Source organism: Leptosomus discolor, chromosome 4 (genome assembly GCF_034619465.1).
Source record: "Leptosomus discolor isolate bLepDis1 chromosome 4, bLepDis1.hap2, whole genome shotgun sequence".
Classification (NCBI taxonomy): domain Eukaryota; kingdom Metazoa; phylum Chordata; class Aves; order Leptosomiformes; family Leptosomidae; genus Leptosomus; species Leptosomus discolor.
Window position 1 is genome coordinate 55,844,681 of NC_141394.1, and position 144,179 is coordinate 55,988,859.

A 144,179-nucleotide genomic window follows, 5' to 3' on the forward strand; every position below is an offset into this window, starting at 1 on the left:
ATTTCTAGAAGTCTTTCATCACCCATTCAATACATTAAATCAGAAAGGGTCAGGAAGAATTGAAGGAGTAATTCACACTAGACAGGGTAGTTGGGTGACTTTTAATGTCTTAAACATATATATATATAATAAAATTGCCTATTTTGATATAAAAACCCTGTAACAGTGAAGTAGTTGTATACAGGCCATTAACAGCATTTTACATCCTATAATATGAAGAATATATATATTTATATATATGCCTCTTAATATGTTTGCTTCTTACAAAAAAACCCAGTCTGTCAATTACAACATAGAACAGTTATAAACTATCAACATGACAGTAAGGGAAAATAACATGGTACAGTGTTTCAACTGAAATATATATTTTACGGTGTTTTGTGTTCATACGTCTGTTTTTGTCTATTTGCCCTAACAGCTGTGAAAATCCTGACTTTTTTTTTTTTATCGTCTTCTCAGATGCGGGAGGCAGCCATCTCTAAATCCTTTTGGGCAGCCACCACTACAAATTTTACTTTATTCTTTTTCCTTTATGGCTTTTGTTAATGCTGTTTTGATAGTGACAACAATTTGGTTGGCTGAAAAATCAAATGCACATTGTTATTAGTACTTACTACTGACTTTTGCATTCACATGTGTTAATTTACTTTGCTATTCTTTGGAGCCTTGTCACTTTCACAATTTTTCTTTTAAAGCTATCATTAATTTATCATTATAATACCTTCTGCAGCTTTCTTTTGTGAATGCAGCACCCTGCATGACAAAGAAATTCTATCTTTATATTCTGATTTGGTTCTTCAGCAGAACATCAGGAAGAAAATATCCAGTACACAAAGAAAGCACAAAAAATACGTGGAAGTTACAAATATTCGTATTTCACTATGCTATTTTGTCTCTTGCAGAATGAAATGAGTAGACAAGCTTTAAAGTATTATGAATTACTATTTTATGCTCTACATAAATATTGTTTCATACTAAAGAAACATCAGTATAACTGACACAGAAGCAAAGACTTAGTATAATCAGTGATCCTGCTTTGCATGTGAATATTTTTACACTGATTGGTACTCTCATCATAGCCAATGGGGCTCTTCAAAGATTGCAGAAGTGTTTATATGTCCAGTGCCAAAATGGTATTGAAGCACTTGCCTCCTTTTTAGGCACTTCACTCATATTAATTTCAGTGAAACAGGATAGGCTCTTGTATATCCTATCATAGATCTGGCCTTAAGTGTTTTGCAGAATCAGAGCCATGCCCAACATTTTCTCTTCCTTTTTCACCTAGTTACCAGAAATGTTGATGTACAATACGGCAAGTTAGGATACTATCAGAAACTTGACATTTCTTGGGTTTGTGCATTTAAAAGCCCAAGCATAATCTTATACTGCAAAAGTATTGTGTATTATATTTTCTTCGATATTTTCTCCCTTAATGAAGAAGGAAAAGATCGTTATGATCGTCCATTCCAACATTAGATAACCTACAGCAAACAGGAAAAATCTATACTGAGTTTAGTGGAGCCATAATTTGTACTACTGTAGGGAGTTCCTGAAATAAACACTGCTGCATTAATTTTTGTGTGCTAGGCTGTAGACATATACCCACTCAGACATTAAGTGCCTACTTATCAGAACTCCTGAATACCACAGACACAAGCTGAAGCCAAAGGGAGCTGTGATTATGTAGACTCTACCAAAATACAGGAAAATCAAAATCTTTATTGACAAAACAGTTACAATCAGACTGTAGCTGCTCCAGCACAAGTCTGTGCCACTACACCTATGTGCCATCAGTACCTGAGGTTTCTGGATTTGATTCAACTTAGGTTCATAAAGAAGTGGCAGTGAAAGAATGAGATTCCCTGTTCTGATGACAGCAAAAAGGCGCATGATTACATAAAATCTGTTGCTATAGCAAGTGACCATATTATACCCTTTAATATTCAGGAGCCAGATGTTAATGAAACATACCCTACTTCGCTATAATGAACCAATATGGTACTAGTAGATATATATGTTTGTTCCGTCGAGCTGTTCATTTTAGCAGGCTCTTGGAAATTGCTGCTTGAGAATGAGAAAGAAATGAGCAGCTGAGCGGAACATCAATACGCAGTACTTCTATGGAGATCACTTCACATTGATCAACATTTAAAAGATGTTTTTTAAAAAGATAGATGAATGAAGAAGGAAAAAATAGTACATTCAAATGCTAAATACAGCCTACACTGAGAAAAGTGAGAAAAATGTCATTGTCATACTCGGGATACACTTGCATAACTGTTCAGGCTATTAGGCCTAATTAACAGCCAGCTAACAGATTCTTGCTATGGGGGTGTTTATATGCAGAATATGCTAAATGTAGAGTTTGATCCATTGAAGTTAGAATTTAGCTAGATTTAGGTTAGTGTACATTCACATAGAAGACACACTTCTCCTCTGAAAAGGAACTACGAGCCTAAGTACCTTGGGAATTCTAATTTTGAGTGCGAACCTTAAGGATGAAAAAGGAATTGTGCATTCTTTGTGGAACAAATCCAATAACATAAAATATCAAATTATTATCGTGTATGTTTGGATAGATATAACTGAAATATTTTAATGAAGCTAGTCTGGTTTATAATTCCTGGGGTTGGGTTTTTTTGTTTGTTTTTGCTTTGGTATTGTAGCATAGTGTAGGGAATACTCCAAAAAACTACAGTATGATATTTTAACTTTCATAAATGACTCTGGACTCAAAGAAATTGTCAGGCAAAGCTAATGCAGCTGTTGTGAATAATTCAAACAAATCGCTTCAGCCCCAGTATGACGGAGCTGACTTCACAGTGGTAACCTCTGTAAATACTGTCAGAAAACAGATACATTAGCTATTAGTGACTGAAACTTCCAGTCCTTGGGAAGCAAAACTTGCCAAATGCTTTCTTGATTACCCTGACTGACAAAACTTCTCACCACACCTTTTCTTTTCCAGACAGTGCATCATCTTTGAAACCTTAACAACTATTTGCTATGCTTCGAAACCGACTTAGAGCAACAAATTGTTGTGGACTGTAAAGAAGAAAGTTCCCACATTCTCAGAATCAAGCATGCAGACTAATTTCTTCTGATTTCGGCCTCAGCAGTGCAACTAAATAATCTATAATACTAATCTAAATGTTTTCAATGTTGTTTAGGTCCTGAATGTACAAATTCCCACAGCACTAACTTTACATGTAAGAGTGCTTCCGTTTGAGCATTAATTACATAAATAAAAAAGTTTCAAAATTCTTGTAGGACAGAGTTCAAATCATTTTGTAATAATGCAATGTTACATATAAATACCTTCAAGGTTTAAAAAAGATTAATTTTGTGACTAGAAGGAAAATGTGGTATGGAGAAGAGCTAATAAGGAACAAACATAACATATATTGAAATGATGATGGTCAGGTGGATGGAAAATTGACTAGCTCAGAGTCTTCAGAAAAGCAATTTCTTTGGAATGATTCTTTGTTGCCAACAGAGAATAATACACGAAGGAACAAGTAAGATCTAAGAATTCTTAACAGGAAAATATTAATAACTGCGAAAATGACAGAAATGACAACCAAAAGGAGGAGAGAATCATGCAAGTGGCTAAGACTTTTAGGGCTTACTCAGCCAGAGTACAACACTGTTAGAAATACGATTCTGCTGGCAGTTTGTCACACTCTTGTCTACAATTTTAATGTCATTTCTTGTGCTGATGACTTTTTGAAAGACAACATAATCATCTTAAATGTTTATTAGGTGGTTTCTGTAATTACTACAGACCCGCTCATAGTAATCATCTGGAACTTTCTCTGCATGACGAACTACTCTTCCCTGCCTGATCCTGCAATTCAGGACAAAGGAGCAATTCCCTTTGACTTCACTGGGAGTCTGCCGGAAGAATCTTCTCCTTACTAAAAAAGTTCACCTAATTTATTCACTTGCCAGGATTACAGAATTTTCACAATTCTCTCTCTAAGAACCTCCAATTAAGTGTCCATTTTCAGTGCTTGTTCTTTTCCTACACATTATCCTCTACTTTGTTGTTCATTTTCAGAAGAAAAATAAGATGTATTTTACAATTTTATTTGAAAAGTGATTATGTATCCTTCATTTCATGTTATCTAATAACAGTAAAAATAAGACTGTAATGGCAGGAATCACCTTGGATTGTATCAGTGAATGCTTTTTTAATTTTTTTTTAAATAATGCTGAATTGTGTCTTTCAAACAAGTCTTTTGTGAAGGAAAATCTCACTTCCACCTCTTGCTTTCTCAGAAACCCTGATTTTTTTATTTAACAGTTTTTATGAAGTACAATTTCACAAGACATTACTGAAACATTTTTAAAATGTAAAGAAGTTAGCTTTTGCTGGGTATATCAGTTCAAAACCTGACTGTGCAATAAGCCAAGTAAATGTATTAATTCCTGATATCCTAATTTCCATTTCAGAACTGGACAGCCTGAGCAGCAGTAAATGCGTACTTTTATCTACATTAATTTTTCATAAGGATGACCTAGTTGATCTACATGATGTGGTCTGGATAATCTTCCTGACCCTCCTTTGTGTCGTTTCATCGTCTCTCAGCACAATGCTCTCAGATAAGTCTAGATTTATCATGTAGCCTGCGCCAACTAGCACACTGACTGACTCCAGGGCAGGAAGGACTACACTGAAAAGAAGTTTTTTCACTGAGGAACGTGTATGTGTCCTGTCTGTGCTCCTCCAGGCTGCTTTCCAAGGGGGGTGTGTGTGCGTGTGGTGTGTATGTGTTGCTGCCTGCTGCTTGTGCCAGTGTGGTTCCCTAAGGGAATCTCCAAAAGAAATTTTCCCTTACATGAAGTCTTCAGCCCTATCTCAAAGCACTCCCACAGATAAGGAAACAGATCATAGCAGATTTTCACCTGCATTTTTTTCCTGTGCTTTAAGCATCAGAAACTCTCACATACCTGAAGCTTAAGGATATTGACTTAGGTACTTACAGATTTGCTTGTTTCCATTGTACTGGCCTTAGACTTCACTCATATGGCACTGCAGGACGCTGTTGTGCTAATGTAACGTAAGCGTATAAGAAGATGCTTCTTACCCCACAGAGCACAAATACGTTCTCTCTGCCCCTTCTAATGAAAAATTACCTTTGGAGTTTATATGAGCTTTTTTCATCAACTTAAACAAAGACATTGTCATGCCTAGCATTTACTTATTCACCTGCCTAGCATTTACTTTATTCACAGAGGAAACCATGAGCTAACCAAATAACAGGCAGCATACAGGAGCTTAATACAGAAGTTACTGCAAGCATTTGGTGTAAGGATTTTTCAAGTGCTTCGGGCAATGGCTGTTGAGCCTAGAAAGAACGAAGCCCTGATTCTCCCTTCTTTCCGTGGTAATCCTGAGAAGAAATTGTTTCTTTCCCTGAGTAATATGTTAATGTTTATTTTATGCATGACTTCTATGCAACCTGCCAAACTTGGGCAATCCTGTGTGGTAAATGATCTCACTGTAACATTTGTCAAGCTACATATCCTTAGATTACATATCCTTACAAACACAAGTCAATAGAGAGAAGGTTTATGATATAGTTCTGCTGTGGCCATGGGCTTCTGGAGATGAGAAAGAAAGGCAATTGTCCCCTTGCTAATGGCACCGCACTGAGTATGGCAGTAGCTCAGTGCTGCTTATCAGTGTGATGCTGCAGTGTCACAGCCATGCAGTGCTCTGGCATGAGTTGTCTTAGACATGGGCAAGCTATTATTCCATATTACACAGAAGAGGGTGGACATGGAATCTGTCCTCTTAAAAATCAGCAGAAACATTTCAACTGAGTCCTCAGGAGAAACCATATCCCCTACAGGCAAGAACAAGACAATGAAAACCATCTCGTCTCGTGTCTTAAAGATTTAAACCTAAAGAAACATATGACAAAATGGTCAATAAACAACGATGCCCTGCTTTCCTGTTGTCCAGCAGCTTGAATGATTTTTCTGACCTTTGAGAGCACTTCAAACAAAATAACCAAGGAAAGACAGAGAATTTTACTTAGTTCCTTACAGTCATCCCCATTTTCAAAACTATTAGTTGGTTTCAGTAAGTGGTCAAGAAGGGGCAATGTAGAAAGCTTTCCTACACATTTGTTCTCTGTTACAAGTCCTTTCACTCCCACATAATTCTTATGTTTGAAGCAGGATATATCTCATTTTCTAGGAGTTTTTGCTCAGTCTTTCCAACACTCCCCACCCAATGGGCGGGGGGTGGATGTACCTTTTCTAGCATTAGCCATGTAAAAGCTAGGAGTTCTCTCCAAACATAGATTTAGGGTCTGTCTATAGCAAATGGACACAGGAAGTTAGCACCATAGACTGCTTCATCCCACCTTAAACGAGGTACCTAAGGTAGGTGGGATGAAGTGCTGTACAGACATCTATGTTACTGCTTTAAAAGTGGGAAGGCTACATGAGTACTTTAAAGAATGTGACTAAGCTTTGGATGACTGTGGTGTCTTGATCATCACACACTAGTGAGGAGGTAACAGGCTGCAACTGTATCTGCCTGCAAACTGATGACTTCTACCCCCAGGCCTGAAGTGACCCATGTTCAAATGAAGAACAAGTTGTGCTCCTGCCTCTATGTGGCACAATTAAGGGTTGAAACCTTAAAGGATTATTAAAAAAAAAAAAAAAAAAAAGCGGTCAAGTGTTCCCATTCATGAACCACCCAGCACAACAGAGTCACACGTATATCCAGCACTGATAGTCAGAGAAATGCAGTCAGGTTTAGGCCTCAGTTTTTACTGGCAAGAGCAATTGTCCACCTCTCATCCAACACATGGGCACAAGTCTGTGCTCTAATACATTCCAGCAGCACAGCCTGAAAGTGCACGCATCAGAAATCTGGATGCAGGTGAGTTGTGGCTCCGGCTAAAACCAAATAAATAAAAATTAAAAAATCTAATGCTTAAATAGATTACAAGTTCAGTTGCTTCATGGCTAAGAATCCAGACACTAACACATTCCAAATCAAAATCTGTGTGTGGCATATGGATCCTGATGGCAGCCGACTTTCAGCTCTGAATCGCCCCAATTCCATTCTCAAGCTAGAGAGCACCTTAAGCTTCTCTGAAAATCAAGATCGTAGTGTGCCGTGCCCCAGCGAAGCAGCAGGACGTCAAATGCAGCATTTGTGTCCCACCAGGGTCTGTTAGATTCATACTGCCGGCATGGCTGAGCACCGTTTTTTTTTGTGCCCTCAATTAAATTCCCCCCTTCCCTCATGGTAAAGGCATGCTGATATAGAGTAGATGGTGAAAAATGCTGTCATATGCATCCTGCTGGATGCTACTTTTGGAGGGACGACCATCATTCTATCACTCTGCAAGTGCCGACTGGAGCGACACTCTAAGGGAGTCAGCAGGATTTTGGGGAGGCTGGGAGGTTTTAAAGGGAAAAAAAAAAAAAAAATTCCAAAGCGAACCAAAAAAGCCACCCAGCCGAGGCGAGGGGAGGAGCCGGGGTAGGGGCTTGGCTCTTCCCTGGGCCGAGCCTGGCAGCGCGGCAGCGCTTTGCCAAGTGGCAGCCGGCTCTGGCGGCCGCTCGGCCTTGAGGCCAGCGCGGCCGCGGGCCCCCGCGCCCCCCGCCGCCGGGCGGAACGCGCGGCCGGGCAGGGGCAGCGCTCGGGTCGGGTCGGGTCGGGTCGCGCCGGGCCAGCCCGCAGCCCCCAGCCCCGTCCGTCCCGCCGCCGGGGCGTTGAGGGGGCGCCGCGCCCCGGGCCGTGCCGCCCGCCGCCTTGCCGGAGGGCGGCGGGAGCAGCGGCTCCGTCCAGGCGCTTCCGGGCGCGCCGGGCGGCGGGGGAAGGAGCAGGAGGAGGAGGAGGAGAAGGAGGGGTGGGGTGGGTGGAGGGGAGGGAGTGAGGGAGGCCGCCTTTTTTAGGAGGGAGACCCTCCTTCGCGGCCGCCCGCTCGCAGCCATGGCTTTGAAGGAGGCGGGCGGCAGCATCCTGCCCATCAGCGACATGGTGTCGGGGCCGTCGGGCTCGCCGTTCCCCGAGGTGGTGGAGCTGAACGTGGGGGGCCAGGTGTACGTGACGAGGCACTCCACGCTGCTCAGCGTCCCGGACAGCACGCTGGCCACCATGTTCTCCCCCTGCCGGGGCGGCCCGGCGGCGGCCCGCCAGCTGCCCAGGGACAGCCGGGCGCGCTTCTTCATCGACCGCGACGGCTTCCTCTTCAGGTACGTGCTGGATTACCTGCGGGACAAGCAGCTGGCGCTGCCCGAGCACTTCCCCGAGAAGGAGCGGCTCCTGCGGGAGGCCGAGTACTTCCAGCTGGGCGACCTGGTGAAGCTGCTTTCGCCCAAGGTCACCAAGCAGAGCTCGCTCAACGACGAGGGCTGCCAGAGCGACCTGGAGGACAGCAACTCGCAGGGCAGCAGCGACCGGCTGCAGCGGGCGGCGCTGGACAAGCGCTCGGGCTTCCTCACCGTGGGCTACCGCGGCTCCTACACCACGGTGCGGGACAACCAGGCGGACGCCAAGTTCCGCCGCGTCGCCCGCATCATGGTGTGCGGCAGGATCGCCCTGGCCAAGGAGGTCTTCGGGGAGACCCTCAACGAGAGCCGCGACCCCGACCGCCCCCCCGAGAAGTACACGTCCCGATTCTACCTCAAATTCACCTACCTGGAGCAAGCCTTCGACCGGCTCTCCGAGGCGGGCTTCCACATGGTGGCTTGCAACTCCACCGGCACCGCCGCCTTCATCAACCAGTACAGGGACGACAAGATCTGGAGCAGCTACACCGAGTACATCTTCTTCAGTAAGTGCTGCCCGCGCCCTGCCGCCCCCATCCCCGGGGGGTGCATGGCGGGTGCAGTTAAAAGTACGTCTGCACCCCCACGCTCCAGCCCTTGCTGTCCCAAAGCAACATGTAGCTCGAGAGAAACCGGGGCTGCCCCCTTTACCCCCTCCTTCGGCGCTGTCAAGTTCAAATTTTATTGTGTGCATTGGGGGGCGGGACAGGGCTGCCTAACGCCCTGTCCGGAGCGCGGCCAGGCAGCGGCTCCCCCCGCTCCTTGGAGCCATCGGGGCTGCCCCCACCTTTCGGTGCCGAGCGTGCCGCGGGGAGGACCAGCCCCCCCGCCCCGCTTGCCCCGTGTGGCGTCTCCCAGGGGACCGTCACGCCGGTGCCGGAGCGGGAGGCTACAGCGGTGGGGGAGTCCCAGCCCCCGCTGGCCGGGCGGGGGGTGCGGGCGCGGTGCGGGCGCAGCGCTGGCTCCGCGGCGGAGGGTTGCGGCGCTCCCCGCCAGCCAGGCGGTGCTGAGATTGCAACGGCGGAGCCCCGAGCAAGGAAGGGTTTTAAATATTTTATGGCTGCGTTTCCTTCCCAAGTGAGCGCACTGCGCCTGGGCACGGTCTCCGTGAGGGAGGGAAGGGGCAGCGGGGGCACAGCCAAGTTCCCGAGGAGCAAGAGAGTCTGGCCCCAAGGTGGAAAAAACCAAAAACAAAAACAGCAAAAAAAACCCCCATTCCGTAGCCAGTACACAGCTCTTAAGCAACTTCGCTAGTTGGCTGTGGGTAGCCTTAAAGGTTCCAGGTCACTCGCAAATAGGAAAATCGAGTGATGACGAATGAGTTTCAGTCTGGCAAAGTATGGAGTGCTATGTAGGGCACTGGCTGGGCAGTGGTTTCGGGTAGTGAAAGCGCAGCTGGATGGAGAACACTAGCCCCTGGCAGAGATTTGTCTTTGAAAGGCAGAAGCAGCCTTAAACATTACAGATGTATTTGAGAGTCGAGCAAGCCTATAGAAGAGAGAGGTGTTCTCCATTCACTTCTTCCTTCTCCTGCCTCTGTGTGGTCTCATGCTCCCCGAGCGCAGGAGGGATGCTTTGGTAGAGCATCTGCCTGCCTCTGGTGAGGTGGGAGATGCAGCCTCTAACTTCACTAGTAGGGCAGCCAAACAGAAGCAACCTGTTTTGAGTGCAAAACTGGACCTATGCACGGTATTTAACAGAGGAAGGAAATGTGAAGGGTTTTCTACTTGGAGGAGAAATTCATGAAATAGTTTACGTTGCTGTATACATTATAGGTGGTGACCACTCTTTTCTGAGCAGATGTTAGTACTTTGAATCAATCTTCAAAACTATATTAAAGTGGGTTTTGAAGATTCATTGCATAACCTATCGCCAGTCATATTTCATTAGGATATGTAAAAACTGGACTGTAGAGGAGCTTTACATTCTTTGGGTAGACTTTTATCAAGGGTTTTTACATGATTATTAAATTATCTTTCTGAGAAAAATGGGCATACTGATTTCCTAAATAGCAGAAATTCCTTATTGTTATTATCAAGACTGTGAACTAGTCTGTTCTGTTTGCTCAGAAATAGATTTGTAGGTGCATAATTATTTGTGTGCATTTGTGATGCTCATAATGTTTTGGGTTGTTTTTTTTTTGTGTGCGTGTGTTATGATGAGGTTGCTGCATAGAACAGTGCTCTAATTCAGATCAGTGTTCCAAATTAATCCCTGGTGTAATACCACTGATTTACGTGGAATAATGCCAGGGATGAATTGGATGTTGTACATCCTGATTTTTGTTTTAATTTTTAGTCTTCCAGCTTATGATGTTGTGAAAAGCAAAACAATTAATTACTTAGATTGATACAGTTAACTGAAAATTTGTGTTTTTACTTAATAGTTTTACTTTTTTTTTATTATTTCTAAGTGCAAAAAATGACTGAGAGAAAAGTAGGCTGAAATGATGGGAGCATATTTTACTTTTGGTTGCTTGTTATGCATTTAGCAACCTTTTTGTTTAACAATTTTATACGTTTTTGTATGATTAGATAGATTTTTTTTCTGAAATACAGAAACATGGAGACAAAAACCAAAAATCCCCCAAACGGGAAGAGAAACAAGCAAACTACCATGCCTGAAGTAATTCTGGTTTCTTTTTTAAACTGACTAAATGTCCAATGGATGGAGACTGGTGACAAAACAATACTTTATTATCAAATGCCCTGTGTGGGTTGGGTGCTTGCTGTTGCTTTGCTGGACTGCTGCACAAAAATCCATCAAAGGGAGAGCAAACTGTGTAAGCCTTAGTGCTCTGCACCAGGGGTGAGAAGAGTGGTCAGGGTTACCGGCTGTAGGCTCTCCCACAGCATTAGCCAGGACTGTATTCCTTCCTCACTCACAAACAGAGCTTAATACACAGGGAAAAGCGGTCACTTTTCAGTTTATTCCTTGCCACGTGTCCCGTGAACCCTGGAAAGGAAGCAGTTTTGGTTGGGAGGTTGCTGATTTCAAGAGCTGTCATGGAGAATGTCAAACCCTGGACTGTACATTACAGACAAAAATACCAAGGCAAAAAACTTTGAGGAGTGTATCTGGTTTTGGTGAGCACCTGAGAATTAATAGCAGAGAAGAAACCTAGTTATACGTTCCTCTAGAAACAAGCCTTAGCTCCGTTTGCATTTGTTATTCACAGCATGAGCATCTGCAACCAGCAACTGTATTAGTTGTTGGTCTGTTATTTTACAGCAGCCACACAAACTTCTCTTTTACCATTTTTCCTGAGGACTTGTGGACAATTCTTTTCTAGTAATGGCAGATAGCAAAGTGATTGGAAAAATATATATATATTCTGCCCGTTTCCTTAGGTTACAAGTAACTGAATGAGTTTCTTAGTAAGAGTTACTAAGGAATGTTTGAAGGCCAAAGATTTAATCTAAGGTTTGTGGAACAGGTTTCAGGTCTGTTTCTAGTATCTCGCAGACTTCACTAGGTATTTTGAATTGAAATGACCAGTTATTACTTTTTTTAAAAAAAAAATAAAAATAAAAATTTTATATTCTTAAATGTTCTGGCAGATGAAATTCACTTTGGAAACTATATATATATTTAATTAATTTATGAATTGGATAATATCTAGGGACGGATTAGTTGTTGCAGACTGATTCTGATTGAAGAACCAGAGGTTGTTTGAAACAGCTTACCAGGTAATAATGCTTCAGCCTTTGGCAACATGTCCTGACAAGTTGAGACAGACTTTCTAGTATGCATAATTCCTATAAAAAACATTAAATTCTTTGCCCCCAGTGGTGTGCAAGCTATCATTTATGCCATGACAGCTTCATTTGTCTAGACAATTACTACATGGCCAGTATTTAACTTGCACCTTGATGGTTTAGTTCTGAAAAGTGCTCACAGATCTGTTCCGTGTCTCTTAATGGTCAATAAAAGGAGTAGATTTTTATGTGGTAATGAAGAGGCTCTGCCAGAGTGTACCACAAACTTTTCCTCCCCGTAGCTTTGCTCCATGCTTCTTAACTTGGTACACGTGAGGATGATTTGGGTCAGTTAGTGTGACATGAAAAGTACATGCAATTTGGGAGAGAGGCTCAAACTCTTTTGCTGCTTAGTTTCAAGCTGCCGTAGAGGACTACTGGTTAAATACCTGTTGGTGCTTAATAGGTGATGGCCTTCACAAAAGTTGCTTCTAGCTGGAGACAGGAGACCAAAAGGCAGGAGAACTTGTTTCATGTGGCTGCAGGCAATGTGACATATCTTCTGTTAGCTGGCCTCTTTGTGAGGAAAAGGTGCAATTCACATTTTTGAGCTTTTGTCTTTCTTTTGTGGTTCACTGTATCTCTCAGTACTGTTGTGTAATGCAGGATTGCCTATGCATGCTATTACTGTTTTTTTTTTCTTCTGTACAATCTAATTGGTCTTAATGGATTTTACATTTAACATCTGCTACACAATCTGACTTACGGGTGTTGAGAGCATCATGCTCAGCTGGAAGCTTTCTGTGCTGAACTGACATGTTTATTGTAAGAAGAATGCAGTAATATTTCATGAAAAACTTTGACGTGTATTCTGTTTTGACACTCCTGTTTCACGTATGACAATTTTTGTTTCCTTGTCTCTCATTTTTTTGTAACACGTGATGTTTTCATGAATTTATGGTGCTTATTTTCCACTTGAAGTCACAACACTGAGATTGTCTTGGTTGCTGTGGAAATTGTAATAAGCAAGTGATAATAATTTTGTAATCAGTGGGGAATAAGCAGTTGGAAGCAATGAACTTTTAGGAAACAATATCATATTTTGAAAAACCCCCAAAACAATACCCCCAAACCCCCCAAAACTCAAACAAAACCACACCACCAACCCCCTGCCCCAAACCCACCCACAACAACCCAAGCCAAGCAACATTGTTTGTGTCTTTGCACTAAAAAGGAGAAGAAAACAGAAGGTGGCACTTGAAACATGGGGAACAAATATGTGTGTAAGATACTTCAAGGTGTTAGTTGCTCTGTGAATGCCAAATCCAGTTCAACATCCCACTGGGATAGCGAGGGGATGGTGGTTAGCAGATAATCCTGAACTGCCCTTCTGAGGGCAGAGTGGCATGAGAATCATCCTGCAGGTGATTTCTGTGCCCATGCCAAGCTGCTCTCCATCCATCACTGTTTATTTGGTGGAGGTTTTGCTACGTTGAGTGTGTCTGTGCTATTTTTTTTTTTTTTTTTTTAATGGAAAAAATATCTGAAATGTGCTAGGCTAAGGAGAGAAAGGAGACCGAGACAGAAGTAAAACAAGGGTCCTGCTTCTCTGTGGCACATTAAGGTAAAGCTGGACAATTTACTTTAGGCCTGAACCAGAGCCTCAACGAGTAGAGTACACATTTTTGGTGGTACAGGTAGACGTGAAGTATTCAATCAGTATCACAAGCACAATGTAGAAAAGCTTCAGATTTCTGACAGTATCGAGATAGAGGAACGTTGTTTCTGGTAGGACTATTGAGCAAAGCCCTTTAAAAGATTCTGTAGGCAGTCCTGTGACTTTGGAAAACTGACATAAAACTTCAGGATATTCTGCCTTATGATTCCAGCTCACCTCTAATACAGTTTAAAAATAAATAAGTAACAGACTACGCTTTATCCTGTCATTCTTCCAAAATATATGTCCCTGAATGTAAAGGGATGAGTCAAAATGTAGAGTCATAAATTACTAATATGAGAATGTGTTTCATATGCCACCACTTGACATAAAATGTGGTAATCTAGACTACTGAAACTGGTATTCTGATTTTAGTCATCATTTCAACCAAGACACTCTGTTCAAGAATGATTTTAAAATGTGAGATTAAAAAGAAGTTTGAGCAAATTTGGCTTTTTAATAAATAAATAATGAAAGCAACCTGCATTCCTCTACAGCTGGTGTAAAGACACTGCTGCAGTGAAAAACTATGCCAGGAACCTTTTGATTTTTCTTATGCTTCATAGAAATAGAAATACGCAAGACTCAATGCAGTGATTTGTGATCAGATTTTAATCTTTATATCCGGTTCCTGGTCTTATTACAATAAAATCATGTTTTTAAATACTGTAGAGCCACTTTAATATTTGGAACAGAATTGGAACTGTTGTGCAGTATTTTAGAATTAAAATTAGAGATTAACTGAGAAAATCAGCTATCCTGTATATTATATACCAGGGTCAATATAAGATAAGCAATAAGCACCTTGATACTAGCAGCTGTTATTTCTGGTGTCCGGAAATGGAAACACACTGGTTTTGATATTATCCCAGACTTGTGGATTACTTGGGAAGAAAGTGCCAGTGTTGGAGAAGCTGACTTTGCTGGATCTGTAATATTTTGCAGGAAAACTACTTCTTGGTGTCAGATCACTTCGTACATTTTCAAGGATTTATGAGAGTAGTTGCAGGGAAATGTTTACTTTTCCACAGTAGCATAAGCAAATTGTATTTTATTTTTTCTTTATTGTCCACATGAACTTCTAGTTATGTACTGTTCAAGCACAAAATTTATATGTACTAAAGTTTTACATATAATACTGCTCCAAGCACACGATTTAAAATTAAAACATTACTACTAATAAAATACATTTGGCAATGTATTTGCTTTCTCAGTATGATATGACTGGTATTTCACTGTTAGTTTTCTCCTTTGCAGTAAATACCACATTTATTATACTGTGATGAGAATTAGTGTGGTGAACAAAAATTCCCTAAGCATTACACCAAGAAGGAGTTCATCAATTCTCACATTACCCTCTTTCTGTCACATTTAAAGACAGGTCTCCCGAAATGAAAAAATGCTCAGGCAGCTCTCACAGGTGCCGAAAGTAGTATGCTATGGGCATGAGGGAAGAAGTGGCAGAAAGAAAGGCCCTCTTCTTGGTCCAGCTGAACAGCAGCACAGCCTGAACAAAGCAGCCAGAAGTAATTGGTCATGTTTTGGTGTGTTAAGGGTGAGGTCTTTGGTGAGCCACGTACCTGGATGGGCAAAGAAAGAAAGTGTGTAAGGTGGTGTGCATCCATCTCGCGCCGCTGGGGTCCTGTGCTGCTTGAGACTGGTGTGGTGCCTGGCATAGCTCGCAGCCAGCTTAGCGTTGGCCTGCGTTGTCTCAGCAACTAGGCAGGTCCTGGGTGTCACTGCAGGAGAAGTGAATAGCATAGCCATGCTCTGAATTTCCCCCCTGATTTTCTATCTCCAGTTTTGATTTACTTTACTGCCAGAGTCAAGTAAGAAGTCTGTTACAAAGTTGACCAAGGTCCTGTCTGAAGGGGTTTTCCATGCCACAAACTGGTTATTTGGTTGGTGGTTATTTGACTTGGTATAATTGTTGAAAAAAGCTGAAGTCACTATAGCAGCTAACCTGGCAAGCAGATGTTATTTTTATATCCGAGGATGTTTTTATTTCATATCTGCTTGCAATATCTTTATTTCATAAAGCAGGTGGAGTACTAACAGCTCTTTTATAGACTGAGCACTGGAAGTCCAGTGGAAAATCCCTAAAAAAAAATTACCAGGCACATTTCATTTTGCTGTAGGAAATCAAATGCTTCATGATGGATTTCCTGGGGAGGTTTTTCACTCCAGCTTGATAAAACTACATGTTCTTTTTGTGAAGAGGTAATTTATACTCTACTTAAAATTCATTTATTGACTAAATGTTAGAGAAAAAAGTGCTACCTCTAAAATGAAATTATCATTCTCGGTAGAGTTTAAGTACTTTTCTTTAAATGTTTTTGGTGATTTTTTTTTTTTAATTTTTAAAAATTTAGCATATTTAGCTTTTGCCTCATATAAATTCAGGATTATTTAGTGACTGTGTTTCTTTTCTTTTTTTTCTTTGCTAAAAGGTCAAACTGTATAAATATGGTCAGTTATATAAATAGGGACTAACAGTGCCTGAAACTTATACTCAAGTCCCATTCACAGCTCCAAGACGGACCTTCACTGGGACTGAAGCAGCAAATAGTCTTGGTCTAGTCTTTCAGATAAAAGTGAAATTCAAACTACATGCGTGATTATTTGATTTCATAACTGTTTCTAGTACACATAATCCTGGCAGGAGGTGAGCAGTGATGTTTTGTAATTTTCATGGCACTTGTAGAAACTAATGCCATTCCATTTTGGTCGCATTTTATCAGATTGTGGTAACAAAACTTGTCATGTTTGTTACATTTTGACAGTTTAGCTTCAGAAGACATATTTAAACTAAAGAGTGCATCTTGCTGCAAGGTGTCACTCCATTTATATTATTGCATTTTCAAATATTTTCAGGACTTCACCACACACATATGTAAAAATCACAGTGGTGTTAATGAGCGTTTCATGTTTCTAGCAACAAGATGAATAAAGTGCTTTAAAAACGTTTATGCAAATGTTATTTCTGCTTTATGGAATTTATTCTATCTTGATACTGTCTTTCCCAAAGTTGTTCAAAACAGGACTTAAAGATAGGGAACAATGTGTTTACCCATTCTTTGCCCTGTGGGTTCTGCCTGGCCGTAAGCAGCTCAGGACTGCTCTCAGTTACAGTTGGTGCGATGATTCCTTAATCAACATGTTCCAGCTGAGAGTAGCTGGGTCAAAATGTAGCTGTTCCCCATAGGCCTGAACCCTATGGTAGAGGCTCTGAGGAAAACAGGTGAAGAGACAGGGCATGCCTCCGCCTCCAGGCTGTGTGCACGTCAGGTTTGCTTTGTACTGCTCAAGTCATGTACCCCGTGCCTGACCTGTTTTCTGTTCCAATGACATGCACTTAGTGAATAAAGAAAACTAGAGTGGCTTATAGAATAAAAATTAATAGTACTACTTTTTGAAGGGAATACTACAACACTTACTAGAAAAAATACTGAGCCAACAACTCAGTCACAAGTGCAAGAAGCACGGCAACAATAACTAATGCACTGAAGCAGATAAGCTGCACATCTCTTTGGGGGGGAAAGGAGTGGGCTGAGAAACTGAAGAGAGAAATCAACACCATCATTAACTTTTATTAATGAAATTAAATATTCCAGGTCTTCACTGAGCATATGTTCAGCTGTATTATACTTAATACATACAGAGATGTTCTCTTTGCATTAGCAGAAAGATATGATTCAGAAATAAAGTCAGTCTGTATATTCTGTTTTTTGTATAAGCAAACAACAACAACCTTCAAATACATTTTTATATTTTCTCTTTCATCCTTACAGGGTTTTACCCTTTAGTGGTGTTAACAAATATTCCCAAAGAGAGATGAGTTGGTGCTCAGAGACTCTTGTCACATTTTGTTGTAAACAGTCTCCTGCAACTTAAGTTAATAGTGAAATTGGTTTATATTTTATTGAACGTAGATGTTTAGAGGTTCTTGTAAGGATTAAAACTATGTAAGTGTATTCCACAGAAGTTATTAAAAGTGTACTGTCATTCCAAAGGCTTTTTATCAGTGAATATTTTATATATGTCTCAGGTATCTGTGAAGCTCTTCATATTTGTGAAATAATAGGAGGGAAAAAAAAGCCCAGAATTGCATAAATACATGATCATATAAGTAAATTGTGTGCAAAACAGTTACTTTCATAACCTCTTACTAACAGTTTAATTAAAGCAGATTTTTTTTTTTGTCTGTTACTCAAATCCCCATTAAAGCCACCATACCTGCAGAACTATGAGAGTAATGGCAAATGTCTATTTTGTGTATACAGAACTGTTCTTCAATGCCTCTGGTTCTTAATGAAAGCTTCTTTTACTCTTATTGAAACTCATGAATACAAAATAATATGAAAATCAATTACAAAAGGGTTAGAAGGCAGATAAAATAAGTCAGTAAAATAGAGTGCCAACAATTTGATCAGTGTAATGTGTAGATAATACAGTGGAGAAAGACTAAAACTAAACAACAATTTTTGCTAGTTTTTCTTAATAAACACATTTTCTTTCCCTTTCTTCTCACAGTCACCCATTTATAGCCAGTCACTTCTCAGTATTGTTCTCTTCAGACAGCTGTAACTATTTCTGTTGTTAATGCCTACTGTGGCTTTTGAGCTGATCTGAAACAAAGCAGAGGCATGACTACTTTTGCCTTTCCACCTATTTTTGTCTCTTTCCAGTGTTTGGGAATATAGATATCACTCATTCCATTCTTCTAAAAACACCAATATGCAGCCTTATAAAAGTGTGATCCGTATGGCTGAAGCTATGTGGACTTCAGGGCGGGGAAAAAAAAAAAGAACAAAATAATTTAGTTATTTATGATGCAAGATAGAATGGGTCTGTTGTTCAAGTAAGGTTGTGTCTGTCCTCTCTTGCTTCCAAAATTTTGGTGTCAGATCCCACACCTGCCTTTCCAAGTGACTTACTCGTTCAACGTATCCCTTCTTCGGAGCAGGAACTGTCAGCATCTGTATATGTAGATAAGCCTTATCATAATAAAAAGAGTAAACTAAAATTACATAAGAAGTAAAACTAACATCACTGTAATTTGCAATCCTGCTCGGAACTTTTGCTTTCCTAGTACTAGTAGACTTTAATTTTCTTTGTTAGCTGTCCCTCAGAAAGCTGTACGTATTTACCTCTTTTAGTGTTGTCATAGCTCTCAAACATAAATTTCTAATAATTTTCTTTTTCCTATGAAATTTCTTCATGCTGTCAGTTTGTCTCTGGGGATGTAACAAATGAATATAACATTTCTAACTGTTAGAGACAGAGACAGGCAAAGTCTACATGTTTCTGCTCTCCAAAAACCGTCTGGAATAACTGATAGTGATATCCTTTGCCTTCACAATAATCCTGCAATTCTTTAGGTTAGAAGGGACAAACGTTTCAGAAATGTTTCAGTTATTCAGTATGCGATATTTGGAGGAGTATTGAAATTTTTGAAGGTTTACCTCATAACCTGCTAAGTTTATATCTTCCTATAATAGCTGCCTGGTAATCTAGACTCCAGGCTGTAACGAGGCTCACATTTTCATTCCCGTCCTTTCACTATTTACCTTTTCCACCTGCAGCTGAAGTAGTTTGGTGTCTAAATTGGTGGAATTATGCCCCTAAATAATTGCATCTGTGATCACATTTAATTACAGGAAGAAGAATGCGCTCGCGGTAGAGAAGATTAGGTTAAACGCTGTCTGTCTAATCAGATCCCTGGTGACTGACTTCTGGCAGCGCTTTCTTCCTAAATCCCGTTGCTGTGGATGCGATGAATAAAAGCTGCATGGCCTGTGCGAGTCCACGTCTTCAGAAGATGGTTTTGCTTTTCTGATTTGAGGGGTACGACATGAACTTAGGAGCAAGCCTGTGCGGGAGCTGAAGGAGGTCACTGACACAATCAATGTGATCTAACAAGTGAACCTTTATTTCCGTGTTTTCAGCACAATTTATAACCTTTGTTTATGCCCGGTATGCTCTGATGGGTTACATTATAAACAACAACCCATAGTCCAACATGATTGGCTACACTGCGAGTCACATTCAAGTCATGTTCACATACTTTCACACGTCCACACCCATCTTCTTCAAGGAATTAAAACTGTGTCATTGATGGCAGCTGTATCTTCTCCTGTACTTGAAGTTGTTTACATTCTCTGTAGTTCCGATGTATTCCAGCCCAAGTTCTCTGGAAAGGCTGGATTGTTCACATGTCCCTTAGCTTGTAGATATCCTTCCACAAGCCTGAACATCGTTCACCCCTGCCAAAAACATGTGGGGGCCTCACGGTGCTTTTGGGTGGGCCTGTGGGTGGGCCTCTGGCTGGGCAGGGCTGTGGGGAGCTAGAGACTGGCTGTGCTGCAGCCTTGGGAACTACCAGCCTGGGGAGGGACTGCCATGTGGGGGGGGGCGGGGGGTGGGGCTAAAATGGAGCCCTGGGCAGGTTTGGGTCTGTCAGGGCCAGTACAGCCTGGTGGTGTCCCGTTGGGGCCTGGTACTCTGGTGGCCATGTCTGCTTTCTGTGAATACCAGCGAATAAGCCAAGAGCTGCGTCCTCCAAGGACGTCTGGCCAGGCGCCATAATCAGCAGGTCTGCTTCAGGGCCTCAAAATACCAGAGCAATGATTCGAGGTGGGGTTTTTCACAGTTTCATGAACATAGAATACATGAGAAATAACTCCTTAAGTTATTTTTATGCAGGAAAGGCAAGGGGTTCTTGGTCAAAGATGCCAGTAAGGCAAGAGTTACGTCTATCTAATATTTGTTCAGTAGCACAGCACACTATTTGTGTTTCTGCAACCATGCTGCTGAAGCAGCGTAAATTTAATAGTAATCTTCAATTTCATACAGTTAATCTAAATATTCTTGACATTTGGCTGCAAAATATGCAGGGAAAAAAGCACCTGTTATAAGCAATTGATAACCTGGAAAAAAAACACATTGGAAAAAATGGATTGGCTTTTTAGTCTATGTAAAAATGTTTTATTTATAATTAGTATTAGTGATGTGACTGTATGCAAGCCTTTCTGTATTGTCAGAGTTAAGATGCATAAAAGTTACAAAGGAGCTTGGAGGTTGCTTAGCTGCACTTTCTGAAAACAGTAAAAATATGGTGAAGTTTGAGAAGATGCACTGTTTTTTAAAAAAATATTTTAGCACATGTTTTTGGAAGCAGGGTTATCCTCTATCCCCAATCATGAGGCTACTAGCAAAAATAGTTAACCTTTTTAATGAACCATGTAACAAATCACATTTGAGAATAACATGAGTCTAAAACTGACCTCCAAATCAATGCTTACGATCTTGAATGTATTTACAGAAAATGCAGCCAAGTTCAGTGAAGATTTCCATCTGCACTTCGAATATCAGGCAAGCAGCAGGGATAGACAAATTTAAATTTAGGCTGCTGGTTTGGAAAATTTAGTTCTTCTTATCACCTCTGTGACTAGCAATAAACTGCTCTTGTTTTTCTTCTTCCTTATCCTGTGGTTATATTAGAGGTTTAGCAATACAGAAATTGGTATTTTACCAAAGTTCACCTTGATTTCTAGCAGTGGTTAGCTCTCAGTCATTAGTTTACTCAATTAAATCAGTTTATAACTGATAACAGTGAAAGCAATAGTGGTAAAAGCTATTTACTGTATTATTAAGTCATATAGCAAGAGTATTGGAAGTTACTGGGTAATTACTGCTGGTTCAGAGTGGATTGCCAAAATTTCTCTTCAAGAAGGTATGTGGTGAGGTGTGTGGTGTTAGACTGGATCAGTAAATTAAGACTATTAAATGTTACATGTGGTAGCTGTATAACATTCTCAGCTTTCAAGCTTCTTAATAGGTTTACAAGTTCCTCGATAAAAGGACAAACTTTCCCCTACTAAGGCAGTCAGGCATTGGAACAGGCTGTGCAGTGATGCTGTGCACTTTGTGCATCCTTGGAAGTTTTTGAGACTTGCCTGGATCAAGCCCCAGTAACCTGGTCTGACCTCATAGCTGACCATGCTTTTGAGCAGGAGGCTGAACTAGAGACCTCATGAATTATCCTATGATTCTCTTCTCTGATGTGATTTATAGAATCACAGAATGGCTTGGGTTGGAAGGGACTGTGCAGACCATCTAGTTCCAACCCCACTGCCGTGAGCAGGGACACCTTCCACCAGACCAGGTTGCTCAAAGCCCCGTCCAGCCTGGCCTTGAACACTTCCAGGGAGGGGACAGCCACAGCTTCTCTGGGCAACCTGTTCCAGTGTCTCACCACCCTCACAGGAAAGAACTTCTTCCTAATATCTAATCTAAATCTACTCTCTTTCAGTTTAAAACCGCTATCCCTCGTCCTATCACTACCTTCCCTGATCAAGAGTCCCTCCCCATCTCTCCTGTAGTCCCCCTTGAAGTGCTGGAAGGCCACTAGAAGGTCTCCCTGGAGCCTTTTCTTCTTCAGGCTGAAAAACCCCAAGTCTCTCAGCCTGTCCTCACAGGGCAGGTGCTCCAGCCCCCTGATCATCTTGAGAAGGTCCATGTCTTTCTTGTGCTGAGGGCCCCAGAGCTGAATGCAGTACTGCAGATGGGGTCTTACCAGAGCAGAGTAGAGAGGGAGAGTCACCTCCTTTGACCTGCTGGCCACATTTCTTTTGATGCAGCCCAGGATGCGATTGGCTTTCTGGGTTGTGAGCACTCATTGCTGAGTCATACTCAGCTTTTCATCCACCAACACCCCCAAGTCCATCTCCCCAGGGCTGCTCTCAATCCACTCATTGCCCAGCCCGTATCTGTGCTTGGGATTGCTCCAACCCATGTGCAGGGCCTTGCACTTGGCCTTGCTGAGCTTCATGACGTTTGCATGGACCAGCCTCTCAGGCCTCAACCCTCTGGATGGCGTCCTGTCCCTCAGCCGTGTCATCCGCACCACACAGCTTGGTGTCATCGGCAAACTTGCTGAGAGTGGCGCACTCAATCCCGCTGTCCATGTCGCCAACAAAAATTTAACTTTGCATGGGTTATTTGAAGTCACTTCTCAGAAAAGGAACAGTAAACTACTGCAGGTAAATTAAGTAGATGCTAGAGAGCTATAAATTCAGATTATTTTGAAAACCGCAAGCTTTAAAGCCTTAACTTTATGTTATCTTTTTAGTCACTTTTTTGTGTCCTGCTTCTAGTAAGAATTGAAACAAATGCTTCAGGAGGAAGTTTCTTACAGGACTTTCTGGCCCAAATTCAAAACCATAGGATGTTAAATAGGACATGGATAAGAAAGTATATGAAAAATGTTCAAAATTAATTTTGGATAGCACCATCGTTGTCGATCACATGTTGCCTGAAGAAAGAAATCTTGAAAATTTAGCAAATCACTATTATTTGGACCTCTAACCATTTTTATTGTCATTCTTTAGATAGATTGTGTAGGTGCTACCTGTCACAAAGTTGTCAGGCCACCTTGGATTTCTTTGGGTTTTTTCCCCATTTTGATATTTTTCGTCAGTGTTGAATTTCATTAATGTGACATATTTTTTTCCTTGAGCTTTTCAGGCTCTGAATTTTTTCCCTAGCATAGCTTGAATGAATTTACGTAGCAACTGCAAAAATGCTGAACGGGATATTTTTTTGTAGCCTGGAAAACTTAAAAAAACCCAAATCATAAAGGAAAATGAACAATGCTGAATTACTTTTCAGTAATTCAGAATATTTTTCAGTAATTCATTGCTGAATAAATGCATAGCATAATAGCAAGGTAGTTAATTATTAGGATATTTAAAAAATATGGGGTTTTTTCTTCTTGAAATTTTAATGTAAGAATGGAATAGGAGGCACTACTCCCTAGGGTTATACAAAAAAGTGTTGGATGTTCCTCTTGCTTTTCCCACATTAGTGAAAAGATTGCTGAAGTGATGTGTCTAGAGCCTCTTTTCACTGTTAAAAATTCTCCTGTGACAACAAAGTAAAACAGAAGTGTTGCTTGCATTGATTGACACCTAATAGATAAATGTACATATATAGTCATAGAGAAGAAGGATAATAAAAAGATCTTCAGGCATGTCTTATGTCAATTGTAGGTTGTCAAAACACTTGATGTCAATGAAATTATGTCAGTTATGCCTGGTAATGTTTTCTTCTCTAAAGTTGTTCTCCTGGGCAGGGCATGTGTTGTTAAGGTACAGTGTATTTCCACTATCATTCATGGTGGTGGAGGGATCAGGCAGTCTGGATACTGATATCCTTGTTATGAGCTCACCTATATCCACTTAGAGAAGGTTTGGATGCCTTGGTGGAGTTAACTAGTCTGTCCCTTTATGTCCACATTGAATATGATACAAAACTTAAGTGACACTATTCAAAACCCTGTGGCTTGGCTGTATTTTGCCTCTGGAGTGCAGTGAAGATGGGATCCCTAGAGAGGGGAGGAAGAGAACCTGAAGAACAGCAGCCACAGGGTTTCAGCGTGTCCCTGCTCCTCCTAAACTGGCATGGTGACCTAGAAGCAGTCCATCATGGAGCTTTGGTCCTCAGTGATTTGCATGAGTGGCCTCATCATTTCAGGACTTCTTTCAGGCTCTTCTCCAGACTTTAATTGGTCTCTTAAATCTGATTGTGTCTATGTCATGAGCTACAAGCTCTTCTTCACAACCCTGAGGGTCAGATAATTGCTTTATATTTTTAAAGTTAATGACTGAAATTCATGTATGATTATGTGAATCAGGAGCCTAGTATCTACTGTACTGTGTTTACACTGTCTTGTCAGTGCCCTCTTTCCACCTTTATTTATAGACTACCATAGGAACTACATTAGTAATTTATCAACGGAGTATTACCTAGTATTTCTTAAATCTAAGACATCATAATCTTAAATCTGTGCATCATACATAATGTATATATATTTATCTATCTACATTTAACAATGTAAATATTCAAAGAAACAGCATTAGCTAGATTGTGACATCATGGCTCAGTATTGTAACTGAGTCATTATAGTGGCTTGTGAGGCACATAAATAAAGTTCTTTACAAAAAGGAAAAAAGTATTTTTCCTTATAATGCTATTGACAGGCTTTGAATACTTGGCAAGATAACTTTTATTTCTTTTTTATAACATCCGTGAAATAGGTGGTTGTACCAATATAATTTGCAATGGTATTAGCATATCATACATAATTGACATTATTTTGTAAATGTTAAAAAAGTTAAACAAATACCTCAGTTATCCATGGCGATTATTAGAATGCTTAGAATATTGAAATTGTTTGTTTTGCAATATGACTTGCAATGCAAAAGAATTCCTAAATTATTTTACACAAACTAAGAACTGTTTGTTTCATCTTGGTTCAAAGCTTCTTGAAGTCTGCATTCAGTTCAGTGATTTAATATGTATATGTAAAGATCCAGGGTATATACCAAAAGATAAATATTGATTTAGTAATCATTTTATGTACTGCTAAATCCTACATCAAATACATAAGAATTATGTTACCAAGTATGGAAGATTATACTGAAGTAACTCTGCTTTTTGTATATTCTTCTTTCTGAGTTCTTCTTTTTAAATAGGATTTTCCCTCCACATATTTTTCTTTTAAGATTATGATGTTCCAATCCTTATTGGACAGGAAAGTAGGGTCACTGCCACATAAAGCTATTTTCTCTTTACTGTCTTGTTCTCCAGATTACCAGTCTTTCTCCAGCATTATTGGAGACAGAAATGACCATATTTTATCAGAATGCAGATTCTTGCTATATGGACTTTTGGAGTCATTGATACAGCTTGCATTCTAAACAGGATTTTTGTGTGATGAGGATGATACGGAATACCTGCACCAGCCAAATAGTATATAAAACTGTCTTGCTACAGTTCTGGAAAGAGGTAGAACTACAGTGTTACTTGAGTACTTAAAAGCCTTGATTAGCACAGTGGTAATATAGAGATTATAACAAGTTGTAGAAATAATAAATAATATAAAGGTGTTTATAGTGATTGATATTTATGAAAGTTCTGCAAGTTTTGTAAAATTATCATATCTATGCCCCATTGGCTCATGTCATGTGTACTTAACTTCATCTGTACAAAGTTGGGCCAAGCAAAAGAGGTCAGATCCTTTGCATGTTCATTGAAATAGGTAATTGCATAGGACAAAAGCCAATGGAAACTTGGGGCTGTATGGACAGGAATGTTCTTAGAAGACAAGAGAAAATCATCAGCTAGAGACAAAACTCAAAAGTTTCTGATTTTCTAGTCCTGCAGACTGTTATGTTGCAATGCTTTCCATATAATATGAATTAGAGAATAAAGGCTTGAAATTGTAAATTTGCGATAAAATATGTGGTAATTAAGAAAAACTCTTTTCTACCAAGAGATTCCTGCTATTAAATACTATAGAACTGTATTTTTAGTTTCACAGAGTTATTCCAAATGAGGTTACTGGAACTAAGGGCTCTGCCATTGAAGTCTACCAAGTCAGGGAGTTTCACTCGAAAAGGGCGGGCTTATGTGTGTTTTCCTAAAGTAGAATGACTAACGTTATGAATATGATGTGTAGGTGTTCAAAACTTTTGATGGAGGCCGATAGAATCTCATCTGCCATCTTGCAAATACTTTTTTTTTCCTTTCTTTTTTTCCCCTCTTTCTTTGTTATATTGATTTTCCACACTAGATGGCAGTGCCTTAGCACTAGTGCATGATAGGGGAATTGATTTAATTTGTCCAGGGGGGAAGAAATCCTTCTGTTTCATGTTTCCTTTTACATACATAGCTCAAAGAATTGCAGATAGGAGACTGCATTATGATTAGCCACATATGGATGGGCTAAAGGAAGATGCAAATTATTTCCCCTCTTCCTTTGTACAAATGAAAATCTATTCAAGCTGGTTGAACTAGGCTTGCATTGGCTGTAGGTGAGATGAACTGGGGCTGTCTGTCTGTGCTGTCCCCAAAGAACTGCATTCATAGAAACTTCACATGAAATGCTGTATTGAGTTAGAGCCGAGAGTGCATCCAGACTCTGAGCAGATTGCCTCGCAGTTTTGAGCCATATGTTGTCTATACTGAGAAGTCAGTGAAAGAAAAACACAGCTTCCTTCTCTTTCCAAGAAAACCAGGTGCTGGAGAGGTGGGGATGGAGAGCTGAGAGATGATGGGATGGGGTGCACCTAGATACTGTCTCCTTCCCTGGAGATACTCAAAACCTGCCTGGATGCCGTCCTGTGCAACCTGCTCTAGGTGAACCTGCTTTAGCAGGGCTGTTGGACTAGATGATCTCCAGAGTTGCCTTCCAACTCCTACCGTTCTGCGATTCTGTGAGTGCTGGGTTAAGAGCCAGGAGACAGCCAGGGACCATACACGCACCTATGAGCTGGGGTACACTTCTGGATTGCATGTCAGGTGAAAGACTGGAAGTTTACTAACTTGAAGTATTTTGACTAACCAAAGAGTCTGTGAAACTGTGATGGTGAGGACTGAGAGGAGACCATGGTAAGAAACAAATGGGCTCTGGAAGCATAAATGTTGCAGTAACAGGTGAAAGCTAAAATCTGGAAGCTTGGAGTTGAAATTCAACTTGAAATTAAGATACAATGTTCGAAATTTATGGATGAGGTCCTTAAAAACATACGGTTATTAAAGTGAACAAACAAAAACTCGTTTGTCATTTGTTTTTTGAATCTTTAGTGTTCATATTTTCAATCTTGTGCTCACAAGCTTGAAATAAATCTTCCACATAATCCTGTGATAGAAGGAGACAGGAGTTTGAAAACCAGAAAATTGCAATAGATTCTGCAGTTAAAATAAATCGTCACATCACATTACCAGGAGAAATTAAGTACCTTAAAAGACAAGTAATGGGGGGGGGGGGGGGCGGGGGGGGGAGGGAAGAGACCTGATGTAGGAATAACTAATAGATTGTATGAGAAACAGCTGAAAGAAAGAAGGTATAAAAGAGCCTGGGAAAAAAAAAAAAAAAAAAAGATTTCAGAAAGTCAAGAACTGCCAAAGAAATAACTTTATGCAAAATTCCTGAAGAGTCTCTTCATGTTACAGTTTGCTCAAGAATAAGACCATTGTTTCAAGTTTCAGTCCAATTTGTACTTAACAGGAGCTAAATTTGATGTAATACCTTTATCTTGCTCACTGGAGTTAAACATTTTAAAATCAGGAAAGCTCTTGCCTGAGGCTGGGAAGAATACTGCCATGAATACATTTTCTTAAAGAAAATATAACTAAACTTGGTGTCTCCTGGGACTTCGCTGCATGCAGCTTCTTCCTTATTTATTCAGTTTTATTTTATTTTTTGCTACATCCCTACTGAATGAGCTGTGTAAAAACAAACTGAAATGCAGGAAAATTTTCACTCACTGGTTTTTACTGGATTTGCTGTAGTAGCTGAAATTCCATTAATACTGCTGGAAGGAAGGCAGGCCAAAGGAACATTTACCTGTCTTCTACCACAACATTCACAGAAACTGAATCTTTCTGCAAAATATGCCACTGTTATTCGCTGTAATTTTTTGGATGTCACAGAAAGTGATAGTCCTGCCTATAATTTATTACATAATTCTGCCAGAGCAGATGATGCAGATGGCTCGCTATAAAAATGCAATGCAAATTATATTTGATAGTACCATTTAGACGATTCCTTATTAGTTAGGGGAAGCAACAAATGGTGCTAAGTTGTAATTTGTCAGGAATTTCATGCTAGAAAGTGAGCCTCATGCTTGGGGCAGTTATGTGGGAGGAAGAAGTTGCCAGTTCTTAAAATCAGAGAGAACAAATGATTGAATATAGACCCTATCCCATCTCCCGGATGAATTTTCTAATCAGCAGGTTAGACTGTCAAGGGAAATACCTATACACTTTGCAACAATGATTTTTTTCTTTCTGAATTTGAATATAAATATCTTGCCTTGAAGGTTTTCATAAAACAGAAACTTGTTTTCCAATTAGGCTTCTTCACATCAGTAGGAAGCGTGACACAGAGTTGTTGGAGGAAAAAGGTATGAGATGCCTTGAGAAAAAATGAGTATTTATATGAACAATATTATGCAGAAATTTGAACTTGGGGAGGTTTGTTGTTGGGTTCAGAGGCTTATTATTATGTTCTATCTTGGTTTGGTTGTCTTTCATCTTGTGGTTAGATGATAAATTGGGATTTTCCCTTCATACAGATCTTTGGGAAGCCTGAGAAAAGGAAGTCATGTGCAGAGTAAGTGAATTCCTTCCAGAGTTTCAGTCTTCCTGAGCACACAGTTTCACAGATTGGATAATACACAGTATTTGGAGAATTAGGGGCCCATTGGGTACCCCAGTGCTAGCGTTTCTTTATCATTAACATAATAGCATTTTCAGAGACCCTAACCAATCTGAGTAGTATGCAGATCAAATTCCAGTTAAAAAGAGGAAAGGTAATTTGTAAACTTGTAATGTAAGTACCAAAGGAACATGACATCTGTATTTTAAAAATAATTGGAGAGTCTCATTAAAATCTGGTTATCTCATCAGTAGTTCTGTAGCCTTTTTCACTTTTTTTAACAGCCATGCCCAGCACTTTGGGAAGCAACAGGAACCCTCTTCTTTTTGTTCATGCAAACCAAGAGCAACTTGCTCTAATAGGAGATTTTTATCTTGCTTGCATAGCACTTCTGATTAGATCTGAAGAACAAATGAATGACAAGATGCTTCAAACCACCCAGATGACTTGTCTTTACTCATTTCTATGATTTAATTGTAAGCAGTAGATTTGCCTTCAAGAATTGAGCTTTGTAAGCAGAAGGTCTACTACCCATGTTTGTAAATGTTAACAGCCATAATTCAAAGTTTATTTCCTCAGAAAGGCAATGTGCTCTTCTAGACTATTTTCTTGGGTTTACTCTGGCTGGGTTTTTGAAAAACAAAACCAACCAAAATGTCAAGTCTGTCCAGTTTTGAAAACCTGACATTCATGAAGGAAGTATTCAAGGTGTTCTCTTTAGACAGTGTTGCTTATGGGTTTGTACTACTGCTTCCCCTCCCCAATATTTTACTTGCCTCCTCCTGATTCTGAAATGTCATCTCCACAACAGGAACAACAGAGTTGCTACTCTTGCTAAATTATGTTCGCTTTCCTTGTTGCAGTTTTTATGCTGTCCAGCCACTTATTAGTCAAGTTTTCTGGACTGCACTTGAATTACTCCAAGCATCATCTGGAAGATATCCTTCTGACTCACTGGACTTTGGAAAAACATCCGATCACAAATGCAATTTTGAATAGCTTTTCTTGTCATAAATACTCCTGCAAAATATTCATTAAGCACTCCTGTTGTCTTCCTGGTTTTTGCCTTTTTCTTCCTTACTTGGACCTATACAGCTTTTTTCTCCTTTTGCCATGACCTTCCTCTTCAGCGGCTTGTAAATGAATTCATTATCCTTTCTAGTGTGATACTGTTTTTCTTTTACTTTTCCTTTCTCAGTTTTGATTTTTGTGTGCATTTTGATTTTATTTTTTTTGCTGTTACTATTAATGTCCACCAGTGTTTTGTCCTTGCTCTTTTTTTTCCTGTCTCTTTAATGACCTTTAAGGGTTTTTTTCAGTTTAAAAATCTGTTTCCTTATACAATTGGTTCTAAATGGAATACATTGTTCTACCAGCAATTGAAGACTGTGTACTCATCGGGTTTTTAACATTGTCCTCGCTATTGCGTTTTATTTCATTTCTAGCAAAGGTAAAACCTTTAAAATACAGCAGCTTTGGTTGTTTCTTAATTGTCTTTGTTTTCTCATCTCTATCCTGCCAGACATGTGGAAAACAGCTGGTTCCCTTGTTTCCATTCCGTGACTATTACTTCCTCTGGTCACATGCTGTTCCAAATCAATGCAAGTTCTTTGGGTGGTATAATAGAGATGAGAGTTTGGTATTTTCTTTATAAAATGTCATGCTTCCCTTTTTCTTTTTCTTCTTTCAATTCATGTGTTTTATAATAGGGGCTGAAAAACATAATTTCACTTTTTAATGCCTTCTTATTTTACTGCATTCCTGAGTAAAATTCTGCAACATACTCAAAATTCTTCACTTCCGTTTACTACTTTTGGTTGCTGCTGGTAGATTCATATCCTCAGTCCAGCTGAAAAGCCAAGTTGGCTGCTACAGAGAAGGTTCAGATGGAAGTGGAAAGGTGAGAAACTTCTGTTATAGTCTGCAGAGCTTTTATGAATATGTTCTGCCAGAGGATCTACAGCAGCCAAATTAGCATTTTTCACGCTATCACTTTAACTACTCTGGGTTAATCACCGAGCCGGTACACTTAGTCAGCAACATGTGCAGATCCCTCACTGCATACGTGAGGACAGTTTCTCATGGGATGCAGCCTCTTTTCTAGAAAATTGAAGAAAGGAGCTGATGGACAGCAATACCGCTCCAGATGTCTGAATTCTCACCAACCCAGCTCTCTGGTGAATGCTTTCCCACTGCGCAGGCAGATGCTGGCCGCAGGTCCAGCAAGGCAAGTGTTTGGCCCTCTGATTTCCCGTGCTTGCTGTGGCTACTCCTGCCATTTGGAAATACACATTTAGGTGTCCTTTTTTAATTTAGCCTATTTCCTTCAGATGGAAAGCAGTTATGTCACCTTTCTATATGGAGACCTGAGCACTGACAGGACATACTGCTCAAAAGCTGGTACATGTGGTAAATTGTGGCTGCCCTTACAACACACAAGTAGTAAAGCTTTATGCATTTTTATCTCTTAAGACAGACACACACATGAAAAAAAAAAGGCAAAAAGATGAAATAACAGCTAATAAGATTTTAGAGTCTATATTTTTGTCCTTTTTCTTGTTTGTGGCAGTTTTTAAACTTTCTACCTCATTTCAGAGATTCACCACAATTTATGTAAATGTACTATATAATAATAGCAGGAAAGGTAGCAAGGTAGATATATGTCCTTCCCAGTGTTAGAGGCAATAACTTATAAAACTGAAATGCAGTAATTTCTGTGCTAATATTGCTACATAATTATGTAATTAATTTTCTTTTCTTTAAAGATGTCTCTAAGAAATTAAAGGGAAAATGGCTGCTTTTACTGAACTTGAAAATTATTTTATTTTTAAAAAGTCACAAAAAAAAGGCTATCCTAAAAATTTATGTCCATCAGCTATTTTTATTCTCTGTCCTGTATTCTCTAGACTTGATTTTCCTGTTTTAGTGTGTAATTTTAGCATTGCCTTACTGTCATTTTGACTTTATGAAATTTAATATTAAAGTGAGTGTTTATGGAAAATACTGTTCTCTACAAAATGGCAAGAGAATCATGAAGCATTAAAATTCAAGAGGAATTGTTTGAGGGGGAAGGGGAACATCATATTCAATCATGCCATTTCTTAAGAAGTCAACAACAAAAGACACAGGATATTTATCTGAAATGATCACAGCACTGTATACAGACAGGAGGCAAAAACAGAACTGGCATTTTAATTTAAATATCCAAAATTGCTGGTCTACTTCAGAAGCTCATTACTGACAGTCTTCAGTTTGGGATGCTGCACAGCTCATGCCTCGCCACCACTCCTCCATTTCTGACATTCGGATACAGAGGGTAGCTTGCAGCAGTGCTGTTTCTCCTGGGGTTGGCATGGGCAAAGTGAGCTGGTGTCCACAGGAAGGGAGCTGAGATACTTTTTAGACACAAAAAGTCAGAGCAGACATAGGAGGCTGAAAAAAAGAGCAAGGCAAGGCGAGAGAAAGCTTTTCTAAGTGGCTTAGGTATGGCTTAATTGATCAACTGGTAGTACAAACCCCAAAACACAATGTATTCACTCATATATTCCTGTGGACTTGATAGACAGGCCTCATATTTTATCATTTTGGATCTTAATGTACTCGGTTTCCTATTTGACATTTAAAGTATCAGTTGAATTAAATCTTGCAAAATGGAACATCTGCCCTAGAACATTCCATTCCGTTAGCCTCAATCCATACCTTTTAGTACTAATCACTATTTATTTACTGTATCAGAAAGACCAACTGAAAATCCCTCAAAACAGCTACAGATTTTTGTTTGACCCAATGAGGAGTCAAAATCCCATTTTCTGCATGTTCTTTCCAAATCACTGAGATGTCAAAATCCCATTTTCTGTGTGTTCTTTCTAAATCATGTCACAGTTTTCCCTCCATTTGCAAAGCATGTATTATGTATTTTTCCTCCTTTTAAATTGTTTGGGTTGGGGCGGATACTATTTTTTATTTGAAGTATTTGCCAAAAAATCTTTAGGCAGAGGTTGCTGAATTTATACTCTGAGTTTGTAGTTCTCCTTTCCCTGGCTGGAGGGCGGAAGTTGTTTCTGAGTATGATGTTTTTTGGGAAAGGAAATCAGAAACGTTACCTCACTCCTCCTTCCAGCTTATGAAAGATTTTGGATCTTCCTGAAGGACTTGGTTTAGTGGTGGACTTGGCAATGCTAGGTTAACGGATGGACTCGATGGTCTTAAAGGTCTTTTCCAGCCTAAATAATCCTATGATTCTGTGACTTTAAAATATGATTTTCTGGCAGATGAAAGTGGATTGCTTGAAAAGCGAAAAGAACTGCTTATTAGGTTTCCATAGTAACATGTATAGAATATTTGCAAAAGTTTGATTTTATTACATGTTTCTGTTGTCTGGTATGAATAGCTCAGTTTGGCATCATGAGTTTTACTTCATGTTGTACAGGGTTCTGGCTTGTCATGGCAATATAGACAGCAGTCAGTGTGATGTGCAGATGAAGGCAGTAGTGATCGGTGTCAGTCTGTATAGACAATTTATCTTCTTATTGCCATGAAAGTTTATTCATCTACTCTGTTTATTGAATGGAAGAGCCTAGTGGAGAAAGCTGTAACCTTTAGCTTTGTTATATTACAGACCCTTTATGAAAAACTTAGCATAATATGTAAGATTTGAAATCCTATTTCTTTTCCTTAACTATTGGTGTTGCATATCTTTATGATTCAAAATTGCCAATATATGTTGCCTGTTTGGCGACATGAGGATACACCTTATTGATGTTCTGTTCTCTGGGAGTGAAATTTCTGAAAAGTAAAACCTGTGGGGCTGGTGTAATTCCTGGAAATACAGCAGTGGGCCCCAAACCTGCACATTTGTAATAGCTTTCTGTTTTATTGCTTTCTTTGTGCAACTTTCAGCTGTACTGGTTGGCTTGTAGCAAAGTAGGACGTAAGCATGGGAGCGACATTCCAGATGCTAATGATCCAGTCCTCTGCCTTAATAAGTAAATGTCTGTCATCCTGTTAATACATCTGTATCAATTTAAAACGTATCACTTTGTTCACTGTCACTACTTTTGTTGGTTAGAAACCACTTTAAAATGTCCAGCCTTAGCTTTAGTCAGAGGCAATTTATTGGTTTTGTTATGTGCTGATACTGCTTCCGTTGAAACAGGTCTTCTTGTTCCATTGTAAAGAACAATCGTATTTTTTCTGTGTGTTGGTTTGCTAAGATGAACAAGATATGGTTTTGTCATATACTATTATTTGATAGTGTTGCCATTTCTCTGATCTTTCTAGTAGCCTTATTTTCAGAAACTGATCCTGTTTAACTGTACATTTTCTGAAGAAAGATAGAATTGTATAGAGTACATTCAATGAGATTTTATCATTGCTGTGGCATTCACACATTTTAGGATAACACTCATTATTTGCACAAAGCTATATCATGCAGACATGAGTTTACCAGATTAAGATAGTCATATCTTTCTATTCCTTTGTTTTCTCCAACTGAGAAATTTCTTGTCATTACCCTAGCACTCAGTTCACTTGGCAGTATTACATTTCACCCCATTACATTTCACACTACTTCAATTCTTCTTTATGATATTCTGATCTCAGCTTGTTAACTTGTCTGAACCCTCTGTTGTCTGGAAGGTTTTTCTTGATCTCTTCTGTTTCTGTTTGTCTGATTTTTTTGTTTCTTTTTTTTTTTTTGTCTATAAGCGATTGTGTCTTTTTGCAACCATGTTGGAACCACGCTGCAGCCCTCACAACCTAGAGATCTGGGATAGTATGGCCAGAGTGAATGCAAAGCTGCTTCTTTTTTTTTTTTTTTTTTTTAAATTTCCTGTCTATAAACTTTCTTTGACACCTGGTTCTAGTGGTTACTTGAGTGGGATAGTCCAGATAGTTTCTCATATTGCTTTAGACCAGTCTTTTTTTGTCATACTGTGCAGATGGTTTGACAGTCAGTCTTCACTGGCTTCTTGGCATTATTTTTATAAGAATATAAACCATATGAACCTATATTTTAAAAAAAAATGTAGGGATGTATCGGGGAATAGAAGCCTTTAACAATAACTTTTGGACATCTTTTATATATGTCTGCGTATTTATCTATATCTGATCCCAATACCTTGCTAAGATTACAAAAGGAATTTTGGGAGGAAGGATTCTATAAAAGCCAACACAAAATCTCTGACTGGGCTTTTTTGGTTGTGCAGCAAAACATTAATATGTTACAATACACAGGCTCTACTTTCTGTGGTGTGTTTTTTCCATCAGCAGATAATACTGACAGGCAGGACAGCTGACATTATGATTAATCTCACTTTATTTTATGTAGAATTAAAAGCAACTCTAGATAAGAGCAGCTGACTGGGGGATTTCAGAAGTTTCTTTCTGAACGTTCTGGTGCATAAACTGCTGAGCACTCCATAGGTATAAAATCTTGCTCTTTGAAATTGGCAAAGGTACTTCAGAAACAATGTAAAAGGTGCTTTTAAAAAGATCTAAATAGTGTAAAACAAAATTCCTTACAACGTGTTCATCATAAACATCAGAGACAAAATCAGCATTTTTCAAATTTTGAGTGCAATTTTGTTTTTCCTCAGAAAAAAATTGTTTTCCATTTTTGAGTTATTCAGCATGCTAAACCACTAATCTTAGGTCTCAGGTGTTAACAGAAAGGGAAGAGGAGCCATGATGAATGCCAAAATGAGCTGTGGGTAAAATTAGGCTAAGAATAAAAGAACAGCAGAACGCATAGTGGCATATATCAAAACTTGCTAACTGAAATCTGTGTTAGATATGGAAATCTTGTGATGAGTACAGTTTATTGTTTTTCCAAGAGAATTCCTTGGTTATATAATTTGGAATAATCTAGACATTGAGCTGAGTGGCCTACTATGCATCTCCGTTACGTCTGATTTTCAGTTTGTTACCAAATAACGTGCTTTCTCACAAAGTAAACCTCTCATCTTGTTATGTACTAAAAGGTGTGGATGGTTATGCCAGGATCAGTGATGTTCAAAAATGGAAGAAATAGCTGTGTCAAACTGCCATGCTTTCCTATTCGAAACATTTTTGCACTTTAAAAATCTAGAAAGTGCTTAAGATTGTCGCTGATATATTTTTTATAGAAGACTTTTTTTTTAAAAAAAGGGATTATCTGTGAGACCATAATATTTCATGCAGTTTGACTTAGAATCTCAGCATAAACTGAACTCATACACAAGCGTTTCCCCCACCCTTTGTGGTTTTTTCAGTTTTTATATGCTTATTTGTGTATTACTGATATCTAAGAATCTTGAATCATACCGTTACATGTGGCTTGAACAATTTGTAACATTTATGCTTTTCATGATTTAATATTTGCTGCTCTGTGGATTGATTTGTCCTTTAGCTTAATATAAAATTACTTTAATTATATCTTGAACTCTACTTGTTCCTCTTACTTGAAGCTAAAGATACCCATTAGAAAGGAATGCTACATTTCCAACAAAAATTGAGCAACAAATTTGATACCCGCTGTGAGTGTTCAGAGAACTGCTCCCAACTGTGATATTAATATTGCATTGTTTATCAGGAAGGTAACTTGCTGAGTTATTTCAAGTTAAAGGCCAGGGTTATCTCCCACTGAGATAATAGCAGCATATTTCTTTGTATAAAAGTATTGCTCTAATTACGTTTTTAACTGTGCTACTAACTATGGTAGCCATACAACTACATACATTAGGGTTAAAATGACTTTACATTGTACATTTGGCCCTAAATTATCCTGTTTTTTAAATATATTTTTGAAATTTTACACAGTAGCTTGTTGCTGTGTTTTTGAATTTTATTTTTACTGAACTTTAATGTAGTGATTCAAGAAAATTAGTTGCATAGAGTTCTTAAACATTTGAATGTTTTAAAAGAAAAATATATTTTTTGTGTGTTAAAGAATGGCACTAATTATATGATTTATTAAATATTGGTAATTTTAAAGGGAAGTTATAAATTTAGCATGTGTTAGAGTGAAAAGAGCATAATAGGTTGTAGTCGAAATAATGCATTTTGCAGGAGCAAATAAAAAGTAACATCAAACCAGTATTTAGTCAACTAGGCAGTAAATTCAGCAGCACTCTTCAAATATGTTGTATGCTATAGCTGTTCCCAAAGTTTGTAGTAAAAATGTTTCTAGATCCTTTAACTGAAGTTAAACAGATAGGTTGTACTCCACCAGAGACAATGGTAGTGTAATATTATGCGGAGGTATAACAGCCATTAGTCTTATTTCTCTTGGTGAGTATTAGTAATAATATTTTAAACTTCTATAGTCCCTCATACCTGAAGATTTTAGTGCACTTTAAATATATGATTTAGCGCTCGTGTCCATCTCTAGGACATGTGAGATTACCGTTTCCTTTAAATATAGTGTAATGCAATCAGAGAAGAAAATACAAATCTGCACGGCACTTATAAGGACTACACTAAGCATGTGGGTAAGAGGAAATTGTAGTGTTTTGCAGAATTAAAGTTAAGGTGAGGAATAAATTTAAATGTTTAAGATGGGAAGAAAAGGAGAGTAGAAAGAAAATACTTATAGTCAATTCAGTGCAAACTATTTCTCCATGCTGAGCTTATGTGAAAAATTGATAACTAGCATTAGCAAAATGGCAGGCGAAAGCAACATCCATAATACTAAGTGAAAGTTCATTATGAGAAATGTTATCTTTGTCTTTAAATTGCATAAGCAGCTAATACACTAAAGATCTGAACATTTGAACCCCGTTCAGTAAACAGCACATGGCAAGGGAAAACTTCCCGTTGCTTGTGTAGCCACAGTTACAGGTGACATGTTTAATAAATGGACTCAGCTCATCCAGATACAGTCAACTCTTGATTATTGGAGGATGAATTATTCAGTCTCAGGGTTAAGCGTGCCACTGGTGCAGAGATGCCGGAGCTGGCTCTGCATGAGCTGGTTTCATTTCAGGAGGAGCACAGGCATGCCCAGGCTGAGCACACAATATGTTCTTGACTGCTTGCTGGGTGCCAGCTGGGGGATCTCCCTGCTCCACACTCATCAGCAGCGCTGCCCTTTTCCTGCTGCACCCCTGCTATGTGTTCTTATGGCCAAATTTTACCTGTATCTTGTATTATATGTGGTTTTGGGTTACCCAGGTTATCCAACCCCTTCAGAGTCTGAGAGCATATAATCAAGAGTTGATTGTTGCCTGCTGCTTCCTCTTTACATTTTTTATGTACCAATTTGCTAGGAAACTATATTAAAAGTAGGAATAAAATTAAAAATGCTAATTTTAAAGTTGTAACTTATATGTGACTTCAAAATTAGGCTTACTGCTGTGTTTTAGTAATAGGATTCATTATCGCTTCTAGTGGCAAAAAGGCATTGCTACTACTAACTTAAACGTTTTGCTCGCCTTGGGCTTTTGGTGCACAGTGAATTTAAACTGTTCCTGCAATGTAATTCTTCTGCATAAAATTGATAAGACCGTCCACTTCAGAACTTGTGTGGAGTAGATGCACTCTGCAATAAATAGGAAGTAGCATGAGATTTAAATTTCACATGGTTTTGTTTCAGATCCTTTTCACAACAAGTATTAATTAAGTTCCACTTTATGATATTTTCACTTCTACATTCAGAATTTTAAAATTTTCATCTGTTGTTTTCAATGTTTTGCCGTAACATGCCATGCATTTTGGTGTGGCAGTTATACAGATATATTCACATATGTAATTTTTGGCTGCGAGCTATATTTCATTCTAACAGAAGGCATCATTGGCACTGTCAGACCCATTGATTCTCAACCACAAAGCCCAATCTGTGTCTTGTGAGTTGGCTTTCTATTTATACACGATATTAGACACAGGCATTTGAGAATAGTATAATGGAAATCCACTTATAAGACATACAATGTTGCTTTTAAATTAAATTAAATTGTAAATTGTACTACTAATACGTAGTTTTTGAACTACCTCTTTAAAAAAAAGTACAACATTTTAAATGCTTAGCATAACGATTTTTATTTGAGTTATACTCAAGGATGTGACATCTAATCAAGCTTCCACTTCATGTAAAAAGCTTTATGTTTTTTGGTTACTTCCGTGATGGAAATAACAGTGTGTCAAAACATTCTGCCCACGATGACGTTACCTACCAGGTTAAAGCTTTGAATCTTCAGATTCTGTCTGTGAAATGTCTATAATTGAATTCATGGTCAATCAGTGGCATTACCTCTGTAATCATAAGATGCCATTTGTTTCATCAATGGCCTCACAGAGAAATATGACAGTGTAATATTACACTCAGTAAGATCATATGAAGTAGATATCTGAAAGGTTAAAATCTACATTTTCACTACTTCTGCCAGGGAGTATCTGAATAAGAAGAAAAAAAAAAGAGCAGCATTTTGAATAGTAATCTTTTCCTCTGGCCTTAGCTCCACATAATATGCTGAAATGATAGTTGCTTCTAAAATACCAAGCAAATTTTTCTTTGAAAGATTTCCAACTTTTTCATCTAGTACATAATATCAGGCTCCTGTTGAAATGGAAATAAGCTGCTATGAGTATTTTTGCCTATTAGTCCAACTGTAATTCAACCCACCTGCATATATCCCTCTGGACCTGGCTATAATATGCAAACTGGTCTTTTTGTTACAGGTCCAGGGCATTTTCTTATTAATATATGTAACTGTGCTTGTGATATATTCCCCAAGGCTTTGAAGGGCCTTCCTCTGTGTCTTTGAGCCAAATGGAAAATGTAAGACTTCTACAAAAAATTCAAAAGCTTTGATGTTGCTAGTAAGACCATAGGTAGCATTTGTTTTTGGAGCATATGGCAATAAAGATAAGAAGGTGTTTCATATTTAAATCTTTAGTTTTCAGGATTCCTCATTACCAGCACACAACCACCTGTAAAGTTAGTAAAGTTTCTGCCCTTAAAATTAATTCTTTTTCTTCAGTTTCGTAGACACTGTCATTGTGATCTTCAGCAAATTATTATATATAAAAGAAGAATGGAGGGAGGATATGTATACTTATTTGTATTACGAGAGCACTTCACTGATAATTTGCACTCATACGTTGGCTCAGATTTTAGACTTCTGACCCTTTGCCTCACAGCAGAATGTGCTCTGCTCATTTTTCCCATACTACTTTGGGCTGTTGCAGTTGTGACTTATTTTCACACTTCTTTCAAGCAGCTTTTGTACCAACAATAAGTTCATTTGAGCTGTGTGTTCATGAAGATTGTCTCTTGCTGAGTAGCTCTCAGTTGTTGAATCATTGTCCTTCCCAACCGTAACTAGCTGCCTTTCATCTGTGCCCATTTGTTTAATCTGCCTTTTCTCTTCCATCCCTACTTACAGCCTGTCAGCATTAGTGACTACTCTTCCAACCTCAGCCTTCCCATTCCCGTACACTGTTGGTAAAAATAGTTGTTTTACTGCATTTTGTGCCTTCCTGTCCCCTTCCTTCCCATTAAGGTCAATCTACTATCACTATCCTCAACATACCCATCCGGCATGTGTACCTGCAACTTCTTGTTGACTGTATGTTGTAAGACTTCCTCCATGTTGATTTTAAGGTTTAAGTTGCTTCAATTTGAAGACAGAAAGATGGGAAATTAGCTGTCTATGATGCAATTAAACACCTCACAGGCTAAGTGCCTACATTTGATCATTATGCAGCTGCTTCAGACCAGATGGGCTAATTTCACTGTACACAAGATGTACTTGAGAGACCTAGGCATCCATCTCGGTATTAACTGCATCCTTTAGACTCACCAAAATGCTTAAGCAGCTACAAGCCTGTAAAGTGTGCACAAAATACACAGAAAGCAGAGATGCAGCTCTCTGTCTCAGCAGTTACATAGTGAGGGTCAAACTGTGTACTTACTGATTAGCTCCACCTTATGGATGCTGCCCTGCAGGTTGGTGAGCTCCACACCATGAAGGTGCCACTGGAAGTGTACAAGGTATGGTCAAGCTGACAGGAATAGGAGAAACAGGGCAGAGAAAGAGGAGGGAGAAGGCGGGTGTGGAATAAGAGCTCTGAAAGAATCATAGACTCATAGAATGTATTGGGTTGGAAGGGACCTCTAAAGGTCATCTAGTTCAACCCCCCTACAATAAGCAGGGACATCTCTAACTAGCTCAGGTTGCTCAGAGCCCCATCAAGCCTGACCTTGAATGTCTCCAGGGATGGGGCTTCCACTGCCTCTCTGGGCAACCTGTTCCAGTGGTCCACCACCCTCATATTAAAGAACGTTTTCCTAACATCCAACCTAAATCTACCCTTTTCTAGCTTAAAACCACTACCCCTCATCCTATCGCTACAAACCCTTGTGAACACTTCTTCCTCTGCTTTCTTATAGGTCCCTTTCAGGTATTGGAAGGTCGTTATAAGGTTCCCCCCGGAGCCTTCTCTTCACCAGGCTGAACAACCCCAACTCTCTCAGCCTGTCTTCATAGGAGAGGTGCTCCAGCCCCCTGATCATTTTTGTGGCCCTCCTCTGGACACACTGCAATAGGTCCATGTCCTTCTTGTGTTGGGGGCTCCAGAGCTGGATGCGGTACTCCAGGTGAGGTCTCACCAGGGCACAGCAGAGGGGCAGAATCACCTCTCTTGATCTGCTGGCCACGAATCCTTTGATGCAGCCCAGGATGCAATTTGCCATCTGGGCTGCAATTGTGCGCTAGCGGCTCATGTCCAGCTTTTCATCCACCATACCCAAGGACCCTGGACTGTGATACTCACTTTTTTTCCCAGTCTTTAGAAGCAGCCCAAATAAAATTCTTAGAGATATAAATCTTATTAAAAGTTTCCATCAATAATAAGCCTTCCAAACAGTTACTTTTATTCCTTCCTTCTTGCACTCAGTTTCAATACTTGTATCTTTTTTAGTTGCAATTCCTCAAGTCTGCTACAGAGTATCTTGATTTACTGTTGTTTCTGTCTACTTATTCCTGCAATGATCCTCTGCCTGCCAACAGCTGGTAAAGAGGCATGCATTAAACTCTACTCATCCCTTCTGGCTCTGAAACTATATGTGGCTGAAATATATGTATTTCTCATCAGTGAATGTTTGGCAGAGGCCCCTTACTGAAAGAAAAAGTGGGTGGGAGTTGGAAGAGACGGCAGTCTCTCCTCACTTGCCCCAGGTATGCCCATGCTCAACACCATAAGCACAAAAGAATAATAAAAATCATCTGAACAGTCTTCGATTAATCTAAACCAGATTGTGTGAAAGAACCATGTGTTTTCTAAAATTTTTGGCCTGTGCTTCCAGATTCTTTGAAACCAGTAGTGCACATGCTGACAGGTTTCCTGCAGTAGCATGAATAAAATCTCCCCATCTCTAGTCTCTCCTATCTTAGCCGGGACCTTGGATGTTGATGACAGGAGTGGCTCTGCAGCACAGCCGCAGAGCTGTTTTACTAGAACAACTTGGTGATGAACCCACATGCAATGAAGCTCAAACATCTGCATAGGATAATTCCATGTATACCCATCTCTACACTACCACTGAGTTGTACAATTGCTCGCAGCATCCAAAACTATACATGCTAGGTATGTATAACTTTCTATTTCCTGTCTCTACTGCCTGGTTTATCTAGGAGGTTTCTGGGACAATCTTTAAATCCAGTTTTACCTCTTCCATCTGTATTTTTATTATCTCCCTACATGGTGTGTAAACTTTCATCCTATCCACCAAAATTGTAGTCTTCTTTGTATGTAAATATTCCTTCTCCTTGTATGAAATACCCATCTCTATAACGTGGACATGTAGCACATACCTGCAATATGTCTACCTGCCTCAGCTGGGCAAGTTTCTTAGGAGACTGCAACTGCCCATGTACCCCAAGCACAGCAGCAATGTGTCTCTCTTGAGTAACAACGATAAGGAGAGTCAGGCTGTGAATCAGGGCCACTCAATGGTGGAATAAAACCTCTGTCTTCAACAGAGACGTAGGTGGAGTCGGCATTGTAGCAGTGCTGCTGAGAGATTGTCTTTGCTCAGCTGTAAACATGACCTGCTGTGGTGAGGGATCTGACAAACCTTGTTGGCCAGTCTTGTTCGGGAGCTCTTTATAAGGCACTTTCAACTATCTGCATCATTTATTCAGCTTGATCTTTTGATGGTAATAGCTTAAATGAGTGAGTTTTTTGGCAAAATCCTCAAGTTTGTTAGAAATGCAGGTCTGTGCTGGGTATGACAGGACCTGGTAACTCGTTAGTCACACCTGACAAAGAGCAGAAACTGCTGCAGTGGGTGTTTGTGATCATGACTAATTTCAAGTAAGTCTGCCACAGGTTGGGGTTTCTTTTTTGAAAAACATGGGTGCATCAACACAGATTTGAGACAACCACTTCTTGGATGGCATCTCACATGTCACACAGAATAATCTGTGTAACGATATACTCATTTACCACTTCCTTCTGGATACACTTTCAAACAGAATTTTTTGGCTATATTGCAACATGGCTAAGATTGCTCAACAATCTTTTTCAAGAATAGTGATATGATTTTGCCCTTCTGAATCATTTTTCTAACAGTTTTTCATCATAATGTTTGAGGAGAACATGTTCTGGTGGTGGATCTTTGGCAGCCACTTCTTGGTCGGCCAAGGAGGGAACTGAACATCCAGACTTGCTACAGGTTGAATGGCACGATCTGCCAGCGTGTTGTAGTGGAGCATCATGAGGATAGAGATGAAATACATCCTTTCTACAGACCTTTCTGTCTGATCTCAGTGCCAGGGGAGGTCATGGAGCAGATCATCTTGAGTGCTGTTACGAGTCATTTACAGAACAACTAGGTGATCAGGCCCAGTCAGCATGGGTTTATAAAAGGCAGGTCCTGCTTAATGAACCTGATCTCCTTCTATGACAAGGTGACCTGCTTGGTGGATGAGGGAATGGCTGTGGATATTGTTTACCTCGACCTCTGTAAAGCCTTTGACAGTTTCCCATGGAATTGTAGTGGAATTCTAGAAACTGGCTGCTTATGGCTTGGATGAGCATGTGCTCTGCTGGGTAAAACACTGGTTGGATGACTGAGCCCAGAAAGTGGTGATCAATGAAGTTAAATCCAGCTGGTGGCCGGTCACAAGTGGTATTCCGCAGGGGTCAGTACTAGGGCCACTTCTTTTAACATATTTATCAATGATTTTGATGAAGGGATAGAATGCACCCTTAGTAAGTTGGCAGACAACACCAAGTTAGGTGGGAGTGTTGATCTGCTTGAGGCTAGGGAGGCTCCACAGAGGGACTTGGACAGGCTGGATCGATGGGCCGAGGCCAACTGTATGAGTTTCAATAAGGTGGAGTACTGTGTCCTGCACTTGGGCCACAACAACCCCATGCAACGCTACAGGCTTGGGGAAGAGTGGCTGGAAAGCTGCCAGGCAGAAAAGGACCTGGGGGTATTGATTGACAAGCCTCTGAATATGAGTCAGCAGTGTGCCCAGGTGGCCAGAAAAGCCAATGGCATCCTGGCTTGTGTTAGGAATAGTGTGGCCAGCAGGATTAGGAAGGTGATTGTCCCCTGGTACTTGGCACTGGTGAGGCCACATCTTCAGTACTGTGTACTCAGGGAAAAAAAATGCCCTGAGTTTTAGGCACCTCAATACAAGAAAGACATTGGGGTGCTGGAGAGAGTGCAGAGAAGGGCAGCGAAGATGGTGAAGGGCCTGGAGAACAGGTCTTATGAAGAGCAGCTGAGGGAACTGTGGCTATTTAGTCTTAAGAAAAGGAGGCTGAGGGGAGACCTTATTGCTCTCTGCAGCTACCTGAAAGGACACTGTAGAGAGGTAGGTGTGCTGATCTCTTCTCACAGGTGATTAATGATAGAACAAGAGGGAACGGACTTAAGCTGCACCAGGGTAGGTTTAGGCTAGATATTAGGAAAAAAAATTTTCACTGAAAGGGTTGTCAGACATTGGAATAGGCTGCCCAGGGAGGTTGTTGAGTCACCATTGCTTGAAATGTTTAAAGGTTGTTTAGATGTGGTGCTTGGAGATATGGTCTAGGGGTGTACTTGGTAGAGTACGGTTGATGGTTGGACTTGATGATCTCAAAGGTCTTTTCCAACCTGAATGATTCTATGGTTCTCAGTACCATGCAGATGAAGCACAGACTTCACAACATGTAGCTGAAGGAGTGGCCAATGTTGCAGCATTCAGTGATTCATCAGAGCTCAGCCGTGAGGGTAGCAGTACCCTCATCAGTTTGATGAATCTATGGAACTGCAGCCTCCAGTCAATGTCAGATGATGTAAGCAGAAATGTAACCAGCTGTGATATCGTGCTATGCCTTATTCTTCAACATAGCAGGCGCAATAATCAGCTGTAATGGCAAATGTGACCAATTGAAAGATAAGCATGTTTTGGTTTGGGAATAAACTGTCTTCTTTCAAAATTATTCTTGAATTCGGAGTATTCTGAAACTGAATCCCATGGTGCAGATGCACTTATGTTGACTTGCTCAATGCATCCCAGCTGTGCTGATCTAATTTTCAGGCAAGCACACTATGTCAGTGGCTGTGGCAGCCCATTACCCCTATGAGTGCTTGCTGCTTGTCCTCAGGACCGCTGCTTCCTTCTCTGAGGAGCAGTGCCACACTTCCTGTGAGAGCCCCAGAGTTGTGTTTGTGGAGTGAGACACATATTGCAGAGGAAGCCTGCAGCCAACAATTGTGACTTTTTGTGGTTAGCGATATCAACAAAACCACATCAGCTGCAACTTCACAGGGAGGAGCTGTATGTGACTTTGTTTCCTCATAGGCCAGAAACAATACTCTGTGTATAGAGCAGTAGCATCTCATCTGGACACTCGTACCTCAAATAATTTAAAGTGGCCTTTTATGCATACATCACATTTTCTGCCTCCTTCTTTTATTTCTCTGTCTGTGTCGGAGTCTGCTCTGTTTTTCAGAGAGAAAATCAACAAGGCCAGCATTACCACTATTGCTATTGCCTATTTCTTTGCATTTATCAATACCAAGATTTCTCTTTGCCTTTCCTTCTTTAGTCCTTGCATCTCTTCAGGAACCCATCAATACCCAGTTGTCAGCTAGCAGCCTGTCTGGTTTTGTCCATATGTCATTTCTTTACTGACACTGAAAAAGCAAACTGTTTGCAATAGATATATTTGCTGCTTACTGATTGCCTTCTGTAATTCTTTGAAACTTGACTGTTTTTTTATAAATTCATGAAAAAAATGTATAGTAGTGCTGTTAATATTACTGACGCTGCTTTTTTTAAATGCTTTACTAACACCATCAGTAGATCATTACTATAGCTGGGCACATGTTCTACATAAAAAGTAACACTATTAAATTAAACAATCTACAAAACACAGCTAAGATAGTACAGTATGTCACTGTAAGTATATTATCAATAGTAATCCATAGTAAAGTAGGTAGATGTCAAGTCTTGCCATTAGCATTTGAAAACTACAACCTGTTCCTAAATAAGAGTATTTCTGGAAGATACTAGATGTGCTTTGTTGAGTTGTTGCTACAGAAAGATGATTATTCTACCTGGTATCATGTAGTCATGGCTGTTTGGAAATTCTCTGAAATAAACTCGGTGGCTTTTTCCTATTAAAAGATTTAAGATACTCGAGTGATTTTGCTTGTTTATCTACAAAATGACAGTCCTAGTTGGGAATAGCTAATGGTTTTTGTTTCCAAGAGTCTATAATGAATACAATGAAAGATTCTTATATGAAAAGTATGAGATTCTTGGGGAAATTTGCAAAACGTCAGGGCTTAGTAATTTAAGTTCACTCAAGAATTAATTTAACTCATGGTTTAGAAAACTGGAATGCCAAGGACATTCAGTTTAGATGCTTCAGAGATGAGATGTAAGCTTTAATGACAACAGTGTCACTAAAGAGCAATTTACTAAATTGCTTCAACAACCATCTCTGTTGCCTTCATGAACTGTGTTTATAAAGATTTTCTTTTCATTCTGTTTACTCCAATACTGTATTGTTTTTAGTGCTGCTAAAGCTGTCTTTTTTACTTATGACCTTTTTGCTATATCTTTCAATATGTAAGTGTGAACCAGCAGAATAGGGAGGGAAATGGAAAGTACAAAGGAAATTGAAAGTTCAAAGCTTTCACAGAATGCCTTTAGGTTCTTGAAGTCTTTCAAGTAGAAAAGTATGATGAAAATTAATTACTTGCTGGTGCTAAAACATAATTAAGAAATAATAATGGATAGTGTAATATACAAAATTTAAACAACAGTCCTTATATATTATTAATATCTAAAATATTTATCTAGAAGCAATTTTTCAATCACGTCCCAGTATTTTGTTTTTTAGGTACATGGATATAATTTTAATGATCTGAAATAAAGGCTTGCAAGAGGGAATTGATGGCTATGGTGCTATGATATTGTTGCATTTAGGTCACAGTTCAAAAAAGGCCTTCTTCACTAGTAAATTCAAGCTATTGAAAGTTGGCTATCCTATTGGAATTTGGGTTTAAAAACCTTTTTGTTGTATATGAGCTTGTCCATTCCTCAATTTTTGCTAAATACCAACAACTGTATCTGGAGTAATATTCAAAGACATGCTTATGGCTTGAATGTGCTCATGGTAAATCTTCACTCTGCAAACTTTAGGCTACCTTTAAGTATCTAATCTAGGTAAGGTTTAAAGCATCTGTGTGTAGTTTTGTACAGTTGATGGAGAGAGGTACCTCCAGTGGAACCTGGAAGAATTGAAGTTGCATGCCTATTTTAAGATAATGAGATTATCTCCTTTACTGTTAATTGATTTCAACTGGGCATAAGTTCATGCTCTCAAGTGTAAAACTTTGTCTGAATAAAACTGTAATATTTTAGATAGATCTTAAATATTTTTAAGAGGTGATATGAAACTAATTGTAACGTTACAATACAATGAGCTGTTTAGCCATTTAGATGAAATAGAGTTTGGAAGTATCAAAACAGAGAAGATCTTGAGAAAAGTGTCATGTAGGAAGATGAAGTACACCTTTCCTTAAAGTTTAAGTTACAAAAGAGCATAGTGGCTGTGCTGTGTCAAACCAAATGCCTGTGTAGGCCAGTATCTCTGTCCACGACAGCAGTCAGTATGCCCTTTTTTGTGCATGAAGAGGATATTTAGTCAGAGGTGCATATGGATAGCACGAGTATTTAGTTAGAGGCATGAAGAACAGGTAAGATCAGTGTCAAATAGCAAATACCCAGAAAAGTGCATGAATACTGGTGATGCTAGAGTGATACTTCCTCTACTTATATATAAAGATAGAAAAACATCTTGCTGTTGATACTTGAAATGTAGATGCTGGTGCACCAAAGCATGAGGCCTGAAAACAGATGTCTGGATACACTTTGGGAAACAGTTTTGCAGACAATGTGTTTGCCAAGAATTTAATACATCTTGCCCAAAAGAAAATGTCTCACCAACAAAAGGTAAACAATTTTGTTGGCAAATGATAAACTATTTATTTTAAAGCCAACATTATACTTTACCTACCTGAAATACTTTTGAAGTAACTATTATTCACAGAGCCTTTGTAATATCTTTATGACTTGTTCATTAAATTTTAAAATATGATAATGTTTTATGTTTAAAGCAAAGAAAACTTTGAAACACCAAAGCACATCACTTGGTGTCCTGAAAAGAGCTGAGAAAATAATTCATAATTTATTTGCAGGATTTAATTTTTTTTTTCTCTGCTTCATTAGTACTTCACATAGAAGAGTTTCCCAGTATCAGGTTTTTAGGTGTTGAGCACTGGCTAGTTTTTAGTTCAGTTCATAATTTTTAGTAAATTTTTTTTTTTTTGTCAACAGATATTGAATGTACAAACACTTGACATGTTTGACTGACGGGATATTTTTGTCCCTTAGCTGTAACTCTGTACACCACTCCTCTAGTAGAATCAAGAATAAATAATGATTTTTTTGTAGACGTTAGCATTTCAGGCTCCATGTGGCTCTGTGGTTTCCTTTCTGGAGTTCTGAGGCCCATGACCAATGATACTGAAATTCTTTCACTGGAGAAAGTTCATTAAAAGTAGAATATTGTATCATATAATCAAAGGAGAGAGACCAGAAACAAGGAACTACAAGTGCTTTTATAGAATTCAAGAGATTTGGAATTTCTCACCCTTGTGTTTTCTTCATAGGATGAAAGAGAATCCACAGTCTGAGATGTTTTTTCTCGCAAAGCAGTGGCGCTGATTAAAGTCTAGTTGGTTGTAGATAAGCATCTGACCTTGAGAATGATAAATAGTCTCCTAGTTCTAAATAATATTGCCATGTGCTTGGAAGTTTTAAATGGCAATAAGATGGTGAAGGATATTAACATCATCTGCATAAGAAAAAAAATGACACCTCTTTCTGCGTTTGATTGTAAAATATTTGTAAGCTCTTTAGCCTTACATATCTAGTTATTTAAATTGTATGATTCTTTTTTCAGACACTTACTTTTACTGGAAAATCTAGGTACATAGTGTTTGTTCCTGGGCAGTGTTTCCACTAGCACTGAGTATTTTTTCCTTCACTTCACTACCAACCAGAGATTTATTTCATTTATTTGTTTTCTTCTAAATGCTCAGGGGAAAAGTGGGAAATAATTGTTTCTCGCTTCAGCTGGTTGAAAATCTCTGACTTCAGGGGCTGCCCATCTGCACTGGAAGGCTTGCCCAGACCAGTAGTTTGCACTTTATACCTTGATGGTGATTACAACAATACCTCTTGCAAGGACCATTTCTAACATAAACTAACCCTAGTGTTCTTGAACATGTATGATCTTACAACACAGAATACACTCTATTACTAGTGGTTTAAAATATCAGTAACATTCAGGGTACTTATTCCTTTGTTGAAATGCACTTACTTTAAAACTGTATCTATTTTGAAAAACCCAGCTTTTGAAGTAGAAGACACGTGATGGACAAAATGACTTGTAAAGAATTAACTGTATGAAGCAAATTATACATGGTTTTACTTCTCACAGTTTAGAAAACAATTGCCTAGGAAAAATGTATACTTTGGCAACTCTGTTCAACTGACAAGATATTAAATGCAGAGCAGTATAAACCCCAAGGAACATCTACTTACTGTTGCATTGTTTGAGAAAACCTATTTCTGAAAGCTGTATAAATTCTTTACCAGATTAAAAACTGAAAAAAGAGGTTTTAAGGTTAAGTTTCAGTTTTAATTAAAAACTGAAAAATACTATAAAAACCCTGGGATTTAATACTGGATGGCAATTTTTTTTTTAGCTAAAACTTCCTGTTAAAGGAGTATTTCTGAGATAAATTGGACATGAAAAAAAGGAATGAAGCAATCTTGGATATTAAAAGTGCAGTTATTTTCTTTGCAGATTTCAGGTAAAGGTGTTGAGTTACTTTAGGGTAGATAGCTGGAAAAGCTGAAGCAGTTTGTTCTTCTATTAATTTTTGTCATGGTCATGCTTCTGAGTGCGTGGTGAAGATGGTACCAATGTTTTCTCCCAGCTCACTGGTTACAGGTAGTTCCTTTGGGATGTTGCACACCTGTAATGCATCACAGCTAGGTCTGAGCTGGTACCATGCAAACATAGGTATTGGGGGGCTATAACCAACTATCAGGGAACTTCTCTGTGCTCACATACTGTACTGAGCCCACTTGGTTTTACAGTTAGTTTAGATTAATAAGGAAATGAAACCTCATGTGATTAAACATTACAGGTTTGGAGATGTGTCTGCAATTACTATAACAGAGTATTACCCGAGCTTCTCTGGGTGTGTGTTTGTCTAACTATTGAAAACTTGATGTCTCTGAGAATTCATCTCATGAGATCATATGCAAAAGCCCCATTTCCAATTCAAATTCTGTTATGCTTTGCACCACTGCGACTTTTCACTTTGTTTGTTTGTTTATTGTTCACATACGCTGCTGTAATATTGGCAGAACAATGCAGGGTTTTTTACCCAAACCTTTTCTCTGATGTAAGTGAAAGAGATTATCCCATCGTTAAAGAAACATTCAGCGTGGAAAGAAACCAAATGCTTTATACACCTTACTTCTGTTTTTGTTATGGCTTTGCCTGCTATAACTAAAAGCAGTGCTGTCAGCCTAATTATTCCATACACTTCTTTCCATTTTCTGTAATTTTTCAGATTAAAGAACATGAAAACTTTCCTTTTGTAGGATTTCATGACATTTCATTTCTTGCCCCTAGAGCCAAATTCACTATTGTGAATAAGTTTATCTGCCGACAGTGAATTGTCTGACAGAGTTTTTCTCTCAGCCACGTTTCTTTGCTTAATTGCTATGAGTCAGCAGTAGGAAACTGGAAACGCACTCCATAATGAACGGAAGCTGTCTGTGAATACAGTCTTTTTAAAGCACAGTTGAGCCTTTACAAGTATAAAATGACTTTTATGCTTTATTTTTTAGGGCCATGCTTCCATTTAAATTTTTTTTTTCACTTTCAGAACTTAATGGCTTGTCATACGTGAAAAGTCACAGCTAGGCAAGAGTTGTAGCCTGTAAATAATCAGCCATGTGATCTTATATTTCAAAATCACTGACATTTGTAAACATGTGCTGTACTTCTGAAAATTCTGATTATTCTCAGGTCCAGCTTTTCCTCTGTGAAGTGTTCTTGTGCTGTTTTGGAAATGTTGCCTTGTCAGCCCATATGGTTAGAGTGAGCTTCCAAGACAAAAGTTCCTATTCCAAAAATAAGGACAGTGATACATTACTTTATATAGTGACACGTTGTTTTGTGTCACAAGGATTAAATGGAGGACTCGAACATGAACGCAAAGATTTGTGCACACATTAAACTTTAAATATGTGGGTAAATTTAAGTTTGCACATAAGTCTTTCCAGGATTAAATGATAAGCTTTAGGTGCTAGTTGCCAAATATTTACACTAAATTCTGATAAAGTGTTCTACTTGATAAACTCGGTTTAATGATAGGCCATCCCTTGATTTTTTTTCGTTTACTTAAGGTAAAGACAATGAAATGATACTGAAAGGGTTATCTTGGTGTATTGCATTGCTGAACTCACAACAACTGTGCTGGTTCTTTCAATGATTTAAAGTTTTACTCTGTCATGATGACAAAGACCTTGAAATTACCCTTTTTACTTTTTCTTTCTCTTTTTATACTTTGCCCTTACTTAAATGTTGTGTGTCAAGGACACAGAGTCAAAGCAATTAGAACTTGTTTGGTGTGTTTTCACTCTAATTTAAGGCCTGAAAGCTTTACTTATTTAGAAAGACAATATGAACAGGTATTTATATTTAGATCAGATATGAAGCTTGCAGAAAATGGTTCTTATCAGGTGTTTATGCTAAGCATTGAAACAAGATTTTTAGAAAAAATGTATGACCAAGTTGCAAGACACTGCACATAATAACAAGCTGTATTTTATTTAACTTGGACAGTTTATTGTCTATGAGTAAAATCTGTAAGTGCAGAGATGCCTGTTTTGGGATGCTTTTGGCTAAGGAATACTTCTGTAGGATATATGAGATATAAGGTCAATACGAGGGTGTTGCTGGATGCTCCCTTTGTCAGGTGATTTCAGTCCTTTGTGTCCCAGTTTTTCCATCTGTAAAGTAGTTGTACTCATTCTGATTACTTTAATGAAGTGTTTTGATATCTATTTATGAGACGATGTCTTTAAGAGTCACATACAATTAGTACTCTATTAGTAAAACATTCACGAATATATATCATTTTATTAAAAAAATCAAATAATGTAATGTTTTACCCACACCAAATTCTATGACCATCATTTACCAAGAATCCTCACCCCCCACCCCATCTTGGTCTTCTTCCTCCAAAAATCAAAATTGTGCTCCAGGATTCATCCGGTTGTAAGCTAGAAAGAAAAGATTGACAAGTACACCTCAGTAGGATGAAAAGAAGACAATGAATCCTATTCCTTTCTTCCTGTCAAGACTTTAAAGCCAATGTTATGATTGTAGACTTATCTTTTGAATTTAGGTAATTTAGGAATTGGTATTATTTGTTTAAAAATTCTTTGTGTACCCAGATTAGTCATTAAGTACCTGACTCTCAAGTACAGTTCATCTTTCTGGACTTAACGTCCTCTTACGTTTCATAGACGAGACAGAACCTAAAAATTCACATATTGAGTGAGCCTATCAATTAAAATAGACTAGAATATCTCCATCATGTATGGATACCGTATTGAGAACTGAAATATTCCATAATGATTTCATAATCCAAAATGGTCAAACCACTGTGGAAGAACAGTAATTATTAGGGAGCAGATACATCTTTGGGGAGCAAGACACTTTCAGACTACTAGAACAGATAAGGAGGTGTGTGTTCAGCCATATGTCTCATTCTGTAGAATTGACAAACTGCGTTAAATTGGAAAAAAGGTCATAGAAATCGTAGAATCATAGAATCATTAGGTTGGATTAGACCTCTAAGATCATCAAGTCCAACTGTTGACCTAATGACACTATGCCCACTAAACCATGTCTACAAGTGCCACATCAACACATTTTTTGAACACTTCCAAGGATGGTGACTCCACCACTCCCCTGGGCAGCTTGTTCCAATGTTTGACTACTCTTTCGATAAAGAATTTTTTCCTGATGTCCAACCTGAACCTCCCCTGGCGCAGCTTGAGGCCATTTCCTCTTGTCCTACCACTTGTTACTTGGGAGAAGAGACCAACACCCACCTCGCTACAACTTCCTTTCAGGTCATTGTAGACAGCAATAAGGCCTCCCCTCAAGCTCTTCCTCTCCAGTCTGAACAACTCCAGTTCCCTTAGCTGCTTCTCATAAGACCTGTTCTCTAGACCCTTCACCAGCTTGGTTGCCCTTCTCTGGACACGCTACAGCACCTCAATGTTGGAATGAGTCCAGAAGAGGGCCACAAAGATGATCCAGGTGTTGGAGCATCTCTGCTATGAGGATGTGCTGAGGGCACTGAGATTGTTCAGCCTGGAGAAGACTCTGGGAGGACCTTATAGTTGCCTTCCAATACCTGAAGGGAACCTACAGGAAGGCTGGTGAGGGACTTTTTATAGGAGTGTCCAGCGACAGGACAAGAGGAAATGGTTTTAAACTGAAGGAGAGTAGGTTTAGACTAGATCTTAGTAAGAAGTTCTTCAGTATGAGGATGGTGAGACTCTGGAATAGATTTCCCACAGAGGTTGTAGATGCCCCCTCCCTGGAGGTGTTCAAGGCCAGGTTAGATGAGGTCTTGAGCAACCCAGTGTAGTTGAGAGGTGCCCCTGCCCGTGACAGGGAGGTTGGATTAGATGATCTCTAGGGTCCCTTCCAACCTAAGCCATTCTATGATGATGATTCTATGATGATGATGATTCTTGTACTGAGGGGCCCAAAACTGCACACAGTATTTGAGGTGCAGCCTCACCACTGTCAAGTAGAGGAGCACGATCACCTCCCTACTCCTGCTGGCCATGCTATTTTTGATATAGGTCAGGATGCCATTGGCATTCTTTGCCACTTGGGCACACTGCTAGCTCATATTCAGCTGGGTGTCAGCCAGTATCCCCAGGTCCTTTTCCAACAAGCACCTTTCTGGCCACTCTTCCCCAAGCTTGTAGCACTGCATGGGGTTGTTGTGACTGAAAAAAAAAAAAATCAGAGCTATGTTTTTGTTGTTTCTGAAAAAGTGTCAGGTAATTAACCTTTTTCATTGCTACGGTTCTGTGGCTTTCAGCCTTCCCCCCTTTTTGGCAATGTGGTGAGCTCTGAGTGATCCCAGCTACCTGCAGCCCACAGAAAACCTTGGTGAAATTGTGCTGAGTTTCTTCAATGTGTTTGAATGCAACAAGAGGCAAAATTTAGCTGCAGGCATCTCGTTCTCCTTTATTCTCTTCCTTCTCTTTTTGCTTCTGGATTTCACCACCGAGGTGGTGGAGGACCCCAGTTGTGGTTTAGCTTTTGTTGAAGAGGTCAGTATTGGAAACTTCAAGCAGCCTGCCCCAAGCTGAAACACCAGGCCCTGCTGTGAAATTTTGTAATTCTTACTGAACTGAAACTTTCTTGAAAAGCAACCATATTCATATGACTTCTGAACCTCAGGGGTTTCAAGAAGACCTGTGTGCACATGGAAACAGAACTGGATATATAGAGAAGAATGGTGTAGAGTTCTTGAAAAGGAAATTTAAAACTGAAAAAATGGCATTCCAGAAACCCTTTTCAAAATCAAGGCCGTTAGAAACCATGTCATCACAAACTCCTGTGATGAGTGAAATTTGCAGTAAAATTAGGTCCTGAAGTCAAAGGAGGGCTTTTCCAAATTTAATAAAATTTGTTTGAATATTCCATTCATGTCACAATATCAGCTCATTTCATTCTAGAGACAGATGTGAAAATAAACCGAAATCTTGAACTGGCCCAGTGCTGATCCTCACGTTTTTACCATGCTGAATGGAACCCAGTCTCCTTTTCTTGGCAGCTGTTTAATGCCAGATTCAGTGCTTTATAATGAGGTTTCATTATATGTGCCCTCTTACTCAGGCTGGGGTTCAGATCAAAGCATTTACTCTTTCACAGTCTGCCCTTGCCTGTGTCAAAATGTGTCCATTTGGCTCTGCTCATCTTAATTGGCTCTCTTGAGCTTCAGTTGCCTGAAAGTACCACAAATACAACTTTCTATGGTGAATATGTGGAAGTCTGAGGCTTTAAAAAAAATGGCTAGTTTCATTTGCTGGCAATTAAGATAAGGTTATTCATACATGTAATAGATTGCCTTTTTTTTTTTTTTTTCTTATTCTACCTAATTATCAAAGGTCAGTTTTAGCGTTAAAGTCCTGAGTATCTCCATAGTCACTGACTTTGCACAAAGTCAAAGAAGTTCACATCCTCACAGGCAGTGTTCAGCAGTGCTGAATGAATGGTCCCAAGGCTTCTATTGAACCTCCTGGAAGAATAAAGAAACCTTCACTGGAAAGGAAATATACATTCAGTTCCATTTCTGCGTAGGTTTGTTTCTAACTTCAGAATTACTCAGAGTACATCAGAAATAAGTGACGAATACATGAACAAGACATACATTACTTTGGAAAGTTTTCCAGCCACTAAAAACAGTAAAGGCAGCCCTGCTCATGTGTTCATGAGTTCCGTCGGCCATCCATTGATAGCAGTCCTTTTGGATTTGTTTCAGAACAAAATATTAGCATAATGGACAACAAAATTACAGTGCATTTATCTACTTTAATGTATCACAAAGAAGCATCGTTCACATCTTTAGAAAAATTACAGCAAAAGAACATGGCTTTATTATCATAAAACAATGTTAATAATAACAGTAAGTGTAATAAGATTAAATGAGATATGAGATTTGTCTGTCTGTATCAACAGAGTGTTTGGCTAATGTTGAGGAATTCTGCAGTAAGGTTGATGTCAGTGGACCACGATTTGATCGGCATTACTGGTTGGTACTATTACTCATGTTTTTTCCAATTTCTTCTTAATGTGCAAGTTTTCTATCTTTGGAAGAGACTTGCTAGTTGCTAAACTTTGCTCTCAGTCTTACAAGCTGAACAAAAATGGGAAAATGTGTGTTCTTTCTTGCAATCTTTTTCTAATGCATACTTGTAATTTCGTGATCTGTAGAAGTACTGCAAAGCACTTGTAACAACCCTAATTGAAAATGTGACATTTGTGGCCATTTCAGATAGCCAAGATACTCTCTGTGGCAAGCTAAGGATTCTCCTTAACAGAGATTACCCATCTGACAAAAAGCTAGGAATTAAATCTCAAGTATTATAAAAAAGAATTACCTGTAAAATCGTGTGTACTTTATTTCTTATTTTTTTTAGAATGCATTGCAAATAGTTGTATTCATTTACAAGAAACTGAAAACAATCCTCTGTGAGTATACTTTGATTTATATGTATTTCAGCAGGTGTTTCTGCATACATGTGGAGACAAGGAAGATGAGCCAAGGAAAAGAGTTGATTTTGCAGTTTCTTATCAATATGGCCCACAATCGTTTTATGTTTCTTCTGGTAGTGAGTTCATTGATCTTTTTCTGGTTCCAATGAATGTGTAGTATCTTGTACTCAGAATACTTTTCCTTTACAGTTTCACCATTTCAGAGAAACAGAGCTATTGTAGAAGATCACCATGCTTGGGGAGGGAAGAAGGGAAAGGTGGGAAAAGTTCTACATGAGTGCTTAAATGCTGGGAGACAGCAGATGACGGAGACACTGTTCAGTGAAGACAGAACACAGGGAGCAGATAATTATCATAGTATCTTCATAGTCTTGTGTTACGATGCAGAGTTTGTACATGAATTGAAATAACTAAGTCTGTAGCCCACAGCTATGGTTGGTCACTGTTTCCAGTAGATAATGTGATAGATAAAGCATTTGTTACCTGAGCAGTAGTGTCTAGAAATGAGCATTATTTTTTTCTGTTGTGGATGTCTAGATGTCTTATTAGCATCCTAGAATCCAGAAGACTGAATTGATTGATTTAAATGTGGATAAGTCAGTCAAAATATATGAATGATTGTGATCTGTTTAAACCAATTTTGGTAAGCATGTAAATAGTTCTATTAGAAATTAATGGGAACAATGATGTTTTCTTTTTATATAACACACTATAAAAGATGTAGTTCATTCCTACTCTGAAACCTTGTAGAAAAAACTAATGATTAATGAATTACAGGAAAGTTACAGTAGATTAGTACCAGTATAACTGAGGTCAGAAACTGGTTATAAGATTTTATAAAACATTGCATTTAATAGTCTGTTAGTTTATTAGTGTATTACATTGTTGTCTCTGTAGCAAGAGCTATATCCATTTCTCTGTTTACAGGATACCCAGAACAGTATGGCCTGAACTGTGGGGTTCAGAACCATTACTATTCAGTGATGTAGTGGCATATTATCAATTTAAGGCTGTTTTAGTGGCCATACAGGTATCACACCTTCACAGGTGACAGAATACTGGTCTAACACTACATCTGTGCTTCTAACCTCAGGAGTGCTGAGGGCTTTCCTATACCTCATTAACTGTGAATAATTTAAAGTTGCTGACAGCTATCATAATTTAGAGCGATGAACCCAGTTCACACCAAAGCAAGTACTGGGAGAGTTCAAGGAAACCGTTGCAGATGCTCCCTGAAATCTTAATGGGATTTAATGTATAATGTAAGTGACAAAATTTTATATTTAATATTAGCTTCATATCTTTCTGTTTTAATTATGGAAATGCTGTTTTGTATCAAAACATCATTAGAGTTTTAATCATATATATTATGTTATTCAACAAAATGAATCATGCTAGGACTGCGATATGCCTTATCCATAAGGACTAAAAATCTGGAGAGAAAGCTCTCTTGCACGGGAGAAGAGCAATGTACATAGTTACAAGTTGCTTGCATGAGTAATTTTTAAGTCAGACTCCTTTTTATTTTGTCCTGCATCTCAGTGAATACTGTATGAGACCTCATGGGAGGCTTTTCGATTATAGCTTTATCCTATGGCAGGTGCAGGTAAGAAGTATTTTGTACAGAGCAGCGTTGGCCTGTTGGGCAAACACACTGATCATGTTTCTGGGCTCAGCCTCTCTTGAGATACAGCCATTTGCTAGTATCTGCTTCCTAGCATCTGTGGGCCCAGAATAGTTGATGAGTTTATAATGGTTTTTATAAGAGAAAAGGGAAAGAGGAAACACAGAAAGGAAGTAATAAGGAATATAAATGCATATGAGAACTTCCTCATCTTTTACTTCCTTGCCTTCATAGCTTTCACAGCACTTGATAACCTGCTTTGACTTATACCATAGACTGCAGAAATGATGAGCTACTACAAGAAAGGAGACATATGCCAAGGGACATGTAAACACCTAGGCAGAAAGGGAAGTATTGAACTGGAAACTGTCCGTTACAACGATTACCTTTAATTGGAATGTAAATCTAGTATTGCTTTATCCTGGAAAATAAAAAAGAAACCTGACTTTTACGGATAAAACTCACACAAAATATTTAATTTAAATGTCATTAGATAAAGTATGTTAATAGCAGAATTGCACATTAGCATCACATTTTTAATTCCTTGGGTACAATTAAGGGAGATTCATATGCTTTGTAAGTATTTGAGGCCAAGACAATAAAAACAACTTCAGTTTTAAAAACTGATTCGATATTGTTAGGTAAACATTTTTCCCCATGTTTTGATCTCCAATGTATAGTTGTATTAGAGGATAAAGACAGTAGAAATACAAAAATAAAATAGCTGTTCTTTTAACAGGCAGAAAGGAAAAGATGAGTTGTGCAGTCCCAGTTCACCACTGTATCACTGCAGGCTTACTCTGCGGAAGTAAGAATTTTCCTGGTTATCGCAGCAGCCACATAGCAGTTACTCAGATTTAGAGCTGCTTTACTGCAAGCCTTTTTTAAGAATGCATTGGAGCTTTTCAGTTTATTATCTTCTTCAGTCAGCAATGGTGCTATATCTTTTTGATGGTATAGTGTCAACCCGCAATATAACTGACAGTGGAAATCTATCTGGCACTGTACTATGAATAAACACATACCAAAATGATGTGGCTAGGGACTCAGCTGAAGGAAATTGCTACCCGGCTATTCTAGCAAAAGAAGTGCACAGAATATGAAAGGTGAAAGGGCAGCATTAACCTTTCCTGTAGTTCTTAATACATGAGAAGTCATTAAAAGGTGCTACATAGGGAGCTCTGGGATGCACAGGGAATAGTTATATGGTTAGAGATACAAGTAAAATTTAAAACACCTCCATGAATAAAAGTTAAAGCTATACTGTTGTGATTTCTATGTCAAAATAGTCATTGTCTGTGATTACACAGAAGCTTTCCGGTTGCATGTGAAAATTCTTGGGACTTAAGAATGTGTTCCAGATTGTTAGTTCCTTAAAATTCATATCAAAATCACATTACTTGTATCTGTTATTCACTATACAAAGTCTGTACAGGGAAAAATGTGCATCTTAAACCTTAATTTCAGAATGTGTGCATTTTAGTAAGTAGTTCTTGAAAAACAGTTACATAGTCTCATTCCCTATTTTCTGCTCCTTCATTTCACTATTGACAAATAATTCCAAGAATTATACCGAAAATAAGGAACAAAAGCAGAGCAGGTAGGATGTTCATGATTTTTTCCAGCAAAAATACATTCAGCTAAATTGTCTGAATCATGAAAAAATGAAAACGTTTGGAAAATGTACACCTACAAACGCTTCATTGTCTCAGAAAGGGCTTACCTACATTTGTAATGCATATATTCTCTAATAAATATTTAGCTCTGTGGTCTCAGCCACCCAAAAGTGTCGATCTGCACTGCCCGTGAGAATAAAACCACAAGGTAGCTTTTTTCCCTTGACTCAGCCAGATGTGGCTGTGTTCATTTCCAACACAGGGTGTATCAAAACATTTAGTTTGTTCCTCATATGATACAATCTACTGTTCTTCTGAGAGCCTACAGGAGATAATTTTGTACTCAGCTCATTATGAACTGTTTTTTACTCTACACTACAATCTTCCATTCATTCATTCTTCCTTAACATTTTGCCATAGCTGACAGATGCTCTGTGATAGTGAGCTTAATTAATAAAAACATTGCCCTATAATAGCATCCCAAAGTGACTTGCTTTCCCTTTGCTTGCTGTATTACGTATTTTGCTGTATTTTCCCATTGTCTTTAAAAGTCTTTCTTTTAATTATAGAAGTTTGCATCACAAAATTATTTTTGAAGAAAGAAGGTGATATAGATGCAAGTGTTCATTCAGAAAAAAAATGAACATATGTTGTTGCTTTTCTTAGAAAGGTTTGAGCTTTTGTGGGTTTTCATTGTAGTCCTATTTGAGGAAAAAAGCTGCCCTACTGCCAGCTTCAGTAAATTTTTGATGGTTCTTTTGGGTAGGCAGTCCCAGAACCTCTGTCTTAAAAATGCTGAACCTTATTTACTGGTTGCTGTGGGAGGTTTTCGTTGTCAGACTGAGCTGTCTCATTTGCCTTGAGGGTAAAGACTGTGCTAATATTTATAACTTATTTAGAAGTGATGAGTTGTCCTTTCTTTCAGTTAGTCATGGAACAAAATATTGCCTCTTTCCTTATCCTCCCACTTTCCTTTCTCTTTTTTAGTGTAACTGGAGAATTGCTTTTCTTCCAGATTTCTTTACACAGGAGCATTCAAAAGGGGGTAGGTCAGGTCTATTTACACTTGACTGTTACAAGAAATAGAATTTTAGCAAACTCAGTGTGCCGGTTTACTTCCCTTTCTTCTTTCGAATCCTTCAGAAAAATCCATGTCCTTTCAATGACCTCACAAAGACACACCATGCAGATAATGTGCACCTCAAGCAATGTCAGTTAAAAGAGACCAGAAAATTCACTTCCTTCTGCTTTCCCAAGGATTGCCCAAGCAATCCAGATACTTCGCTCAGGGCTAAAATGCAGAAAGAACAGCTGTGTTATTCAGTATCGGAGCTGCTGTTCTTCCCAGATGTGTGCATAAGAGAAGATACGGAGGATTTAGTCCTTTCTGCAGCTCTATGCAGCTTCAGAGAAGCCAGGCACCATCTGACTCATACTTGCTCTTTGAAATATATATGTAATGTAAATTCCTAAGAAGCTGCCACATTTTTATTTGAAATGTTCATATGTGTCTCCTGAAGCATCTAAAAGCAATGGACAATACAAGTTTGCATTAAAAGAAAAGAAAAAACTATAAGCATTAGGATAGTTTCATTATCAGTACATCTTTCCCCACAAATTTTCTGATTGCTTGTAATGACTAGCAAGTCAGTCAGGCAGCCTTGGCCTCAGGCTGATTACAGTTCTTAAAAAAAGGAGGAATCTTTCTTATCTATCTATGAAATTATTCACATGATTAACAATTTCTTCATGGGACTTTCCATTTTACTTTGCTGTAGGTTTTCTGCTTTAGAGGTAGGGAAAAGGTCATAAAACTGAGCAGAGAAGACCTTCCCAGATTGAAAATGCAGAGGACACTCAACACGTGCCTAAGTTTTTGAAAATTAATTGTGTTTCAGATGGTTATTATTTAAATAATTGCTGTCAACAGGGTAGCATGACAAAGCTGTTTCTTGAGTAGACAACAGTGTGGTAACATCACTATAGCTGCAAATAATTTTATCCTGTCTTCATAACATCTTGGCATTTCACATGTCCCCAGACCTCTCCCAGTACCTATTGATTTATCCATTCAAGAGCAACAAGCAAACTTTTACTATGTTCTGTTACAACATTTCAAAAGGACTGATAAAAACCCAATTCGTAAAAATAGAAAGATTGCTCTGAGGTGAGCTAAGGATATCATCTTTTCTAGGTGTTTCTGACAAGTCTTGGCAGGGACAAAACATGAGTATGAATAAATATACAATGCCTATGTTCCAAACTAGCTTTAATAAGTGAAGAATTAGTGTAGCTTAGAATGTTTTGTTTGTTATCTCTGCTTTATATACTTCTAATAGGAATAGAGAATAATATTTTGCATAAACGGAGTAATCATAGTTACTTTTTCTAATACATCACTGACAAATTAAAAGTCCATGGACATCCAACAAAGTTGCAGTAATTATTACATTGAAATCTAACTTTCCAAACTTTTGACGTTACATAATTACACAGCAGTTTCTAGAAGGGAAGAGATATTTATTGGCAGCTTTATTTACAGAAAAAGAATAATTTCAGATTTTTTTGAAAATATTTCTCTTGTAAAGAATTTTCTAAGTAGATAAAAGGAAATTAATAATTTGAAATCAGTTGAATTGCAAGCAAAATCATCACTTGCAGAAGTCCACCATCCTGCCTGATAGTGTTCCTGAAGATTTCCTTCCAGGCTAAAGGAGCTCTGCCCATTTTTGACTCTTCTCTTGAACAAAGATTTCAGTAAGAACTACAGAAGATGTAATCCTTTGTTAATTAAACACAACTAGTTGCTCCTTGAATGGATTCTGAATCTCCTACATGGTCAAATCTCCAAAGTGGCATAAAACAGTCATTTTTATAGCTCTGTCTGATGGGTTGCTTTGTGTCCCGTGAGACTATTGTATTACTTGAATGTGGGTTTTTTGTCTGTTGTTTTGGGGTTTTTTTTATCAATAGGACAGTGGGTTATGATTGATGCTTATGTCCTGAAGACTACTCAAATTCAGGACTATTTAAAATATTTTCATATTTAAAAAAACTAAACTGATGGATCAAAATCTTACAACTAAGGTTTGGCTCTAAGTACACAAAGAATATCCATACTGTATACAAATACCTTCCTGTCACGGTAATTTCAAAATGGAGTTCAAACATAAAATTTAATTGAAGTTAAATCCTTTTGGGTATATATTCATTTTTTGACTTAAATGATTGTGACTTTTCATATTATTACAATATTATTTTATAAGCATTATTTTTATGAAAAACTCTTTAAACCTATACATTACTGTTTAAAACTTCTAATACTTGTCCCATGATATTATTTATATTTGAGATTATAGAGTGTTCTTTTTAATTCTCATTTATGTTGTTATATCTCTAATATAGTTCAGGCATGACATTTTCATCATCTGAAAGAACATAAGATTTCTTTTTCATTAAAGTATTATTCATCAGCAAATTGACTAAATCCTTTCTTTTTAATTTTTTTTTTGAGATTTCAGAAGCTTTAAAGAGTTGCAGTTCATCATCCTGATATTGCAATATCAGATTCACCTGACCTTTACTCTGTGTTTAACATTACTTCGATTCTTTGATTCAAAGAATCCCATATTGTGAAATACTGCTTTAACTTTTTCTTCTCCTGTCAGTCAAAGGTAGTATCTGCAAACTATATTGGTAAGAAAGCAGAGGTCTTTCCACAGGATTAATCTGTTCATGTGCATATTGTTTTTATGTTAAGATGCTTCTGTGCAATGGTTCTCTATTCTGCTTATGCAGAGTGAAGTGGGGTTTGAAACAGCTGTGTCCCGAAATAACCTGAGCTCCAAGAGTTGCTCGGTCTTATCTTACATTGGTAAGACAGTCTGACATTGGATTACTGATGATAATTTTTCAAATTATTGCCCATGGTTAAATTCCTTGATTGTTTTACAGAGGATAATGAATTCTGTCAGTATTTTGATGGATCTTCAATTGAAAACTACAGTCTACTTGGCATAACAGTGAAGTCCATTCAAAGGTGTGCCATTCCCTCTGTAGCTTTTGACATGAGAATTAAGTCTAAATTTTGTGTAAGTATTTGCTCTTTCACCTTCCCTTGTTATCAGTAAAAAAAATTGATAATACAGAACAAAAGGAACTAGGGTGAACAAATTTCTTTTGTGTTTGTGGTTCTCTATCTGGGTTATCAGGCATTAATTTCACTGCAGTCACCAATTCTACTGTTGCCTGTCGCAATAACTTTGAGTGAATATGCACATAGCAGTAGCTCTGATGAGCCGTTGTTTTTAGCCGGTAACCTCCTTGTAGTTGTTAGCATTAGTTCAGTTCTCATTCTGCATTACGATTTTGTTCAGCACACAGAACAAAGCTTTGGTTTCAGGTCAGGCAAAAAATACCTTTTCAAACTCCTCTCCTCTGACTGGGTATCTGTAGCTGCTCTTTGAAAGAGTTCTTGCAGGACAGTCATGTTATTATTATTGGGCTTTTGATGAAATGCAAAAAACAGTACTCAGTCCTCCATGGCCGCTTGCTCTTCCTCAGGCATCTTCAAGCTGTCACAGCCATGTGTTACTAAGCATGGGAAGGGGAAAGCCAGTGTGTTGCTGTGTGTTGAGCCTAAAATCCAGCAGATGAAGTCTTTTAGGGTTCTAAAATAAAAGAACATCCAGTTCAGGCTAAACAGGTGCTTAGCTCAGCCTGGTTCGGTTTTATGCATGAGAGAAGTGGTGGATCTGGACTCAGAACAGTGAGCCTAGGAATCTCATCACCAAAGAGAATTTTGGGATGAAGATTTGGGTGGAAATACCTCCACTGTGCTCAAGTCCCGTTCTAGGTGCCCATTTTCATGGGATAGGAAAACTCCAGAAGCCAGTCCAACTCTGTCGCTGTGCATGTATAAGCACACATTAAAATGTTCTACTCGCAAGTCAGAAAACAAGTATGACCAATCAACAATGCACTATAATTGGGGAAATGGCAAGCAGTGGAACAGGCTTGTTAGGGATTTCTGAGAATGGTTGTGATTGTCCTCTGGGCACTCCACATTTGAAGCTCTCTGGAATGTAGAGCAGCAGTGTCCCCAGGTTTGTCCCCAAAAGTCCTTAAGGTGTACCTTGGCATTGCTATTTTTGTGGGAGAGATTAGATGCTTCCTGGCTTCCGTTCTCTTGCAGAAGCTAACTTTCTGTGGTAATGGAAATTTATCTAGATAGTGGCCAGGTGTGATGGTAGCCCGAATGAATCTGATTATGGGCTGCCTTCTCCACATTCTCTTACCATACATATCTGCTTCTATATGTTGTTGACTCTAGTATCCATTTAGTTACACCTTAAACCAGGGGTGGGAAAGCACTAACTGTGGAAGGCCATTTCAGTTCACTTGTAACCTTAATGCAACCGCAGTGCTTTTAGAGTGTTATACTTGCAGACACAGGTTTAAAAATTACTCAAGGTAAAGCCTGGAAATTGTTAAAAACCAACTACAAATCATCTGCTTTGTTTTAAAAGCCGAGTTGCTGATATTTTCTCTTTGAAATTCAACCTGATGGTTCCCGGAATTACTTGCAAATGAATTCCACTGTGGTTTAGTATCATCAGTGGGAAGAGGAGTGTGAAGCTGAGCAAATCTCTTGCCATCTGGAATGTAACCCAAGCACCTGATGGTTCCATTCTGAGTCCCCTCAGGAAGCTTACAATTATATAAAATGTTTAATCAAAGCTGTTATGCCAAGTATAACTGCAAAGCTGACATCAACATAGCAAAAGAAAAGTTAAATGGCTCCACGTAAGCTGTTCTTTTCACTACAATTTTTGAAAGACAGGAAGAACTTTACTTCCTTTATCTGAGTTATTAAAATCACTCTTTTAGTAAATAGTGTCCTTCAGCAACTCTACATTTATTGTCACTATGCTAATTACAGAATTAATGCCCATAGATATATGTCTCTGTTTCATGAAGACTGAATGTTTATTCAGTTGCTTACAAGTGTGCTAATTTCTCCATTCTAACAGTCAAGCATGCAAAGTTGACTTAAACCAAACTGGCTTAAAGTGCATATTTTTATTTTTTTCATTTCAATTCTTAAACAGAAAAGACTGAAACATTAGAAGCAGTGATTAAACAATGGACGCATCTATCAAGCAATCTTCACGTAATATGTATTTTTAATAGAAAATCAATACTTGAGTATTACAAATATTTTGTCATATTTGGGAGGGGGGAGAAAAAAAAAACCACTTCTTGAAAAAATTCTGTGTAAAACCTGCTTTAAAAAACCTAATAATATTAAATGATTAAATAACATAAAAATAGTTTCCTGGAATTTATGTCCGCTTAGGGTGAATTTGCATTTATAAAACTCTTGGAATGTAGGCTTGTCATTTTTGGGGATAGCATTTTTTTCATAACAGCCTGGAAAAGTGTGCAAAAGCAAGTGGTATTTTGAATAGATTTAGTCAGAACATTGCTTACATAAACAATCTTTCACTAAAAATCAGTTTTAAATTTTTTTACTAGAAATAATTAACTTCAAAATATTTTTTAAACATCACTTATATTACAAAATAATACAATTCTAGATTTCCAAAGCAAAATATGTGAAGAAAATTATTAGCATAATAGGAGTGATCTTCTGAATTATTGTTCTTCTTGGAATGGAATTCTGTGAAGCTTGTAACTTCACAACATATTAGACACACTTCAGGATAATTAAAAATCACTACCTAACTGAAAATGCTTCAAGAAAAGTCTGAGCCTTCTAAATGCTTGCTAAAATAATTGTAAAATATAATATATGTGTCTTCTGCACTTTCGTTATTCTTATGTTTGCAATGTGTGCCACAAAATTTTGTGGTGCTAAAAACTTGATCCTCCAGAGCAAGAGACTGAAAATGCTTGAAATTGTGTATGTTTAGTAGTATAGATAAATTTCAGCTAGGCTATTCAATGAACCTATTATTTATATAGCTGTATAAATAATTGTCTTTATGCAATTTTTAAATAGTGAGAAATCTAAGATGTTCCATAAGATAGGGGTTTTATATCATCAGCTGAGGCTCTGACTGCCATATTATGTCTCATAATTGTTGAAATATGTGTATGAAAAATTCCAATTCAGGAAAAAAATGTGTCTGTTACCTTTTTGCATTATAACACACTCTGGCATTGACAACGAAAAAACATGAGAAATGAATGCAGATATCATGTTCTCAAACTCACTAAGGGAGTTACAGATTCCTTAAAGCTAAAGCTTTATTATGCTAACAAACTTCATAGTCCATTTTGACTCTTTGATGAACATCAGGACATAGTTAAAGGACCTAGTTAGAAATAAATCCACAATCTCAAAGGTCCTGTAGGTAAGGAGCAGATTCAAATGCCTCTGTATCATCTGACAGTTCTACAAATATGGTTCCGCTTGTTGCTTTAAGGCATCTAACACCACATCTCGAAGTGTATAATGCTCACAGAATGTTAGAAGAACTGGTTGGAAGGAACCTCCAAAGGTCACCTAGATCAACCTGCTGCCTGAAGCAGGACTGTCGCCAACCTCACTTAAGGTCAGCCTAGTTTGTCTAGCTGAGTCTTGAACACTGCAAATGAAGGGGTTTCACAGCTTCTCTAAGCAACCTGTGCCAGTGTGCCCTCCTGGTGCAAAAGTTTTTCCTAACATGCAACCTGAACCTCCAAAACTGCAAGGTTACTTCACCTTATTACATTATCCGTCTCTATCAGGAGGAGTTTTGTTTCGCTGCATGTATACCTAACCATCAAATAGCTGTGGGGTCAATCTCCTTTACAAGTGTTGGAGGATGTGGCAGGTATTGCTAAAATCCTTTTTTTCCCCAAACTCGCAATGAAGGCATAGCACCATGACTTACTTTTATAACTCCTTGTAGGAAGGCAGGGAGGAATCTGCACAGAATTAGAAGATGCAGTAGTGACTCTTGTTTTATGGGATGTCCTTTTTTTTCCATTGGGAAAAATTCAGTTGTCCCAGGCAGCAAGGAAATCTTCACCTTCATCCAGAGACAGTTTGGTTCAGAGGGGAAGGAGCATGGTTATCCACCATCCGTGTGGTGGATGGAGTGTACCATCTGTGCTTGTTTGGAACAGGAGATTGACCCAAAAATTTTCTAAGCCGTTACAGCTCCCTGGGAAATTACATTGGCCTAGTTAGAACTCTACCAGAACTCCACCTACCACCATTTCTTTTTTAATAAGCAGGCTGAAATTTCTGTTAAGGTAGTCTAATAGCAGGTTTATCCTGCTGCTTTAAGGATTGCTTGCGTTTCAGTCAGCGTGAGCCCTGAAGACAAATTAACAACTTTTGGATCAGCTGGAGAAGGTGCATGAGATAAAATCTGCACTAAAAAAGAAGCAAGCTGGTTTACCGGGCTTTCAAAGAAACCTATACATACTGAAGGTATTTAGGTTAGCACTTACCTGTCATGAATCTATATTTGAGAGTTACCAATATTAATAGAAACTTTTAAGTAGTTTTCCTGCCTAGAATTTGAAACATTGAACTAGTTAATTAGAAGAAACAGAACAAAATTTAAAAAAACCCTGAACAGTGGCCTGTGAAAGTTTGGGCAAGAAAAGTGAAAAATCTCAAAGAACTTGAGTGGTTATCTCTGTTATTTTTTAAAATGTAAAGCACCTGATCCCTATGCCAGCAAATATCCATTAAATGGTGCAGAAGGTAAATGCTATCATTTCTGTCTTTCATGTCACTGTGCCCTTTCAGAAACTCTCCAAAGACTTGTGAAATGGCCCATTCGTCTTGATGATATACTGCCAGGCAAATGTGAACATCTTGGGACATGGGTACAGATAGACACCATCCCTGGGATGTCTCATGTCTTCATTCATTTCAGTGGCTTTTCTCATTTTCCCTACTCTAGTTCCATCTCTCATGAGCTTGCTGGTAATTAGAGCATAAAGCTTTATATTTAGATAAACCATTTTGCAGCATTTTGATATTTCTTCTACTGTTCCAGTGTTTTATAAGACTGCTGTGTTCATGTGCATGCATTGGGGAGAGGAAAAAGAACTCAATTTATTAACCACTAACAAATCAAATAATACACCTGAGACAATGTTCCATAGTATTGCACAAAACCCCTGAAGAAATTAGTGGAAAAATCAGAATTCAAGCTACTTCATTTTTACTTGCATGATGTCTTCATACAGCATCTTTTTTCTGACACTTACACAAGACCACATGAGCTGTGTAAGACCCCTTGCATCTTTTCATCAGTAAGAGATCTTCAACCACTAAAAGAACCTTGGTGTATAACTGAAATACTGTTTGCAGGCTGCCCCATCTTGTTTTCTAAGTCTTTTGGTTCTTCAAGTTTCTATCTTTCAGTTCTCTTTTGTTATATTGTTAATAACTGTTTTCTCCAAATTGACAATTATTTTTATTTATAAAATACTAGAAATGTGCTAGGCAATCACTAAAGTGATTTTACGTCTATCTAACTGCTTTCATTTCTGTTCCCCTTTCTTTTACCTAGGACTTTAATCTTTCTTATTTAGCTCTACCCACTGCATTGGATTCCTTAAATTCCATTCCATTTACTCCATAGCCTTGTCATATTCCTTGACAGTCCTTTGTATAAAACATGCTGTCATTTAAATTATGAATGCTTCTATTGCTTCTTTGTAGCACTTACTCTTTTGAGTTTTACAGAGTACACCTTCAGGTAAAATAAATTCAACTTTGTTTAGTGTGATCAAAGAGCAAGGAAGGCTTTAACTGGAATTAAGATTAGCTTCATCTCTAATGCTGCCAACAGCAAGGTTAGACCATCTGGATTGTTCCTTACAAAATAAGGGCAAAGTCAACTTCTAAGCCCAATAATGAAACTGCCTATCTGCGAAAGAGCTGAGGTAATGGTAGCAATTAGAAGGAATTGTTTATTTCATGTATATGTATATGTTTAAGGAAATAACATCTAACAAACTGAGCATCTCTGCCAGGCATTCATTTCCAGGTAATCCTACCAATCAACGGTGGTAGGAGTTGAATCAGTCTTTTCTAAACATACTAAGGTCATAGGTTCAGTTCAGTTTTTTAGACACTTAAACCCTCTGACTGTCTGAAATTATCATCTACCTATTTGAACCGTAGTTAGCACACCACGGCCATTTGTTTTAAGAGATTGTACGGACTTTATACAGCAGTTCCTAGCTGAGGGAGCAGTTGTTAATTACTCTCTTTATTTGGCAAGTATAACAGGACTTGAAAATTGGAGTTTATTTATGAGGATTTTGCTATCATTAACTTCAGACCCTGATAAGAACTTGAATTCACCTAAAGTTTCCTTGGAAGTTTATGGAAATCCAGTGCCAAATTGTAGGGATTGAAAAGCCTAAATATCTTTAGGCAATGATTTTCAAGCAGCGCATAGCTTTTAAAAAAAATTATTACACAGTTGTATTCCATTATGTTAAGGATCAGTTACCTCTCAAGCTTACAGCTGGACACAGAAAACTGCTCCCCTGTTTTATCTTTTTCCTCCATCAGCTAATGTGTAGATTTCCCAGGGAAAGTCCTGAATTTTCAGGATGCATCTTGCCTTGTCTTCATGAAATATTTTGTGATTTTAATATGACATCGTGATATTGATGATGACAATCATCAAATGGAAAAGGCTGAAAAGAAATTATATGGGAAATCTTACCAAAAAGGAAATGCAATTCTAGCAAAGGCTATCAGAGGTGGGGTTTTTAAAATACAATGAAGTATTGTTAATCCTCATCCTGCAGAGATGTTTTAAGTAACATATTCTCCCATTTAACATGGATATACTCGAAAGTGAATTACAGCCTGCACTGAACACTGCGTAAAGAAAAACATCAGAAGTAGTTATCACATTAAAAATATGACTATTTAGGCCAAATACTTTTAGAAACTGTCTGATTTTTTTTCTGTTTTAAGGATTAAGAGATTTTGCACTGCATGAAAGAATTCTTATTTCAGGCCATCTGTCCCTATTGCTTTTTTGGTTTTGATTGAGTGTCTAGACGTGTATCTCTCCTCTTGTAATTAGGATTCTAAAATTGATTTGTCTTCTGGTTCCAGTAGATAAAGATAGAATTTATCTGAAAATGATATTGTTTCTTCAAGGATACTCATAAATCTTCTCATAAAATAAAATGAAACATATTAAGACTTTAGTGAAATAAAACATGTAAAGACTTTGGGGTTAGCCTCTTGGGCTCCTTCTGTAGATTTTGCTGCTGTTCAGTTGGACTTAATCATTTATGAAGAAATACTTGCATAACTGCTCTGACAGAAGAATCTTTACCAGTGTGTATTTTGGTACTTAAAATTGCACGGGTAGAGTTGCTGATTTTCAGAAGTCATCTAAAGGCAGGGAGTGGTGCATCTGGGGTACTTTGAGATGAGTGAGCTTGAGACCCCTGGGAGATCCATTAAAGAGCCCCTAGTCTGCACATCCTTACTTCAGGTGGTCTCTGTACCATGGTGAATTTCCCTCTTAGACCAGAGGTGGTAGATTTCAGGCTGATGCAGATGAAACCTGCCCAAGTTCTGAGCAAGTTCCAATCCAAATATTGCTCAGCATTTGGCATTGCAAAATGCGCTGAGCCTGGTTTGACAGAAATGCACGTTTTCTCAGCAAAGCTCATTATCTTGGACATGAGTTCCTCTCACACCACAGCTTCCCATCTGGTTTTGGCTCAAAACACAGGTGCCAAGTGCAGTGTGTGTGTGCACCTGTGTGTATCAGTAGGAAATCTGCCAGTCTGTCATTAGTGGACTGGCATCCATCAATCTTTTGCATGGAGGCTTCACATGAGAAAATTAGCAAAGTCATACAGTGCATTAGAAATCAATATCTAATACTGTGTTTCTATATCTAGCAATTTATAGTGCTTTGACTTTGCTGAAGGCCTGCTTACTATATGTCGTTTGAGTTTAGCCACCAATAGATTTTTGCCTTCTTTACAGGCAATAACCTCCAGAAGAATCTATTTAAGAGTAATGAATATAATCCTGTCCAAGTTCCACTTTGATGCCTGTTTTATGTGGTTGGTTTTGTTCGGGTTTTTTGTTTGTGTTTTTGCTGCTTCTCTCCAGCAAATTATTTCCTTGTGTGTATATATTGTTCCTTTAAAATGTTTTTGTGTCTCATGCTACAGCAGATGTGAAATATTTCTCATTCCACTTGATAACGAGGATTATTTTCAAACAGGCTCCATAGACTCAACAGTTTTAACAAAATCATACTATGTTAATCTTCCTCCTTGCAACAAAGTGGCCAGAAAACTAACAAATTATTATTTAGTGACAGATCCAAAAGAGTTATTATTAAACTTTATTATTACAGTACCTGTAACTATGGGTGTTTTTAACTGTACAAATAAAAAAATGGAAACCCTTTCCTGAAGATTGCCACTTAATTTCTGTTTCTACACTTTCTTTAAAGAAACATCATCATCATCATCATCATCATCATCATCATAATGTGTTATAGGAAGATACAAGTTAAGATCCGTTTCTTGTGCCGGTAAAATGACATAGATCCTTGGTTGTGTCAATATTGGCTTGGAATTCAGATCTTTTTTAATAGTTTGAGTATGTGTTGACTGTTTTCTTAAAGTGAAAATGACAGCAGTAAGCATTCATGTAGCTTCTGGTTTAGGAGAAAAATGTGTCAGCAACCTGTTGCTGAAAGACTGTTCTGTTTTGAGGCTGAGGTACGGTGGGGAACAGGAAAAAGAAGTTGAAAGAGAACCCCTGGCAACACTGATTCAGAGCTGTCTACCAAGTACTTGATAATTTTGGTTATAAATTATACTTTGCAATTCCTTTATTTAGCATATTACATAGAAAAGAAAAAAAATCAAATTATCATCTGCTTTTCAAGACCTGCCAGTCTAACCTAAAACTAATCAAATCTATTTCTTTCAGAAGATGGTTGATTATACCACCTGATCTGAGAGGATCCTTCCTTATTGCTTGAATAGTAAGAGCCAATTTCAGCAATCCAAATTTCAGGGATGGAGTGGACAAATAACTATTCTTCCACAATCAGTTCTCAAGAGAAGGACAGCCTGAAGCGTTAATGAAAGTGAATTACTCCTTTTTTATGGTTTTTATTTACTTATGATAATTTAAACGTTCTTCATCTGTCAGCTTGCATTCCTAAAGTGTAAATCTGTTTTGAATTACTGTTTTGATAAGAATATAGAACTTAACATATCTTCCTGCCAAACACTGCTCCTTGAAAGCTGATTCTCTCTGACAGCTATTTTGCTGCTGACTGCAACACAAGTTGGAATATACTTTGGAAAGTGCCATTTCAGAGACCTCAACTGAACTACTCATTTATCAGCACTGTTAAGTCAATAGTTGTCTCTTATGCACCAGAAAAGAGAATAGGAGGAATTTCAGGATGAATTAATATATTTTCCTGCCTCTCAAACTGTAGATGTTGAGATGATGCTGCAAGATTTTTATACCTCTTCATTGCTCTAGTAAACTTAACACCTTCAGTGCCTTCTTCCAGTAGTTGGGTTTATTTCTTTTGCAGTCTTTGCTGTTCTTTGCCCTGACTGCAATGCACAGTTTGTAACTGTGGGGTTCTGCTTAAGTAATAGAATAAATTCTTTGGTGTGAGTCTGGGCTGAGTTCTATGCTAATGTAATGAGATGTCTAATGGAATATGATCTCAGTAGCTTAAAGTTAACGGAAGCTAAATTATGTGTTTCTACACTGCAGTGCGGTCACCATTGACTTTCATGTTGATCTCTTAATGGTGGCTTTTCCATGCCCTTGCAATGTTTAGCATCAGTTGTATATTACACAGAGTTGGTTGGGTCAGCCTGATAGCTCAGTCTGGTCATATGTTTGCTGTTAGGTTACATCAGGTAGAACACTATTTTTTTTTGATCTGATGGATGTATAGTTACTAATATAGTTAAGGAAGCACGTTTTCTCCTGTTCTTGAGAGAATGTTCAATGACTGGAGTTCATGAGATTCACAGGGAATTGAGAATTTGAAACTACATGCAGAGAGGACTGCATTTATAACCTGACTATGAAGCAGGCAAAGTACCTTTTGGTCTCACTTGTAGCCACTGTTCAGGAAGAGCTTAGGTACTCAAATAATCAATTTTTTTTTCCATTTGTGTTCTTGTGTCCTTATGTCTTAGGTTACCTGCTGCAGGTGAGTGAACTGTGGCAACTGGTGGGATGGTGGGGAGAAATGGGGTATTTAGGATTCAGTAATGGTGACTGTGAAAAGCATGAGATTACTGTGCTTCAGTTCTCCATCACTGCTCTGGTCTAGCAGGTGACTGGTATTCTCTGACTCTTCATTATTAAAGCCTTTTGCGTCCATGTGCTTTCAAGGACAAATGATCATTCTTTTTCTTAAGAGGGTAGAAAAGCTTCACCTGTGGATGACGTGGTTGTCAGGTGAGAAAAGGGTTGTATTTCAAACAGTGTCATCATACAGGCTGAAAATACTTCTACATCTAAACAGAAATGGAAAAATGTGATTTGTGCTGCTGATTACTGGCACAATATAGTGGCAGGCATGAAGTAGGTAAGTGTGTATAAGTAAGATCACTTGAACAAGATTTCTAATTGCTCTGTTTTATAGAAAAGTGAAATAATTCTTTCCAAAATATGTCCTTAGGATATACTAGTGCTTCTCATGCTGCTGAGTTCAGGTGTTATAATAAGGGACTTAGCATTCTTGTCTTCTAACTATATCATATTATTTTGCTATTTTCAGCATCCAGAATATAACCACAGTAACTGTAAAATTCCTGGGGAGGATACCAGGTTATTATAACTAGACACTAAATTTTTTCTTAGTTAGTATTCACTGTAAAATTAAGTAATTCAAGTTCAGTGGGATTCTTTCTATAAGTTTCTATTATCAAATTGTTTCTATTATCAGACAATTTATCAACCCCTTAGAGGAGATTTAGTTATTGGTATTATGAAGTATTTTTCGCAATTTAAAAAAAAAAGAAAGTTTAACACATCTTTTTGGAGTAACAGTTTTTCTTGGTCTCCACTGTGGGGATGGAGATTTCCTATTTCTTCAGTTCAGCAGTTTTTTAAGCAAACAGACTGCAGCAGAGATCTAAGGACTACCTGTGCAGTATGGCCCTACCCATTACAGTTGGAAGGGTGGCATCTGGCTCAATAAACAACTATAATTAATTTTTGTGTAAGCATTCTTTGTATATTATATTTTCACTTTTCAAAGGTTGGGATGTTTACAGAGAATGTAGACTGTACAATTTTATTGATGTAGCAAAGCATGTAGCTGTTTGACTTTGAATAGTCAAAGGAGTTTATCCACAGCTGAGAAATTCCAGCTCACATTTTGCCACACAATTGAGTTAATAACAAGCCAGTCAGCCTGTCTATGAATAATTAGTAAGGAGGAAATAAACACTCATTTCACCAAAACAGTGCTCATTTTGTGTTGTTTATTTTGCACTAGCTGTTGATAAAATTTGGACTGAGGTCCTAAAAGTCAGAGTGTTGATACCCTAGTCCTGTACCTGCTTCAGTTTTTAGTCACTGGAGTAAGTTCTGTAAACTGGAAGGTATGTGGTAAATAACCGTCTTCCTTCAAGAATATTTAGAAATTTAAATATTTTGCATGTCCAAAGAAGAGCGATGAAGCTGGTGAAGGGTCTGGAGCACAAGTCTTATGAGGAGCAGCTGAGGGAACTGGGGTTGTTTAGCCTCGAGAAAAGGAGGCTGAGGGGAGACCTTATCACTCTCTACAACTGCCTTAAAGGAGGTTGTAGTGAGGTGGGTGTTGGTCTCTTCTCCCAAGTAACGAGTGATAGGACAAGAGGAAACGGCCTCAAGTTGCACCAGGGGAGGTTTAGATTGGATATTGGGAAAAATTTCTTCACTGAAAGGGTTTTCAGACATTGGAACAGGCTGCCCGGGGGAGTGGTGGAATCACCATCCCTGGAGGTATTTAAAAGACGTGTAGACGTGGTGCTTAGGGACATGATTTAGTGGTGGGCTTGGCAGTGTTAGGTTTATGGTTGGACTCTATGATCTTAAAGGTCTTTTCCAACCTAATGATTCTATAATACATTTTCTCATTAACCTTGTTGCCCTTTTTACTTGTAACTTTGTCTATAGATTTCAGTCTAGTACATCTAGGAAAATATACCTGTATCTATATATTGAGTTTGTGCACTTGATTACATGCTTACTCTTAATGTTTCCTCATTTATTGAAAAGACCTGAGAAATTGAGACTTTTATAAAAAGTCTGTATTTGATGAACAGATTAAATGAAAATATCCCCAAAGTATAATGATTTATCTTCAAAGGGTATAGCTGTCTACCTTTTTTACTCATGTATGGTTGTGTGACTCAAAATGTTTAAAAAATTGGAAGTATTAAAAGCAACTCTCAAAGATTTAAAAATATTACTCTGTACCTTGTACATATAACTTTGAAGTCATGGTCTGCAGCCTACTTCATGACATCCAGCCTAAAACTCCTTCAGGCTTCCTGTACCCTGCAATTTTTTATTAAAAATTTCTTTAAGCTTTAAGACCATCAGAACTTCAGAAAGTAGTAACTTTCAGAATTCTTCAGCTTCTGATAGAAGGATCACTACTGGGAAATTGGTGCCTCGTAACTACAGAAAAACAGTATTCAGTCACAAATTACAAACTTTATACCACGCATGGATAGTATCAATTTCTCATCATGGAATTTGTCGGGATGCTGATACTAGTTAGGTAGAACAAATGAATGAATATATGCCCCAAAGGAAAAGCATTTTCCTTCTAAATATTTGTAGGAGTTAAATTTAGTTTTATTAGAACATATTCATATTATTTGGATGAACTCTTGATAAATAAAAGAAATGAACTGTTGTGCGTACCATTCAAAACACTTCCAACAGCCACTGAATTCAGTCATTTTCCATTTTCTAAATAGATGTTTACTGCCCATGTTGCTCTAGTAGTAAATAAAAGACTTCTCTTTACAGTAGAGTAATGATGCCATATAAGCAGTGATACAGTGACACATGGGTACCATAGATAGCAAAAAAGATACCTAAACCAAGGATACTTTGAACTTTTTTCTGAAGCTCGCATTTCTGATGAACACATGTAGGGTTAGAGAAATACATAATGTTTTGAAAGAAATAATGCTAGTTATGAAGCCTGTCTGCATGCACACACTGTTCCTCATCTTTGTATTTATTGGGTATACCTGTTAAAAATGCTTTAATATTTTTACAGAAGTTTTCCTTCCTTACAACTATTTGTTTTTAGAAATATCAAAGAATTTTACTTCTTTATCTGAAAGAAAGATTAAAGAATGCATAGGTGGTGGGGAGTACACTACTGAAAGAATAGACAGCTTTGAAGCAAACACAGTAACTGTGACAATATATTAATTTGTAAAGTTTCTTGAGATGAATAATGTAATATCTTATTAGGACACTCCTGTATCTCCTGCCCTTTCCCGTGTTCTGTACTAGAAATGGAGACTAGAATAATCTGCTCCTCCCTGCTCTCCCCAAAGCTAACATAAGTGGTTTGTAAATTTTGATGAATTGCCAGCAGCCCAACAAATGGTAAGAAGCAGCTGCTTTGGTGGCCACCTCGGTTGTGAATCTCCATGAGAAAGTTGTCAAGAAAGCTCTTGCTTCTCTCCTCCATCCCGGCTCTTAGATTAATGACAGCTTTGGGTGCAGCTTCTTCACTGTAAATACAAAGGCTCTGTACCTGTCTGCATGCTGTCTGCTAAGGGTGGCCTCAATGCTGACTGGAAACCACTGTATGCTGATGGTTTTCACTACAAGCCTGTAGAAACCACTACAAGCCTGTAAGTCTTGTATAAGTGCATTTGCTTTTGGCACATGTGCTTGCTCATCTTCTCCTGAGGCAGCCTCTGAACAGAAGGTGAGCAGGATGTGGAGAACAGGACATTTAGGGCGACTCTGGAGGATGGTCTCTAAGGGTAATAGGCATTCAATCTAGTGCTGCTGTTGATGTAGCCTGCGTAAAAGCAGCAGAGAAAAGCTGAGATGATAGTCCTCACTATCCAATTCAAAAGATGAGGCTAGACACAAGGGAGTGTGCATCCTCCTCTGACAGCAAGGAAGCTCTTTTTTTTTTTTTTTTTTTTTTTTTTTTTTTTTTTTTTTTTTTTTTTTTAAGAATTTCAGTCACATTCTGATCCAGGAGGTGATGGGGAAGCATTAGCTGGGTCTTACAGGTGGTACCTGCATGGCTTTGACAGCTCTTCTCTGAGTCCCTTCTGGTTTCCCACATGGTTCTCTCCAAAAGGATCCTGTGCAAAACTCTTGTTAGAGAAAATGTAATTAGAAGTTGTTTGCATACTACTTTTAGGTAATTCCCATTCTGAGTAAGAAAAGTACTGCCCCCTTGTGCCTTTACTGCTTAGTTCAAAGTTTCCTGCCAGTGTGATACAGATTTCTGGTAACACAAGTAAAAGCAGTATCATGAACTTTTCCACCATTTAGCTTGAAATGAATTAAATCAAACTGCATAAAACTAATGAAAGAGCAGGAATTAATAATCTATTAATGATTGCAGCTTCATACTTCCATGTTAAGCATAGTTTCACAGTCTCCCACGAACCACCTATTGTCACCTCTAATATCAAGAGATTCAAGAATATCCCCAAGTAGCAAACTTCTTTCTTTTAAATGCCTAGGACACATACTGAACACTGCTCAGCTGCTCAGCCCTGGTGAGACACATCTGGAGAGCTGTCTCCTATGGTCGGCTCCCCAGTACAAGAAGGACATGGATATCCTGGAGAGAGTCCAGCCACAAAGATAATTAAAGGCTTAGAGCATCTGTCACGTAGGAAGGAGCAGAGAGAGCTGGAAAAGAAAAGGCTCAGGAGGGATCTTAGCAATGTGTATAAATACTTGGTGGGAAAAGAAGGTGGAGCCAGACTCTTCCGAGTGGTACCCAGCGATGGGATAAGGGCAATAAGCACAACTGGAAATACAGGAAATTCCATTTAAACATACAAAAAACCCCACCCCTTTTTACTGTGGGAATGGTTGAACACTGATACAGGTTGCCCAGGGAGGTTGTGGAGACTCCTGGGAGGTATTCAGAACCCCAGTGGACACAGCTCTGGGCAACCTGCTGTAGCTGACCTTGCTTTGAGCAGGAATTTGGACTAGATGGTCCCCAGAGGTCACTTCCAACCTCAGCAATCCTGTAAATTTACTTCAATCTTGCTGAGGTAACCTGAAGGTAACCTCTAAGGGCTGGGTTAGCTAAACAGCTCTGGGTCGTATAGGCACACTTTACATTCAGTCTCCAGTTTTTGTAGCCTGAATAGCTTCTCTTACATTACCAGCAAATGCTTCAGAGGTACCACCGGAGGTGATTTGGGTAGTATATGCTGTTCATTGTCTGAATACAGACTCAATTTCATAAAACACCAGATAAGCTTTCTTTTGGGGTAGTTTCTTTGGTTATTACAGGACTCAATATACGCATCAACAGAAATGTATGAGCAATTTTCAGTAACTATCACCAAAGTGCTTCCTCAGCTGGGTTACTCTGTCATATATTGATCAGGCCTAATTGTGCTGTTTGTTTTCATTTTTTTCTTCTATGTAAACAGCTTGAAACAGAATTTAAATGCCAAATTCTCACTTAAATAGTCAATTCCCACTAGGCAAATAATTTATAATGATTAATTGATTTAATTAATGCACAGGATAGTTTGCAAGCATCAAGTTCTACTTAATTCTTATTCTGTAACTTTGTCAAGAAAAGTTTAGTCCAAGGTTTTTGTGAGAAAGACTGATTTAGATGAGAGTTTAATGTTCTTCTATCCCTCAAAAGTTATAAACTAAATTATTTCTTTCACAAAATGTGACAGTATTAGTAGGATTTAATGAAACACTTATGAAAACACATCATCAAACCTAGGCTACTGTACATAATTTTAAACTGAGCAAATAAAAAGCACTCTATCACAGCAAGGTCAAATCAGCAAATTATTCTCTATGGAACTGGAATTAGATAATCAAACTAATTAAATCCTCAAGTTAATACCAAAAATATCCTCTCTTTATATGTATTCTAAATGAGTCTAAGGAAGTGGCTGCATGTGTGGGTTGCAAATCCTAACTAAAGAATTTTCCCAGAATTGTTTCATTGAATAATTTGCATAGGTAAGTGCTTTAATACTGCCAGGAGTCTGTCCTCTAACATCTAGATTACATTCTTAAAGGTAATAATAAAAACATCCAACAAATAAACTCACATAATTTAAACATTTCCCATATATTTATGCTATAGAAAAAACCACCAGCTTTACCAGGAAATTTATTGAAAAATAGAAGTTTAGCAGACCTCATTTATCAGAAAGTACCAGGTGATGAGCTCCAGTCTTCCAAAAACTGCACAGTACCAAAGTAATCATTGAGCAAATTTTCCCTCCTCTGTGTGTATTCACTGGTTGCTGACATAATAGTAATGCGTATAAAACAAAGGAACGATGCAGAGGTTGCATAGAAACACTTCCTTTTCTATAAATTGAAAATATAAAGGACATCTCCAAATTAATAAAAATAAAATGAAGACGAATGAGCTGCTTAAGGCACAGTGGAGCTTGGACACTCTCCCTCCCATAGGACAAGTCTACACAATGCAGTAGAGCACATCTCCAGGCAAGCGCTGATGAAGCTTGTCCGATGCCAGAAGTGATACACTTGAAGCATGTTAGCACTGTCCTGGTGCTCAGGTGTAACACTGAAAAAGTGCCATAGATAGTTCTCAGTGTAATGTGTTAGCTGTCAGTAACTTGAACAGTCTCAAACTGAAGTTAACACAGAGCCAGTGTTTGTTGTAATGGTGAAAGTGTTTTGTACATAGGCTAAGAAAATAGATCCCTACTCTTGACTGGAGTACATTACATTGTGTTGTAGGCTTAGTGATCCATGTGTTTCTGGCTTCTGGGTTTGAATATGGCACTCACTATATGAAGGAATGAAGCATGGATGGAAAACCATCATTCACAGGAACCTGTTCTTCTAAGCAGACTGAGCATATACTCTGTAAACGATGGAGTTAACAGTCCAAACCTCTGCTCGATGTACAGGATAGCAAATCCACATCTATACTGACCTCTCCAGAACCACTTTTTCCTCAGTAAATAGGGCTTCTCTTGAGTTTCACACAGGAAATCGCACTGGTGGCTAACAGAGATGTATGTTTGCAGGAAACAGATGGAGATCAGTTAATTATTTCAAAAACAGAGTACAAAGCTTCTCTTCCTTAATGGATTTTATGCAGACCTCAAGCACAACTATTAAAAAGGGAAATATTCAAATATTTTTACAGCAGCTAAAGAAAGTTAATAGAGACGGGTTATTAACCTTCAGTTTTAAATAGTTTTGATATGACATTAAGGCAATTTCACACAGAGACACAAATTCAGAGTTTACAATATTACAAATAAAAAGCTTATTTGCTGCTACTATTCTCCATTATTCACTGCTAATCACTGTTCCAGTGAGTGTTTTTACCACTGAGCTAATTTCATAGAATATTAATATATTATTTAAAAAAGGAAAACAGAAAGTAATAGTTAAATCCACAAACACTTGTAGAACTTTGCCTCTCACTTCTCCTCTCTGTAATTTCACAGAGAACAGATTAGACCAGAAGTTTAAAAGAATATAGAATTTTTCCTGAAAGCCCTAAACCCCAGAAACTTCTCTTCAACCTCCCCCTCTCAGCAGACCCATTCCATTTGTAACGTCCAGCCTAAATGCCTGTCTTGGTGCTTAATGCAAACTGTCATAGGATCACTTTTGAATAAATGAAAACTATTTATTGTGCTTTGCACATGACTAGAGCAGGTCTAGCTTGTGGGAAATGGGACTCTGTCATTTCTCTCCTATCCCAGTTTCATCAGATCCTTTTTAAATAGAGTAGAAATGATGACTATTGTGATTAGTTGGAAAAAAAAAATAAAAAAAATTCATTGTTATTTTCAGATTTGATCAGAAAGTGTGTTTTCTTGTATCCTCTTATTCCTATCATGTATTGGCCTCCACCAAACAGTAACACAAAACCTCCCCTTCTTTTACTTCCATGTGCTCTGTGTTTCATTTGCTTTTAAAGCTTTTTAAAATGTCACGTGCTCCTTTTCAAGCATCTTTTTAATGAAGAGGCGTGGAATTATAAAATCCCATCACTGATCTCAACCTAAAAGCATAATTTTAATTCAGATGGATGTATTAAATTCTATTGGCTTTTCACTCTTCAGTGTTGCAGTAATCCAAGAAATATGTTTATTTTCTCATAGTCATATCCCCTCTGTCTACTTGGTGTTGTGTGTTCAGCCAATGTGTGTTGCACTTGCTACTCTTCTGCCCTGATTCTGCAAAATGCGGCCACTGATTGATTTGCATTTCATTTTCCGTTCATGCCCTGTGAACTATAGGTCTTGATCCTGTTGGTAGTGTGTACAGAGGCAGCTACGTGAAGCCCTGTGGAACACAGGGCAAAGCTTCAGCATCTGCATGCTGCACACTAATTATTATCAGTTTCCAGAATGGTGCTATGCATAAGCAGCCCAGTTTGCCAGTCTAGTGCTTCCCTTCATTCGAATATTTCCTAATACATTTTATGATATCAATAAATGAGATCATAATTAAAACCTGAGCAGATCAACAGTGCCTTTAGATTTTCATGTGTAATCTCTTAATCCTGTACTAATATTAGACATTGGTCTTTTTTTCAAATCTTCTGTTTAACATGGCTGTACTAGTTCTTAATTTACCCAGAGATTAGCTTTGGTAAACTAACGCATGAGTGTTTCACAGGAGTCAGCTGATTTCCTTTTCAATTCATCTTTTACATGATTTGTTGCTTGCTGAGAGAGCCTAATCAAATCTAATGGACTGCTGGTATATTTCTATTGGAATATTGGCATTTTATCACCAATTAGACTGTATTCCTTATTTTATTATGCTGTTAGCTGGCTTTATATCACTTTACCTGATAGGATTAGGAAATGCTTCTTCCTCTGTTTCTCAACATATTTGTTTTCAATTAAGATGTTGAAGATTTTTATTTGAAAAATAAAAGCTATACATATTGGAAGATAAGTATAGAGGGCATGATTGTCTTAATTGTCCTTCTCTTTTTCTCCACCTGTATTCTCTCTTTTTCCAAAATACATCCCACAGTGTGATAGATTAAGCTCCTGTATGCAAATCTGCTTTCAAGCCAGAATTGCTTTCTTTTTTCCAAACTATTTTGCAACAAGAAACTTCTAATGATTTCAACTGTAATATCTTGCTAAACTGTAATGCACAATTGTTTCATTTGGAGACAGTGCTGCAGAAAAGACTGTCCTCTCACTTCTCATCCCAAGTATCTTGTACCAGTAGGTATCTTTAAACTTCAGAAGAGTGACTGTGGCATGCTGCAGCATTAAAGGCATGGGGGGCTGTTTGTGGGAAGCTTAACCCAATGCAACGGTTGTGAGTGTCAGCACTGCTTAATGCCTGTCTCTGCAGCTGATCATTAGAGAAGAGCTGCAAAGCAGATATAGGCAGATGTGCTTGTACAGCACCATTTAGATTGTATGGTTTTATCCCTTATGAAGTATTTCTTAGGCTCCTCAGCAAGGGAATGGAAGAAAGCTAAGCGAAAGTGAGTGCTAAGTCAATTTTGGAAGTCTGGACTGTGTTCCATTGTACCAGCTAAAAAGAAACTAAAAACTGTGCCTGAGACCAAAAGTCCCCATTTATACACCAGAAGCCTGTTCACCCAATATGCATGTGCAACTGACCTAGTGGGCACAGACCCTGACCCACGCTTTTTCCAAAGCCATGTCCAAACATTGGCTGGAAAAGAGCTTGTCGACATTGGATATAACTGTTCAAAGAAGACCGCTAGCAGTTATACACTCTGGCCAATCCTTGACCAGTAGCTGAGTTTTCCTGTATTTACTAGTATGCATTTATCTGTAGAGGTTTTCTTTGGACAATTCAGCCTTATGCTACAATCCAAAGATTTCATTGACTTACGTTATAGGGTGAAGAAAATCAACACTAAATGTCTGTGCAGAGTAGTAAAAGTGGGACCAGGCTACATAAAAATTTGAAAAAAGAAAAATAAGGCCAAATGGATTTCTGCAACAGTTATAACAGCACTGATATCAATAAAATTGAACTATTTTACATAGGTACTATCCAATATTTAGCATCCTGATACAAGTCATGATAGATAATCTTCACGATATCTTTCCATAATATACAGTATCTTTCATTTATGTGCGTTTTTTTGCACACCCTGTGAAATTAATTAGTGAGGTGCTATACTTATCCACATTTTCTCTTAATTTTCAGTAAGTGTTAATGATGAAATTATAGAGTATGATGCCATTATATTAAGTATAATGTAATGGGTAAATTATCTGCTACATATCAGGAGACTTGCTTACCAAGAATATCATCTACAGACTACAGGATTATTGAGCAAAACAGTCTGTAAAAAATAAAGGATATAAAGGCTGCACTGTTTTTTACTTTAGAAATACATGGTGTCTCAGAGATACAAGGAATATGTCTGATGTATGATGATGGAATCAAACTGGAATGATATTTATTACTGCAACACTGAAATTGTTTTTTATTAATAGATTTGGTTATTGGACTGTCATCTGAGGCAGCTGAGGTGCCAGCGCATTATTTTCTTTACTCTTTCAGGGGGCAATAATCTGTTCCAGAGGTGCACAGAGATCAAGAGAGAGTTTAAGCTTTAGATCTTCTGTCTACCTTCAGCAAGATCTACCAGAGGATGTCTGTCCTTGCTACTTTTATATGTCCTTTGCATTCTGCCCCTGTTGATGGCCACTTGTGTTGATGTATGCTGGTATCTGCCCTACATATACTACAAAGAAGAGATAAATTGCTTTGGCTTCCAGAGGGATTGGGAAGTCTAAATTCCCCTTCTGGAATCAAAGCACTGGTGGATAAATTCAAGGTTTTCAGGATGAATATGGAAGAAACCCTTAAGGTTCATCTTCCATGAACAGATATTTAGGGTCCAGTAGCAGTGAATATTGGATTCTACTCAGTTGCTGCCGAGATCTTCAAAGGAATGAAATATGTTACATTTTGCCCCAGAAGTGGACAGAGTAAACTACTTTATCTGAACAGAGTAACTGATACCTGATGCAGATCAACTGGGCACATGTACAGGTTATTAACATAACTCCAAATCAGTTACCTTACAGAATTACAAGAAATGTTTTCATATGTGTTTATGAATTTATTTTATAACCTGTAGCACTAATGACACTTGAATGCAATTATTTGGTTTTGTTCTAGACTTATAGGCAGCTCTATGCAGATTGTAGTGATGAAGGTAAATTAAGTGTACATTAAAAATACCATTACTGAGTAGTTCTTATATAATAAAGTAGCCTACTTCATAATGTATTATTATTCTCATCATGATTTAACAACTTGCATCACAGATGCATTAGATGAAGTAGCAACAGCAGCAGAGATAGCAGCGTAAACATCATGCTCCACTGCCTGCCGTGTGCTAGAGACATTAGAGTGTGGGAGGAAGAGACATAACATTGTTGAGTGCTGACACTGACAGCCATGGAAGTGAAGAAGTCTTACGAAATCAACACCATGTAGAATACATACTCACTAATTATGATGACAGGGTATCACTAAAAGGTGGACCCACTATCATTACACCAAAACAGGGCTGTTAAGACCGTTTCCAAAAGACTAAGAGCAGCATACATAGTTTTAAATAGATAATAAAAGTTGGTTGAATCCAGCAGGTCTTCTAACACAGTCTCATCTTGTCTCCTACCAGTATGAAGTTTGAACTGTGAAATATTTTTTGCATTCTGGGTTTGGATTATTATTCTCATCTGGCTTCAAAATATTTTGTAGCCCCTTCTTGTCAGGGACGGCACACTGTCTTGGTCCTGCATGCTGTACCGAGCACTTGGCTGATATCACCATGTTTGTAGCACCACACATGTAATACGTGTGCTACTGCCAACTGCAGAGCAAATTATTAGAAAGACCTGTATGCTAGGGGTTTGGTTGGTTGGTTCGTTGTTTTTTTGAGCAGAATGCAGGATTTATAAAAATTATTTTGTGTATAACTGAACAGCTTTGTTTTGAGGCATAACAGAATGCATATTGCATTTATTTGTCCTTAAGCTGATACGCTGTTCTCTCTTACATAGGCTGGCTGAAGGGAGGAAAGATCACTTCTGCCTGGTGCCCTCACTGGGTGTACCGAGGGTGGAAAAGGTCTACAAAGCTGCTAGGTGTACAATTCCCAGAAAACAATTTGGTAGCCCACAGCACTAGCACCTGGTTTTGGTTTTGTTGGGTTTTTTTCTCCTCTCATTTAGCAAAAGCCTTTGAGAAGTACCTATAAAGAAATTATCTAGGCAGATCCACCCCAGAGCTATAGCTGGTTTGGGGGCCTCATCATAGATGTGGCTGGAAGACAACTCCCAGTTTACTGATTTGTATTATTACAGGGAACCACACATAATCCTGTTTATAAACTTAATCAAACTGCAAAACCTTGTTGTTTTGCTTGTTAAAAAACTTCTGAATTCATGATTGTTTTAAATCAACTTATTTTTGTACCAACACTGTTATTTCTGTTTGTATTGCTTTTTCTTCTTTTGGGCTTTCAAATTAAAAAAATAAAAAAAAAGAAGAAGAAGAAAAGGTAGAAGGCCTTTGTTTGGTTTGAAATTGTCTTTCATAAGCATGGGAAGCCATAACTGACACAGTATTCTGGGTCAGGTCTTACCTTTACCCTGTAGAGCAGTACAGTATTTCCTTGTGGCTCTGCCTCACTTGCCATGTTCTGGAATCACATACACAACTTTTTCTTTAATAACTGTATTACTTTGTTCAGAGGAACTGCGATCAATTAGCACGAACAATTCTTTCCTCCTGTTTTGTTTCCACTTAGATGCTTAAAGAAGAAATTCTTGTTAATAATGTCAAAGATGCATGTTATACCATTACATTTCATCCTGTTGCTATCACTTAGGTCTTCATCATCACTTCGCTTTTCTGGTATATCCTGATCTTCCGTCTTAAAACTTTGTGCCAACACCACGTTTTAGCAGCATGCTTCTGTGCAGAGGTCATTGCTAGAAATATTAAATGAGACTCATCTCAAGAATGATTCCTAAGAAAAAACACTTGTCACTTTTCTCTAGCTCAACAATTCAATTTTCAGTGCATCTTCACCTCCCATTTACTCAGGTCTGTAGCCACCTTTGTGTTACTGTATCAGTCCTCTTCTTGTCTGGCTTTTTGCAGATCATTGCTGTACAAGTTTCACAATACTCCTCAAATGAGTGAGAGGTTGTACTGATGTCTTAGCAAAGTATTTATTGCTCATAATTCATCTTTTCATGCAGCTGCATATTCTATTCCTATCAAAGTATTTACAGCACATCCATCACCAAAGCCTAAGAAACCCATGGCAAGCAGAAAAAAATGCATATTTACACAAAGCTCGCTCAGAGGACTGCTGCATTTAAACACTGAAAGTTTTTCCTTCACGTATATAATTTTGCAAAGCACTTAAGTGTTCTTCATACTTAAATGCTCAAGGAAAGTAAAAGATTATTTATATTAAATCTTCTATAGAACAGTAAGAAAATTCAATTAAATCCTGGAATATCTCGAGTAGCTTTGTTTAATACTTGTTTATACCAAGTCACACACGTGAGGTCATATTCATTTTATGATCACAGTTAAACTCAATTCATTCGAAGAATACTTAAATAATAACATGAAGGGAAAATTAAAAGAGTTTAAATTTTTAGGTCTATCTTGTATTTTTAAGCTCCATGACAAAACTGGTTAGTACCATTTTACAGTACAGAGAATAATGCTGCCACTGTTTTATGTACAGTCCCAATCGAGAAGCAGCTTTTTTCCCCTTTACTTGGTGACATTTTCTTTTTGGTTATTAAAAATAGAAAAGGACAGCTGCATACTTAGATGTGCATTAACTTCATAAATTGTTAATCCTGAAAAGACATGCTGCTCACAGAGGGGGTTAGTTTAATGCTGTGGACTGCCATTCAGTGACTATCACTGTTTCTTACACCTGAAATCGTGCTCATGAGGCAATATTTGTTTCTCTATAAACTGAACCCATGCTCAAGGTGTCCCTTGATGCAAGCAAGAGTTTCATTTATTTTTGAAAATAAGCTCAAGTAAAAACAATGGACATAACTGAAATGGCTGTCTGGCTTGTGTCCCTGAGCAGAAATGAGTGGGAAGCAGGTTTGCAGCACGTATTGAAGGTCAGCACTGGTGCTCCTCCTTGGATCTACTCTGCTCTTGTGAGACCCCACCTGCAGTACTGCATTCAGCTCTGGGGTCCCCAGCACAAGAAAGTTATGGACCCACTGGAGTGGGTCCAGAGGAGTGCCATGAAGGTGATCAGAGGGCTGTAGCACCTCCCCTATGAGAACAGGCTGAGAGAGTTGGGGTTATTCAGCCTGGAGAAGAGAAGCTCCGGGGAGATCTTCTAGTGGCCTTCCAGTGCTTAAAGGGAGCCTACAGGAGAGATGAAGAGGGACTCTTTATCAGGGAGGGTAGTGATAGGATGAGGGGTAAGGGTTTCAAACTGAAAGAGAGTAGATTTAGATTAGATATTAGGAAGAAATTCTTTCCTGTGAGGGCAGTGAGACACTGGACCAGGTTGCCCAGAGAAGCTGTGCCTGCCCCCTCCCTGACAGTGTTCAAGGCCAGGTTGGATGGGGCTTTGAGCAACCTGGTCTGGTGGAAGGTGTCCCTGCCCATGGCAGGGGAGTTAGAACTAGATGGTCTTCAAGGTCCTTTCCAACCCAATTCTATAATTCTATGAAAAAAAAGAAGATTCAGGTATATATGCTGGAACTTAGGCAGCTAAGTCCAAAATGTCATCTTAAGAAATCTGACTCGGCTATCGCTTTACTCGGGAAACACTTGCAATCTCTAGCAGAGTTGCCCAGTTTCCAGGCTTTTAGTTTTCCATGTGCGTGTGCCTTGGCCACCTACTGAGGTTGTTCCACAAGGCAGAAAGAATTAATCATCTAAAAATGATGAATCCTTTCCTAGCAGCTATGTTTTAAAAAACATGTCTAAATACAGAAACTATAAAAAAAGTAACTGCAGGGGCAACACAATCATTCCAATACAGAATATAATCCTAACAGTGCTGTTTGAAGATGACCATGAAAACATTTCTAAGGTTTTGGAAGCCAAGAGGGTCTAGAAGGTGCTAAAAAGAAGAGGAGCTGAGAAGCTGCAGGTTCAGCTGTAATATTGCTGAATATAAGGGCGTGCCTTTCTTGCACATATTCAGGTTAATGTATAAGAATAAAAGAGACAAGCTGACTGAACCTAAATCGTGTTCTGTTGTGAGTGTGGTGAGAGATCAGAGCACTTTCCTCAGCACTGCCAACATGAAGCCAGACTCACAGTGGTGTAATGCTGTTCCGAATCTGAGCCATGCTATCAGAAATGTATCCATATGAATGTGCCAGAACTGAAATTCTTGTTATTGAGCGCAACAATAACAGTAGGAAGCGAAGGAGATAATGATTGTAAAATAATTGCCTGCCTCCACCTGCTGAGGAAAAAAGTGGCATTTTTTGTGTTATATGGATATATTATATAATGTCTTGCCATTAGTAGAAATGTATTTCTGTATCTGTATTTTTAGTACTGTGTCTGCATTATCCGTAGATCCTGCATAATCCAGGGATACTCTTATTCTAATTACTTTACCATACATGTTAAAATTATTGATAATCTTTGTCCTTTTCTCCCTTTTATTCTTTCATATACAGGCATTAAATTGCTTCAGACAAATATCATAAAAGTGATCTGTGGAACTATTGGTTCAGTTGTGTTACAGACACAGGGTGGTGTAAGGTGTGGAGGATATATTTATCGCACTGGTTGTGTTCAGAAGAATCTGCTGAAATATTTTTTCAGTGAAAAAATATTTCAGTTTCATTAAAAGCTAAAATATTTTAAGCACATGGATTTAATTTTTTTTTTTTCCTAGAAAAGTAATTTTAAGAAGAAAACCAGGTCATTTCCAAAAGCGTTGGAAGGTAATTTAATAATTTTAAATTCCTTTATTTTTTACTTATATGGATTTCCCTACTTTCTCTACATTATTCTATAAAAATACAACAAGTATCCTGCTTGCTGAAATGGAAAAGCTTATGTCTTAAAGCAAGAGACAGAAGTCAAAAACCACCCTGAGCAAAAGAAGCAAATTCTGGTTTACACTCTTATATATTTTTAAAAATGCAATACCTCCACTAGTACATATTACAAATACCTGTGTTTTCTGTTTTCATATTATGAACAGCTGCTAAGGAGGATAAAGTGTAAACAAACAATATCAACAACAGAAGGTTGAAAAGTAAAGTCAAAGAAGATATTAAGTTTACTGTGACAAATGGTCTTACGTGTTGGGTTTTTTATACAAGGAACGGTATTTGTGTCAGAAAGCATGTAATGACTGGTTCAAAGATTCCAGTTTAAAGTCTTTCTCTAAAGGATTAGAACATATAGCCAAGATTGTGCCTCTTGCTTTGTGTTAGTATAATTATGAAGGACACACCCAGCTAGAATAATGAAATAGCACCATGTTGCAGTCACCGTTCCCAGTTTGTGAAACCCCTAAGTTTTGTTGTGGGGAAATGGAAGGATATATCAGGAAAAGGAGTTCTCTCTACACATTTCCTTTTTTGTCTTCTTTCATTTTAGATGCAAATAGTCTCTTTCAAAGGAAATCTCAAAGTTTTTATTCTGTCAATAATAGTCCCTGCCAGTGTTCATCTCCCATCTGTGACCTTTCCTGGAATACAGGCAGCTCTAAAGCTCTGCCACTCATGCATACTACAAAAAGCTAGATCTAAAGTGTGTAAGTTACAATATCTTGTGTGAAGAATGTAGGACTTCGTATCAGCACATTATTCTTCCTCTTTTCCACATTTGTTTACACTCTTTAAGGCTAATAAAAACCAAATAGGAAGGGGTAATTTGTAAACTTGACTGCAGAGTGAAAATCAGACAAAGTCAACCAGAAGCATCCAGAAGAACCAACATGCAATCACTGGATTTTCATTCATCTGTTCCACTAAGGACTTTGACTTCCTTTGCTCTCCTAAATTTATCAAGCCACAGTAATACTGTGGCATACCATGCATTAGCATTCCAGAAATACTAGTAAGAACGTACAAGAGGGCCCTCTTCCACCTTCTCATGAGATAAACCTGTTACCTAGTATATGGTCTTGATTTTACTTTTTCCTGACCTAGCTGTACTTTATTTTGTAACCACAAAATAAATTTGGAATTTATACCAAGAAATCAGTGGAATTTATTCCACTGAAATTTATTCCAGTATATTATTAGTATCCGGTTGTCATATAATATTTTTCAGCAGTAGATTTTGAAGCATTTTATAGAAAGACAACTCATGTTTTACAGATGGAGAAACTCAGGCACTGAGACAGAAGCACCCTGAGTTTCATATTGACATTGAAAACCAGAAGAAAATTACGTTTTCAGAAACCAATTTGTTCAGGGTAACTGCCTTCTTGTATTTGAAGGCCCAATGTACAGGTGAATAGAAAAGATATACTATGATTAGTAAGGCTTGCTTAAATTAAGAATCAAAATAGTAGTAGCAGGAGAAACAAGTATGTAGGAAGCAAAATATTTCACTATAAGAAGCCTGAGACCAATGAATGTAACAACAGATGAGTATTTTGATCCTGAATTCCTTTTTGGGGAATACAAAAGGTGACAAGAAAGGGCATACATAACCCTTTCCCTGATTAAAACGGTGCAGTTTGTGCTTGGAAAACTGAGTCACTTAAAGTTGCATTATTGGCCCCTGACAGTCCTTATGCTTATAGACTGGTCTTTTTTTGCCAGCTCTGGGTGGTGACAGAAAAGAAGCATCGTCTCAGCTGTCATCTGAAGCAGGTTTCAGTTGGAGTTCCTGTTGGAAGCTTCCAAATGCAGAACTGCAACAGTTATTGCAGACTCATGTTGACATCTGTAAGGCAACAAGTGAGTCTTGTATTTGGAAAGAGTAAACATTCCCAAGCCTTGTGGCTGTTAGAAGAAAGATGTAATTTCTTCTCAATTGCCATTTATCTTTTTCTTAATTTTGTGTGTTTTATGTTATTGTACAACTAAGATATGACTGCTCTTATATGAAAGCAATGAAAATGCCAATTAATACAAAATAAGATTATATTCATTATAATTGATCACTTACTAAAATGTATCAAATACTGCTTTTCTAATTCAGTGACTTTTTTTTTTTTGGTGATAATATTCCAAAGTAATTATTCCACCTGCTAGTCAATCCTCTGTTGAGCCAGTCAAAGATGGGAAAAGAAAATAAGACAAAGTAAATTAGTTTTGCTTTAATGAAACTCTAGTAAAACAATTCTTGACTGTGCCTTTGGCCAAACTGAGGTAGAACTGTTAGTGATAATCAGAATGAGATATTCTGTGTAATGTTTTTACTATAAGGTAGGTTATTATGATAAAAGGAAAAATGCTCAGGTTTGTTTGGCAATGAAATTTGATGTAAAAATTTTCAATAGTACTGGGTGTTCACTCTCCCAAGATGATTGTTAATGTGTTTTTCCTTCCTGATCTCATTCTTTTTGTTGCTATGCAAAGCTACAAAAGCCACTCAGCTCCTAAATGAAACATTCTTCAGATAATTTACTGGAATGTAGGATTGTGGTGAAATGTGTAAATAAATGTGTACTTCTCTTCTGAAATTCTCATACTTTTTCATGTAGGGCTTTTTTTTGTTGCTTTCTTTACCTCCATTAGGGCTAAATTAGATATTGGCCAATAATATCTGTAATTCAGTACTGCTAAGACATGATTTGTGAGTCTCTCGAGATTTGGTATATTTTATTTTAAAAAAAATTCTAAGAATAATGTAAGAAATGAAATTTTCACTAAAGAACACTGTCACCCTCTTTAGACAGCCTTCTGTACTCATTTGGTATTCAGTTTGCAGGATAGTAGAAAATCAGTCCATGCTTTATTATTTAACATTTTTATTATTTAAAAGTTTGCAAAACTAGTTAATATTTCAAGAAAGAATGAGTTTAAACAAACACATTTCAGTCTGAACTGGGCATAATTTATTCATTGCAAGCTGTAGTAAGTGATTAAATATCTGTTATGTATGTTGATCATGTTTCCTGATAAATATCTGAACATTTGGAATAAGAGGAGAATGAAGTCTTCCTACTCTTTCCAATGCTGGTTTCACCCAGGCTAGTAATCACAGTTTTTGTTACTTGGTCAGGGATGGAAAGTCACATGTAAATGCAACTGTTGGATGCAACTAGCAGTCATCTTACACAAAATATTTCTGTAAAGGATGAGGGATTTAAGGAATAAATAAATACTGCAGGCAAGTTCTCTCTGCTAACAAATTACACATCATGTTGAACACGTAAGGAAATTTGAATCAGAAGAGTATATAGTGACTTTCTGTATTGCTTACAGTCATGTCCCCTCTGATGCTGCTTCTTACTTGAAGAAAATACCACTAACATCTCCAAAGCTATTGTGTTATTGTCCTTCAAAATCCTCCTTAAATCTCTCTGATTTTGTGCTGTTCATATAAATTTTGACAAAAGATTGGACAGCTGGAGGTCTGAGACAACCAGCCCATCATGCTGACCAAAGCTGCATTTTTTGGTACTTTCCCATCTGTCTGTCTCTTCCCATCTGCTGTTTCTTGTCTTGTTCTTAGATTTTAACCTGTTCAGGGCAAAGGTCGTCTATTAATTAATGATGATGCAGCCCAACTACATTCTACACAATGTAGACTATTGCTGGAACACATAATCTGCAAGGGAAATAATATTAATAACAACCACCCCCTCGGTAATAGCAGCAAACCCTTTTTAGACTTTCCTTTTTATTACTTTTATAGTATTAACTAACTTTTATCTTCAAGTGTTATCTAAGAAGTGTCTGAAGAAATTTTGCAATATTTCAAATATTGCTGCTAGGAATCTCTGTATGTTTTGACATCCTAACTGTGACCAGTGTTGTCCTGTCCCTTAAATGATGTTGGTTCTATCTTGTCAAAAATTTAGTTTGTTCCGCAAATACTCAGGATTTCTGTTAAGAAATGCACATTGTCTTTACTACACTGTAGTTGTAATCTGTGTGACTTCACTGTTTCGCAAAGAGAATTCATTTAATGAATTCAACCTTCAGGTTTTTTATCTGTTTATGGGTTTATGTCATATTGTCATAATATTTTGTTTGTATAGATACATAATATTTTGAGGTGCACAAGATTTGCAAACGATTTTGTTTTTTGCAGAGGACAAGATATGTACAGAGTGAGTTTATAATCCTTTACATGTTCAATAATTTCTATTTTACTTAAATATATACCATATAAATAAGATTAGTTTTCTGCATATGTTTTCATATTTTCTGTAGCTATTTGCTTGGAGTGAATGCTTTGAATGTTCTATAAGGCTGATGTAAAGATAGTGTGTTATTATCAGCATGTGTTTACATAGTTTAGGATGTAATGCCCCATTAATTTCATATTGTTTTACTTTATTTTTCATGTACCAGACATTAGTGATAAAACAGATGAATGGCACTGCTATAACTGAAATGTTAGTCTGAAATGTACTCTATGCGATGTACACGGAAGTAAGAAAGACCTCATTGATGACCATCACTGTTACTTAGGGAAAGCTTTCAGCAAACATTTCTGGTCTTTTCACAGAATTCTTGCAGATTGAGATGTTTCTATTATCCCAGGAACTAGTGAGGAAAGGCATAAAACTGTGCAAATACAATCTGAGTATATTTTTAATTGCTTCTCTCTTACTACTTGAATCCTTAGGATAATTCAATGTGGTCTCTTACCCAGTCCATACAATTCACTGCTGGTTCTCAGTAATCAAAAGTAAAATGCAGACTTGATTCAAGTGTGTATGTCCCCTTGTTTTACACTTTCTTGTTGCCTAAAGTGTTATCGTAAGTATCATGTAAGCCTGCCAAAATTGCTGGTGTCTGAAATATTTCTTTAATGTGAGACTTTTTCTAATGCCAAAGCCAGTGTGTGCTATTTTGACAACTTTCTGCTAGCATGTTTTATACTCCATTCTGTAAATTCATATTAACATTAATTTATTTTACATGCCAGTAGGAAAGAAACATGTAAAATTGAAAGAACTGGAATGAAGAAATGAAGATTACACATTTTATCTAAAGTGATTGACAAAGCAGTTGACAAAGCAAAGTAATGTGAGATGATACTAGACAAACAGAAACAAAAAATGTTGAGGAAAAAATTTGGTTTAGTATCTGAAATTGAATGGGGAAGCAAGCCACAAAAGTGAGAGTTGATTCTGTCTCTTTTTTTATTGTTTTTTTTTTTTTCCCTGTTGCTCATACTGTCAGAAAAAAGTAACCAAGACTAAGGCCACTGACAGTCCCCAAAGAGGAGAGTTCTCACCAATAAGTTGTGAATGAACTTTTCTTAAAAGAAAATATCATTCATTTAATCAAAACTAAGATTCCTGAAATTGCTGTGTTAAGCACTCTCCTTCTGCTCTATCTCGTGTCGGAGGTTCTAAGAGAGCAGCAGTGATTTTGGAAGTCCCACTGAAATACGTTACTGACCGGTAGACCTTATTTGAGATCACATTTTTTGTATTCCATGTATACTTTTGTTGAAAGTAAACTATATTTGACAAGGACATTACTAAGTGAATATATTTAATGTATGTGTGTGTCACAAGAAGGCAAGTAACTGTTTCACATATGTTTCAAATTGCCATAAGCCATCGCTGAGAAGTGCAGTCCCTTCCCTTGAATATTCTTTCCCATCCCTCTGGTGCCTTTTGCTCTGGCACAGGCATTTATGTGACCACACAGGGAGCCACATCTCACAGCTGAGAAGTTAAAACTAATTTAGGAAAAACGAAATGTGAGTGGTTCGAAGAAGAGCATTGCTTATCTAAGTGGAAAGATTCAGCTTCACGTTGCCTAAAACTCTGATTAGGGCTTTGCCAAACACAGACCCGGTGGCTAAAAGACTATTTCACACTTGAGCAGATGCCCAACCAATATTAATATTTACAAAGCAGAAGGCAGCAGCCAGCAATGTGGTTGACAACAGACTGCAGTTCCTGATTGACTTACAAATAAGTATGTCCTTAGAAGAAAGGGGAAGGGAATGAGAAACGAGAATGTTGATATCTGGCAACCTCAGAGGGACCCACAAGGATCAGGAAGATATATCAGGGATAAACAGGGATCTCGAAGTCAGTATCCTTCCCAAGCCCAACAGCTGTTTTCCCTGAATGTGGTCAGAGGCCACTGGAAATAGAACGGAGCCTCTAAACCCACGGGTTAAGCAGTCTTCTATAGTTTGTCCTATGAATCCTGGGAGGGAGATGCGTCTGGGATGTGTTTCTGCAATGTGAAGATGGAGTAATTGTCTTTCTTTTTTGGCACTTCTGCCCTTATACAGCTTTTGCAAGTGTGTTGTTGGCTTTTAATTTTTTTTTCTTCTTGTGTTTTAAGCCTGTTTTAGAAGTGATGTCAAGAAAATGGTTAATAAAGAACAACTTAAAGACCTTTACATCCCTGACACTGAGATTCTCTAGTGGTGGCCAGTACCCTGGTGTGGAAAGAATAAGAAGGTACCTTTGCTTTTAGCTGCAAGGGCTAGAGCAGGAGCTGGAAGACTGGGGTCTGTGTCAAGGAATTCTCTTCCAGTGATCAGCATTAACAAAGTAAACTTTCTGCCAACACCAGTTAGGGGTAAGAAGCACGGAACTCTTAAGGGAGTTTGTAAGAGGAACATGATCAAATGTCCTGCTTTTGATCATACTCCTGACTCCTTTTTGTGGTAAATTGAGAATATCACTCTAGATAAGTCTTATTACTTTCAGATGCCAAATTTATAGTTTGAGGATAATTAGGTGAAGTTTAATATCAACCAACTATTTCTTTAAGGGAAAATACTGCATCTAATAAGCAACTACTAAACATTTTTCATGGACAGAACAAACTATTTTAGCTCTTAACTGATAGTCACTGAAAAATAACCTGTTAAAAAAAGGCAAATAATATTAGCACACAGAGCTGAGCATGAACCTACTTCACAGTTTGGAAATGAATGACAAGCACATCTGCCAGGTGTTGCCAAGATGTTACTGAAATACAAGCAATTGGGACTGTCCACTGTAGCAAGGGAAGTTATGGAAGAGGCATGATTTTTATAAAATTTGTTCTCATTTGTCATGTATACCAATGCAAAGATTCCAGAGATTTCCTTCAAGCATCAAAATTATTTTAAGTACCTACATTTTCAGCTTTTGGGCAAGGTAAAAATATTTCTATGGGTAGAGAGAGAACAAATCAGCCATTCTACATGTAAGATAAATTTGTGTCAAATCGCTTTCATTCTAAAATAACCAAAACTCTCCAAACTCAAGATCAAGCTCAGTCTTACTGCTACTAGTATAATATTTGTATTTTATTGCTATTACTCTGATGTTAATGGAGATTAATATAGCATATGACCACATGAAAAATGTGGTAACTTATCCAGATCTTGCTTCAGGAAGAAAATTCTGTACTGCTTCAGTGAGTCCTGTTTCTTCAAATAACTTACATACAAAATATGAAGCATCTGGTTGACTCTGGAAGTTTGTATGGTTTGCTATGAACTTGTCAGATTGCTTTACAATATTCCTTTAACTGGGATAGACTAAAATTTTGCTTCTGGGATTTTGCAGAAGATCTTGCAATCTGTTTGCTTAACAGTGGTCTCTTTAAGGGTAATCAGGAGGGTTGGCATCTTTGGCTGCAAAGTGTTGACTTAGTGATATAGTTCTGATATGGATAAAATCTGTCATGCATCATACACAGTGGGTGGATATTGGCAGTATCAATGGTTTCCTGACTCTCAGTCTTTTGATGTTGATTCAGCTTGTATCTTATCTATTCCAAACTTTTCATTTTCTTCTTGCATCTCCAGCAGTGTGTTAATGCGGTAGCCATCTCTAACTTCACAAAATAAAAATATTATCTTCAATTTTTGACTTTGTTTGTAACTGAATATGAAAATTACTGGTCTTTCTTGTTATCTTTTGCTTATCTGTCAAGAAAAGACACATCTCAGAATAACTTCAAAATTTTCAGATTGCTGTATTTAATAAAAAGCTTTGGACTCTTCATTGGTTTTACTGGAACACGACAAATTGATTATGTCAGAATTTCACTGGCTTTCTCCTTATTAAGTACTGATTTTCCTACTACAAAACCCATCTGGAAAAGTAACAAATGAAAGGAATGTGGTTTTGTTATTTGTTCAAAACAAGATTAGGGTGAAATATCTAATGAATTCAAGTTGGGCACAGGACTGTTTATTGGTTATCTTCTGTCATTCCAAATAACAAAAATAGTTCCCTCTCTATATATTGATTAGTCCTTTTATGTTGTGGATAACCTTAATATTTAAAATACTTCCTGACTGGAAATAGGCAAAGAAATTTTCCTCATTGTTTTATTTAACTCATTCTACTGTACCCTTTCTAGAAGTTAGTCTAACATCAGGTGGTAGTAAATGTGACAGAAAAATATTTTTATGTTGTTGTGTCGGATTTTTTTTTTCTTTTGAGACATAGCACTTGTCACTTACAGGCATGTGGTCCTAATCTGAAAGATGAATTGGTTTATTCACTTCAAGTATCGCATAACCATTCACACACCATTGAGCTTAACACTATTAAAGGGTAATTTCCCCTGTGGGAGCTATGCCCAATACAGCCGCAATCTCTACAGTGTCTTTTTATCTTACCATGGCAGGTAAGGAGATTTGAATAAAAGGCTTCATCAAGAGTGCAATCACCGACATATTCTTCCTTTTGAAATATCCATGAAACAACAAATAAACACTCCTAAAAGTCTTAATGCTCCTAAACTTTATGAAGAAGACTTCAGTGTACAGTTCCCACTTTGAAATTTTGTGTTGGAATCGAAGTGCGTGACATGCCTCATGGGCTTGGCAGTAGAGGACAGGAAATATTATGGGAAAATTTTCATTTCCTATTAAATTCTGAATGTGGTAAAATGTTTCTGAATGGTCAAGAAGTATGTTTTGCTTTCATCTCTCGTAATTGCCATGTTGTGGGGTTTTTTTTAAATTTCTCATAATTTCTTTAGTTTGTCTACAATGACTCATCGAACACCCTATTATTATAGTTTCTATATTCTAGAAAATATGATAATTAAGTCTACAGGAGTTTTTATTTTAAAACATAGTATTTTCACATGTCCTTGCCCAAATATTTGGGGGCTAAAGTATTACCTGCAATAATTTTTCTTGGTTTCACCTACAGATGGATTTTCCAGGGGTGCCAACAAAAATGCTTTCTGAGTGAAGTACTGAAAAGTTACAGAAATCATTCTAACTTCTTTTTTTTTTTTCCTATAAGAAAAGACAGTATTTTTTCACCATTTCTGCTTTCACCATTAAATTGCTTTCCTTCTAAGATCTTTTTTTTTTGCTTTTACACTACAATGAACAGGCTTTATTTTTTAATTCATTCTTTGTTACTTAAGGTCACAGAGTATGTTGTCTTTGACTTGAATGGGGTCAACATTTAAGTCTAAAACTTTTTTTCAAATGAATGCCGTTTTGGACTCAGACTCACAGCTCAGAATCACCAATTTACATGCCCTGTAGATATGAAATTGAAGCTTTGCCAGAGCATAGGGCATATTTACAAAACTGTTTTGATAAAATGTGAGTATCCTAAGTGCCATTCTTCATGTCAGGGAAGCCCTGCTGAAATTCACAAGACCTTTCTGTGGCAGTCTTATCTGCAAGCCAACTTGCTTGACTTTCTTAAACCACATAAAATTCAGGTTCTGCTCAAAGTACTGAAGTTGATATGTCAACAGTGCTGGCCTTTTACCCAAGAGTTCAGGGCTTAGCACATTAATAAATCAAAGCCTTACAGATACTAATTCTCTGTTGTGCCTGAGGGAAGTTAACTCTCTTCTTCCGAATGAATGTGTTACCCTGAAGTAATCAGAGGTGAAAGGAACATTCCCTTCATTTTATTGAAGCTATTCTACTTTGCATTGACTAAAGCCAAGCCTCAGTTGGGTCAAAGAACATGAAAGTGTAAGCATTTGTCTATCCATAGCAATTCATCACTGATCTGAAAGGAGGAAGAAGATAGGAAATGCTGAGTTTCAGTCCTCCTTTATGAAAAATACTTCACTATTATATACTAACTATTCTTTGGATCAGGCCTTTAATCTGAAAAGTGGTTTGAAATTTTGTGCCAGATCAGACCCAAATTGGAAACTGAATATATGGGTTTTTTCACTTGAAGCAATTTGAAACCGTACAGCATAAAGACTCCCACACAAAGTTGTGTTCCGCTGAAATCTCTACACTAAACTCCTCAATTTTTCCTATAAGTGCAAGCTGTCAAGAGCAAAGCTTGACAAGAGCACTTAAACATTTCTCACATTATATACTTAGTTATTAGTATTGTTTGCTTTGGTTGTTCATAACAGATAAAAATCATTCATAGGCAGAGGGACAGCTAAGGACTGTGTGCAACTTAATTCCTGTGTAGGCCTGCATATTAGCCTTAAAATAGAAATTAAGTGGGGCATGGCCTTCCCTCTCCACCCTCCTCCCAATAGGACTAGGTTAGATGTAAAGTGCAATACCTAAAAGAAGTAGAAAACTTTCCTTGACAAACTGTATTGAAGTTAAAAAAAACACATAAACTCTCACTGCTAAATCCAAGCAGTAGATTTACTTTATTTTTTAGTGCATTAAAGAGGACAGAGTGCAGTGGCCAGGAAGTCACTTGTAAATTTGCCTGCCGTAAAGCTAGTTTTAACCTACAGCTCTAGAGGTAAGAGGCAAGCTGAATGCCTTGCTGGTCTCAGGGAGTGAATTAAAGTGTGTGCCTGGGCTCTAAGAACAGGATTTTCTTCTAAAAATGAAAGTATCATTGATATGCCATAGAAAATGTCAGAGGTTTAGAGATATCCTTTTATAGCTCTTAAAAATAATCTTTTTAAAAAATAAAATCAAAGTGAAATTAGACATAAGAGATAATAATTTACCATTGAAGTGTGATATTAAGTACTCAAAAGTCTGGTAATGAAAATGTTCCCACAGTAGCCATAACCTGTCATCAAATTTCACAGGTGACTTCTCTCTGAGCATTCAGTTTAGCATAATACTTTGAATGTTCATGAAAGTTAATAAAAAAACCCTAGATATGTAAGATGGGTAAGTCCATCATAATGTGAGGTTTGAAGAGTATTTTTTCTATGATTGTATATTAATTATAGCTAATTTTACTTGGAATCTGAAGATTAAATCATAAAACACAATAGGATTTATCTTATATTCACTCTGAATATAATGTAATTTTGAGATAATAGGTAGAGAAAAAGTTCGTTCAGGGGTTTAACATAGCTATGTAACAGACTGACGCTCCTGCGTAGCCTATGAAAATAAGGATTTTTCCCTATGCAATATGAAAAAAAAATTTCATTTCATGCAAAATCATGTGCAAATCACATACTGCCAATATTCTCAAGCATGAAAATATTATGAATCAAACTGCAAATTGTATTGTTGGATTAGATATAATTTCTTTTGCAGATACAAATAAAAATAACTTTTCTTTTTGCTGTTATGTTTCTGAGCCTTCCAGTATAATCAGCTAATTTAAAATTACCCTGTTGCCCTCCTGTTTTCATTTTTAAAAATAATGGATTTTTTTTTTTACTGCGTCAGTATTTTTTTACATCATAATTTTATTAACAACTTTGCTGCAACGTTTTTAAGATACATTCTCAGTAAATATAAAGTATTTGCTGAAATTTTTTTGCTTATGCAACAGTTAGTTCTGTTTATAGCTATATCAGTTCGAAGGAACCCTTAACTGGATTATTTGATTAATTCAGTAGACTAGATCTAGTAGAACTGGTTGTGGTTTTTTAAAAAGTACTTTTGAAGGACCAAAATTATGAAGATAAAAATTTTCACTAAAATTATGTAATAGAAAAACACAAGTTTGCTGGTTGGGGTTTTTTTTAAGTTCGTTTAGTTTTTTGTTTAAATCAACAAACAGCCTTAATTTTTTATTGCTGGCAAGGGGATTGATAAAACTCAAATCATGTATGTTTTCTGGAACAACAGTAAAAGATAACATCTCTTTAACAGATTCCATTATTCTTGATTGAGGCACTACATATTGAACACATTTAAAATGTTGGTTATGTTTTGTTTCCAAATGACTATTTTTATACCATCTTCAGCTCTTATCTACATGTGTTTCACCACCCTCATCACAAAAACTATCTTCCTTGTATCTAATCTAAATCTACCTTCTGTTAATTTAAAACCATTACCCCTCGTCCCATCACTACCCTCCCTGATCAAGAGTCCCTCCCCACCTTTCCTCTAGGCCCTCTTTAAGTACTGGAAGGCCGCTAGAAGGTCTTCTTGGAGCCTTCTCTTCTCCAGGCTGAACAACCCCAACTCTCTCAGCCTGTCCTCACAGGGGAGATGCTCCAGCCCCCTGATCATCTTCGTGGCCCTTCTCTGGACCTGCTCCAACAGCTCCATGTCTTTCCTGTGCTGGGGACCCCAGAGCTGAATGCAGTCCTGCAGGTGGGGTCTCACCAGAGCAGAGTAGAGGGGGAGAGTCACCTCCCTCAACCTGCTGGCCACGCTTCTTTTGGTGCAGCCCAGGATACGGTTGGCTTGCTGGCTTATGTCCAGCTTTTCATCCACCCACACCCCCAAGTCCTTCCTGTCAGGGCTGCTCTCAATCCCTTCATCCCCTGGTCTGTATTGATACCAGGGGTTGACCCAACCCTGGTGCAGGACCTTGCACTTGGCCTTGTTGAACCTCATAAGGTTCACACAGGCACTCTTCTCAAGCTTGTCCAGATCCCTCTGGATGGCCTCCCTTCCCTCAGGCGTGTCCGCCGCACCACTCAGCTTGGTGTCATCTGCAAACTTGCTGAGGGTGCACGTAGTCCCACTGTCTATGTCACTGATGTAGATATTAAACAGCACTGGTCCCAATACGGACCCCTAAAGGACACCACTTGTCACCAGTCTCCATCTAAACATTGAGCCATTGACCACTACACTCTGGATGTGACCATCCAACCAATTTCTCATCCACCGAACAGTCCATCCATCAAATGCATACCTCTCCAATTTAGAGAGAAGGACGTTGTGGGGGACCGTATCAAAGGCCTTACAGAAGTCCAGATAGACGACATCTGTAGCTCTTCCCTTGTCCACTGATGTAGTCACTCCATCACAGAAGGCCACTAGATTGGTCAGGCAAGACTTGCCCTTGGTGAAGCCAGCTTATGGAGCAGTCAGGTTAATTGCATTTCGGTATTATTTCCTCTATTTTAAGCCTGTTGTATTAATAATTAGGAAAATAAGTGTATATAAAAATTTAAATATAGATAAGCAGAATATTATAATTTTATGATTTTAACTTTCCCAGTGTGGTATTTTCTCTGTTGCAGGAGACAGAGCTAAAGAAATCTTCAACTAGTTATTCAGACTGCACTTTATAAATAACCACAAGCAATTTAGACCTATCTAAGTTTTATTTAACTCCGGAAGTATATAATTACAATTTTCAAACCATAGTTACTGGCCAGTGGATGATTTGCTGTGGTATTTGTCATGTTCTGTTCCTGACTGGAACTCTGTTGCTCAGTTATTGTTTGACAGGTAATTCAGAGAAGACTTCTTCTGGCTTATTTTTTTATTGTCTTAACTGGTAGAAGCAGATTTTCACTGCAGAGAATGAGGTTTATAAGTTTCTAGTTCATTTTCCTTTAATATTTTGTAGTAGTTGCTTGAAAGTGATTTTTTTATCAGTCAGCTTTGTCAGAAAATGTTGTGTAAAATGTATGCATATAGCAACATAGGTGAGGAATAAATAAAAGGTAAATATAATATGCCTTCCTGATCAGAGAAATATGTCTGAGTTATTTTCTCAAGTCTACTAGACTTGATAGTCTAATAGCCGCTGTAGCAGAGGTGACGAGTAAGCCCAGGTAAATGGTGAGCTCACTTTCTAGCTTTCTTAGAGAGGTACAGCCATTGAAGAGCAACAAAGGAAAAAGAAGTGGGAAGTTCTGTGTCTACTGGAACTGCCTGGAGGAGAAGCGTTACCTGGGAGCTGTTCAGAGAACTGGGCAGTGGAGAGGGCAACCAGACATATGTGGGTAGAGGAGAATGAGTTGGAGAGGACCAAGATGCAATGACTCACTTCCAGCTTCTCTAAGTTGGGGAACCAGCAGCAGGTGGGAGATCCTAGAAAGGGCAGGAGCAAGAGGGACAGGTTGTAAGTCAGTGAATTTTTTTTGTGTTGTGTGTGGACTTGGCAGCGTTAGCTTAACAGTTAGACTTGATCTTAAAAGTCTTTTCTAACCTGATTCTATAATTCTGTGTGCACAGTGGAGCAAATATACTTTCTCTGAGCTTTTAGAACTATTCGACCCTTCTGGAAAATAAGTAGTTTCCAGTAGACTGAGCTATTTGAAGGTCTTTGGCATTACTCTGGAAGGGCTGAGAAGGTACAGTGGAGACAGCATCCCATCACACAATCCCAGCCACAAATGAGTGTGCCGGCATTGAGAGCAATAAGGAGAAGTTTTCTGAAATAAAGATGTAGCTAAATTTATCTGATAATCCCTGATGTTGAAAATTAAACAAGTATTTTTTGAGGATTCTTTCTTATGTATTTATGAATTCTTTTGGGTTTCAGCAGGCGGAAATGATTGCGAGAAAAACCTCCCCTCTAGCAGAACTGTTGCTTCTGTTAATAACACACTACTGAGAAAGAAATGCAGGAGCATATAACGAATTCTTTGTGAGGGAGGATTTGTTAATTTTTAAAAGGAGAGGTGTGGGAGAAACCTATGTTTGGATTAAAGTCATTGTGAATTTAGGCGATTCAGTGAAGCATACAGAGCTCAGTGCTGTAAGGTACTGAACCTCAGGGCTGTGATCCAAAAAAGCATTTAAAAACCTTCCTATTGTCAGGCTCTTGATTACTCTTGTAGCAGGAAATGGATTTTTTGTATTCCTGAAGGTGTATTTCAGTGCTTTTTTGAGATAGGCCCATAGTACATTGCAGATTTGAGCCCTTGAGAAGCAAGGAGTACCAATAAAGAAGTAAGTATAAATAGGCCGACTAGAAATAATATCTTGATTTGTGAAGTTAGAGAAAACAAATGGGTAGGAAAGACAGAATTGAAGACTACATGGTGTTGCTAACAGAAAACTTTCATTTCTTAGTCATAGAGTGTGTTGTTACATTTGAAGAAGCTAAGGTTGTAAACTAGATGAGATATTGATGTTAATCATGTTACTGAAAATCAGAGTAACAATACTGAAATCACTATCTGATTAACTACTCTGTTTTATAATCACATGCTGCAAAGCCAGAGTAATTCCATAATGCCAGCTGACTCTTGATTTAGCATATTCATATAATGGGTTGAGGTATGAAATGAAATGCCAGACACAATAGAAGAAAGGCATGTAAATTTGTTTAAGAAGGTGAACATATTTCTGGAAGAGAAAGAGGAGGGAAATCGCTGCAGCCATGTGCTAAATATTTGGATTGAATATAATGAAGTAGAAAATCGCTTGTGTTTTTCGCTCTGAACAATGTAAGTACCAGCCCTGATGGATTGTTGTCTCTCCTCTTTGGATCTTGGTTATTCATGTGTTTCTCTAGATGAACTACAGAAATGTAACATAGCATCCTGGGATGCTAGCTAAAACAAAAGCAAAGCAGGTTGTTGAATGCTGCTCTTGTTACATTATTATTTATTTGCTTTTGTGTTCTGCATTGTTTTGTTTTCCCCTGTGTCTCATATAAAATATGCAATCTTCTTAGAGTCCTTTGAATCATGGAACTCCACTGTCAAAAAGACACTGGAGTGTTCATATTGCTCCTGCATTCTTTATAATTGTAATTATATTTCTAATTTGTAATTCTGAAAAACAGAATACTAAAAGTGACTCAAAAATCAACTTGCAGCTGTGTCCTAGTAACTCAAGGTTGAGCTGTTTTGGTACTGGCAAAGGCAGTTTTCTGATGTTGATGGTGTTTGGATGAACTGTAAGAATAATCTAGGCTTTGTAAGATATTTAAATACCTAAAGTCTTTGGACATTTTCAGGATACGTAGCAGACACACAACTGTCACTGAAGCCCCAGTCTATGTTTTCATTTAGATGTCTAAACAACTTTGAAATTTTTCCCTTTGGTCTGATCCAACACCTCTTGAACTCTGTAGATATTTCTGTGAGCTTTAGATGGTGTCCTAAATTAGGATTGTGACATTTATATGATGTCAGCATAGCATCATTTCACTTCGCAGCTGGAGTTTTGAAATAAGGCTTCAGAAATGAAAATGCCTGTACAGATTTAGCGGCTACCACTTAATTTTCACATTCATATCCTGCTTAAGACGTCAAAGTAAAAGTGATATCTGGAGAGAATAACAGCCTAGATCCGATTTTCAGGCTTGTGAAGTACTGAGCAGTGCATGCTGATAGGCCATCAGACCGCTCTCCTTGCCATTGCAGTGTGCGCCTTTACCAATAACTTCATAACCTGCTTTTCTCTGCCAGCTTGTGCAGTAAGAGGTGTACAACTGAATTCTCAGCCTGCACTGAGGCAAGTCTGGGATAATAACTGCCAGTAAGAAGTGCGGTGAAATCACTATAGGGTAAAAAAAAAAAAAAAAGCCTAAAGACTCTGTCAGTAGTGAGCGATTTCTCTGTTATTCTAGGATTAATCCTACTTTTTCTGTCCAGGGCTTCTACAGAGTTGACATGTGCAGAACATATCAGTAGACTGTTCTGGGAAAGTGAGTTAAGAGCTTCCGAAAAAAAAAAAAATCAAAGCCCTTGGAATATTTTTGTTTAAGCAAAGAGTTTGCCAATTGTATAATACTATTTTCCTAATAGTACAAAAACTAATTTATCATAATAAACTTCTTGGGGTGTAGCAAACTAGCTCTTTTAAACTTGCCTGCAGGGATTTCCAGTGCAGATAATCTTTGAGCATTATGCACATTTCATTACCTGGATTCTTAGGCAGGCAGTGAAGTTATTCTTGCTGTAAACATTTTTAGGAGTAAGAATTTTGAGGACCAGACCTTCTACTTGTGTACCAGTCTGGTATAATTCTTTTGACTACAAGGAAATGCCACCAATTTATGCCAGCCAAGACTCTGAGTCATGTTTTTCTAAATGATACCTGATCAGTTTTCTGTGTAAACCAGTGCTTGCTTAACACTTTTTCTCTCCTGCCTTGTATTAGGGCCCCCCCAGCGAACAGTTTCCCCCAAACAAGACCACGAAGAAAGGAAGCATGACAAAGTCTTGGACAAGGGCAGTGAAAGTGGGACTTCCTGTAACGAGTTGTCCACGTCGAGCTGTGACAGCCACTCGGAAGCGAGCACCCCTCAAGAAAATGCCACCAGCACTCAGCCATCCACAGCCCACCAGCCAAATACTCTGACTTTGGATCGTCCATCTAAGAAGGCCCCGGTGCAGTGGATGCCGCCACCAGACAAACGCAGGAACAGTGAACTCTTTCAAACTCTCATTAGCAAGTCCAGAGAAACAAATCTTTCCAAAAAGAAGGTATGTGAGAAGCTGAGTGTTGAGGAAGAAATGAGAAAATGTATCCAAGATTTTAAAAAAATCCACATTCCAGATTACTTTCCAGAGCGCAAACGTCCCTGGCAGTCTGAACTCTTACAGAAATATGGGTTATAGTAATTAACTCTTTCATGACATATCTCTGGGGCATTTGATGTTTATTAAGTTGCCACTAACTTACTGATGTCCTCCTTCTGGCCAACTCTGCCACCAGAGCTATTCCTGCTGCTTATTTCTTTCTGTGAACAGTGGATGTTGGGTAGTACATGGTTTCTTTAAAAATATATATAAAAAGATAGAAACTTTAAAAATACAAAAGGCATCTCATCTAAATCACCTCATGATAGCGAAAAAAAAAAAGTGCATGGTCAAGAAAGATGGTTTTTGAACTGTAGTCCATTGAGCTTCATTATCGTTTTGGAACTTAGCAAATAAAAATCTCAATCATCATTTAACGCCTCATTTTATGTCACCAATAAAAATGACTCAGACTTGCTATGGTTGAAGAGAAACAGGGTTTAAAATTCGATTGAACTGGTTTCAGAACTAATTCCCAATGTTCTTTCAATGTTAATGCAATAAAGCAAATACCTATTTTGCATGAGCACAATATTACAAATAAATCACACAAGAACAAGAGGTTGTCTGTTGCTTGGAGAATTATTTGTTTGATACCAAGCCTATAAACATAAAATGTCTAAGGGATTGAATTTACTTTGTTCTGGATCTGTGATTTTTTTGTGTGTACAGTGTTCTGTATGTAAGGATGGTGTAAATATGCCTTATACTGTTTTATTATTGCACCAACAACGTTCATCTATTAGTGCTTGTCAGGATTATTTCTGTGAAATGCAAACTTATGGCAGATCGTGAAAACTGGTTTGATGGTCTGAAAGTTTCTGTTATGTTAGTCGCTAAAATTGGAGAAAAATAAAAGAGACTTTAATGTATTTATTAAAAGAACCATCTGGTAGATTTTGTTGGCTACCCTTATCTCCTCTCTTTTTTAAAAATAGAATCAAGCAAATGGTTACTTTTTGTTTAATGTTTTCATAATTACTATGCTGAAAAACAAAACAAAACAAAACAAAAAACATGCTTCAAGTGTGAGTGAAAAATATTTATGGTAGTGACATTTAATTGGAACCACCATACAGACTCTCCAAGAGAAAGAGAGTTATGCTAAGAAGCAGCAGGGAATAAACTAAAAAACTGAGTGGTTTTACTAACAGAGCAGAAAGCAGTTCCAATTTGACAAGTTCACAAAAATCAGCTTAGAAATAGAAGATTTAAAATATCACAGCAGAGTGTGCTACATTTACAAATGAAAAGTTTTCTATGAATAGTCAACTCTGTATGACAAATCTATTTTCTCAGCCCAGATACAGGAAAATCGATACCTTTCTCATTACAACAACACCAAGATGACGACTGTGGTTCAGACAGCTGGAGTGGGTAAGGACCGCTGGAGTTTGCAAGAGAGCTGCTGAGTTCTTGCAGACTTGAAATTATTACTGTGCACACACACGAACATTAAACATAGACATTTAGAAGAGTTCATCCCCATACATATTCTATAGCATGAACTGTACCATTGTGTCAAAACAGGTTTTACATTTGATAGTAATTTTAACTGTTTAGCTAAAGTGAAGAAGACTTCTTATGTTGTAATTTCCAGGATTACTCCTAGTGCCTGTATCACTTTTCCGTCTTCTAATATCCCACTTTAAGAAAAGACTGTATACTTTTTATAGTAGCTCAGCAACTGCATTCACTGTTTTTTACTTTTTTTAACCTATCTAGAGATACTCATATTCAGTTAATCAGTTGGCCCCAACATTTAAAGTTTTGACAACATTTTTATAACTTGCAAGAGTGTATTTGGGATAGTCTAGTCTGAACTGATGCAGTCCAGTATAAAATCATCTGGTTTCTCAGCTCTGCCCTTATGTGTCTTGCTTGCTTTTTTCTCTGATGTCCAAAAGACCCATTCCTTTTTTTGAAATTTTCTTGCTTGTTAGACATGTTTAGCATTTGCTTTCTCTCTGAAATCTTTGGCTTCCTAGACTTTACCTGATAAAATTTCCAACTATTTAACCATAACTCACTAACCTCCAGTGGATACAATTATCTTCTTATTTCATCTAAAGTTAGACTAATATTTAGAGCTATTGAAAATCTGACACCGAGTTTTCTTCTGGCCTTTTGAATCTGTCTTGGCCTTTTGAATCTGTCTTCGTTGCACTTGTCACACCTTATGCTGTTTTCTATTACTTTTGTTTAGTCTAAGTTTCCATCTGGGGTGATACCTTTTAGGTTCAGCATCTTGAACCTTCCCATTAAACCTTACCATTGAGTTTGGAGATTTGTTTCACCTTCCTAGTTATTCTCAGTACTCCAGGCAGTACCTGCCTGAGGTATACTTAGGTGGTTGTTTCACTTGTCCATCTGTTTCAGTTTGTCCATATAGAGAAGTTTTTATGAGATTTTAAATTTTTTTCTTGTAATATACAACCTAAAATTTCTCAGAGCATTTAAAATTCATTCTTGAGGAGGACAGAATATTATCTATCTTAATACCTATCTTAATACACGAGCAGCATAACATTTATTATAATCTTAACTTCTTTCCATGTGTTCACAAGGCACATGAGTGATGTGGCAGATAAACTACATTGCTGTTACTTAGCAACCACACCAACATCTTAAGATGAAGTGTTTTGGTTTTGGAACTGCACAGGGTAAACGGTCCTCCTTCTTTCAGAGTGAAAAATGGGGATGTGTTATAGTCGGAGAGGGAGTGGTAGAAAACAACCCATCCTGTGAGTCCGTCAGTCATATTCTCTAATTCCCATCACACTCTTCATCCAGTTCACCCAGTTACAGCTCCAGCCCTATCTATATGGTTATTAATCTACAGTTTTCAGATTCCAGCTTGTAACTGGGGAGAAAGCAAGCTGAGATATTTGGTGGAACAGAAGATCTTGTGGGCGGTTAGATGGCTAAGGTTGGTAGGAAATTCCCAGTTGTTACAAGAGATTTGTGTATTAGGAGCACATGGAAGGTTTGATTGCTTTCCTTTGTCTTCCAATTTTCTTACTTTTCTATGACAACTGCTTTTTCTTTTTCCATTTAATTCTTCTTTTTCTCTTCTTTCCAGCTATTCCCTTTGCTACATGCAGGAATAGTCTACCATGGGAGTCTATGCCTTTTATTGGACTTCAGTGGAGGTGGTCAGTGCACTAAAATTCCACTCCATATGAAGTTTAAGGTTTTAAAACATAACATTTTTCTGGAAAGGAAAGAAAGATCAAAATACAAACATTTGTCAATCTTAAATTAAAAAAAAAAGAACAAATGTAAATAATAAATAATGTTTGTATTTTTCTTTCAATAATGATTTTACTATTAATGTCAAGTTTTATAGGATAATATTTTACAGTTATGACATATTTATCATAGAATCATAGAATAGTTTGGGTTGGAAGGGACCTCTAAAGGTCGTCTAGTCCAACTCCCCCCTGCAATAAGCAGGGACATCTTCCAACTAAATCAAGTTGCTCAGAGCCCAGTCTAACTCAAGCTTGAATGTTTCCAGGGATGGGCCATCTACCACCTCTCTGGGCAACCTGTTCCAGTGTTTCACCACCCTCATCATAAAAGATTTCTTCTTTGTATCTAGTATAAATCTACCCTTTTTTTTTAGTTTAAAACCATTTAAAACTCTCTCAGCCTTTCCTCATAGGGGAGGTGCTCCAACACCCTGATCATTTTCATGGCCCTCCTCTGGACCCACTCCAACAGGTCCATGTCTTTCTTGTGCTGGGGGCCCCAGAGCTAGATGCAATACTGCAGGTGGGGTTACATATCCCTTTATGTTTTTCAGCCAGGTTTAATTCTTAAGTTTTTAACATGTTCAGCAGTATAGAATGCCATATTCTCAATCAAGTTTAAAGATTTGGAGCTGATAAAAATAAAACAAATCATCCTTCACCAGTAGTCTCCTAGTTAAGTTAATATTTCACAAGAGTAATATATCAGTATTTGCTGCAAAAATAACTTATCATTACCCATGTTTATTCACTATAAAAGTTAATTTTAAGACCTCATAATGGTTGTTATGTGTGCCAATGTTTATATACTTTATTGTTCTAAGTGAACAGATGGGGAACAGAGATACAGTTTTGCTACACAATGGTGTTTATACCTTTTAAATGTGTGAACAAAGATCAGAATCACATGGTGAACTATTGGTCTATTGCTGAAGGACTATTTCTGAGCCGTTCTTCCACTAACAAAAGTTTACAGAATTTATTCTTAGAATAATTGAAATTAATTCTGAAATTGAATTTTATAATTCACTTTGATTCACTTTGTATGAATTTTAAAAATGCTAAATTGTATGAAAAACATCATTTTGTGGCCTTCTTTAAAAAATGTACTTACACAAAATCATTTGACTTTCTAATGATGTCTTTGTTCAAGTAATGATATTCAAAAATATACTTCCTACTGGGGGTGGAAAACCCAATTTAGTATACTTGGTAAGAAGAGGGCAACGTTGGGTTCCCTCTACAAGTGACTCATGTCCTGAACCAAGCTCTTTGGAACGCTCAGAAATTCTCAAGAAACCTTTAGCTTTTTGCAGGATCACACCACTGATATGGCTCACCATAAAAATAGTATTCACACATTACTTCAGCTTATATATTACAGGCCATCAAGCAGTTTCATCTTTTCTGAGATCCATTACCTAGAAGAAATTTTCAACCTGTTTTGTATTTTCCACTCTACCTCTCTCTTCCATTGTTACTACCCTTGCTTGAAGACACATATCAAAATTCAGAAGTGACTACTGTAGTCTTCACACCAGAAGACGACTGGGAAAGCTAGGAACACTGGGACTGTTGCTGGTTTGAATAACTTTCGGCACTGCTGGCAAGAAGATGCCATAAAGCACAAGCTGGAAGGCAAAGTCATGTCATCCTGCAGCTTGTGCTTTCTTTCAGACTGACAGCCATCAGATACTTTAGCTCTGTCCGCTCACCCAGTGAAGCAAGCTGCAAAGACATTATTCACTGATAAATGAGCTGCAGATGCTGTCAGCATCCAGTTTGCCAGCCACACCTGCTGCGTGGTGTTACAGCAGCTAAATCGGTTGTGCCAGTTCAGATATGGTGATGCTGGGTTTCAAGAGGCTGGTGGAGGTAAGAGCTGTAAGAGCCACTACTCATGCAGTACATCCATTCATGGAGATACACTACTTATTGCAGGCCGCTGTAGTGGATACTTGTCTTCACAGAGATACACCCGGCATCATGGTATCTGAACTGGGACTGTTGTTTTAATCTGCTGGATCATCACTGTTTGCACAGAAAACAGCTGTCCTGTGGGACCAAATCCTGGTGGGCTTACATGTAGATCCCCGGCAGAAGATGATCTCTGCTGCTGTAGCACACTGTTCCTTCTTTGAAACTGGGCTCTTGACAGTGTGAGGTGGGGTGCTGGGAAAACAGAGTACAAACGATGCCCAGAAGAGAAACTCAAGCACTGGCTGTGCCTCCATCTGTTTGAAGCCTGGCACCCTGACAGTCCTCAGTGTAAGACACATTGGGGAAAAGCACAAACGGAGTGACTGCAGTTAACGATGAATACAAGAGAATAAATATTTGGGAATGTTCTCCTTCCCTGAGGGCTCCTCCTCTTCTTGCTGGGCCATCTCTGCTCCTCAGATAGTAAGAAAGAAAAAGTGATTGTGAAAAACAATAGTAGACCAGATGGCGGTAGTGGGAATTTCTGTGTCTCTGTGTTGCATTGCCTTTTAAAATTCCTGTATTTCTTCACAATGATACTTTATGTTCCTTTATACATAGAAAAAAGGAATGTAGAAATAGCTTGGTGGGATTATTTCTGAGATCCTAGAGCATATAATCTTGCACACACATATTATATGAGGTTCTAGTACTGAGCATGTTGTGTTTCAATTACAATGCAGTGTAATTTTTAGCAAGAAGTCACCCAAGAACAGATGAGTACCAGTAACAAGAAGTAAATTAAATTAACATAAAAGGAAGGGAGATCACAAATAGGCAATAAATAATCTTTCCAGATTCTGAAGCAACATTTAATGCTGAAATACTGTCACTTTATTTGCTATCTGCTTAACAACCATGCAATTCATTAATTTAATATTGATCAATTCATAATATGCCCAAAGCTTAGATTCCTCATGATAAATTTCTGAAATACTGTTTTCTTCATAAATGTAAATTTTGACAGCAGGCAACACCTGATGAAATATTTCTCGTCCCTACTAGATTACTAGTTGGGCCTATGATAGAGTGTGGAAACCATCAATCAATGACCTTAAAAAGCTTTTTTTTCCTGTTTCTCTTCCAATTTAGGTGAATTGTGGGTTTTGTACGGTGTCATTTTTCTGTCAAAGGTAGCATTAGGTTCAATGTAGCACACAACAGTCAGTGACACTTTGGCCCTGAATTCTGATTTATACCTACACTTGATTTAAATTACATTAATAGGCTTCTGACATCAGCAGTTGAGATGACTGCTGAGTGATTGAACACCTGCCATACAGTCGAGAAATGAGCTTGAAGAAGATAGGGTTAAAAATAGTCCTCTGTGCCATTGTGGATTTGGAGGCATCCTAAAGGGTTAGAAGCCCCTCCAGGACATGGCGTTTGGTGCTTCTCTCTCCAGACAGGGAGGGATGGGAAGCCCTTGCATACCCTTCTCCAAGGGAAAGCTTGGTTTTACCATCTTGCAGAGCTAAACCTAGTCTTTGAGAAAAAATAGTTGCTCGTTCACAGTTTTTATGATGCTAATCCTGAATGTCCTCATGGAAAAATTAAGCAGCACCCTCTTGGTGCCTGAAGAGAAAGTAGATTTGGCTTCTATTTTTGTGACTACAGACAGTAATTTTGTGTGAATAATTACCTGGAACTTCCCTGGCAAGCGCAGGCCTGTTTTTTCAAACATGTCTTGACACTGTCCTTGAACTTCTTCAAACTGTTCAGTACTCTTTTGGGAAAGAGATACCTGCAAATGCACATATTCTAGCTTTGGTCAGTAATGGAGGGACAGAGGTAGAAAAAAAACGTTATTTCCTTCCTGCGCTGTGATAGGATGTTTCCATATATAGAATTCATTATTGCATGCTCTTTTTTACTGCCTCCTTATATTGCAAAATTATGTCACTTTTCTTGACTTTTTTTTTTTAACATCTCTTTCTCCTGGTTGCTTCAGCCCCCTGGAAATACACAGCACAGATTTTCAATTATTTCTAACCAGACCACTTTCTTCAAAAGTTCAGTCACATTTTACATTTCTCTATGTTTGTAATTACTCATGAACATTTATTTTCTTTTTTTTTTTTTTATTTTGACTGAATTTCATGACCATCCCATTTACTTTATCTTAGATAACTAGAGCAGATGGCAAATAAAACATGTGAGAGAGATTTTCAAAGGCATATAGGTGTGAGATCCCAAATTCCCTGTGGCATTTACTGAGACTCGAGCATGTAACTTTTTTTTTCTGTCTCTGAAAAACTCATTTTACCTCAGCAGTGATCCCTATGCCCTTCCCCTCATCTCAATAGGACCTGTCAATCATCTTGAACTGCAGCTTCCCCCTTCCACTCAATTTGAATTAATTTTACAAGTACGGTTTCTTGAAATTGAAATCAGGAATTATTATACTGTCCCATTCCCTTCATCCACTAATTCTGTAGTGCTTACTGAAAGGAATAATCAAGTTTGTCTGACAAGAGCTATGTTTTAATACTCATTGTGAGTCTGTCTCATTCTCACACTGTGGTAAACAGCAATTGCCTGAGCCAGCCTGTGACAGGCATCTCAGCAGGAAGCATGCAACAGTGCTGCTCTGTGGGGTACAGAAATGAGAACTCCTGTGCATATAAGCTTCCAATAAATTATCTGTACATCAGTATTTCTGAAAATCTACAGAAGGCTCCTGTGTTCCCCTGTAAGCCTACACACAGTGAAGCTGTCGTGGCAGGGAAAAGAGGGGGAAAAAATCAAGAACAGGACAAAGAGCTTCTCCATGGCTTTGAAAGTAATTTGAGTGGTTTTCTCCAGTCTCCAAGTACCTGGGGAGCAGTGAGATTTTTAGGTACTCTGAGTTCATCCTACACACATGATTATCTTGATTGTCTGCTGATGGACATCTTGTGGGCTGGAGTTCCCATCTTATTGAATAGTTTGTAGCTGGTGCTCAAGAGCTAAGATCCTGCTTGACACCGTAGCAGCCATCACAGGCCTTACCTCCCAAACACCATCAATACCCCACCTTAGAAAACACAGATGTAATTTCATAGATCATGCTTTAACAATGGTGCAAGTGCAATATACTACTCCTAGGAATTATGTTTTTGGATGTATGCCACATCCCATCATGATCTTGACTTCAGAAGATCTCAGCAAACTTCAATATTATGCAGGATCCATGTCCAGAACTATCATATCTTGCTTTTACTGTAACTATTAAGGGATTATTTTTCAGCTGGTAAGATACCAGGCTTTTAAGATGTACACATGCTTATGTGATTATCTGGTTGATGCTTCCTCGCAGTTCTGAAGATCCGTTATATCTTTTTCCTCTTCCCTGCTGGAGCCTCAGTCACCCAAGGATATTCAGTAAGAATGATTATTGATGCAGTAGGCATGTGCTGATTTACTTAATATCCCAGAATGCCTATCATGATTCATTTGTTATTTATTTTGCATGAGATGCATGGTTAGTGCTTTACAGTTAAGCATAAAGACTTGTCTCCTGCCCCAAGACAATCGAAAATGACAAAACAAGATCTGGGACCATCGAAACGAATGTAACCTAAATGCAAAGAGATTGGTTTTTCTCTGGAATTTCTATTAGTATTCCTTAGATGGTTCCGTTTAAACTTTATTACAGTGTGGGATGAGATCACAATCTCTTCATACTCTTGTTTTTATATCAATGAAACTCCTTGTGAGTTAAATCAAGTTGTGTCTAGACCATGCTTTCCTGCACCAAATCTTCCTAATTACCTATCTTCATCTTTGACACTTTCATACTTTTAAGACTTACCAAATTACTTTGCTGTAGTGTTTGTTCATCAACTGTGCGATCAACTAACTTAGAAATCATATCATGTGAATGCAAAATAGAGGGAAAAACTCTTCCATACAACCTGTTCCCATACTGAACATTATGGTTAGTGTGTGATAGTCATAGAATCATAGAATCATTTTGGTTGGAAAACACCTTTAAGATCATCAAGTCCAACCATTATCCTAACACTGCCAAGCCCAGAAGTTTTGTCATGTGTCACTAAACAGGAAATCTCCTGAATGGATGAGGATGGTTTTTCACAGGCCCAAGTCCTGCAGCCTAATATTCAAGCAAGACACTATGTCTGTTGGTACAAATGGGGTTCTTGCCCATGGGTAGCCAATCATAGGATTAATGCCTTAAAATTGTGTCCTTAAGCTTCCCATCTGTTCAAGCCCTAGCAGTGCAGAGCAATTTTCTGATGCAGCTGGTAGCCATGAGTGCTTAACTCATGGAAGAGTGATAGCTGGAAGAGCATCATGTTCCTAAGAAAGACTGGTTAAACAGTTAAAAAATTAACATCTAACAGTTTTGCAAGGCCACCTACCTTTAAGAATGGAGACCAAATCCTTTCCAGGGACTCAAGGCAGGGTCTCTCCAACTTAATGCCACACAGCTGAATTCTCCAAGTAACCCCATCCACCAAGCAGAAGTACTGGGGTAGGTGGCTGGAGGGCACTTTTCTTCTCAATGACTGCGTAGGACATTCCACCCAATGTTCCTCAAAGGTAGCCCTGAAAAGAGGCTGCTCAGCCTCTGTGGGAGGTACTTGTCTGAAACAATTTGCTGGCCCATCACTGCCTTTAACTGTGCAAAGCTTAAGATTTGCAGGTCCACTTGTATTACCCAGTTACAATGCTGAATGGTAGAAAAGATGTATTCTCCTCCTTGCAGAATCGCCCTTCATGTACCTACTGTTCTCTTCTGTTTTGTGTACAATCCAGGTGGGAAAACAAACTGCTTTTTTTGAAATATTTTGAAAGAGAGAGCTATTTATTTCTAGCAGTGGGGATATTTTCTGGCAGTGGTATATTGTATTCTCTGTAAGCCATCATCAGCAAATTCCTATCTTTTTTCCTCCTTTTTCAGGCTCTAACTCCTGCTCTGCACAGCAGAGCCATGTAACTAAAAACATTGGTCCCACCTGGGATTCTCAGTATATTGGACACAACTAGAGGAGAGAGAGAGTGGCTACTGCTGCTCTCTGCCTTACAGGAGAAAGTAGTTGTAGCCTTAACCTCCTCCTCAGTCTCCAGTGTCTTATATGGCTGAATGATGCCAACTGCATAGTCTGCGGATTCAGCATAGAATTTGGGTTATTTTGTTTATTGGTTTGTGCTTTTTCCCCCTCTGTAAGCTTTCTTCTAGAGACACCAGCTGCAAATCTGGGCCAGCAGCCAACTTTGTCTCTCCTTGAATAAAAATAAGACAGAGCTAGTGAGAAGTGCAGAGAGGGCAGCGGCAGATCACACAGCGACTTGTATCAACCATGCGATGCTCACCCCAGATGCAGAGAGCTGCTGAGGTGCTGCCCTGGAGAAGGAGTCTTAAACAATGTCCATATAGACAGATGATAGGCAGCTGCATGACCCCTCACCGAGCAGAGCCTGGGTGGTGATGGCAATAAGCTGATCTCAGTTTCTCCTGAACTTGCAGGGCACAGAGCTGCAGGAGGAGAGAGCTTTCAGCCCCCTGCACCAGCTGGACCTGGGCTCTCACTGCGCTGTCAGGGCTCCCAGGTGGAAAAGTGGCCATGGAGGGTCCTGTAGGGAGGAGAAGCAGGTGCAGTGTGCTCAGAGAGCATGATTTTCCTAGGCTGAGGTCGGAATCATCAGTGGATTCACCATGGGGAAGCCAGTAGCACCTCTGTGCCATTTGGAAGAGGTGGTGAGAGGGGGCTTGAGGCTGGAGTCAAGGGCAAGAAAATAAGCCGAATAGGTGGATGATGAGGGTGGAATGGGAAACAAACTGCAATTTCTTCCCTTGCAAGCTGCAGAGGGTAGAAACATGCCTCCAGAAGGAAATTAAGTTGAATAGCAGGGAAATGAAGAGAGACATTTCTGAGTTCTGCCAACCTTGTCTGGCCCAGAAATCTTTCTCTCTTATTAATCCACTTTTTCACTGAACCAATAATTGCCTCCCAGCACAGGACTTCCCTTCCCCCTCCTTACCCATCCACTCACAGTGCTTTCTTCACCAGCTGCCTTTCAACCGACAGCATTGCAGCAGTGCTGCGTATCGGACACAGATCTGTGATGGGGAACGACTGCTCAGCTCCAGCATCACTAACTGAGCCATCCCTGACAGCATGGCAGGTGTACCCCTCACCTCATCAAAAAAAATTTGGCTTTTGGGGAAATCGGGAGCAGTAAAGGGTTCCAGGAGGTGGCAGATGTGGCTGTCCAGCTGTTCTGCTGGATGAGCTGGAGACTATTCCTTGGTACAAGCCCTGGGGTGTAACCATGTGGTGTGTACTCAGGTTGCAGGCGTTTGGGTAGTTAGGTGATGATGGATAGGCAGATACCTGGAGGTTTAGGCAGCAGATGAGTTACAGTTTACCAAATGTCTGGGACACCTGGATTGTAAACAAAGCTGCTGGTCTGTCTCTCTATGAACCCCTACCCTTGGGCCGACATCCTGGCCTCTGTCCATCCCCAGGGAGGTGTACACTGCCCAGGGCTGAGGCTGCTGCTTGTGCTCCGGCTGCCCTGCTCCCTGGCTGGGGCGGTGGGACCAGTGGGTGGGACCCCAAGGAGCCCCTGTGATCCCTGACAACATATATGCACACAGGCACTGTTTAATAGATATATTCTTAGGAAGAAAAATAAAACTGGAATACTAAAGTAATAAAAACCCCCACCAAAACAAAGAACAATCACAAAAATGTGGGAACAGCAACAATCCCTCTGTCATATTACAATTGTGGTTGATTAAAAGTAATCGCTTTACTGTAATTTTTCCATATTTTTCAGGTCAAGGAATAGACGCTGTGCAAATACTTGCCTTAGACAGTTCTACTCACTGCTCATTTCCTCTTCCTTGCATTAGAAACAGCTCATAATAATTTAATTCAGGACAAAAAGGTCATATGCTTAAACTAATACAGGACAGGAATGAAGTTGTAACTCTGCGTATTGGAAGCAATCACCCACAAAATATAGCCCATCTTCCAGAACAGAAGAGTCTAGAGGATGATGAAATGTCAGCATGCTTCTGGAAATACCTGTTTGCCAGAGAAACAAAAAAATAGCCCCATTCTCTGCCCCCTCACCCCACCCTTCAATTTATACAACTGCTGTGACTGGCTTTTAAAAACAATGGACCTGGTAGAAGAAAAAATACGAACTTTAAAAAGTCTTATGAACAGGGAGAGAGTTAGGCATGCCCCTGGGGATACTGAGGAAAGATCTCTTCCTATGAACGATTTATCAAACAAAAAATAGTGTGTGTGCATATAATGGGTTCTAAATCCTAGAACTAGCATTTGTCATACATTGCCTATTCGCCTCTACTCACAAAATCTTGGATCTTTGCTTATTTAGACACTGTCAAAATAACTGTCCATTATATCAGTACAGATGAGTCTTTAAAACTAGAGACAAAGCATCTTACATCCCTATTAGGCTTCTTTTACTGTCATTTCTTGTGAAGAGCCTCAGTGCAAATGAGAATCTGACACATTCCTATTCATAAACGCTGCCATTTATTAGCAGGTTAAGATAGGAGAAGAAAAGTCTTTTTGATGCACAGTGTAGAAGATAATTAATTAGAGTTGTAATTCAGCAGTAAAGTGTTAAATTTAAACTTCAGAAGAATTATAAAACTTAATGAATTGACCTGGAATGTTCTGAAATTTCTAGCAATTTACTTAATTGCCCTAAATTAAATGACCTAAAATCATGTTTGGACATTAAAAAAATGAATTGGTTGACCTGACCTGTGAGCAGGCAGTAAATAACAAACTGAGGAGGGATTGATAATAAACGTGTATTCTGAGAGAAAGAGAATCTCTATAGGAAAATACAAATCTTTTATGTAATAATTCCTGGCTCATGAAGATTACCATTTTAAATCTGTTTCCATTCATTTCTAGGAAGACCCCAAGTCTTCAGTGGAAGGACTTCAAATAACATTTTGAATGCAAGAGTTTCCAATATAAGCATTTAAAGCAGGAGATGCCGAATGGGCAGTTTTCTTTCTGCTGCTCTGTTTTCCTACCTCACTTAACTCTCATCTCCTTTGTGCTGTGAGTGCCTGGCAAGCAGTCTGTCAGCTGTCGCAGGTGTTTGGAGACATGGACTGATGAAAATGCTGTATATACAGTATTTGTGCTCTTCAGATTTTAATGTGTTTCCTAGATATTTAGCAGAGTTCCCTAACCCTTACACCACATCTATAAAATTAGCGAAAATAGCAGGGACATTTAGCACAATGAAACTGGTACAAGTGAACCTGAGGGCATGCGTGGAAGCCTTACACATCATTCTTAAAAAAAAAACATACACGTTCCTAAATAAAAAAAAGTTTATTAAAACAGAACCACAAACATAGAAATACAAAGAAGTGGTACTGCAGTTTAGCTTTGAGGAGCCCAAATTCACTGTCCATTTACACAACTGTAAACTCCAACTGATGCCACTGTGCAGCAGAAGAGAATTTGGGCCAGTATGTAAGTATGGTGGCAGACTTAATAATTCCCTGTGTTTGTTTATTTTATCAGTTCCTCCCCCACATATGACTAACGCACGATAACCAGGCATTCCAGGAGATGAACAGAGCTGCATCCACAACATTCCCTGTGGGTGCCATTCACACTGGATCTAACATGACAGGTTAGTTTAAACGCTACCCTCCCCACACAAGGTGCCCTGTAAGCCAGCCTTGACCCATACCAGGTCCTGAAACATTTGAGGGTGTTTCCTGAAATCATTTTCATCAGCTAGGTGTCTGTTTCCTCACACTGATTGAAAGTAAGCTGGCTGCTCCCAAAATGCCAGTGTTTTCCCTTTTCTGTGCCTTTCTCACTCTGTTGAAATTGTGACATGTGTTCACCGCAGCAGTGGGTTCTGCCAAATGGCGTAAGATCACTGGCACTACAGGAATAAAACTGTATGCAAATCTAAGTGATTGCAAAAGCTATCCAGAGGCTCAGGTGGCTTTATTTAATAAAAACTAAAGCAAACAGGCCCTGGAATGCAGCTTGATAGGGACTTGTGCATCCTAAGGCAGAAATACTGCAAACCCTGTGAGTCAGCGCTGAAGTTATGGGCAAGTTTCAATGTTTGTCAGAATCAGAAAGTCATCCACCTAATTAAGGATTGATTTTAAACTTACACTTCCCCTTCATTATTATGCACTGCAAGAGCGTACTACAAACATTAGTATCCCATTATTGGTTCATAATGTGGTGCCATTACTCTGTCCCAGCTCAAATTACCACTGTAATGGCTACTGGCTTCCAATAACCTACCCCAAAGTGAGATTCCACAAGGGAAACACAGTTTATGTGAGGCACCACTATAAATGTCTCATAATACGCATAAAAGACCAAATTGCGCATAAAAGATGGAACATCTTCTGAATGCAAAGACTCTGCACTCTCTGCAACAGATGTTTTCTTTCATGCTGCCCAGAAAGGATATATCTTGGGCATTGTTTTAATGCAAATATATGTCATTGTCTCTATGAACAGCTGTCAGTGCCACTTGTGGCATCTACTTCCCTTCTACTTTCCCATCAACTTCTCCCTCTTTTTAGTTTAGACTGGGATGCAATGCATGAAATAACGTAGGACTCACCCTTTAAATTGCAAAGACATGCAGGTGTCATCCTCTACGGAGCTGCTCCCCACTCTCTTGTCACACGCTGTTGATCCGTGTGATTTCAGTTACCTGCACTGCAATTAAATTTGGTTCCCATTGCCCACAATTTCTTGTCTGTCTCACTGCCACATATTGGAGTTCCCTCCTGTTCAGTGCTCACATCGGTCCTTACAACAGACGTGCTCTGCTAAATAACCACCACATTCCGTTTCCCAGCCAGCCCCTCTAAGGTTATCATTATTTATTTATTTCAAATTTTGCATTTTTTCAAAATACTTTAATTATAACTCTCTGTTCCTATTTTTCTCTATTTACAGTTGCCATCATGCATTAAGTAAATTTTGATTGAATGATCTTTGAAATTTATCCTTAGGAGTAAGACATATTTTAAAACAAAAGAAAACATATCACACTGACAGGGACATGCAATTCAGACTACCACTTCTTTTCACACACAATTTATTTATGCATCTATAAAATGTAGACAACTACCCAATCTATCAGGGAAAATTCTCCATTTAATTTTTCTTTCATCTCTCTCCCTCTGTGTTCTACATCTCACAGTCAATAACTCTTTTCCTCCCACATCATACGTCCTGTCAGCTTCCTTTTCTATGATTTTAAATGAAAAAGTCAGAATTTTTTTAAATCCATGAATGATTTTTCATATTTGTTGATGCAAAATCCTATAGCATTTTTTATTTTACTATTCCGAAATCTAGTTGTCTCTCATTAAACATCCAATTCTTTGCCATCCATCATATCAAAAAAAAACTTGCATACCTGCTAGCATTAGGTAATGCCTTTTCCATTCACAGCAGTAACCTGCAGTCAGACGTTCTCTATTTTTTCTTGTTTATTTCTAAGTGAGGAAAGATTGAAAAATGCACTATTAAAAATCTCTGATAAGGATCAGGGACCATTCCCACTCAATTCACTGATAATGAAGTTCTAATCTTTGACTTGAAGTTAGACTGTGGACACATGAGTGAAGACATGTAAAGAGCCTACTAATGCAAATCGTGTTACCTGTTTCTTAAAAGAAGGATTAAGGGTTCAGTTTCCTCTGAGCCCATCCTGACACACTGAAGTTAGCAAGTATTTTGACAGTGAGTCTTCTTGAGTTTTCATTACCATGGGGAGTCTAATAGATAGACGGCTATCTAAGATATTTTTGTGGAAGTTATTGTTTTCTCCCTTCTTTAGCAATAATACCTGAATTTGGTGATGCTCTTACTTGCCAGTTTTACCATTATCAAAATTACATATCCTTATTTCTTTGACAGATTTCTAATAATGTGATATGACACATTGATATGAAGTACAGATTTTATGTTATTTCATTCAGGAAGTGCTGGGGAAAGAAGCTGCCTATTTCCATCAAGTAATTAAAAGGTTTGAATGTTTTGATGTATAAGGCAAGTGTGCTCCCTGAGTGGAATAACAATTTGTGTTTCAGTGAACAAGCAGATAGCTTGCACCATAGAAAAATCAAAATAATAAAAATTGAATATGAATATAGCAGAAACACAAATAATTTATCTTAGTAAAATCATGTTATTGTTTTATAGGAACTTCGATCTTGAATTATATTATGTTATATTTCTGAAAAGATGCAACATATTTGTATTAGAAATGATCTAACTTTTAAAAAAGGCTGTAAAGAAATCCCTGGAAGGAAACAAAATGGTTGAGGAATACATTTGTTTATGCTTGCTTTGTAATTAACAGTCATTAATGATGTAGAACCAATCTGATTAATGGAGCATTGTCTTTCCAAATTTGTTTTCTGTGGTGCAAGGAGAAGACTGAGGAAGAACGGTGAGAAAGATTGTTAAGACAGCACCCACTTCAATAATGAGAGTAAGCAAACGCTATATCACTTCTGATGGAACAAATTAACAATGAACAAAACAAAACAAAACAAAAAAGTCTTTGTAAAGATATTTACCAAAAGCAAGCAGTAGACCACAATTTCAAAATAAGGCCTTTAGGAATAAAACCTGACCTCTAGCCATCATATGTGACCAAGAGATCGCAGCCAGTTGAAATCAGTAGGGACATGCACAGTAACTTTAGTAGGTTATAGATCAGGTCTTTGTCTTCTAATGAGACTTGGCTGATTTAGGTACAAGTACTGGGGAAACAACAACAGCTTCAGATTGAAGACCCCCAGCTTCTACTTCGGCAATAACTTGCAACACAAAGCTAGCTGAGTTTCTCCATTTATTCTCTTCATATTAAGGCTGATAGCAACTGGCATCCTGATTTGATATTACAGTATTTGAGCTCTCATTTTCTCTGCAGGACTCACACCTGCAAGTGTACTCTGAAAAGAAAATAATGGAATCATTAATAGAGTGGGTCTGCTTTGGTACTAGTAGCTCCAATTAGCTAGGAAGTTAGCTAGGTCTTCACAGCTAAGACTGCACCCAGGACCCTGCTAGCTCTACTGCTTTCCATCTACTCACAGTTTGAAAAGTCAGTTACTAAGCTAGGCATCTTCAAGCATTGAGGTCTCTTTGATTGTTTTAGCTTTTTGAAATTCTTCATCTTCTGTCCAAGCCTTCTCTTCTTCCTGTCCTAGAACAGAGCTTATTTCGTTTGCAAGCATTTGATTATAATCTGATATTTTTCAGAGATGCATAAGAAAAAAATTCACTCACCTCAGCTGGCTCTACTGAATATTATATAAATTTTCCATCTGCCATGATATAAGAAAAACTTGTGTCCTACTGCACATGATGAACATCTGCTGTGTTGTCAACTAATTCCAACGTCAAATACTTAATACATTTTCATTTGAGAAATTGTAGCTTTCTTGATTGTTAACATTTGCAAAAGCTATGAAGTTGTCTCCTTTAAATACTGGAAAATGCTTAAACTGAAAATAAAAAATTGTGATATAATGATTTTAAATCACAGTACAATAAATTATTTTGATGAAACAATACAGCAACAAAGAAGCAGGGATTCTGCAGTCATAAGCAATTATAGACCTGGGTGTTCTGTGTTTTGCCACAAGTTACTTCACCCACATTCATAAATCATTTGCTTAGGATGTCAGAAAGGTGCTTAGATTGCATCACTGAGCGCTTAAGACCCAAGCATTTTTGCAAACTTTGAGAATCCCTTGTGTTCTTTTTATTATTTTTTTCTTTTTCCTAGGAAGCCACCTTATATAAGATTAAAATAAAGTCCTTACTTATCCAGACCATAGAGTGCATTACAAAAATTCAGCTTAAGAAATTACTGCAGGCAAAAGCTTTGTTTTCCTTAACCTGAATTAGCAGACGAGCATTAAAGTAAAAAAAAGGGGGGGGACACACAAATCACAATGGATATGTAATGCTTAATGCTTCAGACTTTTTCTGATGTAAAACTTGCATGCTTGGGAGCCAAAACTAGAAACTGCCTATGTTCCTGTTTTTATGGTTTAAGCTGTAATGGTCCTGCCACGGATATGTTAGCAAAATGAGCTGATTATGAGCTAACAGAAAAAAAGTTTCTGTTTCATGGTCTGTCAGTGGATGAAACAAACTCCATCTATTCAAGTTTAAAGCCACAGAAAATAATTCAAAATGACATATTTTAAGTAATGCTGTTAAGGTAAAGAGAAATAATGTGAAGACACTAAAATTAAGGCAGATAAAACATAATGAAACCTCTTTGCGCCTAGGTACAAGGCTGACTTTATTCTAGATTATTTTGTCTACAATATTCTGTTATTATTCTTTATTATCACTGTTGAGAGCTCTCCAGTTTCCACAGCTGGTAAACGATTCTTAAATACAAATTTCATTAAATCATATTTTTTCTAATATGGACCATTTTTCTAATATGGGCATTGTATTTAAGCATAAAAGGATTTATCTGTGAAAAACCTCTTGCAAAGTTTTTCTTTGCATATTTGACTGATATAATAATTCTTTGGTCTATATAATACTATACCTAACTCTTGCCTGAAGAGGAAAGTAAGTGAGAAATGCAACAACAGTATTGGAAGAAGATTGAGATGGTGGTCTGTGTTAAAAATAGTCTTTCTTATGCAATCAATTCACTTGAGACCTCTGGGTGTAGTCTTTAGTAAAAGCAAGTATATTGTAAATAAATAATAACAAATAAAAATATAAGTTTAAAATTCCATTCCAGAAGCCTATTACAGATATACCACAGAACTCATCTGTTATGTTATCCAACAAAGTGGTTGTATTGGAAAATGTTGTTAAAAGTTTCAAGGTCAGTCCTTGCAAAGTTTGGAATCTTCAGTTACACCTGATATTTAAAAAATATACAAACATGTTTGATAGCCTTACCTGGATGTATACAATTTTGTCTTAGGATTGGTGGCACATTCAGGACACTAAATAAAAAAAAAAAAATCCTAATTTTTTGGGAAAATATTCATTATGCCTGAATTTTGGAAATTTTGAAGTGAAAGTTTGTTTTAGAGGGGAGCTTTCTTGCTTCTGAGCTGGAACTGTGACTCCCAGAAATTCCTGTCTTTTTCCCATCTTCCCCACTCCCTCCATCATGCACACGCACACTCACTTACTCTCTCACAAGACAGCAGCAGAGGACTCTCTGACACTAGCTTTTTTAACATACCTCCTGGTAAGACAATTGCAATGTACTATACGTAAATCTCTGAATGTTTTTCATTATCTCTTAAATTTATCCTGGTTGCTGTGTCTTTATTATTTTTAATGTCTTCAGAAGGAATAACAGAGGCTAAGTCACTTCCAAGACCCTGAGTTCCCTGGTGCACAATTTAATGTACTGGTAAAATATTGTTTTAAAGCAAATGTTTTGACCACATAACATTTAGGGAAATGGACTGTAACCATCCAAAAATAAGACTCATGAAGAACTTAAGAGGCTGAACTGGAGGACACGAAAGATGCTCAAAAGACAGATAAGTGTTTCCAAGGCCTAAAGGTATTCAGGGGCCAAGTCAGCCAGATCTGTGCTAACCCATCAGAGAGGCTCCTCTCAGTTCCCAAGAAGGGAGTGATTTTTCACAGGAGATTCTATAGTGGCCTGTGGGAAGGACTGGGCGCTATTAATTTGGAGGTATGCAGAGGAGTGCAGCTCATTGCTACAGTGCTTGGAGACCTGGTTTAGGGGTGTACTTGATAGAGTAGGGTTGATGGTTGGACTCAATGATCTCAAAGGTCTTTTCCAACCTGAATGATTCTGTGATTCTATGCTGGACTGTTTGAATCCGACTGGTAGGACAGCTCTAGGCACGGGGTGCAGGGAATAAATGATATTATGGTAGGGATGCGGGATGTTACTGGCAACCTACCATTGACCTTTGTGCTCTGCCCAGGTGAACAACAAAGAGCAAGCCTTGTTCTCTCAAAAGTGTCCAAACAGGAAGGGACACAGGTATGCATTCTCACCTGTGGCATTTTCTGAATGCTCACCAGCTCTGAACTAAGAGAAAAACCTTTGCCATTCTATTTGTAGAAGGTGACATGCAGAGATCATACACTCTGTTATTCTTGTACTCCTATGCATGTGACCGAGAAATCAGTATGAACGCAGAGGCTGGCAGAGATATACAAGGGACAGCAGAATCTCAGCAGAGGGATGTTCTGTGGCAAAATGAACCAGCTTTATTACTTCAGATTTTTCCTAGGAAATATAGACACAGGAAAGAACAAAAGTAATGTTCAGGTATGGTGATCTGCTTGTGTCAAGAGCTCTTGGAGGCAACAACATGCCGTTTTTAACATACCGGACCCAAGGATGTCACGAGATATTTTGAGGAATAAATTATCATGTTATAGTTGGCCACCCCCTACGAATGAGAGGAGTCTTCTGGAAAGAGTTCTGTTGAGGCCTTTCAAGGACAGTTTTGGGCTTTGGCTGCTCAGCAGACTGACATGCTATCAGTGGACTTCTTCAGAACATTGCCTTCTCATCTGGGGAGATCTTCTCACAACCCCTGCAGAGAGTATAATGCCGCTCTTTTGAATTTTCTGGGAGTGAAGCTTGCAAATCCTGTTTTAGAGCTAGTCCAAGAAAGACATGGGAGAATAAATTTGAATGAGAAATATATATATATATATATAAATATATATATCTATAAAATATATTTTCTTCTGTTTTGATCAGTCATATGCCACACTCATTTACAGTGCTACTGTTTGATATCAGGACTCCCAAATTATCTTTTCTTTTGTGCCATTCTGCCCTAAATGGCCACCATGTGCCTAGTTATGCGATTGGACCTCCTCCTTCCCATGCCCTCACCAGCTTACTGAAAAGACAAAGGGAAAGATCTGTTTGGATGCTGGGAGAGGGATCCTTTCAGACAGGTGGTTAAAAGCTTACTAAACCATGTATAACCTTTCCTGTAGGCAGGTAAAGTCTTAATATAGCCCTATTATTTTCTGGGGGTCTGTATCTGCCCTGCCAAAGGTGATTTAGAAAACTTCCTAGGGAGTACTCTCCACTCCATAGGTTTTTGAAAAACAAAGCACGTGTTTTTGTGAATCTAGGGATTTTTTTCCCATTTATTTTACTAGCTTGAACAAATCTAGCAGTCTGGGACTCAAGAGGTGAACCATCAAAAGAGCACTCCTCGATCACTATTCCTACAACATATTTATTTAAAAACCAGCAGCCTAGCATTTGTGAGCAATGAGATACATGGCTACTGGGAATACCCTCATTTTTGGAATGGCTCTGACATTATAACAACAGTGATCTAGTGTGAATTGGGGCCATTAAAATGTCAAGAAACTAACTGTCTTTGGAGGGCTGTGAGGGTAGATTTACTTTATCAGTTTTCCGCACAGTGGATCAGAGGAAACAAAAAACCACCAGCTCTAGGAAGATTCATGGGACAGAAGTGGCTCAGTGTACTTGCAGAATTCCTAATATTATACAAAAAAAAATGAAAGCCACTGTTTAAAGAGTATTTTCTTATCTCCTTTTTTTTTCTTTTGGTCCTTACCTGTAAACCCTTAGTGTCAACATTTTGTCTTAATATTTTCACAGTTAAAGTCTGCAGAAATACACGCACACATATGTATATGCATAAGTTTAACTTCATCTGCCATTATTATAGATTTCTGATTCAACTAATTTAAGCTTTTCAATGTACAGCTCACTAAGGTAGGAAAAACTATATTCAGTCCTGAAGAAACTTTGTTATCTAAAAAAAATCTTTCCTATTAATTGTGCCCTTTTCTCCAGGATAGTATTTATCACAAAAATTAATATCCTCAGTGCTGACTATTCTCCTTTTAGACATCTATGATTATTACTTAATTTGAATTTATTCTGGCATCCTGAGTACCTTAAATCAAGACATATCTTAGTCTAAACATCTAAACTATGTATGAACAGCCCTACAGAATCCCCATAAAACCCATCCAGACCAATGCCCTGTGTTGGAAAGTGATTAGTTATAGGTGCCTCAGGAAACAGTGTGGGAAACAGAGCATCCTTATCCTCACTTCCTCCCACAAGTGAGAGCTGGCAGCTGGAGGATTTCCTTAACTAAATTAAGGATCATTTTTTAATAGACACTCATGCATCTATTCTCTAAGACTGACCATTAACACATTTATATATTTAGTTCTGCAACATCCTATAACAATACATTTCCAAATTTGGATGTTGGCATCTAGAAGCTGGTTCTATGGCCCTGATTTAGGGACCTTGGCTTCCTTTTGCAAAATACAAAGTGTAAGGGATGGGCCTTTTTTTGGATCCAGGTTTTCTACGCTCCTCTTTGCCTTCTTTTGAATGGGGAGGTTACAATTCCTGTCTCGAGCACTGACAAGCTAGATGAAAATGAAGGCAGAGGCACTTAGACACTTTAGGCTAGGAGACGGCTGAGATCTCTTCAAACTTCTGAGATTATGAGGAATTTCTTGACAGTTTTGTTACAACATCCAAGGGTCTGAGGCCCTAAAACAAACCACTGGCACTGAACAAGCAGAGGGAAAAAGAAGATGCCTGTGAATAAAAGGGGTGTGCTGTCCCCATAAAAAAAAAAGACCATGCTGTGTGGGAAGGGCGAAGCTATGTGAAACAGCATGTCCCCATGATGTATTGGGGACAGCATGCCAGCTGGGACAGAGTATCAACACTAAGTGGAGGTAGGCATTCTATCAAGGCTAATCAGCAGGGCAGAAAAGACATGTCACATCAGAGGCAACGTTCACATGCACTACATGGCCTGGAAATTCTGGTGCCTGATCCTTTGATGGCCGATACGGAGTCCGTGCGCAAATCTTTCCCTGCCTAAAAGCATAGAAAGATTAGCTCGTTGTCTCTTATTTCTTATAAATTCAAAGAATTGGGTTCATAAGGAATCTGACCACATCTTCTGGTGGACCAGATGCACAGCTGAGATGATATTGTATTCAAAATGGCTGCGTGCAAGCTGGTTTATGTACTCATTGAATAAGAGATTTGTAAAGGCAGAATTAGCTAGGTGAGGTAAGGTATGCATGAATGCTAACTAAAGTCAGTGTGGTAGTTAGATGTGTAGCATTGAGTTAGTGAAAAAAATGAACAAATCTAGGCAAAACCTGAAAAGCTAAATTAATTTAATAAATCCATTAGAATACACTGGGGGAAGGAGTTACTACTTTTTGGTTTGTTTTCTTTTCTCTTTTTTTTTTTTTTTTCCCAAAAGTAGAGAGGTATGTTTTTGTCCATGACTTCCTTTGATATTTGTGTTTAAAGGAAGCCGTTTCCATTCTGTTGCTTGACTGTGTTGAACCTGTAATTGTAATTGGACGTGTGGTAAGACAAACTATGACAGAAATTAATGTAAAGGGTGTGAAGGAATAAACTAAAAAGAGCTAGTCATTTAAAATACAGGGTAGCTTCAATGCTTTCCTAAAAGCACTGGGGAATGTTCTCTGTGATGCGTCCTCCAGTATCAGTGAGAATTGTGCATGTCAACTGGGGAGTAAAAATAGATTACGTAGTGTTCATCTTTCTCATCAAGTTTCACATAAACAAACAACAAAACAATTGAATCCGTTGTAAATCTTACATAGAATCTGCACCTTTGTTATGCAAGCTGCAAAGGCAAGTATTTAAATTGAACTGAAGAAGAGTAGAGAAAAGTAATCAAATTGAAATGAAGATGTGGCTTCTAATTAAGATGTATAGTATATTAGTGACTTAATTTCTCAGGTTATTAATTGCTATAAAATAAATGTCTGTATGACTCAGCCTTTCAAGCTTCTGACTTTAATGGCAATTCAAAGCCCTTGACATTTCCACAATGTGCTCAGTGCTATAGAGGATCAAGTTCCTAAAAGAAAAGGAAGGATTTTTCCCTTTTTACTTAGGGTCAAAGTAATAAACATCCAACTCCTCAGAGACACGTCAAATGCACATATGGATGCATAAAACCATAATGTGATCTTCCACTACAATTAAACCAGTGATGCAGAAAAAACCTCTAGTTTCCTAATGCTTTGGATTGATTTTTGTATCTTTTAGCCTATGCAGGTTATCCTGCAGAAATTAGACTCTTTATTTTGAAGACTGAAAATTACCAAATCAGGTAATGCTCCATGTGACTGTTTTAAATCTTAGTCTTAATCTAATCTTGTTGGACTCAATCTGGTTTTACATATCAATGTAATTGGGAGCAGCTCCAGTGATATTGAGAGAGTTATACCTGTAAAAATTTGGTGTAAAGGATGCTGGAATCTAGCCAATTTATCTTCATGCTGTGTGACTTTCTATCTTGAATTTCTCATGGCCTGAACTTGTCCTTTCTGAAAATTAGTGGACATTTTGCAATGACTTCAGATGGAGCAGGATTGGACCATTGAAAAACTGTGTTAGTACCCTCCCCAATGATGTTCATACTCCAGTGAACTCCATTAGAAAAACGAATTTTATTCTAAACACTTATAACACAGCATTTAGGTAGGAAAAAAGTACCATCAATCACTTGGTGTTATGCCACAGACAACACTACACACATCAGCGATGTGCTCAGAAGGCAAGAAGACCCAGATGAATTGGTACAGTTTGTCTGTTTTTTTCACTTTATATACTAAAGTGTTGCAGAGATATAAAACTCTATGTGTCTACCATTTCTACTGTTAAACTCAAGCACATAAAAAGGCCTTTTAGGAAAACAGTAGGACTAAACAATAAAAGGAAATTTACATTATTTTACAGGGAAATATATGAGACCACTATTAAGAGAATTAAATTTTAGTATAATAAACTTATGATTAGCAGACAGGCATTAAAATTTAATTTATGTGTTCTGTCTATAGAATGATGTTGGCAATGAAATTTTGCTCACATATAATAGAAAAAACTCTATATACCTCAATGTAGAATGTGTATTTGTTGTGACAGAAACTGAGTGACTCCAGGTCCTTAGAGGTATTGGCCATTAATATATTGACTTTCCTGAGAACGGTGACTAATCTTTTTCTGAAAATCATTAGAAAATAGTTATTTTCTGAATTATTCTCAAACACCAGAATGGCCAATGGCCATTCAGTTATTATCTGTGGAGTAAAACAGATAATGTGAAGTTCTGATGAAATGGCTGCGAATTTATGAAGACAATGGAAGTCACACAAGATAGTGCATAATAATAAACATAACAAAATTGACCAAATTGAAAAAAACAATTTAGAAATTAAAAATGACAGCAAAAGTTTCAGTTTAGTAGGTTAATTGCTTTTTGCCTAGCTTCTGAAAGAATTAAAATTAGATCTTTTCTATTGTAACATCATTTATCTTGACAAAGTATGTTGACTGTGTTGCTTATGTATGTAATGTCATGCAAGGTAATATTATTAGCTTTTAAAGGTAAAAGAGACAGTTACATCTTTCTGTGTAACCAGAGCTGTAGAATTTTACCAAGCAGTTCTTGCATCCAGCTCAGCAAGTTACAGATTAATATCTACAGAAGGACTTTTAATACTGATTTAAACCCTCAAAATAATGATGAAGCCAGGTTATTCCTTGGAACAATGTTATTAGTTTGGCTAAGAAAAAGCATTTTGAATTTTTATTTATGAAACAGAAAACATTCTCATTAATATGTATCTATCTTAGGGCTATTTAAGGCATTCTTATAAACTGAGGCATTTATTGACTATAGTTGATCATTATTACTTGTTGAATAGAATGCAGTGATTTTCATTTTGTATCATAATAACATAAAATCTAAACAGGCCTGCTGTCTATATTATGTGCATTACATTGGATATTATTTTCACTGGTACCCACTGAACTTATGAAGTAATATGGACAGAATCTGATTCTGTTTAGCTGGCATTTGTGTCATAAAAGAGAGAATCAATCCACCAGAATCAGTTCACCTATGCTTTTCCTTCTGAGCAGTAAATCTTGATGAGGCAGGTGTAAGTGAAAGGGAATTAAGGTCTTTCACTACAGTCTTTTAAAATTCTTTTTTCTACATGTTTTTTGTTGTACTCAGCCAAAGCCAATGACAATGCAGCTCTGAAATAACAACAGAAGTGTCCTTGTGACTCCAGTAAAATCATTCTTTGCATACAATAAAAATAGCATCCCACTTCCTTTCTCCTGTTCAGATCTTGCTTATTTGCCACTTAAATGTCAGTTACTGCAATAACAACCTTTGTTGTTGTTCTAATGGACCTGAAATTAACCAGCAAGATTTTCATTGGCCTCTATTCGAACAGAATAGTGACAGGCACTGCAAAGCAAGCTACTGCAGAGCATGTGCAGTAGGAAGGTATCCCATTTGTATGTTTGTAACAACGTACTATGGTCTGTGCATCAGCAATACATTATTGATCAAACAGTTGTTAAAAATAGGAGCACCCAGATCTCCTACCAGCGCCAGCCCTCAGATCTCTGAAAGCTAAGATGTAATTAATGTATTCATATAGAATACACAAACTAAGACTAGAAGACTGCCTACAAAAAACTGTGTAAGGAAAAAAATATCAACAAGCCAAAACTCATTAAGAATTATAATATTTTTTAGATTAGATAGCTTTTATGACCTGCGCTTCTCCCCAGCGTGCCCTTCTTCTGTCAACATTCTAAACCTCGTTACAAATTTGCCAAGACAAGTTGGTTCTCAGTTTGATCAGAGAAAGAAAATCATACAATCCCACTAAATCTTCTGACAGTTCTGCTGTCAGGGCTGTCAGGCTGGAATATGTACTTTACATTAAATGAAGCAGAATATAGTACTATAGAAGGGGCTGTAAGAGTCTCTTCATAACAATGATTTATTTATTTTTGCATTAAATATGCCTTTGAGCTGTCAAATGATGCAAGGTTACTGCTGTTGTTTGTTATTTATTGTTGGTATTATCATCACGCCTCAGAGTAGCCATGGACTGTGATCCAATTGTTCTTGCTGTCGTACACAGTTCTGCCAAGGAACTTATGACTGAGAGTATGTTTAGAGATCAATCAGAGGTGGAACTGCAGCATAGAAGGTCTGCTTTCCTCTCTAGCATGAGTAACAACAGCAGTGAAACCATGATAGCATGCAGTGTGGCTGCCTCAGTCCATTCCTGATATGGTCTTATGATCTTATACCTGTATGGCCTTACTCTGCTCCCACTAGAATCTGCAGTACAACAGTGGTGGTGGCGGTGGCCAAGCCAGGCAGCATCACAAACAAGATATCAGACAAGGTGAAAGTGAGATAGGCAGGCAGCGGAGGAAGCAGTGAGACCTGGTGTTACATGTGCAGTGGTCACAGGACACCAGCTGCCTATCTAGTAATGCTTTTATTCAAGTTTCATGGGAAAAGGAGGAGATTTTGAGAAGAAGGAAATTACACGGCGGAGATTCTTACAGTCCTTTCAAGCTGCAGAAGCAATGGTGGAGAAAACCAAGTTGTACTTGCTAAATGGAGATATCAAATAAGGTTGGTCATAGGGAAAAGGTTTTGAGAAGAAAAGTAGAACAAGCTAGAGAGACGAGAAGCTGAGGACAACTTGTTCAAAGAAATAGGCTAGAGACATGCGTTTTGCAGAAACTGCAGTATTCCTTAGCATTGCATAAGAAAGGAGCAATGGCAAAGATACCATCACTACCCAGCCTATATCCAACAGGTTTTTTCTACTGAGTAGCTCTGACAGACAATGTGTCCATTTTGTAGAGAGTTAAATCACAGCTTCTTTTTTTATGGGCATGTAGGATTACAAAGAGAGTAGCTTAATTTATATCCATGGAGGCGTTGGGCTTCTTTGCCTCTATTATTCAGCAAGGTCTTTCCAACCCTTGCTGCAGAGCTCAGATGAAATAGTATCACAGAAAGTAAGACTCACAAGAATATCGAGTATAGGTGTGTGAAAAGGAGAATTAGACTTCCAGTAGTTTTACCTTACTATCGGAAAAATTCTTTCTGCCATAGGCAGTATTTGTGCTTTAGAATATAAATGTCTATGTAATCCTATAATAATTACTGGTAATTTTTCCTTCCAAATTGTCATTATGGTGTCAAAAGTAAAGCTATATTTTTTTGAGCCACATTAATGAATGCTACAGAGTTATTAATATTCTAGAACAATATTCAAAATCATGGAAGACTGAGTTCACAAGAAAAAGAAATAGAAGTTCTAGTTACAAGAGGGCTGTTTGGAAGAACCTGAGCGTTTTGTACATGTGTGATAAAACAACAGCCACTTTGGGAAAAAATTGAGTGAAATCTAACAAATATGTAAGAAAAATAAGTGAGAAAGCAAAAATGAATTTGAGATATAGTGGTAAATTATGTTGTATTTCTATATTATATTATATTAATATATTACTATGCTACATATTATAGTGGTAAATTTTCTAAATCTGTTTAACATGTTTTTAAAGCCTTTTGCTTCAATAGGTAAACTACAGGATCAGCTGAAAAGAGATGCAAGATGGAGCAATTGGAAAACCTGTTTTGTTCTGCATATTGTAAGGACATGTGGAATACGAATGAGATGTGGGTACCCGGGTGTAAGGACATCTGTCTTGTGAGGATATCTGGTTAATATAAAAGGAAAAAAACCTCAATAAATAATAAACTCTCACATACGGTAATGAGCTGGAGATAACACAGGTGATATAGAAAAAACTGGATTCCTCACGGTAATGACTGGGAGGGCCTTGAAGGAACCACTCAAGCAAAGCCTGGAAGAGGTTTGACCAGACTTTGTAAGTGATAAGAAAGGGGAAAACAGAATTATCATGGGTCTCATGGGGAAGAGACACAAAGACACTTCTAAGGAGATCTCTCCTTTATTTATTTATTTTTAGACAAGCTCTAAAATTTACACCATTAAGAGACTTCTAGCCAATATCAATTGATTTGTTTCTTTGGTAAGACAGAGGCTCAATGTAATACAACGTTTATGACAACGGAACCTGTAAAACTCAACACGTAGAAACTAGAAACAATTTCATTGATCCAGCAGTGGTTATCTTTGCCTAGGATACTATTATTTCATTATAGACTATATTATATAAGGCTTTTTATAATTAAAGCACATTTTTAGTTGCCTATATTGGAGACTTGATAGAAAAGTTGTACTCTCTCTTAAGGAATTATCTGCTTTAGGGAATGCCTTTAAATATATCAAAGTGGAGGGATCATTACCTTGTCTGCGGCTCATTTGCAATATAATCTCATTTTGGCTCCAACCATCACTGAATGGTAATGGATATTGATTAGTTGTTTTAGCAGTGGAATAACAGCTTCAATTTAATGACTGTGTAATAACATTATAATAACCGAGGCTGCGAGCAAAACATGTTCATTATTTCATAAGCCATACAAGGCAGCATTAGAGCTTTTAGTGTATATTCTCTATCATTTAATTGTGCACCAAGCTGTATTTTATACATGAAGTAACAATAGTACACAGAGGATTACAGTCTTTTAAAATGTAAAGTATGTACAACTTACGCAAATAGAGCTGGCCACATTTCCATTTTTATGTCCAGAAACCTGCTTGCTTTTAAATAAACTTACAGCATTTCATCGCCTTTCAAAGGTAAAAGGTGCAATAAATGTAGTCCTAGCAGAAGGAAAGGTGTGTGTCCTTTCAGCTGACATATGCTTGCTTCCAGCCAAAAGTGAGCTAACCATTGGATTGAAAAAAAAAATTAGAACTATCAACTATGTTAAGAATAAGTCTCCAAATTTACTAGACCAGACAATATGATATAAAGTAGAATTCTCTTTTCAGTGCACCAAGCTTCATTAAGCATGTGATACGAAATACCTTCTCATGCCTTTTTTTCTTTCTTTTTTTCTCATATTTTTCATAAGATTTCATTAATTTAATCCTTTCCTAGTTGCGCTTCTTGCACCATATGCCCCATTTTTCTTAACTCTGAAATATTACAGCCTTTTTGAAAAGCTTCAACTCAGCTATTATCATGACATCCAGTAAATTACTACTTTGTTGAAATAGGAATATCTTTCTTTGCACATAATTTCACATTTTTAAAAAAGTGTCTATTCAACATTGGAACGGAAAGAAAAAAATTAAATTGTTGTCCAATCAATTAGAATAGTGACAAACAAACAATTGTGAATTTATATCCAATATTCTAATTTCGATTATGTATATATTTCTAAACGGAACAAAGGGTTCATTTTCAAAGTGTGAAAGCAAATCTGATCTTCCCAAAATATCAGAATACTACTGTGCGGTATTATTTGAAAGAAATTTGTTGAAATGGAGCTGTAGAAACTTTTTAAACCAGAAACTTTTTAATTTCATGTTTAAAACATTACTCTGAAAAAAATGTTAAAAAGTTACAAAATTTTGATAGTTGAGTAAGCACAAGTATAGTTTAATCTTGGATTTGCTCAAATGTTTGAGGAAATCTGTGGTTTTTTTGAGAATGAAAGATTCTGCTTATGAGTCTTGTAGGATGTGCGAAACTTGTGATGAAGTTTTTATCAAATTTGTTTTTTTAACATTTACTCTTTCAGCACAACCAAAAGCTTTTTCTAAACTTGCCACTGAAACACAGCAATTTGTAGTTGTGCTTGCTGATTTCACTACATTTTCCTTTCTTCCCTTTTTTTTTAAAGAAATGTTAGGAGTGTAGGAAAATGGTATTATTAGCCAGGAGTAAAGATATCTGCTGTACTTGAAGGAAAAAAAAAATCTAGTCTCCATAGCATGTATACTCATGGCTCAATTTTGACTTGAAATACTACAAGAGGGACAGTCGTGGGTGTCATTAACATGGAGATCGGAATCCATAGAGGCATAGGAAAATTGTTATTAATGAGATCACAGTCATAAGCCTGCAAATGGTAGCCTCGCGCCAGTGACTCCTCAGCCAAGCGCACACTCCAGGGGTCTGAACCTGCAGTTCCTCTCATACTGAGCAGGATTACTATTGCAACAACACATCATCAGTAGGATAAAACCAACCTATCGCTGTGTCTCGGCAGGATTCTGACAGAGTCATTCAGAAGTCTCTTCATCAGAGATGAAGAAGAGCAAAGAATCAAGATCAGTAAGATGGGTGGAAAAGAAAAAAAGCATAAGTAAGACAAAGCTCAGAAGAATTTGAGAATTGGCATCTTCCAGTTCTGAAAATGAGGAAAGATACTCTCAGTATTGGTGTTTAGCTCGTATATGATTAGCCTTGCACTTAATCCATGCTTCAATGAATAATTCTCAAAATTCTCCCTAAAGATGGTCTCCCATCCCTCCTACGCCTGCTATTGACAAATCTGCAGTGAGTGATGCATCCCTTACTCTAATTTGAGAAATATCTGGTTTTATTTTTCTGTTAGATAATTTAGTCAAAAATCTGTCTTGTTTTAGCAGTGTTTCTGTTTAGTTAGCCTCTGAAATTGCTTTCATTAGTTTCAGAAGATGCTGGGTTTGAATGTGTCTATCTCCCAGCTTACCAGAAGCTTTTCTGTAGGCACATAGCTCCATCTTCGTACAGTTAATTGTGGGCTTATGACAAGAGTTTTAAAATTATGTGACCATTTTAAAAATTATCATGATTTTGAATTTATAATGATTCTAAAGCATTAATTTCTGGGAAAATCTCTACCTCTAATTTTCCACTTTTTTCACATCTTTATTGCCTAATATGTTCTACTTGTCAAATACTCATGGAACAGCCCAGAAGAAAAAGCAAGAACACATTTTAGATGCATTTTGAGAATGATGAGACTAACCTTATTTGTTTTCATTATCGTGTCCTGTTAATACTTTTTACCCAGTGCTGTAAAATAGACATTTATTATGCTATCAAAGTCCACCACACCATTTGAAAGTGGCTAGTAGATAAACTATCAGTCGCGTCAGGCATTATTATGTTATCTATCCCATCTCCAGCAAAATTGGTTTGACATGCACAATTGTCTGTGTAGATGCATTAAGTGTTCCAGAACCTTCCATTATCAGAAATTAGCCTACTTTCTAATTGTCTTCCTGCCAATACCCTGTGTATGGCTTAAATCTTCTCCCGATGCTCTAAGTTTCCAGAGGAATTCTGGTCTAATGGACCATTTAGCTGCAGTATCCTTTCATACTATTATTTTTTTCCATTTCATTTTACTCCTGACTCCATGTGTTGTCCACAGTCTCTTTGAGCCCAAGCTGTATGAAAGTGATCCAGTTTATTTGGGAGTACAAGATTAACTTAACAGGATATATCCACTTCTTGCTTACTCCAGAATGCCCTTTTTTGAGGAAGCACTTCCATTCCTAACATACAGACATATACAATAGCTTAAGCAGAAAAAGACACTTCATCTGTAAAACATTTATATAGCTTAAAACATGGTCTTTAAATTGTACATCTTTAATGGTAAAAATTGAGTTTCTGCAATCCTGCCTTTCTTGTTTACAGATATAATTTTACATTAGCCATTCCAGCAAAATGCAATTAATTGTTTGTATTTAGTAACTTGCTGGTATCTGCCCAACCTTAGTAAATTCCTGCCAGTCTTCACTTTCAACAGTTCCAGTTTCAGCCCTCAATGTAGTAGTAGTAGCTCATTTCAGCAGGTTGCACAGCCTGCCTCAAATGTATTCAGCATCCCTGTATTCAGCATCCAATATATTAAATATAATTTATTCATAAATTAACTCTGTGAACCTCATTTTCACATACTGATCAGTTCATGCTTTAATTTCACACATTGATGAGCACTGCATGAATAAGGGTGAGAAGCTTCTAAAAATAGGTAGGGAGGATTTAACAGGACAGGAAAGCCTCTTGCTAACTGCAAGTAGGCACCAAACTCACCACACCTGCAAATCTGGTGTCAACCTGCTAAAAGCAGCATTTTGCATACAGCCAATAGTACTTAAGTACTTCTGCTATAGCTTCTGTTTGTTGATGAGTTCTGAAGTACAAAGAAGAATCACATCATTGTGATAATGAATCACTGAAGTTGTCTTTGGACAGAGATGGAGTGTACTTTTTGACTCCCAATGCTACTATTTAATACGATGTATTCTCATTGTTTGCTGGTGTTTGACTTGATCTCCACTATGCTTTTATTGCTTAGTAACATTATGCTATGTAACTGTGTAGTAATTGGTTGTGAGTGTTATGAAGATAGAAGCCAATGATCAGCACTCTGACTAGCCCATAGCATTTAATATATTTACTATATTAAAATATAATAAACTAATATAATAAAATAAATGTATTATACTAAAATATAATAAACACAGGCTACACTGTCAGTTAGAAACAGGACTACAGCCTTTGTCTCCAGCAAACAGACAAGGTGAGGAGGAGCAAAGTGAGCTGAGCAGGTCACTTGTTCCATGGACAGCTGCATCATCTAAACTCAGAATAATCAGTCAGTGCTGAGCCATGCGAGCAGTCAAGGCCTAACCCTCATGGCACAGCAGTAATTTATCTTCCAAAAAAAAATTACCCAACTACTCAAAAGGATAATGGTTACAAGAGAAAATTCGGGTAGAAAATGAACTGGTGTTCCCAGTAGCTTGACTTGGTTTCAGGGAGAATAGTTATATCTGGCCTTTGCAGGTGTAGCCTTCATTATGGTGCTATTATTTTATAGGATGTTATATAGAGAATAACATTTAGATTTGTATACAAATAATGAAACCAGGGGGTGAAACATGTCATTAAGAAAATGACAACCTTATATTTATTCCTGTGAACCTCCTCCCCTTCAAGTGTTTAGAATTTTCTATTTTGACTTCCCATGGGAATAAATAGACAAAATTTATTCAGAATTGTGCTTTTTTTAGACTTCAGTCTAACCTGCATTCTCTGTGCATTTCAGTTCCTGGTTTTATTTTCTGGAAAATAAGTACTCACCATCATGGTTCTCATTTTGCTCAAAATCGTTTCAGCATGATGGTTCTGAGAAGCTGCCTTAAAAATAAGGCTCAATATTTAAGTTGAGCAGATACATTCGAATCTTGAAATAAATTAATTTCATGTATTTATTTATTACACAGTGTAATAGGACCAATGCTGAATAAAAATGCAACGTCACTTGGAGCTTTCCATTGGAGTATGATGATTCCAAGCCTGGGATGCAGTAGGAGCCCTAGAGGAGGAAGTGATCTTTAATTGTTTTTGCTTCATCTATTCCAACTTGATTTCCACTAAAGCTGATGGAAAATCTTTTATATTGTAAGGGGGACTTAAGATTCTTTATCACTTTGGCAGTTTTGAAAATGTTATAAATGATCTCCTTTGTTATTTTTTTCCCCACTTTGGCTAGAAGTTAGACTTACTGCTTATCTAATGCTTTGTGTCTTGTCTTGAGATTTTGAGCAGGGGTTTTGCTTGCAAATGTGAATGTGAAAATCTTAGTCACCCTTTCTCACAAAATAGTCCTTAACGTTTAAACATTTTTTTTTTAGTTTTCCACATAAAATCATGATTATCTTCTTAATCCTTCTTAACTTGGTTCAAGACACACTTATGTTTACTCCCCTCTCCAACCTTCTGTAATCCATTTTTCTTCTCCTTTTTGAAAAATAGTCTTGAAAATCAGTAAGTGACAATCAAATTTGTGATTTTTGTGTCTGTTACTACAATTACTGTATTTTCAGTACACTATCCAACGTAACCTCAGTACTAAATCCATTGGTCTTCTGCAAGTAGTAAAGCTCTGAGTTTATTGTTCCTATTCTAGCAAATCAAGCTATGATTTCCAAGTTGGACAGAAAGTTATGTAACAAGGTCTTCTATATCCCTTGCTTATGCAAGGGGAACATTTTCTTATTATGACCTTATTTAGATGATTCGTGTATCTTCTCCTCTTGTGGTGCCCTCAAAGCAAGTACAAATCTCTGGGACGTGCTGGAGGATTTGGCCGGGTATTTTACACCATGAGTGTAAATGCAGAAAAGAAATATGATATTTCCATTTCCAGTGGGAGCAGCATCATTGATTTCTGTAAGATGTTTTCTGGTGGTAGTCCTTAAAAGCGAGGGAGCAAGTAAAAAATACATTAGGCTTTCTTAATATATCCCTCTATAATTGTGTTTATTGCCCTTGGAATAAGGTTATCTGAGAATCAGCTCTGAGCATGAGGAATTAGTATCTGTCTAAAATTCTCCATTATTGTAAAATCAGTTGTCACAGTTGTAAGGTTGTTCAGGAGTCAGCATTTCTTATACTTCCCATTGCTTATAATCCTAATGAAAACAAAAGAAAGATAACACAGATAACAATTAGATTCCTAATAAAATAAACTAGCTCAGTTGTGAACTCTACAGCTGCTGGAACAACGCACCACTGCAAGAGCATGCAATGAAAAACCATGTTCTAAATACACCTTTATATCCAGTGGCATCGCACCCTGAGAACCACAAAGCACCAGCTTTTTGTTGAAAACAGTTTGATTTCTGCGTCCAAGCTCTTGGTGTTTCCTTGTTATCATGTCACCCAATAATTGGCTAAGTTACTGAGAATAAAATAAGTAAACTTTTCTTCCTGACATATTGAAGGCATAAGATATTATAAAAGGCCTAGAAAACTTGAAAGCTCTTGTAATCACATTGCTGAGTTAACTCCTTTTTTCTGTCTGTGGGTAGAAGAACAACTTAGGTTTCAATAAGATTGCACGTACAATCTCAACTCTTTGAAAGACAGTCTATAACAATATTACTGAGGGCAACACAGGATCACAACGGAATTAAACACTGTGAAAATGCGAGGTTTTTTGAAATATCTACAAACTTTATGAAATATTTCCAACTGTGTTTGGCATTTAAGAACAATTAAGAATTATCACAGAGAGACTGAAT

General features: G+C 37.9%; 1 protein-coding gene across 1 annotated transcript; it reads left to right on the top strand.

The window, feature by feature from the left end:
- Nucleotides 1-7,966: 7,966 nt before the first annotated feature.
- KCTD8 (potassium channel tetramerization domain containing 8) lies at nucleotides 7,967-108,106 on the top strand. Its single transcript, XM_086464334.1, has 2 exons — nucleotides 7,967-8,810; nucleotides 107,646-108,106. The coding sequence occupies exons 1-2, from the start codon at nucleotides 7,967-7,969 to the stop codon at nucleotides 108,104-108,106; spliced, it is 1,305 nt and encodes a 434-aa protein (XP_086320460.1).
- The last annotated feature ends 36,073 nt before the right edge of the window (nucleotides 108,107-144,179 follow it).

Coding starts and splice junctions, on each gene's coding strand:
- KCTD8 (XM_086464334.1), top strand. CDS start 7,967: ATGGCTTTGAAGGAGGCGGGCGGCAGCATCCTGCCCATCAGCGACATG. Junction 8,811..107,645: donor CACCGAGTACATCTTCTTCA/GTAAGTGCTGCC, acceptor GCCTTGTATTAG/GGCCCCCCCAGCGAACAGTT.